Source organism: Thermobia domestica, chromosome 7 (genome assembly GCF_964235325.1).
Source record: "Thermobia domestica chromosome 7, izTheDome1.hap1.1, whole genome shotgun sequence".
Classification (NCBI taxonomy): domain Eukaryota; kingdom Metazoa; phylum Arthropoda; class Insecta; order Zygentoma; family Lepismatidae; genus Thermobia; species Thermobia domestica.
Window position 1 is genome coordinate 256,516,504 of NC_137460.1, and position 131,046 is coordinate 256,647,549.

At 35.4% G+C, this 131,046-nt stretch overlaps 2 protein-coding genes across 4 annotated transcripts; one reads left to right on the plus strand and one right to left on the minus strand.

Moving 5' to 3' along the window:
- Nucleotides 1-29,733: 29,733 nt before the first annotated feature.
- On the minus strand, nucleotides 29,734-53,900 carry LOC145690844 (uncharacterized). Of its 3 annotated transcripts, none has more exons than XM_081766201.1 (3): nucleotides 53,832-53,900; nucleotides 41,696-42,252; nucleotides 29,734-34,662 (listed from the first exon to the last, which is right to left on the minus strand). In XM_081766201.1, exons 2-3 carry the CDS (start codon nucleotides 42,190-42,192, stop codon nucleotides 33,396-33,398), a joined length of 1,764 nt encoding a protein of 587 aa, XP_081622327.1. In that variant the 5' UTR covers nucleotides 42,193-42,252; nucleotides 53,832-53,900; the 3' UTR covers nucleotides 29,734-33,395. The 3 variants fall into 3 exon arrangements, with proteins under 3 accessions (XP_081622327.1, XP_081622328.1, XP_081622326.1); XM_081766202.1 differs by having other exon boundaries at nucleotides 53,802-53,872; XM_081766200.1 differs by having other exon boundaries at nucleotides 29,735-34,662; nucleotides 53,545-53,888.
- Nucleotides 53,901-68,707: 14,807 nt separating this feature from the next.
- On the plus strand, nucleotides 68,708-86,489 carry LOC145690845 (uncharacterized). The gene is made up of 3 exons (XM_081766203.1): nucleotides 68,708-68,969; nucleotides 81,612-82,078; nucleotides 84,283-86,489. The coding sequence occupies exons 2-3, from the start codon at nucleotides 81,684-81,686 to the stop codon at nucleotides 84,431-84,433; spliced, it is 546 nt and encodes a 181-aa protein (XP_081622329.1). The 5' UTR covers nucleotides 68,708-68,969; nucleotides 81,612-81,683; the 3' UTR covers nucleotides 84,434-86,489.
- Nucleotides 86,490-131,046: the final 44,557 nt, after the last annotated feature.

Below are 131,046 nucleotides of genomic sequence, written 5' to 3' on the forward strand. Positions count from 1 at the left end.
TCGTGTGTTGTATACGCATTTGTCACAATTGTATAATTAAAGGTATAGGTGAGCATTGTAATACTTGCGGTCATAATGTTGGTAATCGTTCGTTTTCTTTTAAGACGGTGGCGGCTTGTATTAAACACGTGTTATTAGAACGATCTGTTTAGCGCCTTACAAATCTAATAGAAAAGCAGCATATCATTCCTAATGTACTTATTCAGGGTCAGAAAATTTTTAATTTTCATTGGCAACCCTATTTTTTGAGAGACTCTTTTCTTTTTCTTGGTGAGAAACTATCCGAATTATCCAAAACTTTAAATCTTAGTCTATATTTTTAAAGAAGGGAGATTTATCATTTTTTTAATACAGAAGAAAATCAAAATTATTTTGGTCCTTATCCCGCGCTTGGCTTCTACGGCCCTGAGGGGCGAAATACAGAAGAAAAACATTCGAAAGCCTGGCACAAAGAACATTCGCTAAGTAGCAAGGAGTTTAACCTAGAAAAGGAAATGCTATCTTATTCTGAGAATGACGTTAAGATTCTAGCAGAAGCGATCATCAAATTTAGCGACATTATTGAAGAGGAAACGAATGGTTTACAATGTTTCATTAGTTCATGCACCAATGCAAGTCTTTCGATGCGGACATACTGTACTTTGTACTTACCTGAAAATACTATTCCTGTAATTATCTCGTTGGGTTTCCATCAGAAGACCAAGCATATTACCAAAGCTATGCAATGGCTTATGTTTATGAAAGAATAATTAGGGATAGAAATGCAGCATGCTAGGGGAGGTAGGGAAAAGTGTACTGATAGGTACAAGGTCGATGGATGGCACGAAGGACTCAACGCTGCATTCGACTTCATGGGTTGTTACTGGCATGCATGTAAGCTTTATTTCCCTTTTAACCCCAACGCCATTTTGCATGACGCTCATGATTCGTACAATACGATGGAAAAGATACGAACAAACAATGCTGCGCCGGAAGTACCGGAAAAGTATACGTATAAACTGATACGAAGTGTGGGAATGTTCTTTGGATAACAAGGTAAAGATGGATAAGGAAGTGAAAGTTTTATTAAAGAACGTTGTACAAATCTGCCAAATCTATTTTATTCCCAAGGAGCGTCAGAACGGTTGTGCACTGAAGTGTTTCGTTCGTACGTAAACTGTAGGTTGATGACTTGTTAAAATATTTACATATAACAAGCCTTTATGCCTGGATCGTGGCACGTATACCTATGCGGGTTATTTCACCTAATATAATACGCGGCCGGACTTTCCAAATGTGGAAAGTATTTATGCTTTAATGAAATGCACTGTATTGCCTCCAAAAGACTTGTACCTTCCAATCCTGCCATATGTTGAGGAAGGCCGATTATTTGTCGGTCTTTACCGTACATGTCTGGAGAAGGAAATCATTAACGATTGTACTTATAAAGACACTGAGTGTGCTCTCACAGGGACATTTTGCACTTCAGAGTTACAACTTGCTCTTCAAAAAGGTTACAAAATACTCGATATACACGAAACATTGGAATTCGAACTCGGGTCCTGAATAGGGCATTCAGGTGGCTTGTTCGGGACTTATGTGAATTCCTTGCTTCAAATGAAGCAGGAAGCCTCTGGTTTTTCCTCTTATTGTAAAACAAAGATGTATCGATAAGAAGACAAAGATACATCGAGGAATATTATGCCCGTGAAGGCATACAGTTGAATTGATAACAATAGGACGACCCAGGGATTGAGGCAATGTGGAAAATTTTACCTCAACTCATTATGTGGTAAATGGATTCAGCACACTGATAGTTTACATAGTGTAATCGTTAGTGATGAAATAACGTTTCTTAGGTATTTAAGAGCGGCATGGTATGAAATTCAAATTGTGGTCCCAATTAATGGTGACCATTTAATTATCACTTAAAGACACATTGAAACTGAAAATGTGCAGCTTGAGTTTTCCAGTGTGATACTAGTCGCATTTATTACTTCGTGGGTTAGACTTAAACTGTACGAACTACCGACGACTGTAGGACCAAACAGAGCAATTTACTGTGACACCGACAGTTACCGCTTGGAAAATATTTGGGTTAACTAACAGATGAAATTCCAGAACACTGGAGGTTTATATTTATAGGATAAGGCGCCAAGGACTACGGAATGAGGCTAATTAATGCTCAAGCGGATGTTGGCAAATGCTCAAAATTATGAGGATTACACTGAGTGATAAGACCTCTAAAAAATTAACTTGAGATTTTCTATAAATTAGTGTCCGGACAATTATAGGCCACTGTAATTTTAAATCCAAATAATATCTTGCGTAGACCAGGGTTCCGTATCTTAAGCTGTGCAAAGACAGACACGTCATGTGGTCAACAAAAAATAAACGTTTTGATGAACATGACGTAGCTGAGAATGAACCTATACGAAAGCGTGCAAGTGTACATTACGGTTATAAGCCCACGAAGGAGTGAATGTGAGCTGTATGAATGTCTCTTCAATCTTTTAGACGTATCGTTTCCCATAGATATTTGTATGAACATCTTGAAGTTTAATTTATTTTTCATTAATTTATTCCTTCATATTGGATCGCTTCTTATGGATGCTCTGAACAATCTTCGATTGTGAAAATATCAAAAATTCTTGTAGAAGCTTATAAGTACACTGTATGAGTGTGTGTGATTATTTTAACACGAAAGCTTTAATTTCTTATATCACTGCGATTTTCTTCCTCTTTCTTTCTGTGTGGACGTGTGTGCATATAAAGCAAAAGCACTATTGTATGCGTTCATTCGAGTACAAGATGTAAAAGTTTCAACATCCCTCTACTATTTTAATCGCCGATCCGTCAAGGGCTGGGGAAACTAGTATTGTAAATCGATTACTTAATGAACGTGATCAAATGTTTAGTATAAAATTTAATGATATTGTGCGGTGTTAAGGGTATGTAATAGCAAAATTAAATGCACATGCAAAAATACGATTTGTAGAGGGAATAAACACGACATGGGTATACACGGCATGGATAATTTTCAAATTGAAGAAAATTCATTATTAATACTTGATGATTTAATGTCAGAAACCAATGGTGATGTTGCTAATTTATTTACAAACTATGTACACTCATGTCCAAAATTATTGTCGCATATCTATAACTGTCTTCTTGTAAGAATATAATTTAACAGTGATTTTGCAGAGTACTTTTAATATTGTTACTTTGTGTATAATTGGGAAATGTATATTTGTGGTAAATTTCATAGGAAAAGAATTATAAATACGAAAATTAGAATGAGTAAAACAAAATGTTGCTAAATGGACAAGAAACTTTTATTTTCATTTTATTGTTCTTATTTACTATTCTTATGACATGAAATTTGCCACATACATGTCTTTGCCGATTATACACATACAAACATTATAATAAATGCCGGGCGAATTCGTTATCAAATTATATTCCTACAACAACATATTTATAGACATGCGACAATAATTTTGGACATGAGTGTACATCATAAAAAACTGACTAATATTTATTATTCAAAAATTATTTCCAAAAGGAAAAGATGCACGTGATATTAGTTTAAATGGACATTATACTATAATATTTAAAACTCCACGTGATAAATTACAAATGAAATATTTAGCTAGGGCATGTATGCCTCGATATATTATGGAAATCGTGAATGTGTTCGAAGTAACACGTGAGCCTCAGACTTCTTTATTATTTGACTTAACACAGAAAACAAACGATGCATTGCGTATACGTACAAATATTTTACCTAATGAAACCATGCAAGTGTACGCTAACGTAAAAGATATGCATACAGAAATTTTTGTTTAGTATGTTGAAGGTGAAACAACACTACAACACGCTTCGTGCTCTGTGCAAATGCAAGAGTACAAAAAAATTACAAATTGATTCAGGGGATTTAGTAATCACTTTACAAGTAGTTAAAACACAATAAAAGGAAACATTCTTTTAAATTCTCGTCAGAAGCATCGTTTACGTAGACACAAAATATCTTACGTGCTTTATCTTAACAACGTACGGCATTAAAGAAGAAGTTGTTAGTGTAAAAAGGTGATGTGGTTTTACCATTAATATTGGGAACACTTGCAGCAGTAGGCAGTCGTATTTTTAGTTGATAATTATGTCAGAATTACGTAAAATGATTTTAGTTCCTGAAAATACTGTACATGAAATTCGATCAATCCCAAATCCATAGATTCACATCAGTCACGTTTCGATGAAGGAATGAATAACATTTTAAAACATCATGATCTTATTGTACAGCAAAAGTTGAAATTATATCAATAAACTTTGCATCGTTATTTGCTGTACACTTCATCTTCACATAAACCTATTACATTACCTGTTATTCATGAGGAACAAGAAGAGAAAAATAATCAACTTTCCAGCATTATAACAATACTTCTGTTTTATCATTTCTATCAGGTATTTTACAATCAATACCAAAAACACTACGTAGGAAAACAGATCTACTATTGAAACAATTGACAAGTTCTGATAAAATTCAGTCAGATAAGTCTGGTATTATCCGTATCCATGGAAAAACAGTACCAGGTTCAAATATTATAGATTAAATAAATGACGTTTTTCGTACAAGAAAATATTCAAGAAATCCTATAGGTATTCATGAGTTTAAAAATTTATTAGAAGATCTTAATGTTCCAAAAGAATTTATCGACACACCAGCATCAAAAGTAAATATTAGTATTGTTAAAAGACAAGGTACTCATAAAGTAAGAAAATCATTTGGTAATACAACAGTAGCTAATTTATTTAAACATTGCAAAGAATATAGTATGTAAAAATGGAAAAAATATCAAAAATATATTATGATTATTCAAATCCTGACTCTTTATCAAGTATAGAAACAATACATAATAAAACAAAGTTGTCTAAAAAATTAAAAATGTTTAACTTCTCAAGATGCTTATGCATTACATGCACCTGCTCGTAAAGTTTTTGAACGCAAAAGTATTATGTTAGTGCACCAAATGAAACACTACAAACGGATTTACCAGATATGTAAAATATTGCAAAGTATAATAATAATTATAAATATATATTATGTTGAATTGACATTTTTCATGTTAAGCATATTATGTTTCATTAACAACTAAAAAATCCTGAGATGGCAAATGCAATAAGAAAAAATTTCAAAAAGTTCAAGTAGCCCGTGTTTATCGTACAGATTTATGCGGTGAATTTTAAATCGTAATGTGAAACAATTGTTTAATGAATATGAAATTAATCATTATAGCGTTCAATTCAAAATTAAATGTGCATTAGCAGAATGATTTATAAGAGCATTCAAAGAAAAATTGTATCGTTACTTTACTCCAAAAAATACATATTGATATATTAATATCTTAGATCAAGTTGTAAATAACTACCATTCACATCATTGAAGTATTAAAATGGCACCTGCGCAAGTAAATGATTCCAATATGAATCAAGTGTGGGAAACATTATACGGAAATAAAATGAATATAAGTTGTAAATTTAGTCCGGGTGACTACGTTCGTGTTAGTAAGTATAAACTTACATTACAAAACGGATATTTACCTAATGGTCACATGAAATATTTATTGTAGATAAATGTATTAAATCAAATCCTATCTTTTATAAATTAAAAGATTGGAACGGTGAAGAAATTAAAGGAATATTTTATGCACAAGAATTACAAAAAGTAATTATGAATTCAAAGAAAATTCATCTAATTGAAAAATTATTATAACGTGAATATATGTAAATGTATGACAAATGGTTGCGATATCCCTCAAGTATGAATTCGTGGATTACTTCAGATTCTATTCAGTTTGCAATATGAATTCACTCTTTACACACGACTTTTACGTTACTCTTCCTTCAAATGCAAGTAGAAAACTTTTTGATAATAATACAACAGCTTCGTTTCGGGTTAAATTAAAACACAACCTTTTAATTTAAGTGATGGGAAATGGGTGTTCCATTAACAGAAATTAATATTGCGTGTAGTTTTTATAATGTTGGTGAAAATGAAGAAATTATAATTGCTACTATTATCGATAGAAAGTTGAACGTCATCAAGTTCAAATAACACCAGGATATTGTCCTTCTATAATCTACCCTTGAGTTGATTCCTGAAAATGTTCGTGTTACAATATTTACAAAATAAAAATCAAAATGTTATTAATCATTTTTAATGTTAGAAGATTAATGTATGATTAATATTACACCAGGATTACTTCATATTTTTGGATTTGTTAATGAAAATATACTTCATATTAAAAATGAATACGAAGATTAGAAATGTTGACTTGATATTAACACGAGGAAAATTTCCATGTAATTTAGATTATAATATTCTCAAGACAGTTAATGTCTGCGTTGGTATTAAAAACAACAACAAAATATAGGACCTATAGTTCGAAAACTTAGTGTATATAATGTACAACACGGTCAGGTAAAATCTTTTGTGTTTCACACACCGCGTTACGTTAAATTTGAAATGAAATATTTTGATACGACAGAAGTAAACTCAAAAGATGAACACGGATTAAAATTACCATTTCGTTTTAAGATTTCAAACTTGATACTTCACTTTAAACGAAAATGATTACTGAAAGTACTGATGATAGTTTTTACATTACATTAGTTTCAAACGCTAGTACAAATGTATATTCTACAAATAGTCAACCACATTTTATTAATCAATTAAAAATAATATACAATTATCAGAATCCGATTGGTACGTGGGGTTAATTGAAGTACATATTCCATTAACATGTTACAATGTTACCGAAGTTGAAAATGTTATATGGTACAGATTTAAAAATGCAGAGCCCATGAAAAGTAAGGTTATTGTTGGATATTATCTAACCATTGATCAAATAATAGTTTTTCAAATAGTGTACATGTCGAAAGTGACAACGTGTAGAATCAGTTACATCGTCACCTACATTCGCTTTGCAATTAGGTTTTTATGAAAAATCGGATCTTGTGAAAGAACGTCACGGATTCAAACAACCAAACGTAGATCTTGGATATCCATATAAAATTTTCATTGATACAGATATTTTACAAAAGCACCACTATTACGTATAGCAACAATATGTGATATTAAATACGGAAAACTTCAAGCAATTACCTTTGAAGATATTCATTATATGCCACTGGCAAATTTTTCTTTTAACGCAATCGAAATACTATTAAAAGATCGCACAGGGCGAAATTTGCCATTTCCACATGGGACACTATTTGTAACACTACATTTTAAACGCTCTCCTGTTTCTGCTAAATAATAAAGATGATATCAAGACGTGTTTCTTATTACTGTGGACGTGGAATATAATATTTTTCTGGACCTGTATATCAAAGGGGACATGCTACAGGTACTTTCTTTAAAGGGTTATTTAGTTTTGCTTTACCATTTCTTAAACAAGGTGCAAAAACTGTAGGGCGTCAAGCACTACAAACGTGTATACAAGTTGCAGGTAATGTGTTGGAAAATCGTCCATTTAAAGAATCTGTTCGCGTACTGTAAAAAAAGCTGGTAATAGTTTAAAGACAAAAGCCATTAATAAAGTTGGACAGTTGCTAACTTCTAGCGGTACGAGACGCTAACCCAACAGGAAGGCTCCTGCAATTCTAAAGTTTGGAGCACCAATAAAACGTAAACATAAACTCTATCTTTTGCAATATGGCACTAACAATCTAATCTTATAATGGCAGTTCTAAATTGAGATAATTCTGAATGTTGTAGCAACGAATTGAATTTCTTTTCTATACCTATGATACAAACAGCTATTGTAGCAACAACAAATGCTGGATATCGCCCTATTTCTACTTTAGAATCGGAAGGACCTATTGAATTAGTTATTCCTAGAGAATCAGGGGAATGTATTCATCCTACATATCTATATCCTTATGTACATTCTAAAATTACAAAACTGATGTGACAAGTTTAACTGAAGATGATACTGTTGCACCAGTAAATAATTTCCTACATTCATTATTTAGTCAAATTGAAATTTCGTTAAATGATAAAATAATTAGTTTTTCATCAGGATCTTATCCTTATCGTGCATACATTGAAACATTATTAAATTATCCTTATGATGCTTCTCAAAGACATTTAGCATGTGCCATGTGGCATAAAGATACTGCAAAACATTTTCATACATTAGATAATAGAATTTCTGGTTTTGAAGAACGTGCTAATAAGGTAAAAAAGTAAATCTTTTGATATGCACGGACGTCTTCGTACTGATATTGTAAGTTTATATTCTATGCTTCCCAAGAAAGTAAGTTTACGTGTAAAATTACGCCGCAGTAAAGATAACTTGTCCTTAATTTCTCCTGTTAATACAAGTTAGAAAGTTGCACTTGAGGAAGTTATTCTTCATGTACGACGCATTGAAGTAGCTGCAGATTTAGTATGCAATTAAATACCGAATGGTTTCGGAAACGATGAACTTACTTCTTACAAGAGTAGAGACAATATCTTATACTATTCCTGCACAAGTCAAGTCTTACAATCTTGATATCTTTCTGGGTAATGTTCCTAAAGACTTGGTTATTGGTTTCATCTACAACACAGCCTTCAATGGGAAATCATATCTTAATCCCTATGAGTTTTGAAACTTTAACACTAGGAAACAGCAGTTACATGTCGGCTCAAAATCATTTCCTGCAACCCCCACGCCCCTGATTTTAATAATAATTTATACCTTCTAAGATACAATATTCTGATTTCAGGTACTTGTATATTATTAAAATTACTCATATACTGTTACTCTTTAATATCCTAATGGTTATGCTCTGTAGGCTTTTATTGTCTACTACAGGAACTTTAGATGACAATACATGGGATGTAATACATGATTCCCCTGTAAATTCAAAGTATCATTTTCAGAAACTTTCACTGAACCTGTTGCGTGCTTTATGTATGCACAATTTGAACCCTTAGAACAAGTAGACAAAGATAGAAATATTTATACTGATGACACCCAATTTATTCAGTTGAGTATAATGGGGCTTGTGCACTTCTCTCCTTTCCACGATAATGATGATGAATTTATTGTAAAGGAGCTAGCAATTCTAAAAGTCTGACGTTCCCTTTTTTCAAAATTGGATATTTAAACCGCCATATCCTTTAAATAAGTTATCTGAGCCGATCATAACTAGAAACAATTATCTAAGTGAGATTGTGTAACGCATTACCTGGCACGAAGGGGATGTAGAGTATTCCCATCCTAAGAAAATACTTTAAACACTTTCAAATACTAAAAGTATTTACACTTACGGAATAACAAGAAAGTGTTTTCTTCAAGAAATTCTTCAAAGAAATGTTACAAATTTAGAAGAAATAGACTGTCCAAAGTATACTGCATTAAGGTTTCATGTTAACAATTGTGCCCATAATAAACATCGTGTCGGACAATATACGTGCAGTGTTCATGAAAGGTTAGTGTATAGTGAATATGTAAAAGTGTATGATTATATTTACATATGAATAACAGTAATAATTACATATCTACTACAATTTAAAAAATAATTTTCATCGTGTATTGTGACGAATTGTTAAAAAGAAGTTACTAGCTGATAAAGTGACTGGTGCAAGTGTTACTGGGATTCACTCTATTGATAGAATTACCTGCGGCTCTTGAGATTAATCTGGATGCATCCGATTCAATTGGATCGCATTGGGTTGCAGTATACATCGATGAGAAAAAACGAGGAAATTACTTTAATAGTCTTGCCATGGACAGTCCCAAGTAAATAAAAAAAATTATCATATAATACTAAAATATATTTTTCAAATAATCAACAGTATCAGAACGATGATTCTGTATTGTGCGGAAAATTTGTTTTATTCTTTTTGCATCATATTATTCGCACTCAATCATTTCTAAAGTGTTTAAAATATTTGGCAGGAAAAATTTGAAAAAGAATGATGATATCGTTTATAAACATGTAAACAAAATTTGAAAAGAAAAGATTTTTTATTTTTTATTATATATATTTACAATTTTTATACTTTTACTATATATACAATTTCTTAAATTACATTTTTTAAATTTACAATATTTTTGAAAACTACACTCGTGCATTTTATTTACAATTCCCAAGAAAAAAACATTACAGTCTTGATAATACATCAGATAATGCATTAGTTAATCTTTCATATTTCCACCAATAATTCAACTGTTGTGCATTAGGATGTGCACATACCGATTTCTTTACAATATTTGTGTGAAAAGATTAATATTCATTAAACATATTTCCACACAATATATTTATTGAAGGACAATGTTTTCTTTCTAAATCAATCACATTATTTAATGCAAATATTCTTTTAATCCAAAGAGATTTCTCTAAACATTTACAAAAAATGTTGAATTCTTTGCACATAATTGATATACAAGGTTCCGTATCAACGATACAGTATATCCAGTTTTGCTATCCCACTTCAAACCGTGTAAATTTAATGTTAACCAATCAATTTGTTTTTGGCACTTTAATGACAATAAATTAAATTTTATTGGAAATTTTACCAAGGAATGGAAATCGCATGCGCTCAGACAAAACTGACGAATAATAAGTTCGTTATTTGACATTTTGAAATCTTGAATATCAAAAATAGATTGATTTGCACATGGTGAAATTTCATTTTACGCTGAATGATGAACGATATAATTTGTCCAACAACTTCTGTATTTTTTAAAAGATCACAAGTTTTGCGCATAAAGCATATTAATGAGATTTCACTATGTTGTTGTTGAAACAGTTCAAAAAGTTCATTAAGAGTTTTATCAGGAGATAAGTACTTCGCTGCAAATGTTTAAGTACTATGAATATGAGTACAAGCATGAACAATATTCAATTCGCATTCCACACATTCAATTGGATCATCACGTAAGTATACTTTTATTGTTTGTAGTAAAAAATTCAATTAATATTTTCAGCAGTACGTAACAAACATTAAACACTAGCACTATTCGAATACATTTTATTCAATCCGAATTGTCAGATTTTCCTGTGTCTTTTCTTAATAAAACGTCCAGTTATTCCAGTTTATAATCTGTATCATCTAATAAATCAACATATGTTTCATAGAATTTTCTTCTTGTTAATATTCCTATAATATGTGTTTGTATAGGGGTAGAACAAATTTTTAACACTATGGCTTGATATAATACTCTAGGGAGGGGTCTTCAATGACTTTGGTGGTACATTCATACAATCATGAGCATAATCATTATATAATCCCCTACAACCGTCGCATATTAATGTGTCGTTGAAATCCCATTTTTCATTAGCCTTCTTTATACATTCACGGTCCACTTTTGACTATTACAACAATAGTCTAACCTCCAAAATCTTGATGCTCTTGATGATACAGGCGGAGATGATGGGTTTTTTTAAACTGTTAGCAGTGGTGATTCCATTGCGTCAATATAAAATTCTTCATCTGACGACGATTCGTATATTTCTAATTCAGCATCAGATGATGATGCTTCAATATTACTATTGCAATGATCCTTCTTCTCATAGGCCTGGATGATGTATCTTTATATATTTTTCTCTTATAACCTGTATTTAAAATATTTCATATTCACAAGGTAATCACGTGTTCACCTTACACAGCGCCAAACTTCTTTTCTATTGCATCGGCAGTATTCTCTGATGTCTACTCACTGTGGTGCCAAACTTCTTTGCTAATGCATCGGTGGCATTCTGTGATGTCACGTAGCTGTAAGGTCAATACCCTACACCACCAATTTTTTTACTTCCGTTCATCCATTGGTGTTCCAAAAGCCGCGAAAATTTCAGAGTGTCCTGCCTTCAGCCTATTTGAAAACTGCTCCGCATCCTGCTACAAGTTCTTATGTTCACACTCAAAGTACATATGTTCACACTCAAAGTGTTCTGAATTTGCTAAGTGGTCGAATAAATAAAAAAAAGTGCCGCATGAATAAAGGTTATTCCCTTCCGTTTTTAAACAAGTATTATTACAAATCATACAAAAGAACAAATAATATTGGATTACAATCAGATTGTTCAGCGAGTTTTTAATATGATAATAGCATAGGTGTTCTACGGAGTATGCTATTCATACGATCCAATAAAAATATTACATAAGCTGAGCTTCCTACAGAAGCGATCGATTAAAAAAATATTACATCACAAGCAAATTTTACAACGAGTTTTTAATATTTCGGAATAATTCCTCCAAGTTTTCATTAATGGAAAAGCAAGAATAAAAAGATACAATCCAATTAAAAAGGTGGGTTCGAGATTAATTTTATTTTTAATATAACAACAGCATAGTTTTTTCTAATGAGCTTTATATCAAAGCAATCGATTAAAAATTACATAAGCTGAGCTTTCTGCAAAAAGTGATGGAATAAAAATTATTACATCACAATCAATTTTAATAGCGAGTTTTTAATATAATCAATACGAACCGTCAAAAAAACTTCTGGGAGTCATTTTAACAATCCAGGGGCTATAAGACGTACCTGGGGATCAAGCCATGGACCACGCTCGTAATTATGTCAAGGATTATTCACATCACTATTGTCGTTCACAGGGATTTATTTGTAGCCAGGGAAGCCTGGGAATTTCCCCCTTCTAAGTTTTGACTTTCCTGTCTCACGGTTTAATTCAGTCTTCCCAGCCTGGAAAGATATTTTCCCCCTTTCTTAGGCTATACAATCTGTTTTAAAGTACAATAATTCAACTTAATGTTCTTTTTTTCATAGAATTGCTTCCCGAACAAAAAATCTTGCAGCTAGAACCACTGCTTATTCTTGATCTTTTAAAAACCGTTTTCAGTCATCAGTGAGCAGTCACTGCAGTTGGGAATTGGTAGCTTTTTTGTTGACAAGCACGTTAAAAAGAACAGAAGGAAAAGGATATTAGTCTATATTTTAATAAAAGAAAAGTTCCAGACGATGGAAAGGCAAGTAATTCCGGCACACGGAGTAAGAGGCTTTCATCTGAAGATAGTGCAGAGTCCGAAACCATACTACAGACATCTCATCAGAAATATGAGAATGATTCGGGGCCTAGTGTCCCAGTGGCATGTTCCCTTCCATATGTGATCAAGAACAAATTGCGAACTGGAAAATTAAACGACTGTGGCTAGGTACTAAACAAAATACTGATGGCATTCGCGATATGTGTGCTATATGTGCTTCCGTTCTGGATTCATACAGAAAGAAGACTAGATGTGCAAAATGTATGGTACAACGATGTTACATCAAAAGCAAAGAAACTTCTTGATCAAATCTATGGCCACGAAAAATCTATTGCACCAACAAATGTTCGCAATATGTGAATAAATTGATAGGGAAGAAATAAAGGTTTCAATGTCAAATGCAGAAGACAGGTGGAAAATTGTGAATGAAATTAGTGTTAAAAAGACGCTGCAATATTTAGAACTGCTTATGTTACTGCCCAAAATCATCTGTCGTTTAACGTGCACCCACATCTTAACTATATTGTAAGAAATAAATGGAGTGCACAAGTTCTCTACTCCAATGTTACGAGTGCAAATATTATTGACTTCGTAGCTACAAAAGTGAAGGAAAAACTATCTTGTAAATTCCGATGAACCCTTCGCGCTAATGTTGGACGAATCCTCCACTGTATCTAAAAATTATTCTCATTGTGTATATCCGTACCGTAGTTAATCAGGTATGTAGCAATATATTTTTAGGTTTATTTGAGTTACAGGCAACAACAGGCAGAGGAGATTTGTGATTCCGTGATTAAGATGTGTGAAAGTATGAATCTTTCCAAAACGATATTACAGGAAAGACTTTGTACTGATGGCGTAACATACAACTTGAAATAAATGGTGCTGTCTTTCTTAAGCTAAAATTAGATACCAATTTATTCGTGTTTCACTGCATGAGTCATAACGGCTGTTCACAACGTTAATACGATTTCAGATCTGGTTCATTTTCAAAACCTTGTAGAGCGAATATATATTATTTACTCAATGTCCCCAAAGAACAGGCGAGAAATCGAATTAATATCAGAAGAGCTAGGTATTCGCTTCTATATTATTACTAAAGGTTTTGATATTCGGCTCTTCTTGCTGTTCAGTGGAAGCATTGTGGAAGTCCTACCCTGCGCTAGTGGAACATTTTCGAGAAGCTTCTACAAATTTACAAAAAAATTTCAGCAGTGTGCTATATTTTCGGGCCAGTGCCTAAAACTCACTAAGTGGAATTTTGTTTATGAAATGTCCATGATCCTAGAGGCGCTGGAACCTCTACATGTCCTTAGCCTGTTTGTACAAGAGGGGTCAGCATCCCTTGTACAGGCAATAAGCAAAATTGAAACAACTGTAAGTATTCTGGAAGCGTTGAAAGAAAAAGAATTACGTCAGTTTGAAGAAACTGGTCAATTTTGTGTAGTTCCACTTGCAAAACCCTCAGACAGTTCTCTTGAGAAGTACGAGAAAATAAGATTGCAATTCTTTCAAGGTCTAGCAGATAACGTACAGTCTAGCTTTACTAACGGAACGTTTAGTGGGGTCGAGGTTTTGCTACAATCCAATTGGTCAGAAGAATTTCCTGCAAGAATATTATACGGTGACAAAAAGTAATGGAAATTAAAAAAAAAAATATTCTGACAATTCAGACAAAATTCTGCAGGAATTTCGAGAACATAAGATGAAAACTTCTAATATTGGGATAAATCTATAAAATCAGTGTTCTTCCAGTTTCTTCTGCAGAGTGTGAGAGGCTTTTCCAGCTTAAACTTACAGCATACTGATGCTAGAAACAGTTTATCTCTAAAAACCCTTGACTCTTTTCATAAACGCTAATGGGCCAGACATTACTTCTTTCAATGCAGAAAACTTAGCTATCAGCTGGATAAAAAGTGGTCACCATGCTGCTACCAACAAAGCAACTGGGAAAAAGACGGTATCCGATGTAAACCAACATCCCATTGCTTCACTACTCTAAAATCAGATACAATGTGAAAGTATTATTAAATTCTAAATACACTGTTAGAGAACATGCCGTAAGTGGGTAAGTCAGCTTAACCCAAAGTGAACCTATTTAATAAAATTAGGTTCAAGTGTATGTGCACCTATCACTGTTCTGCCCAAAATAAACTTTTACCTTTTGTTGCATTTATTGTTCAGGCGAGGAATTTGGTCTTCAAAGACCAAATTAGAACTGACCAAATAATTTCTTGTCATAACAAAACAGTTTTACGTAGGAGTGTGACACTTGTTATAACAAGTTGTGCAGGTTGCAATATAACTATAGGGCTTTTTCTTAATGCAGCGCACTTGTCCTCAGCAGTAGAGCGAAAAGTAGCAAGGTAAGTAACGCATGTAATCTAATCTACCTAACCAAATCTGTTTTAACATTCCTACCCGTATTTATCATTAAAAAATGTTTTTAAAAAAGGCAAAAAAATGGACTTGGGGACCACCTATCAAACTAGTATCATAATTTCAAAGTAGGTAGGTTTAAATATAACGTTGTCCCAACCTGCCTTTAAAGTTATACGGAACACAATCTTGCACAAATATTCCCCCCTTCTACAAAATCCACAAATAAATCACTGGTCGTTCACCTATTTGAAATCAAGATCTAGTTTCCCAAGTACCAAGCAATAAACACGACAACGCGTTTTCTACCACGTTAACATAATGAAACCATTAAAAGTAACAGATTATGCAATTGTCGGCTTTCTTTTACCATGTACAAAGTAACATCATACTACTCTGCTTATCCCCTCGTATTGGTGAACAATTTCTAACCATACAAACATAACCAATACATCATACAACGTGGTAGGTTATTAACCTAATTTATCTTTTTTAACTACGTTTCATCACATCCTCGAGGTTTTATCACGTCCTTTGACGAGGTTTTATGACCTTTTTCGAATGGAGGTTCTACTCCCATTTGTACTACATGGGTATGTTGATGCTGCTTTCCCAAAAATTGGGAGAGTATGTACCTTTCGACCATCTTTTGAATTTTGGAATTGTCAAAAAATAAAATTTGGTAAATCTCTTGGATACGAATATATATTTCCGTAAATGTGGTTGTCCTGTTTAATCTTATATGAGTAAAAATGCCATATATGAGTATTGTCAAGGGTTCTCCATGTTTTTGGATTTATTTTCTTTGATGAGGCTTTTACGCGTTATATACTACTACTACTACTACTACTACTACTACTACTAATAATAATAATAATAATAATAATAATAATAATAATAAAAAAGAATCAATAGACAACGTCAAACTGTGATATAATATTGATGCATAAGTATATATAATGAACAACAATCTATAACTATTTTTTTCTTTCTTTAACTCAGTCGTACGTAGGTTTTTAATGTGATTTGTATAACTAAATTAATAACGAAATGACATAATAAAATGAATGATAATAATGATATCCATAGATTAAATATTAGCTCTACACTAAATTAGGAAATACGTTACAATTCTATTGAATATGCAAAATACTCCTGTACAGATTAAATGGTGTTGCAACTAACTAATTATACCACTTACTTTCAAATCCGACTATATGTCCATTTGTTAGTGTTGCAGGCAACTTGTTACACAGTTTTATTCCGAGGGTCTCATAACTATTTAACGATTTGGACAGCCGTTGATATGGGACATTTAAGAGCTCATTGATTCTAGTATTGTAGGAATGGAAATCCTGTCTGAGTTTTAAATTTTCGGGATTACTTTTTACGTAGTGGAGTACTGTGTAAATGTATAGATTGATTACTGTCATAATTTTAAGATTGATGAAAAAAGGTCTGCAATGAGCTAATTTGTCTGCGTTTGAAATAATCACGATGGCCTTTTTCTGTATTAGAAGAATACTAATTACATGACAATTGTTACCCAAAAATAATATACCACACAAAATTAAACGACTTTGAAAAAGAAAGAAAATTAAGCTGATCTCACATAGTTATCAGGAACATGATTTTTTAGTTGTTTTAACAGATATATTACTCTTGAGAGCCTCCCAAAAATATAATTAATATGGTGTTTGTTCCTACGATAACTTGCTGTCAATATCTAGAAACTTTACACATGTTGAGTTACTCTCAACACTCACTTTTTAGAAACTAAAAGTCATCTGTTGAGTTTTATTCTCATTACGTAAATAAAACAAAAACATTAGCCTTAAGCCTAATCACAATCTGATCTTATGTATTTTCAGTTATAGGATTAAGTGCACCAATATCAGGACTAGTATTTAAGAAGGTAGTATGGTCAGCATTTAGTATAGAGTAAAGAGGCAAAAAGTGAAGTGGATCATTTATCATTAGTAAAAAAGCGAAAGTGGACTAAGTACCGAACTTTGGGGTACCCCGTACTTAACTGATGATTACATATTTTAGTAGAAGGGTCTATTCTGTCTTATAGAACATATATTGGCTCACCTTTAATTTTAGGAATTCTTAAAAAGCAAAATTTAGTTAATGTTCTCTAGGACTCGGATATATAACTTTATACATTTGATTGGTCCTGCTTATCCCCTTCTATGGGTAAAATATTGCCAAAATATTCATATTACCACCTGGTTGTTCATTAATATAATTTTTCTTCTTAGATAGCACTTTACTGTAACATACGTTTATATCGTCAGTTTTCATTCATATCATCTGGTACATGGATGCTCTCCTTTTAAATTTTGATGGAATACGTTGCATCATCTCTTATACTTGAGAATTGATAAAAATAGATAGCCTATATTGAAACTATTCCCTAAGACTTTAATATGTACTTTTCTAAAGAGTTAGTCATGTTTATTTCCCATTTATGGGTACAAAATAATAAAAAGATATACTATCAAAAATAGCACATCATATTTAGCGAAAAATTTTCATTTTGGTGCTAAAATTGAAATAACACGAAGCGTAAATTTTGAATGTTATCCTTAACGTTTACTTAGATTGTAACATATAAGTATAGGAATGAATACAAACATTCATTGTCTTTCATTGGACATACATACCTTGAAATCGTAAAATTGTATTTGACCCAGATATAGATTTTGGAAATTTTAGTTTGAATGTTTGAGTTTTACGTCCCACGATTATGCTGGCTAGGCTAAACAAGACTATGACAATGGGAAATGAATTAAATGGTGGAATGAAAAAAGTGGGGAGAACCCCGAGAAAAGCACACACACGGTGTTTGTCCACCACAAAGTTAACTTGGCGCGAGCTAGGATTCTACCAGGGATCCCATGCACCAGAGATGAACGCTTTACCACAGCCACCGTGGATCAACTTTTGGAACTGTCAAATAAAAGCTCCTATTCGTTCTTGAGGACTAATAAATTTATATGATATAACTTATGTCGTTTCATGGATATAAATTACCAAAATTCAAATTGACTTAATATATCATTTTAAGAGGTTGGAACTTAGGGACAACTTATAATCGAAGTTTATCCTACTGAGGCCCCGCGTAGAGAAGTCTATACATAAATTCTGTGTATTATATTGTCGTGGCTATCAACGCTGTGCCTGCACATTGTGCTACTTCGATATCTTGGCTGCTAAGTTTTACTTTTGCACACCAGATAGTTCGTATGCAGTGGCCAATTGGTTGTCAATCGCTTGTATTCAAAGGAGACTGCAGGTAAAATGGACGTTGTGCCAGAAGCTGAAAAGGTGAGTGTTTTTTCAGGCTCTTATAGGTACTGGTAATTAATAGTTCCATTCATATTAGTTCCTTGGATTACAGAATTTAGTTATATGGCATTACTTCGTTGAAAAAATAAGTTTTCCGAAAGGCAGGGCAAATTTTCCGATTATGTAGAATCCTCTATACATTGGGCTATATGAACGACAATGGGACCTCGTATTTATACCTATGTTTATATATTAAGATCTATTTTATTGAACATTAACCACAATGTTCAAAATTTGCGCCTTCTGCTATTTCAATTCTCCCGTGAAAATGTAAATTTCCTGCAAAATATGAAGTGTTAAGTTTGACAATATATTATTATTACCATTATTATTATTATTACAAAAGTAAAACTAAAAGGAAAATAAGCGGGATGAACCACATTTGAAGAAGTACATATTCAAGTCCTAGGGAATATTTCTCAATATATATATATTTTTTTTACAAATTCGCAAATATGAGATTATCAAATATATCCTAGCAAAATTCAAAAGAACATCCATATACCGATATAACCATATATTGTATTAAAGCCCCTCATCTCATAAGATAAATTAGATCAATAAACGACCAGGTTGTAATGTGAATATTTTGGCAGTAATTTACCCACAGAAAGGAATAAACAAAACCACCAAAATTTATCAAATTATATATTCGATTCATAGAGAATAGTTACTAAATTTTATTATTGACAATTCCCAAATGTAAGGGAGATATCCTATTTAACTGTAACAAATTTTGAAAGAAATCCTTACGGAAGTACCACGTCTTATGAACGAAAAATGACCCCTATATATAGGCATATAATACATTAAAATCTCATCAAAAATGATATAATAGGTAAAACCTCGAAATCTTGAATTTTTAACAATTTTTACCCACACAAGGGATGAGCTGGGAAATTGAACTTTATATATATATATATATATATATATATATATATATATATATATATATACTCGAACCTCAGAGAACATAAAATAAATGTTGCTTATTGACAATTCCTAAACATAAAGATGAACCAACAGGAGGGGTGTGTCAATGTATCTATGTCCTATAAAAGTCAATATACATCTCTACTAAAACATATAATAATGTAACGTGTTAAGGCCTCATCAAAGAAAATAAATTAGGTTAACGACGAAAAAGTGGGGAACACGTTACAACGGCAACGTTGTATATACTTCGTTCGTAATCAGGGCGGTAGTGCTCGAGCATTTTGTAGAATAAATATATAATGTAAGCAATATCTGTGGATTGATATATGTTTTCTGTTTGTAAGTTGCTATAGTAACGGGAGATATTTTATGTGTGCGAGTCTCCATGACAGTTAAAAGTAAGATTTTGAACTGTGATGTAAAATCAGTCATTTCTTATCAAATAAAGTGATTTAGAGTTTGAGATTGGTGTATGTTTCAGTGTAACTATTTCTAATATACGTAATAAATACGTATATTAGATACGTTAAAATATATTACTTATATACGAACTGAGGCAATATGTGTGGTTACACATATTAATGGTGGATTCCACGCCAGGACAATTTGTTTAATCCAAAATTTTATGCAGCAGAAGAAAGAACTGATTGAAAATAAAATGGAATGTCGAAGTGGTCAGCTAGTAAGTCGAACAAATAACAAATAAACAAATAATTGAACAAATAACAAATAAATTGTAATCTCAGAGTGGGCAATTAGCAAGTCAAATGGAACAAACAACAAATAAATTAAAAAAATGAAATGAAATCTTTAAATTTAACGTCCCACGGTTATGCCGGTTAGGCTAAAGGAGACGGTGATAATGAGAAATGAATGAAATGGCGGAATGAAGAAAGTGGGAGGAAACGGTAGAACCCCGAGAAAACCCACGAGCACGGTGTTTGTCCACCACAAAGTCCACACGGCGCGAGCTGGGATCGAACCAGGGACCCCAAGCACCGGAGATGAACGCTCTACCACTGAGCCACCGCGTCCCCAACAAATAAATTGGAATCTCATAATAGTAAATTTAATCAAATGGCAAGTAAATTGGAACAGTTAGAGTAAACCCAAACAAATACGTCGCAGTCTCATAGCCATAAATTTGATCAAATGACCATCAAACTGGAACAATTAGAACAAAATCATAGTGCCAGACTTGAACAATTAGAACAAAATCACAGTGAAAATCTCGAGCAACTAACACATCTAAGGAATAAGTTTAGTGAAATAGAAGAGCGGATTGATAATAACACTGGTCGGATTGAGAATAATTCTGCTCAAATTCGTGATCTGCAAGATTTCAAGAACAGTCAACAGCATAATACGGTAACTTACCGGAATCTTCATATTCGAGAAGCTGTCCCGTTAGTATACCGAATTGCTATTTCACCAGACAGAAGTCCGCAAAAGGAAACAAGCACAATGTCCAGCACAGAACCAGAAAGTGAAATAGAAGAGGACAAAATACAAGGATCGTCTAGGAAAGACCTGTACGATTGAATTGGTATAGATAAATCTATCTTAAAATCTTGCCTCATGTGTTACCTCCACTATCTTCCACGTGGTACATCGCAATTAGGTATAGACTACGTACCTAAGAACGTTTTAAAAGCATTTTATTGGCAAGTGTTGAAAACGATTTTATTCTAGCTAATCGAGACGCCCAAATTCGTGACGAACGTTATAACAACCGTACAGATTACAGTATTATGGATTTCGTTATAAATACCTACAATCCCGAATTGAAACAACCCATTCCAACCAGATTCTCGAATTATAGTATCAATCAGGATTTTACCGCCATATATGTTATAGCAAATAATACTTTCCTCCAGTGTTTGAACTTTAATAACTTACTATTTATAAACTTAAACTATTATTTGAAAGCACTTTCCCTTTATGTAATGGAAAAGTAAACAACACACGTAACAAACCGTGTATTACACATGGCATTGGGGTTTCTAGTATGGAACTAAAGGAGCTGTTCAAACTTAGGAAAGAAGTAAATAATATAGGAATTTTTGATTACTACAAAAAATATAAATTCCTGCACAAAAAAGTTAATAAAGCCAGAAGGGACTATTATAGTAATACAACAAACAATGCACAGAATAAAAGCAAAGAATCATGGAAAATAAAGTGTTAATTAGGAAAGAAAAATGAAAAACACAAAAACATAGAGTTACGTATAAAAGGCAGTAAGTTAACTACAAAGGACCCAATGTTGGTTTCTGGGAAATTAAATAATTACTTTTGTACCGATGCAGAGAAAGCAATACGTGATATAACTACCCCAAGTGACACAAGTAGATTACAGCCGCTTAAGTACACTAGTAGGTCATTCTTCCTTACCCCAATTTCCCGTATGAGATCGTGGAAGCTGTAAGTAAATGTGATAATAAAAAGTCTGCAGGAATGGATGATATTCCACAGTTTCTTTTAAAGAAATATATCCATATTATTGCACCTGCATTAGCGGCCATCATTAATGAGTGATTTTCCCAAGCAATCTCCCCTGATGCACTGAAACTTTCAGTTGTTAAACCCTTGTTCAAAAAAGGATGATGAAACGAAATAGTTAACTACTGTCCCATATCATTTTCTTGTTTTTTCTAAACTTGTTGAAAAACTGGTATGTAAGCGACTACTAAGTTTTACTAATGAGCAAAACTTAAACACGAAAACGCAACACAGATTTATAAAAGAAAAATCCACAGTTACTGCCATATATGAACATATCAAAGTAGCTATAACGTCTGTTGATCAGAAAGCCAATACTGTAGGTACATATTGTGATCTCTTAAAAGCGTCTGATTGTGTAGGCCATGATATACTTTTTGGTAAATTAGAAAAATATGGCATTAGGGGTATTGCTATTGAGTGGTTGAAGTCATACTTCTACAATCGTAAAAAAAAAAAAAAAAAAAAAAAAGTCGTACAAATTCTTCATATGTACGAAACAACTAAAAGTCTGAGCAAAATAAACTCAAATGAACGAATAAATAGAAAAGGTGTTCCACAAGGATCAGTTTTAGGACCAATACTCTTTCTTTTATATCTTAATGATTTATCCTTAAATATAGAAAAGGGTTATTTACTCGTTTTTGCTGATGGCACAACAGTAATTGTAACTGAGAAAGACAGAGATAGTTTGCAAGAAACCATTGATCTCATAACATCCCAAAGTTGGTTTTCTTCAAATAAATTAAAACTAAATGCAGAAAAAGCAAAGTGTGTTTTCTACCAATTATATCTCAGAGTATCACACCAACTGCCACAGATATAATTGAATAATATGTTCATTTACTAATACTGTAAAATTTTAGGTATGTATCTGGATGACAATTTTTCATGGCAAGAACACGTAGAGAAACTAAGCAAAAAATTAGCCCAGGCTATGTACATAATACGAACTCTGGTCCCAATACTTAATCTGCAATAAATTCTGTCCATGTACTATGTCATATTCTTTCTCGTCTATTAAATTTTTTCCGTCTATTAAATACGGAATTGCGTTCTCGTGGTCTTCGCCGAAACCTCAGAATATTTTTAAGCAACAAAAATGTGTCTTCAGAATCATTACTGAATCACCGAAACACACCAGCTGTAAGAAAATATTTCAATCATTGAGTATGATGACAGTTCCTTCTTTATACATATTTGAACTTCTGAAAATTTTCTGGGATCATTTAGAAAATATTAAAAGAGATCGTGATAGTCACAACTACCTCACACGTGGAAAAGATAACTTATCCACTGTGTATCTTAGAACATCTGCATATGGAAAATCACACATGTATATGGGTGTAAAGTTGTATAATAAACTACCTGGGTACATAAAAATAGTCATGGAAAGAGCTTGGAACTCAGTGCGCAAACTGCTATTAGAAAACACATTTTATACTGTAAATGAATATCTTGGCAGTAAATTTTGAAACTTCCAATAGTAATAAAAATTCAAATTGTATATACTAGATTTATGTCAGTTCATGTAGTTTTGTATATAGTTAAGGTGGTAAAAATAGAGTAATTAAAATAGTAATTAAATCTATCTATCTATCTATCTATATATATATATATCTATCTATCTATCTATATATATATATATATAAACTACAAATAATGCACTTCCTTTTATACGAAAAGCAAATGATCGCGGATTAAAACTTGGATAACTCAAGAAGCAATATCCAAAGCTAATTTCAATAACGTTTGATTTTTCTGGTTGATTCTTGATAAAATAATTTTGTTCCATATATAATTTTAAAGTGATATTAATTAATGTTTCTTTATTTTTATTTAATTGTCGTTACGATTTATTGTAATTTTTGTTTTATTCCTTGAAGTAATTATTATCTCTGATATTGTAACAACTGCGCCTGAATGAAAAGAACATCCTTATGTTTTTTTAACTTGTAATCGCTTAGATATATGTAATTCTATCCTGGAACAATAATAAAGCTTCAAATTTTGAATATGCCCTATTTCGATGTTATTTGAGTGAATATAAGTAATTATTGTGAAAAAGAATATAATAAAATGAAATATATAAATAAATATGTAAAATGAATTATGTTAATGAATTTGTAATTAAAGACCAGTTCATGAATAATGGGACTATATTATTGCATGTATGTCATAGAAACTAATGTACGGTCCAGGATTCTTCCTTAAATTCTAAATTAATTAAGGATTCCCATTAATTCGGGAGCCAGATTCGACAACGTTGTATATTTTATATTTTGTATACAATCAGGGCGGCAGTTCTCGAACATTTTGTAGAAGAAGAAACATATAATGTAAGCAATATCTGTAGATTCGTATATATTTTCTGTTTGTACGTTGCAATAGTGACGGTATATGTTTTATAAGTGTGTGAGTTTCCATGACAGTTAAAAGTAAGATTTTGAACTGTGATGTAAAATCAATCATTTCTTATCAAATGTAGTGACTTAGAGTTTGAGATTGGTGTGTTTGAGTGCAACTATTTCTAATACACGTAATAATTGGAATACATGAATTTATATACGAACTGATGGTATATGTGTGGTTACAACGTGACAATACTAATATTTGGCAATTTTTTACCGATAAAAGATTAAGCAGGACCAACAAATTTACAGAATTATATATTCGAGTACAGGAGAGGGTTTATCAGATTTAATCTTTTGACTGTTCCTAAATTTAAGGAGTAGTCTTTTGTATTCTCTCAAATTCTGAGAAGCGAGCATCAATGGACTCATGTCCTATATACGGGAAAAGACCCATCGTATTTAACTGTATGGCAACATAACGTGATATAATCTCTTGAAAAAGATAAATTAGGTCAATAACCTAACACGTAGTAAAACTTATTGGTGACGTTTATATTTTAGCTCTTTTTAACAATAGGAGGAGGTAAGCGGGACTAATGAAATTTACAGAATTTGGAAAACCAACGAATGTAGAAAACATTTACCAAATTTCATTTTTGACAACTCCCAAATTTAACGGATGATTCTTTGCATCCTTCCCAAAATTTAAGATGGAAGCATGAATGTACCCATGTCTTGCGAAACAGCATGAACCTATATACTCACCCATATAATCATATAAGATAGTAAAGCCTCATCCAAGAAGATAAAATAAATGAATAATCAACTACCTGGTGAACACATGACCGTACTAATGTTTGAAGATTTTTTACCTACAGAATGGGATAAGCTGGATTACTCAAATTTACAATAATATATATTCCGATCCTAGAGAAGATTGATCATTAATAGTTTGTTGGCAATTCCAAAATTTAAGGAGTTATCCTATGTGCCCCTCCTAAAAGGGAATACAACGGGGCTTGAATGATTTTTTTGCCATTCACCACATTTCCGAAATTAATAGGTGTAAAATCTTGAAATGTTATACAAACATTTCCTTCCACTCTAGGCTTTAGATGAGAACGGATTTCTGAAAATACATCCCTTAAAGGAGAAAATAACATGAATGAGATTCTGACATTCTCCAGATATCCGAAACTATTGGCGTACAATTTTGAAATTTCTTTTAAATGTTCTTGTACTTCATGTTGTGCATAAGGTGAGTATTTTTGAAGTTATACTCCTAAGGAGGGACAATGGGCACGGATGTTTTCTTTGTTTCTTTTTCTTTTTTTGCCGTTCGTCGGTTCTCCAATACAGTAAGTATATCGTTTTGAAAGTTTGTATAAATATTTTGCTTACGTTCTAGGCTACAGATAAATATCTTTCTTTTTTTCACAACGTTCTGGTATCGGTAAAAGAGTGTGCTGCTATCGAGATCTCAGAAATTTTCAATTTAGATTATATATATATATATATATATATATATATATATATATAAAGGGTGACTGGTAATTCGATACCTTTCTTATAAAGGGATATTCTATAAGTACTTTGGAACATTTCCACCTATATGAACCAGGGACCACAAATCAATAGTTTCTGAGGAATTTGCACATGTGTGAATTCTTTGAAATTTCCCGCCTACCGAGGGGTGAGCGAGAAAGTCTCACCCTGACCTACTTCGACATGCCATAAAGCAATGAAATTTTAATACTGCAAGGGTGTAATACTGCATAGCTATGTAGGTCATGTGGTAATGTAGAGCTCGTAAATCTGCACTGTTGCTGTTACAGGTCCGAATGACTAAACGGTTGGAAATAGGTGGAATGAACATTGTGTGCGGTCAAGAGAAAACAAAAACTATACAGAGGGTCGTGCACCTGTCTGGCCAACATTCGAACAGTGAACGGGTACGTTGTTTTCCAAGAGGTGAAAACCTTTTGTCAGCATTCCACGCTCTGGGAGTTCTCAGAATCTCGCAACGCACTCACCAGTGAGGCATAATATGTCCTGGTATTTGTGGTATCCTTTGCCAGAAAAGCAAGTAGTAATATCCCAAGCTGAACCCAAATAAGATGCTAATCACTTTCGTCGCTCAGAGTTGAACACGGACTTCCTTTGGTGGTGGTACGTCGGCACGCTGTCACTGGTTTGCTAGGTTTTCCCTTGGTTCCTTCACTCCCACTAGGCAAAGGCAGGGATGGTAAATTCTAGAAGGCTAGGGCTAGTTCCTTCCCAAATATCAGACCCACCTAAAAGACCAATGTGACCCCGGAGTTAGAGGTCCGAACCCTTCCTTGATGCATTCCCTTGCATAAATACAAAAATAAATAAATATCAATCGAATACATTCTTTTAATAACTCAAAACAAAATTACGAGCATTGCCGTAGAGATGGCTACAATAACCAAATGTTATAAGGTTTCTCAAAGGTAAAAAGTAAACCTTGAAAAGTCATACCAAAATAACACATTTAACACTGTAGCACTAACAAAAGTTTGTGAACAATAGAAATGGAGCGTGGTGGCATGCCCACAAAAGGTGTCCGCCCCTTGGAAAACAACGCACTCTTTCACTGGTTGAATGTTGGCCAGACAGATACACCAGCCTGTGTATGAAATCCGTCATTGTTCACGTTTGCTCTTGACCGCGCACCATGTTCATTTCACATCTTCCCGCCTATGCACTCATTTCCTAGGGGCAAGTACTTCTGTGATGCTTCCACGCTGCTGTCTGAGGTGCAGTAATGAATTTTGGACCACTACACTTTACGTTCGGACCTATAATGCAGCTACGGTGCAGAGTTACAAACTCTACATTGCCTCGTTACGTACGCAGATATGCTGGATTACAGATGTAAAATTTCATTGCTCTACGATATGGAAGTGGCTCAAGGTGAAACTTTCTCGCGCACCTCTCATTAGCCGGCAAATCTCAAAGAAATCACACATGTGCAAATTACTCAAAGTATTGATCTGTGACTCCCGGTCCATATAGATGAAAATGTTCCAAAGCACTTATAGAATATAACCTAGCAAGGAATACATCAAAATAGCAGTCACCTTGCATATTATATTCCATATACTTGAGGAAATGAAGAAGGTTTGCAGCTCAAAAGGGATCCTTGAACATTTTCTTCATTTACCAGATCTTAAATCCTCGGGGACAAGGATTTGAGAAATTTTGCACAAATATTCTTGAACCTTCCAAAGATAATGTAGAGTGTCACCAAATATCACATTTAAAGGAAGAAATGAGTTCTAGTTCTATTAAATTTTTGGAACCTTTGGATGTAGATCTTGAAATTTGGTACACATGTCTTCACTGAGTGCTACGCTAAGGATGGAATTTTGCAGAGTAAGTGTAAAAGGGGAAAGCAAACTAGAACATTCTTTCGCTGTTCACCAGGTCTCCGAAACAGTTGGTCGTAGGTAGTTGGAATTTTCAAGAAATGTATTCCTCAGAATCTAGACTACGGATAAAATAAAAGTTTCTGAAATTCGAGATCAGAGAGGGCGAAAGGTGGGAATAATCTTATACTTGGTTAACGAATTTGAAATATTCTAAGACAGAGTTTAAGTAATTCTACTTTGGTACGCACATAGATTTGTTACAAAGAAAATATTGTTAGGAATTTATTTTTACACGTAACGTGCAGCCATAAAATTTACATAATAGATGACTATTTTGACATACATAATATAAATACCTCAGATGAGAAGACCATTTGCTTAATTATCGACGCCGGGGAAACCTTAAGGTTAATATTTTTTTTAGAAAATTTGTTTCAAAAATATAAAATTTAACTAACGATTTCCACGAAACGGAGATAATCTTTCCAGTTCGAGTGCAAGAAAGCAACTTTACTAAATAAGCTTCACAATATAGCTATGTCCTAAAATATACAATTCGGGATTTCAGAAATCTACTAAAAATTTATTAAACGATTTCTACAGATTTTAGTGAATCAAATATTGTCGGAAGAAAATGGTCTTGACGTCGTGAAAAGTTATTTTGGAGTAATTTATTGAACACTTGAGCGCAATCAAACTAGTATTCAGAAGTATTTTAAAGCAGAGAATATCATATCCGGCTTGCAAATATTTTCGATGAATCTTATAATTTCCGTGCTTAAACAAGCATTGTTAGTTAATTTAATACAGTACAGAATTACTACTATTTCTAATATTTAAGAACATGCAACTAATCTGACTGCATGAAGTAAAATCATTTGAAAACGGAGAAATGTGAAACATTGTATGTACTTTTCATTCATAACCTAAAATTTGCTTTTATATTTCAAAATTTCAAATGTCCATACGATTTTTTTTTACTGTACTTATGGCAGAATATGTTTCGTTTCCTCGAAGTCCAAGATCCCAATTCAACAATAAAAATATATTAGTTGAACCAATAACTAAAAGTTAAATCGCACACACTGCTATATGGAATCATACTAAGTCTGGCTGTGAATTTCATTCACATAATCATAAGTAACTGCGATAGTTATAACAGGGATTCTTGTTGCAAAATTTTTGGAACTTGAATTCTACTTTTCAAAATGTACATCTTTTTGAAAAGAACTATTGTTGATTTTTCAAATCATAAAAAAAAATAAAGAAATTATTGAACTAGATGAATATATTGGATTTGAGTTTAACGTACAGCTTACCAGCAAAGCAGTAATGCTGTTATGGAACGTACCAAGATGAAAACAGATATTTAAGGCAAAATTATGAGTGTGCTGTGCTAAAATAGGATCAGGACGAAATGGAGGGCATACATATGAAGACGATGATGTGGAATTTTATATATTCAAAATACGAATAAATTAAATAATCCTGAGGATCTTACTTCAACATTAAAAAAGAAACCTTGCGAAAATAGAGTTGGTATTATTACAGCCATATATACTTACGGAAAAACACGACTAAATGATTAAAATAACAGAATGAAAGAAAATCGTGTGAAAGATTTAGTTTGTATGTGTATGTGTGTGTGTGTGTGTGAAGTTTACTAAAATATACTATGTAGAAAATCTCTAAATAAATTAAAACTTAACTCTAAGAACAATTTACCAAATTAAAATGATCTTGGATTATTATATGTAATAAATATATTTTAGGTAAGAAAGCTTATTTTTTTCTTAAAAGCTTACATTTGTAATATGTCTGTGTTAATGCATAAATGGTGTGTTAATGCTAACTTACTGTTGACAGTTATGTCATTATTCCAGTGATCTTTACATTGTCGTTGTAAATCAAAAACTACTTGAAATCTTTCCAATATACTGGAAATTCTCCCAGCAATCTATAAATTAAAATGTAAAAAAACTCCAACTCTATGAAACTACAACTTTAGTCTTTCTTCAAAAACATGAAAAAACGAGTTTTGAGACGGTTGGACCTTGTCACACGTTTTGGGTATAAATAAGCTTCTTAGCACAAAACGCCTCTTATCAATAATATGAAGTTGCTCTTTATTAACTTTCAGAAAACTCTTCAGTGCTAAAACGATATATATCGTGAAGCATTTATTACTAGAAGCTTGATTGAAAACAGTTGCTATTACCACAAGTGTTTTCAATGGAAGGAAATACATATTTGCTTCCATATTATGAAATATATCAAACAATAAACGCTCCATTTAAGACTTCACTTCAGCTTTTATTGTTGACTTCATACTATTGCTCAGTTAGGTACATTTACAACGAAAGAAATCCTAGCAATAATTTTTAGATTCAACTTTGTATGTCAAAATTTCTTTTATGTTTAAAATTTCTTATCTATGTTTAGTATCTGGATCATGTTGAATATCCTAACGAGAAAGCAAACATTCTTCTCGGCTCTCCATCAATGTTAAAAATTCTTAAACGAAAAGTTCTCTTATTTTACCTGATATATGGTTTGTCTACGCTTCAACTTTAGCCATTTTCTTCCCTTTAATATTGAGTGTATTCCGGTTAATTTTCCACGTAAAGCTCTTTCTATGTACCTGAATTAAAAAAGGAGTGTCACAAAATTTAGCTCATTTTATTGTTGTTTATAAACACGTGAATTGATCTTCCAATACAAGTTTGTTTTTCTTCAGGTTTCTGTATCGTAAAGAAACTAGTGATACAGATGAAGTATGAAGAAACGCCAAAATACAATTTATACACAGGATGTAGATGCCTCGTTGAAACTTGAGCGATACGCCGTGTTAGTTACTTGAGTAGAAAATAATAAATAAATGTTTAGTTTCGCTAATATATAAATCAATTATCAAAAGCGTTTTAAAATTGCAGTAGTGCTACCATTTATGCTCTTATTCAATGATCGTTTGAGAGACAAAGTACCTCTTGAACTTCTGAAACAGATCAAGTGAGACCAACATATGAAAAAAAAATGAAATCTTTGAGTTTTACGTCCCACGGTTATGCCGGTTAGGCTAAAGGAGACGGTGATTATGAGAAATGAATGAAATGGTGGAATGATGAAAGTGGGAGGAAACGGGAGAACCCCGAGAAAACCCACGCACACGATGTACCAACATATGAATTAAAACCAAGTCATTGCCTTTAGAAACATTTCAGATAAACTCGTTATTATTTGGTTAGGATTTTGAAGAACTTAAGACGATTAAAATGTTTGGTACGAAGATGATGATATTGTAGCGATCAAAAGCAATGTACATGTCAATTTCAGGTTATGAACTGAAAAGGTGAAAACGATAGCGTATAGCATCTCATATATGACGCAACTAGATGTTGCAATATATAGAGAAATTCCTTATCTACTACATAGGTTGCATAGTTGTTAATAGGTAGGGGTTTACAATGAAAATGTTACCATTTGTATGTTGTTAATATATCAGTCTACTTTATATTTCAGAAAAAGCAGGAAGTAAACAAAAACGTTTGCAATAAATGGTTAAATATGTAACATACCAAACAGATGTAAGTTAGAAGTTGGGTTTTTGGATTCGTTCTAGGTAACAGCTTGGCACATCCGGACCATATTTCATAAACGGACAAATAGCACTTCAAATATATTAACACGTTTACTTCGTGTTTGATATGTTAAGATGATTGTAAGTTACATTGCAATCGTAAACTCTAAATTTAGATTGAAGGCAATATGCTTTTTTTTAGGGGATTCATTAGTGAATTGTCCGTCTTATCGTTTTCCAAGAGAGTATTGTAGGTAGTAGCACACTGAATTTTCAGTTGAACATCTATCACGATAGTCATGAAATTATGCTACTAAATATAAAAGAATCCATGATGAAAAATTGAATGTTTTATATGAACGCTGTACAATAATCTTAGGAAGACAAAAGCCTTTTGATTTGTGAATTCATATCACTTCATTTGTTTAATTTTTGTATCATTTTCTTTCACAATCTTAAGAGGAATGTAGAACGTATTATGTATGAAGTTACGGATGTGATCCCGAACAAAACTTCAGAAATCAAATTTTGCATCAGAATTGCTATACGTATCTTGTAAGCATCACTTGAAAACCTTATTTTTCGAAAATGTAATTTGATCACTATTTTGTTGCAAAATTTACTTGATTCTTTGTTAGGAGCAGTTTACTATTAATGTTGGCATCTGAAATAAGGTACAAAAGTCGATGGCCATCCACCACAGATGGAAGCAGACAACAAGTTAATTTAAGAAGCGAAAGAATTAGGCCACAAGGAAATGTTGGTTCCAAAAATATATTTTAGATGTATGAATTATCAATGACACTTTTTCCTTAAAATTGTTTATGGAATAATGATTTATATTCACATTTTAAAATCAAAAATATTATCTTCCAAACGGTGTTCCCAACAGTGCCTCAAAACAAAGTGTCAAGAATGTTGCGTCTTACTGACGTAAATTGAATTTGGATTGTCAATTTAAATTATTTAATGCTTGGAGTAACTTCTTCATTAGCGAATTTTCAATTTTTAAAATGTAAATAATTTTTTTGTGATTCGAAGTTTTTTGAATCCAAAGCTACATTTACAGAAAAAATGAAACACAAAGACATCAAGGTACAAACAGACAAAAACTTTGCTTAACACTTACTCAGTTAATATTAATAAATACGATGTGAGAGATTCTTAAGATATTATGACTTCTTAGTACGACTCTTCTCATAACGAAAAACATAATTAAATTAATTTTTAAGCCAATAGAGAAATAGGTGGCAAAATACTTAACAAGTTTGAACAGGAAATCTGGTAGAGAAAAATATTTTGTGAAAGTTTATATATATATATATATATATATATATATATATATATATATCTGAGACGTTATGTATCCTTAAGTGTATGAGTTAAGACCTGAGATACTTAGGTAACTCTTGTTTCACTTTTTCTGCATTAAGATACATTGTTTCCTTTCTTGATTAACATACAATATTGGAGGTAATTTTCGAATCTGTCGCATTATTTTCGTGTGTGTGTGTGTGTTAATGCAGCATTCTGAACTTAAGTGATGGTTTGTCCAAACTTAAGACAAATTGTAAACGAAATAAAAGGAACGCGTGAGAAAACGTCATTTTACATTTTCTGGATTCATAACTATACAGAAGCATCATACGTAATTGACATAAGAAAACAATGGTAGAAACCAATTTTTCCTGTGCAGATAATTGTACGATATTTATAATATTATATTCTATTTTCCTACAATTTAAGATATAATTATGCATTCGTCTACAGGTTGCTTTCCTGAGTGTCACAAAAGTATGATCCGTCAAAGGAAGGCGAATAACATCATTCTTAAACAACTACAAAGTTTCGTTGCTAATACGGCATCTTTCTTTGTGAAATCGTGTATACCTAATTTGAGTATGTGATTTTAGAATCTATCTAGAATCAGATTGCATTTCTACACCTTGATTATGAAATAAAATATGTTTTCTGAAGTTATGTTTATATGTTATCATCTTCCCACATATGTGGCACTGATAACTAACATTATTATGAATTAGCATATGATGCCTCATATTCGTCCTAAATCTGAACTTTTTATCACACTTCTGGCAACTATAAGTTTTCTCATTTGTATGACTTGCCATGTGATCAACCAAGTGAGACTTTCGGTTAAACCCTTTGCCGCACTCGTTGCATATATGAGTGCGTTTGTTATAATGATTTGCCATATGTATAGTCAAATTCGATTTCCAATTAAACCTTTTTCCACACACCTGACAAGGGTAAACCACTTCCCTTGTGTGAACCACATTGTGAACTCTCAACATACGTTTTGATTTAAACGCCTTGTTACATTCGTTACAACAATAAGGTGTATCAGATTTATGACTTAACTCGTGATATTTTAAACTTTCCTTGGACTTGAATTGCTTGTTGCAAATTTCGCAGCGGTGAAAGTGAGCATCTATGTGAGTTAACGTATGTCTTTTCAAATGTGAATTTCGTTTGAACTTCTTACCGCATACGTTGCAAAGATGCGATTTTTCAGCTCTATGCCTCCGTATATGGAGTTTCAGACCTGCAATGCTTACGAATAGCTTGTCGCAGAGCTCGCAAGAATGGCTCCTCTCACTCAAGTGCGTCAATAAATGCATTTTCAAATAAAATTTTGCAGTAAACCCTTTCTGACAGTTTGCGCAAAAATATATTTTCTTACCTAGGTGAGTTAATATATGTGTTTCTAAACATGATTTATCGGTAAACGATTTACTACAGTGGTTGCAAGAGTAAGGCTTCACAATCCTATGAGTAAACGTATGTCTTTGCAAATCATATTTTCGTCGGAATTTTTTTCCACATTCTTCACAAGAATAAGGTTTCTCTCCGGTGTGAATCAACATGTGCCTCTCTAAGTCGTTTTTCAATACGAAACCTTTGTCACAATTTTGGCATGAGAGAGGCTTTTGACCTTTATGTCTTAACATATGCATTTTTAAAACTTGCTTTAGTCTGAAACTTTTTCCACATTCTTGGCACTGATTCCCGTCAGTATGAGTTAGGTTGTGAATTCTTAGCTCTGATTGCCATCTGAAGTCTTTGCAACATTTTTCGCAAGAAAAAGATTTCATATTTGTATGAATTAACTTACGATTTTCATCGAACCTCTTATGGGAAGTACTTAGAGATGAAGAAAGCACACTGAAAAAAAAAATAAACACGAATAGTGAATAAATAGTTTTTTTTTTCTTTTTAAATCGTGGAAACAGATTGTAATTGATAGAATGTTTTGGAAGCGAGGTTCCATGAGGTATGTAACTACAGGTTACTCCGAGATAAAATGAAAAGAGCTAGCGCAGGAAATAAAAACGAATTTCGCCGTTAACTACCTTATGAAGTGGAAGCTTACGAATTTGTCCAGAATTTTGAAATGGGTATATGGTCCAGCGCGAAGAGTATCTTAGGCATTAACAAATGGTTAGATCACTTACAGCAGAGACGTGAATATTCTGTTAACAAGAAAGTAATATACTTTACAAAGAAAACCACCACGAATGTTGGCCACCATATATTTAATGGGAAATTTAGCTTTCTTTCTAATACCTGGGAACGTATATGACATTGTTAGCTGTCCTGAATTTCCAGCAATCTCCAACACGAGGGAAAAAAACATTTGAAGACGTAAGGGAAATCAAAAGATATTTTAGTCCATTTAAAATGAACCACTAAGTAGTTTGGCAGTTCAAAATATATAGTTTCAAATTGGTAGTCTTGGTGGCACTATTTGCTGATACCCTTGCCAATATTAGACAAGCAATAAAATCGAACACCGCTTGCTGCAATTTTGGAGATGTTTTCGAACGGTTTTCCCTTTTTTTGTTTACTAACATGGATCACTAAATAGAGAAGATTAAGAAACAATAATCACATAGACGTCCAACATACATAACTGAATATAATATTAGTGGCATAGGAAAAACCCTGCATTAATGCGGTCAATTTTCAACATTGGCAGGCAGCCGTCAACTTTTGGAATAATGGATGATATGTCAAATGGGGAAATTCAAGTTCCATAGGAAAGAGGTGAACAAAAATTCCCAGAAGTAGAGAATAAACATCAACCAATATAGCTAAAATGAACGAACTATGTACACTGTGTTACAATTGAAATTTAAAATATCTGCAAAATGTATTTCTATTATATTATGCTCCGTCATTCGAATTTAATAGACATTTCTAAAATATTACAGTAATCTATAGCATTTATTTCGATTAGGAGTATATGAAAAAATCAGAAAGTAACGTGAAAATGTACTACGACATTCAGTTAAGTACACCACTTTACTTGATTCATCTCTTACAACAAAAGCTTTAAAAAGACATTGAGTAAAAGCAAAAACTATAGATTAATAATAATAATAATTTCACTTGATATATTTCAATCCAGGAGCGACGCGCCTGAGCTTTTAGATCTAGTCAAGAGAGATTAGATACTTCGCTATTTTCTGTGGATTTCTCAACTTCATTTTCTACATCACTCTTGCATCCTTTATAGGAATATTCTTTTGTGAACTTTCATTTTGCATTTCAGAGGAAAATTTTATTGAAATTATGTACACTGAAACTTTTTCTACCAAACAGCGTAGGCTAAGTTGCGTACTGCAGATAATTGGACTACTTTTTAGTTAATCAATGTAACTAAAATGTACTAAAGCAAAACCCAGTAGTTGTTATAATCTTAGAGATTCCGAAGTGGTAAAACGTGAAAAGAGCGGTTACACATATTGACTACCACAACTCAAGGTTTGTCTCTTCTACGTCACTGTTTCCAAGCCATAGTCATTGAAATGTGTATATACATAATATATGAGAAGAATTAAAAGTAAGTCAATTGGTGACGTTTCAGCTATTCGCCGCTGCGGTCTAACGGTAATGTAATTCCGCTTGAAGAGTGTATGACTCTTTATACACAAGGCCCAGATTAAAGATATGGCTTGTGTGTGGAATAGCATAGACGCGGCCAAGACGCACGACGTCATGGGTATGAAATGTCAGTCAATGTGTTAAAGGAATTAAGAGCAAAATAATATATTTCGAAAACTAATGAGAAAATCTTCGCTAACCGTGTGAACGAGGTATGTTTTATTAGTTCAACATAAAAATATCTGTGGTTAGATCAATCGACACATACACATTTTACATAAAACACAGAGTTGCAGGGGGAACTTAAGCAGGGGTGTAGCCAAGGGGGGGCCCATCGGGGCCAGCCCCCCAAATGGTTTCCTGGCCCCCCCAAATGACCAGCTTTTAAAACATCATAGTAAAATTATCTCGCTTCATTCATTTAAAAGTAACAAAGTTTATTAACAATTAATAATTTACGGTAAAATAGTATGGAGAAATATTGTTTTTTCCATACCGATCGAAAAATAGTATAGTATCTCTTCCTTATACCGATCGAAAAATAGGATACTTTTTTGTGACAGCAGATTACACAATTTACTGCGATTTATATTTGACAGTTTGAAGACAAACATTTTAACAAGGTACTACAAATACAGCCATAAAACAAAGGTACTAAACTGATTTGTAACTACAGTATATTTTATATGCTTTAACAAGTGTTTTAAAAGACATAGAGAATGAAAAATTTGGTGAGAAACAATGCTTTTATTCCATTTGGATTTCATTCGCTTTTATTTCTACTCAGTGTAATAAAATAATTAGGAAACTATAAAGAAATGATTTGAAATTTCAAAGAAAATCAATCTTGTGTAGGTAGGTTCTGTATACAAGGTCTTAAATTTAAAGGTAACCAAGAAAAGTTTTGTTGCTTTTTCACCTACCACCTTCGAACATCGATATGTCACCTAACCTGGAAGATCAAAAATGGTCCCCATCAGCATCGACGACCTTCTGAAAACGTTCTGGAAGGCCATGCAATCCTTCGCGGTAGAACTTGGTGGGCCGTGAAACGAAGAAAGTATGAGGTGCATTTTGGACTTTTGCTAGGGATTTGAACTGGGGTCCTCTAAGGTGATTTTCCAAATAATGGAAAAGGTGATAATCGGACGGTGCAATACCCGGGGAATATAGTGGTTGCAATATTGTTTCCCATCCAAGGCGGAAAATGGTGTCCTGAGTCATCCTAGCCACGTGGGACTTAGCGTTGTCCCGTAAACGAGAACCCATTTGCAATTCAGAAGTGATGGATCCAGAGTTTTGAGTTTTTGTTGAGCACAGCTCAACTGCTGACAGTACACAGTTGCATTAATACTCTCACCAACTGGTAGCAGTTCCCGATGCACGATGCACCAAACACACAGAAGGACCTTCTTTTGGTACAGTGCTGGTTTCTGGTGTTATGAAATCGGTTCATGGGATGCTAACCAATAATGACGGCACCATGGAGCTTCGTATAGGACCCACTTTTTATCACATGTCAACGCCCTGTCCAGAAATGGCTCCGAAACAGTAAATAAACACAGGCGACTGCCGCGTTGCCTTCTGGCCTGGAGTCAAAATATGAGAGACCCATCGACCCAACTTCTAGTGCTTCACAAGTTGATAAATGTGCTGCCGAATGGTTTCACCACATACTGAATTGTAGTCCCAGTTCCTTTTTGTACATGTGTTGGTCTTCTGGCACGTTTTGTTTTCGGGTGTTTCCTCATCGTTCTTAAACTTGTTAAACCATTGCTGCAATGTCCGCATCGTCACGACACCCTCACCAAAGACCTGGCATATCTTATGTCCCGCTACAGCGGCGTTTGACCTCCATTTGAACTCGTTCAGCATACATGCTCTTATGACGCTTTGTGGATGTCCCATGTTCCCTCTGTCTTTACGCAAGTTCACGGTGTGTCTGAATTGCCACAACCAGGTAGTATGTTGGATATACCCACACCAACAACTGACGTTCGCCTTATCTCCACTCGAATTCAACTCACAGTGTGAGGTCCAATTGAACACAGACCTCCACGAAAAGTGGCAGAACTTTCTTGGTTACCTTTATAGTTATGCACAAAAGTATAGCGTTTGGTCCCGGGCAGTAGTTCTTGATTAAGCATAATAAAAACTATCTTGAATATAATTTATGGATAATAATAATAATAATAGTGATGATGATAATAATAATAATAATAATAATAAGAAGAAGAAGAAGAAGAAGAAGAAGCTAAAATAGTGGTTTTAGTCTTCCAGAAGGAAACCAAAATTTTCTTTTCTTTCAGGCCTCAAAAACACTAGCAGCAACACATTTTTTTGGCTTTGTACATTGTAGCTGGGCCCCCCTGAAAAACGACGGGCTCCCCGTACACAAACCTGCTGGTTACACCCCTGAACTTAGGGAAAATATTTATTACAGATTTGTTCTTTGGTAAGTCGTGATGCATTGCGAATTCCTTTATCGAATAGAAATCAACATATCTCACAGTATTGGTAAAGAAAAGTCTCTTTCATTCACTCTCAAAATTTACATTAGTGATTTTCAGAGGTATTATGTTGTCTATATGAGTACTCGTTAGTTTGGGTATTGGAAAGAATTGATGACCGTGCTTGAAGGGAATTATTTTCGTACATCTTCTTAAAAAGTGTAAATCTGTCTAAATTAGCCAAGATGAAAATTTTTTAAAAACTTAAAATTTCAGATAACCACGACAGTGTCTACTACAAATTATTCAAATATTTTTATCTTAAAATCTAAGATGATCCATTATAAGGTTTCAGAATACAGAGCTGTTATTGTAGTATTAGTTGTTTTTTAATCAATATGTATACAGTATTTACCTCTGGAATGATTCAGAGTTGCATTATAAAAATAATATAATTCTCGCAGAATACATGTTTTATATATCACGTACTATAAGTATTTCACATAAGATAATTAAGTGAACATACTCTTATTACGAGCACTATTTTTACTTAAGTACCTTATTTTAAATTCCCGTCTCTTCCCACTCATGCGCGTTCTATATTCTTGATAATCTTCTCAATATTTCAATGTCCGAAAAATTATTTGCCTTTTAGAGCTTTTTCTTGCTGAAGTCATTCTTAACGATATACATCCATTTCATTTTTGGTATCCTATACAGCTCTTCCCATTAATTTAAATTGCCATTACACTTCTGAATAAGTATTTTTTCGATCTGATTATTTGAAGGCTATATCAATGGAGTCTTCTTTCTTGGATCATTATATATAGAGGATGTTCATTTGTTATGTAGCCAAAATCGTCACACCTAATATATATATATATATATATATATATATATATATATATATATATATATATATATATTGGTTATTATAAAAATGGCTCCCACGGACCCCAGAGCATTATTCTACAAGTCAAAATAAACCACAATATATATATCTCGAGTAGTTGCCTGGAGACACAAATTCCGCTAAGTGGCAGCACCAGCACCAGCACCTACCAATTTATCGAATACTTATATTGATTCCATATGGCAGCTAAAGTTAATATTGATTGACACTACTATCACTTAATATTGTAGCACTCGATTCAATTGCTTGTAGTATTTGAAGAGTAATGCTAATGGCTCTAAGTTAATCTGCAACGTTGACATATTGTAAAATTTTGTTTTTCTATAGCGGCTGAAGGAAGCCCCGGACGACACATCATCAAATAACATTTTCGTTTTATTTTAGCCTGTAGAATAGTGCTCTGTAGTCCGCGGGCGCCGTTCTTAGAACATCCGCTATATATATGATACTTACAGTGTCTACATCTATTTATATACTTTTAGCACTTACTGCAATATATTTCTAATTATAAATAATTCACAATTATTACTTAATTTCAAATTTTCACGAGTTGTATCATGAGAAACAAAATTGAGAATTAGATGCAAAATTCAGATTAAAACTAATGCAAGGACCAAAGCATTAGGAAACAAAAGAAACAAACTAAACTTTTACTTAAAAGTTAACTACGAAATGCCGAAGAAAATTATTCAGAGAAGTTCAAAAAACTTTATAAAAGCATCGCATTTATGTAAAGTTTAAAATATATGGCTCAGCACATCTAAACATTTGATAGATGGCATATACAAAATTAAGGAAATTGAGCAACTCCATTTTTAAAATAAACAATAGCAAGAGTGACTTTATCTGTACTATATAAGCCTTAGTACACCGACTCATGGAACCACACGATTTGCAGAACTTTTCCTATTTAAAAGAATTGATTATGGACAGAACTTCGCTTAACATATGTACCATGGTGCTGATGGACGTTATATTATCCTGCTCTTTCTATCTGTGATTATGTTCCTGCCCGCCGAATTTGTAATGTTAGCGCATGTGCGAAGTAATGCTTCGACTTATATATTTTCTTTGAGAATAACATCTCATAAATAGGTTTTAAAAAAAGTGCAACAAAAGTTCCGCTTATGCAGGTGCACTCTCTGCATATGCGTGTTCTGCAGAAATCAAGATTATTATAAAGAAACCTATATAGTCTGATTCGTCGGCTAAGGTGCCCTCATGTAACACGTCTGCCATGAACTATTTTTACAGTCAATGTAAGTACTGTGATTATTTATCACATATTCTCCAGATATAAAAGTAAAACATCGTTAGAGGATAATAATTTTTCGCGTATTGAAATTTACTTCTTCATTGCGTGCGCAAATTCAAAATGTAACTTTTTAGAATTCTAGCTGTAACTGGAGTTCTAGTCTCCACTACTCACTTTGGAAACAGTAGGGTACACATGAGCTTGTGAGTCGCTTTGCGAACAAGTTCCGTCCGTTCAAATCTAATGGTCTCTATCATCGATAGATGAGAGAGTTAGAATACCCATTGAAATTTTATTCAATCCTAAGAGAAGATGACCCTATGTTTAGAACAGGACATTTAGTAATAATTATTGTAACATGCAATTACTATTTTAATATCGACATTAATCTACTGAAAGTCTGCATTAATTAAAGAGATTTACATTAATTAACTGATTAATCTCTTCGGAATTTTTTAGAAAACAATTTCCATAGCATCATTCACATTGTGATCAATGGAACAATGAGTATGAAATTAAGCAGCGGATAATATCCTGGAAACTAAAACTTCTGTTGCGTTGTCTGAATTGTTGTTTCCAGGATGATATACTTAAACTAAAATAACTAAAAATAGTAGTTAAAAACTTACGACAGCAGAAAAACAGAAGATGTGTGTGAAGCAATTGTGATAAGATTTACAAATGGATACGTACCTGACTTCTTTACAATATTGATCTACGTCTTGACAATCATTTTCGCAGTTGTGCTTTTCGGTTCCTGCATTCCCAACAATGAAACAGCTGTTCGGTTCTTCTGCGAAGCGTTTAGAGTCACTGAGTTTTGACTCCATGAGATTATTGCTAAAACGATTACAGCTTACAGGTAAATCTGCTATTGATAAACGCTTGATCAAACACACAGGATTTGAAGATAGTTTCCAATCTGATATTGGATCATAATGATTCTCTACTAAAGGGAGTTTAAACTTAGGTACCAAAGTTTTTTGTATCATAGAAATCTGAAATTTACTAGAATATTCTTTTTGTCCTTGCACTGGTTCTGCAGATTTTAGTTGTGACATAGAGCATGTGGTAACAGGATCTGTTTGTTTGAATTCATTAATATTACTCTTGTGTAGTTTATAACTAGGATCATTAATAGAGTTCATTTCAACCTTAATCGAGGAAAGGTTAGAAATATTAGAAGCCATTTATTTAACTTTTCCTTTTTCCAATTTTAGATGTAGTTCTTCAGAATTCTGTTAATATTTCTGAAAGTATTAAAAATATGTCATTAATTTGAATGTATAACAAAATGTATGAGGTAAACACTAAATGCACATACATGTAAAGAATTAATTTGCGAAAAAAACCTCCTACAACTCAGAACAACTGATCGTTAGGATGAATAATACTACATTCAAAGAAATTTCAAACAAACATGATTGACTGTATATGGATTACTGACGATTATTTCATTGCAGTAGTAATTGATGTATTTTAATACTTACAATGTTTATCGTAAAAGTAATGATTCTTGCTCTATGAAACATTCTATTAACAATACTTTGGAAGAAATTTGATATACCTCAAAATAACAATTACGCAGTGAGAGAATGTCCCGAAACATTTGATATACCTCAAAATAACAATTACGCAGTGAAAGAATGTCCCGAAAGATTTATCTATTGTTGGTATGCATGCAGGAACTCTCTCTCGAGAACGCTGTTCAAATTCCGTGTCAGGGCCTGTTAGATGTCTTTTTACGTCTATCTTAAGCCACAGAAATATGAGATAATCACAGGCTGAATTATCCGGGCTGTACTGTGGTTGGAGAAGCGTTGCTATGTCTTTTGTAGTCAAGAACCTTGGGCAAAAGATCTGCACGTATATTTCCCATCTACAAGTTATCTGTCAACTTCTGATGAACTGCCGTTCTCGGGATGCCTAAACCCTCTCCTATTAAACAGATATTCAGGTATTCACCAGTTTCCAAGAGATGAAAGATGACAAATATTTCCTTTTTTTTTCATCGTGACAGGTTCCTTGGATTGTTGCCTGCACACTTCTTCTGTAGCTCCTAAAGGCTTGCGTCAGCTAAAAAATTGGACATAAACTTATGGCCGTAGGCTCCCTTTAGTTTTCTTTCTCTCAGAAGAGTATTTATCAAGTTTTACGCTAAACTTTTCGGCACTGCTTCCATGATGCCTCTCTTATATATAGATTCGGTATGCTAACTCTCACCGGTTCTTATTGACTATAACGCTACCGATGCACAACTACGGATAGCCTTTCTTCTCCCACCACCGAGTGCATCTGCAAGCGACAGCGGGACTGCTTTTATGAGTTTTCTGGACGGATCTCTGTATTTTAAAATCTTCACAGAGGTGAATTTTCATCCATAAATACGGCTTATAAAGACTACTTCGATAGTTGAGGATTCTAGTCGAAGTAAATGACAGCGATTTGTATGACATACTGTTAGCACATGTGGAGAAATTACTAAAAAGAATATTACCACGTGAAATTTATCGTCCACTCACCATCACCCTATAACTACTAAAAATCGAAAAACTAGCTACGGAGTGCCATCCTAACCAACGATTTTAATATACTAAATAATAAGATCAGCAAACCATATTAAAGGCCAACTGAAGCAGACAAGAATGAAATTTTTTTTACACGATCATGCTTTCTAGGCAAAAGGACAAATGTTGGAAATCTACGAACAATATGTTGCTCACCACAAACTGAATTCGGAGAAGGAATGAAGCAGCTTCTGAAGTAGCCGCCCTACTACTCAGAAACGACGCGTGTCAAGTTAGACCAACCACCAACATCAAAACGACCGGAACATATCTCAGAATTATGGGCTATTTATGGGCTAATTAGTTGCTCTAATCCCAATTTTTGGGCTCCTACTGTTTAGCGGGAAAACGGATTCAAAGTGGGCGAGTCCAGCTTGATATCAAGCTAGAACCCCCCATATGGTTAGAATGATCCGATCGAAAAAATTCAAACGCCAGAATTATGGGCTATTTATGGGCTAATTAGTTGCTCTAATCCCAATTTTTGGGCTCCTACTGTTTAGCGGGAAATTGGATTCAAAGTGGGCGAGTCCAGCTTGATATCAAGCTAGAACCCCCCATATGGTTAGAATGGTCCGATCGAAAAAATTCAAACGCCAGAATTATGGGCTATTTATGGGCTAATTAGTTGCTCTAATCCCAATTTTTGGGCTCCTGCTGTTTAGCGGGAAATTGGATTCAAAGTGGGGGAGTCCAGCTTGATATCAAGCTAGAACCCCCCATATGGTTAGAATGATCCGATCGAAAAAATTCAAACACCAGAATTATGGGCTATTTATGGGCTAATTAGTTGCTCTAATCCCAATTTTTGGGCTCCTACTGTTTAGCGGGAAATTGGATTCAAAGTGGGCGAGTCCAGCTTGATATCAAGCTAGAACCCCCCATATGGTTAGAATGATCCGATCGAAAAAATTCAAACGCCAGAATTATGGGCTATTTATGGGCTAATTAGTTGCTCTAATCCCAATTTTTGGGCTCCTACTGTTTAGCGGGAAATCGGATTCAAAGTGGGCGAGTCCAGCTTGATATCAAGCTAGAACCCCCCATATGGTTAGAATGGTCCGATCGAAAAAATTCAAACGCCAGAATTATGGGCTATTTATGGGCTAATTAGTTGCTCTAATCCCAATTTTTGGGCTCCTACTGTTTAGCGGGAAATCGGATTCAAAGTGGGCGAGTCCAGCTTGATATCAAGCTAGAACCCCCCATATGGTTAGAATGGTCCGATCGAAAAAATTCAAACGCCAGAATTATGGGCTATTTATGAGCTAATTAGTTGCTCTAATCCCAATTTTTGGGCTCCTACTGTTTAGCGGGAAATCGGATTCAAAATAGGCGAGTATAGCTTGATATCAAGCTAGAACCTCCCATACGGTTACGGTTAGAGGTCCGATCGATAAAAATTCAAACGCCAGAATTATGGGCTAATTAGTTGCTTTAATCCCAATTTTTGGGCTCCTACTGTTTAGCGGGAAATCAGATTCAAAATGGGCAAGTCTAGCTTGATATCAAGCTAGAACCCCGCATTCGGTTACGGTTAGAATGGTCCGATCGAAAAAATTCAAACGCCAGAATTATGAGCTATTTATGGGCTAATTAGTTGCTTTAATCCCAATTTTTGGGCTCCTACTGTTTAGCAAGAAATCGGATTCAAAATGGCGAGTCTAACTTGATATCAAGCCAGAACCCCCATGTAGTTAGGGTTAGAATGGTCCGATCGAAAAAATTCAAACGCCAGAATTATGGGTTAATGTGATGCTGTTATTCTATTTCTTGGGTCCTAATGTTTAGCGGGAATTGGAAAACAAAACAGGCGAGTCTAGCTTGACATCAAGCTAGAACATCTGATTCGGTAACAATGGTCCGATCCAAAAAAACTCAAACGCTGGAATTATGGGCTATTTTGGGGTTAATTGATGCTCTAATTCCGCGTTTGGGGCTGCTACCGTTTAGCAGAAGTTCTGCATCAAATTGTGGGATTTGGCTTAACTTCTAGCTGTAAACCTAGTGCTATAAATAATCAAATAATTAAAATGCCGGAATTATGGTTTATTTGTTTTCTAATTAGTTCCTCTAATGTCGATTTTAGTTCTTCTATCGTTCGCAAGAAATCTCATGCAAGATTGGTATTGATTTCTAGATAACGTGGGATGATAGTTGCAAAGTTGCAGTGAGAAAACGTCGATATCTATTAACTGAAAATTGATTTTTTTGCATTCTCCGCGAATGCAAATATATATTTCTACTAGTAAATTTATGAAATGTCTTTTCACGTTTATATGTTCAGTATGTCTGGAAGCAAGTAGTGTATATATAGAATTTATATGGTGAAATATCATATTGTTTTTTTAATATTTTTTTAGTTTATAGGAAATGCCTCTTCATCGTTGCTGGGGCCCGCAATGGCACAGCGGTAGAATGCCGATAAAACCCAAGTACATGGTGTTTGTCAACCACAAAGATCAATTGGCGCGATCTGGGATCGAACCAGGAATCACACGCACAAGAGGCAAACGCTCTACCACTGTGCCACTGACTGCGGCCCCCAGCAACGGCAAAGAGGCTTTTCCTTAAAAAAAATTGATTTAAAAAATAATGATATTTCACAATATAAATTCTATATATAAACTATTTACTTAAAAACATAATGAACATAAACACGTGAAAAAAGAATTCATGGATTTACTTGTAGAGATATCGATTTACATTTGCGGAGAGTGCAAATAAATCAATTTTCAGTTAATAAACATCGATGTTTTCTCACTGCAACTTTGAAAGTATCATCCCAACTTATCTAAAAATCAATACCAATCTTGCTTGAGATTTCTTGCTAACGATAGAAGAAAAAACTCGACATTAGAGCAACAATTTAGAATACAAATAACCCATAATTCCGACGTTTTAATTCTTTTGATCGGTGTGTTATAGCCCTAGGTTTATAGCAAAAAGTTAAGCTAAATCTCAAAATTTGATAAGGAATTCCTGCTAAAACGTAGCAGCCCCAAACCCGGAATTACAGCATCAATTAGAACATAAATAGCCTATATTTCTGACGTTTGATTTTCTTCGGTTTGAGATGTCTAACATTATGGAGAGTTTTTACTTGATGTCAAGTTAGACTCGCACAATTTGATTCCGCTTTTGCACTAAAATGTAGAGCCCAAAAATTGGGATTAGAGCAACTAATTAGCCCATACATAGCCCATAATTCCAGCGTTTGAATTTTTTCGATCGGACCATTTTAACCGTATGGGGAGTTCTTGCTTGATATCAAGCTGCACTCGACCATTTTGAATCCGATTTCCCACTAAACAGTAGGAGCCCAAAAATTGGGATTAGAGCAATTAATTAGCCCATAAATAGCCAATAATTCTGGCACTTGAACGTTTTCGATCGGACCATTCTAACCGTAACCATATGAGGGATTCTAGCTTGATATCAAGTTAGACTCGCCCATTTTGAATCCGATTTCACGTTTAACAGTAGGAGCCCAAAAATTGAGATTACAGCAACTATTTAGCCCATAAATTACCGATAATTCTAGCGTTTCAATTTTTTCGATCGGACGATTTTAACCGTATGGAGGGTTCTAGCTTGATAACAAGTTGCACTCGCCCATTTTGAATCCGATTTCCCGCTAAACAGTAAGAGCGCAAAAATTGGGATAAGAACAACTAATTAGCCCATAAATAGCCCATAATTCTGGCATTTGAATTTTTTCGATCGGACCATTCTAACCGTAACAATATTGAAGGATCTAGCTTGATATCAAGTTAGACTCGGCCATTTTAAATCCGATTTCCCACTAAACAATAGGAGCCCAAAAATTAGGATAAGAGCAAATAAGTAGACCATAATTCTGGCGTTTGAATTTTTTCGATCGGATCATTTTAACCGTATGCGGGGTTCTAGTTTGGTATCAAGCAAGACTCGCCCAATTTTGAATCCGATTTCCCGCTAAACAGTAGGAGCCCAAAAATTGGGATTAAAGCAACTAATTAGCCCATAATTCTAGCGTTTGAATTTTTGTCGATCGGACCTCTAACCGTAACCGTATGGGAGGTTCTAGCTTCATATCAAGCTAGACTCGCCTATTTTGAATCCGATTTCCCGCTAAACAGTAGGAGCCCAAAAATTGGGATTAGAGCAACTAATTAGCCCATAAATAGCCCATAATTCTGGCGTTTGAATTTTTCTATCGGATCATTCTATCCATATATATATGCATATGTGGGGTTCTAGCTTGATATCAAGCTGGACTCGCCCACTTTGAATCCGATTTCCCGCTAAACAGTAGAAGCCCAAAAATTGGGATTAGATCAACTAATTAGCCCATAAATAGCCCATAATTCTGGCGTTTGAATTTTTTCGATCGGACCATTCTAACCATATGGGGGGTTCTAGCTTGATATCAAGCTGGACTCGCCCACTTTGAATCCGATTTCCCGCTAAACAGCAGGAGCCCAAAAATTGGGATTAAAGTAACTAATTCGCCCATAAATAGCCCATAATTCTGGCGTTTGAATTTTTTCGATCGGACCATTCTAACCATATGGGCGGTTCTAGCTTGATATCAAGCTGGACTCGCCCACTTTGAATCCGATTTCCCGCTAAACAGTAGGAGCCCAAAAATTGGGATTAGAGCAACTAATTAGCCCATAAATAGCCCATAATTCTGGCGTTTGAATTTTTTTCGATCGGACCATTCTAACCATATGGGCGGTTCTAGCTTGATATCAAGCTGGACTCGCCCAGTTTGAATCCGATTTCCCGCTAAACAGTAGGAGCCCAAAAATTGGGATTAGAGCAACTAATTAGCCCATAAAAAGCCCATAATTCTGGCGTTTGAATTTTTTCGATCGGATCATTCTAACCATATGGGGGGTTCTAGCTTGATATCAAGCTGGACTCGCCCACTTTGAATCCAATTTCCCGCTAAAAAGTAGAAGCCCAAAAATTGGGATTAGAGCAACTAATTAGCCCATAAATAGCCCATAATTCTGGCGTTTGAATTTTTTCAATCGGACCATTCTAACCATATAGGGGGTTCGAGCTTGATATCAAGCTGGACTCGCCCACTTTGAATCCGATTTCCCCCTAAACAGTAGGAGCCCAAAAATTGGGATTAGAGCAACTAATTAGCCCATAAATAGCCCATAATTCTGGCGTTTGAATTTTTTCGATCGGATCATTCTAACCATATGGGGGGTTCTAGCTTGATATCAAGCTGGACTCGCCCACTTTGAATCCAATTTCCCGCTAAACAGTAGAAGCCCAAAAATTGGGATTAGAGCAACTAATTAGCCCATAAATAGCCCACAATTCTGGCGTTTGAATTTTTTCGATCGGACCATTCTAACCATATGGGGGTTCTAGCTTGATATCAAGCTGGACTCGCCCACTTTGAATCCGATTTCCCGCTAAACAGTAGGAGCCCAAAAATTGAGATTAGAGCAACTAATTAGCCCATAATTCTGGCGTTTGAATTTTTTCGATCGGACCATTCTAACCATATGGGGGATTCTAGCTTGATATCAAGCTGGACTCGCCCACTTTGAATCCGATTTCCCGCTAAACAGTAGGAGCCCAAAAATTGGGATTAGAGCAACTAATTAGCCCATAAATAGCCCATAATTCTGGCGTTTGAATTTTTTCGATCGGACCATTCTAACCATATGGGGGGTTCTAGCTTGATATCAAGCTGGACTCGCCCACTTTGAATCCGATTTCCCGCTAAACAGTAGGAGCCCAAAAATTGGGATTAGAGCAACTAATTAGCCCATAAATAGCCCATAATTCTGGCGTTTGAATTTTTTCGATCGGACCATTCTAACCATATGGGGGGTTCTAGCTTGATATCAAGCTGGACTCGCCCACTTTGAATCCGATTTCCCGCTAAACAGTAGGAGCCCAAAAATTGGGATTAAAGCAACTAATTAGCCTATAATTCTGGCGTTTGAATTTTTTCGATCGGACCATTCTAACCATATGGGGAGTTCTAGCTTGATATCAAGATGGACTCGCCCACTTTGAATCCGATTTCCCGCTAAACAGTAGGAGCCCAAAAATTGGGATTAGAGCAACTAATTAGCCCATAAATAGCCCATAATTCTGGCGTTTGAATTTTTTCGATCGGACCATTCTAACCATATGGGGGGTTCTAGCTTGATATCAAGCTGGACTCGCCCACTTTGAATCCGATTTCCCGCTATACAGTAGAAGCCCAAAAATTGGGATTAGAGCAACTAATTAGCCCATAAATAGCCCATAATTCTGAGATATGTTCCGGTCATTTTGGTGTTGGTGGTTGGTCTAACTTGACACGCGTTCAGAAACGTGTCCCTGAATTCACTAATAAAATGAAATTTTTAGACAGATATTTCTATAGAAAAAAGAAAAGCTAACAATTTACTTGACTTAAAAGAGGTGTTTTTGAATAGTATTTTGGATGCACCGTCTTAGTAAATTCTAAGCTGGCACAGGCAAAGAGAAATAAAAGCGTAAAGGAAATTTTATTGCTTATGAGTGATAGATATGTAGAACTGGTTTATGGGAAAGGGCTTATTAGGGAGGGTAGTAGGCTCGTTACTGTAGCTCAAACCATGAATTCACAAGGAAATAATCACGAATGACGATATACTTATCCTGAGTTTATAAGCGCACCAAAGTTTACTTGTTGCAAATTTCCATCATATCACAACATTTGTGATTTCGTCTTATATTTTGACGCATTAAGTATGTTTAGATGATGGTTCATTCACGGGAAAGGTTAAAGGTTTAGTAGCTACTTCCCATGAGACGGCTGTATGTACAACATATGGCTCAAAACTCAGCAAGAAATAAAGGCTAATATGAAAAAACTCTCTCTTGGTTCTGTTCTAAATCCCTAGTAGACATTTGCTGCAAGTTGCAAACTTCAGATTCTAGTATTTTCTTGTTTCAAACCTCAAGAGAATTCATTTGAAGTGGTTCTTGTACTACATATATATGATCGATTTCATGTTAATTTTCAGTTGTTGACACCTCACATACATCAGAGAAATTCATCGTTACATTTGAAATATTAGGAACACATTTACAACTTGAAGGCATTGCTTATATATTTGTGTTCTGTACAATGGTATCAGATACTTTCCTGACAACAGACTAATAATTATACCTTATTTCCAACGAAAAGTTTCTCTCTCTGATTTAAATGCAAGCCATATTTAAAGTGATGCATTCTATTAAGAGATTAACTTTTTTCTGCATGAACAATTTTTATGGAATTATATTAGACATTTTCACGATTTCTTTGTTCGTTTTCTGTACTTCTAAATTTATACAAGAGGTAAACAGGCAATATAGCATATTATGGCAGTGTTTCGAACCTACAGTTTTATTAATCAACCTAAGAATTTTATGCAATATGTTGCAGTAATAGATAAAAATACAGAAATGTAGAGCGGAAGATAATATGAAGAGAGTTGTATCTGAACCAAATGTGGCTAGGTGGGGCAAAACTTTGTGTACTTTCTTAGTTTATTGCATTATAAATTTGCAAAATGCACGCGAGAGATATATTACTCGATTTCGCAACGACATTGTACAAGTAATCAAAATCTTTTGAATCAAATAACCTACGCATAGAGTAAGGTAGTAGCGTAATGGAAAATTCGCTTTTCCAAATACTCCATTAAAAAGACATGATGAAGCGAACTGTTATGTGATGGGAATGTACAAACCCTAACTACACAATCGCATAGCAGGTGTATGCCTATCATGTTGCCTCAGGTACATGGGAATGTATCCAGTAAGTGCCGTATGTACCTCTAAGAGAGAAATCACATGGATGGAAAGTGATTATTACAGTCTATGTCCGCCCCTAGGCACATGCCTGACATGTACTTGGAGAACGTGCCTAGTATCTTCTAGGTATGTTCCCCATGCCGTAAGCGTCAATAAACCACAAAATTACTCCCCCAAAATATGTTAAATTGCCTATATGCGTACTGTGTTTACATTAAGGTGAGTCTAAAAACACTTTAAACAAGTAAAAAAACGTACCCTAGAGTAGACGCGAACAATCAACCTTTGGATTACTAGGCGTGTTCTCTTTCGACTTGCCCATAGAGGCGATGAAGAAATCGTCGATTTTAGACGGATAAATTGTTGAGGTCTTTTGAATGTGGCTAACCAGAGTGCTCCTTTAACCGCGTATATTCGATGATAACCGCTAGGGATCAGATAAACTCTGCTCGCTGTAATTTTATAACAAACTGACGAGTGACTATTTACTTTATTTCATGGTTCTGCCATATTCACTTTCAAATGATCGGCGACACTTGCCATCTAATGAAGTTGATGCATTTGTTGCTTCTAGTGCACAATCGCTTAGGGTGCCTTCCATTTCAACTCAGGCAAAAAAATATAAAATTGTACCATCACCATCTCAGATATTGCTGAAACTTTTTTATAGCAACTAGACATGTTTTTAAGAGAGCCATATTTTTTTGTTTTGTCGAAAAAAAAATTTCCCCCCAAGTAATGGGCCATCAAAGACGGGGAGTTCAATTTTTGAATTGTAGAAGACATGGAAAATGGTCAACTTGGGAACCTCACCATTCGGCTATGGACACAGGTAGAGTTATAATTCTTGTTGTGGTTGTGGTTTTACATAGGGATATAAATAAACTATATTTTATTATAGTTTGGTTTGCACATGCGTATCTTTTTGTACATAAATTAACAAATGAACAAAGTTTGCGAATTCTTTTCGAGCACTTTCGGTTCGAATTTTAAAATTCTGTTTTCACGGTTGGTATGGAACCCCAAGGAGTTGGGATGGAACTAGGAACCCCAAGCATCGGAGGTGAACGCTCAACCACTAAGTCACCCTGCCCCCTCAAACAAATGTCTCCACGTGATAATACAGAGTAATACAGCTGCATTTTAAATTTACAAATGTAGGTTTACTAGTGTAAATTCATTGTAGATGCTTTACGGCCGGTAAGAAAAATGAAATAAAATGTTTGAGTTTTACGTCCCACGGTTATGGCGGTTAGGCTAAAGGAGACAATGATGATGCGTAATGAATGAAATGGTGGAATGAAGCAAGTGGGAGGAAACGGGAGAACCCCGAGAAAACCCACGCACACGGTGTTTGTCCACCACAAAGTTCACTTGGCGGGGGCTGGGATCGAACCCGGGACCCCAAGCACCAGAGGTGAACGCTCTACCACTGAGCCACCGCGGCCCCTTACGGCCGATAAGGTCAGACTACATATGAAAAATGAATGTATTAGATATTTGCACAGGTGGTGTATTTTTGCAAACTACAGAAGCTGTATTATATGTTTACAAGCGGAGCGTTACTAGTATGAAATCATGACACGTGCTATTCAAACTCATATTATTGGCAAAATTCACGTTTTCACTACAGTCGCTTACGCGCATACCCAACTTCGTTGACGCGCCTGATCGCTTCGGACGCACTCATTTAACCTCAACAGGTTCGCCCTTCCCGAACGTGGTTAGATAGTATCCGGCCTCTTCAGAGTCCACCTAGCATATGTTGCTTTCTACTTTTAATATTGTAGTTTTTATGCCATACATCAGGGTGCGGTATGTATACGCAAATCGTAAAAAAAATTGTAATTTTTCAACAGTAACTCTTTGTGGCTCCCTTTTATTTTCTACGCTAAATGGGGTAATGTCATCTTTTGGGGGAAAAGAAGAAGGAAATAAATAAGAATTACAATTTTTACAGAACTATTTCGAGTGATCTGCCAAAACTTGACCTACACACCCCGACGTAAATAATTTCACCTTTTATCATTGGGTAAATGTTCAGCACAAGGGGTCCAGAAGTACGAAAAAAAGCAAAATTTACAGCAGTACAGGAAGATGCAAGTACTTAGATTTAACATAACCTAACCAAATCTAATCTAACATGAAGTAATCTAATAATAATGAAAATAAGCAAAGTTCTATCACCTTTTTCGATAATTATACTGGACCTCTGCAGTAACATACCACAAACTGTGCAGTTTTACTATATGGATCCACAGATTGTAAAATGTACGGAAAGTTTGGGAAAATCTTTAATTTGCCCATTTCATGTCGAGAACAGAACCCAACGAACACCTACGGTGCTTCTAATCCGTTCCTACTCCTACTGCTACCCCTACCTCTACTCCTATAACTAGTTATACTATGGATCTGTATAATAAAACTACACGCCATAAACTAACCAAACGTAACTTAAACTGATTTAAACTAACTTAATGTGAACAGAAACTGCAGAAATTGTAGAAGAATCCAGGACCTAGAAATCAGTGATACCAGATCTGAATATTAAATAGTTTTGAGGTTTGGCAAAAACAGTAGCGGATTTGAACTTATTATAGCTCAAACATAAAAATGATTTATTATGCAGGTATACGATTTTACTGATCATATATATAACCAGGGGTGGACTAACCATTATCAAGTACCGGCCCGCTGGCCGCTGCGCCCTCCTCACATCAGTGCCTTTGCGCCCTCCTCGTGAAGGGCTAAGACCCGTTTTAGCCTCGGGAAGGCGCAGAGTTTCCTCTCTGAACACATTAAAAAATGCTACATAATTATTTTATAAATTCGCTAGCCTTTGGCCAGCTAGTGCTCCACCCCAGACCCCGGTATTTGCTCGGCCTGCGGCCTCGCTCTTTCTGTTTTCGGCGTGGGAATGCTATTAATGATATTAGATTTACCCCTAAATATATAGATTTGACTCTAATATCGGTCATTTTGGACGATTTTTACATATAACCCTTACCAACCCCACGCTCCGCCCCAAATCCCAGTATTTGCTCGGCCTGCGGCCTCGCTCTTTCTGTTTTTGGCTTTGGGAATGTCATTATAATTATCTTAGGGACACCTGAAATTTATAGATTTGACTCTAATATCGGTCATTTTGAATGATTTTTATATATCAACCCTCTCACCCTCACTGCTCCGCCCCCCAGATCCCGTCTTTACTCGGCATACGGCCTTGCCCTTTCTTTTTTAGGCTTTGGTGGTACCATTAATGATCTCAGCGACTTCGAAATATATTGATTTGACTCTAATCTCGGTCATTTTGGATCATTTTTACATGCCTCTCCCTCCCACTCCCGCCGTTAGGGGTGTTATATACCAAGGCTGTTTTATGTCACACTATAACCTATATGTTTCCAAAATTTCGTTCCAAATGTTTCCAAATATGTTTCCAAATTATTTTTCTCGTTCTTACGTTATACCATTAAAACCATTCCTACTGTTATAACCCCCATTTAAATAGCATTGGGTTCAAGTTTCCACCCCCTCCCCCTCTGCAAAGGGGAGAGTTTGGGGTTGCTAACTCCGTCAGTGTTGATTACCTGGTACCAAAGAATATTTATGCCAAGATTGCTCAAAATGTTGAACCGTCTAGGAGGAGAAGTGGAACATACTCATACATAATGGCATTTATATTATAGTAGATAGAATTATTTTACGTATACAGGCACGTAGCCAAGGGGTGGGTCCGGGGGGTCCGGACCCCCCCCCCCTTCGAGACCAGAAATAAAAAAATAAGGAAGACGAAACAAAAAGAAACAAGAAATAGGAAGAATCAGCATTAAAAATAAAGATAAAAATAAAGCTAAATATAAAAATAATTTTTTATCATCGCTTCCCTGTACTATTAAACATGTTATTTCAGAAACTGTTTTCTACTGCTCCTTTAACTTGTCATTTGGAACAGACAGTAATTGACGGAATAACAAAAACAAAAAAGTTATATGGAAAGCAAGTCCTGTTAATATTTGATTCAACAGAGAAAGGAACGCAGATATAAAATATTTTAGAAGACATTATTGGATACGTACTTTTTTTTAATAGTTGAGGTCATAATGAAAGGAAAATTGTCATATTTGGATGAACAGAAGAAGGAACATAGATATTGCAATTTTTAAAAAATATATTTTTATAAATATCCTTTTATTCGAGATAACTTTATAGTTTGTTACTGAAATACTTACTAACATGCATGGGCGCCGATCCTGGGGGGCCGAGGGGTCCGGCTCCCCAAGGGTCATGTGGGCCCCCTTTTTGTATTTATAAATATACAATATATTGGCATATTTGAATGCAATTTGTCTTAAAATCCTCATATATGCCTTCTGCATCTGAATGGACCCCCCGAAATTTACAGAGAAATCGGCGCCCTTGCTAATATGTCCTAATTTGAAAGTCTTAACAAACCAATATATGTTGCTAGTAAAATAGTTTAAATTGATCAAGCCCCTGGTGTGATAACCACAATATTTCATATCAAACTCCCCCCCCCCTCCGCCCATCACGAAATCCTGACTAAACGAACCAATATATGTTACCAGTAAAATAGTTTAGAATAATCGAACTCTGGTGTGATAACCACAATATTTCATGTCTCGGACCCCCCCCCCTATTACGAAATCCTGGCTACGTGTCTGACGTATATATGCACCGACTGACGATATTGTGGATTTAAGGTCTATAAAATGTGATGGAGTGAAGTGCAATTCTTGCTTTAAGTGCGCCTTTGATATGATTCTGCAGTACAATATGTACTCAAGACTCTACACAGTATTATTCAAAGTTTATAAGTATCTCCTTACATTACCGGCAATACAAGTGCCCTGTGAGCGAGCATTTTCAAAGCTCAGATACATAAAAACAAGACTCCGTTCAAGACTTACAGATGAACATCTGGAATCATTGTTCTTGATGAACTGAGAAAGAGACATTCTGACCAAAATAGACAACAATCTTATTATTGACAAAATGTAAGAAAAGCAAGGAGATGCGAAGGCTCCTTCAAGCATAAAGCAGTGACTACTTTCATTTTCCAGTTTTGTTTTTGAATTTCTTTTTTCACTAGGTAGGTATATAATTCTAAATTTACTTTTGTTAATTTGTAGTAAATGTTTCATGTATACTTTTTATCAACGGTTTTAAAAATAGATGAAAAATAAGTTAATGCTATGATGAACATAGCTTTAAAAGGAAGGAAGTATGAAAAATAGCATAAACCCCAAACTTAACTCAAATCTTGTTATAACTAGGCTGTTAACAAATGTAGCCGAAGAATTTAAACAACTGGTGTGATTTTTGTAGTCTCAGTTAAAATGTGCAGATTTATATAGGCCTAATATATTTAGTAAAAGTCTCTTTGTTTGTTTATCAAAATATTGAATTTGTATAATTCTATCGTGATTAACTGCAATAGCTACTTAATCTTTTGTTGTTTTTTGTGTACTAATTTTCCGGGGGAAGCCTCCCGGCACTTTCTTTTATTAGGACGGGGTGTTCCATACAAGCGAAAGCATCGGATGAACGGCGCCCTCCCAGAGTATGTGACCGCGCCCTTATTGCATAGCCAGTCCACCCTTGTATATAACGGCGGCGATTGGACGTTAAAAGTACGAGGGAAGTACGAGATCAATTTTACGTTTTCCTGGTTGTTTCTGATTCTTTATTTGACGAAAGATTGTATAACCAGTGGTGCCCCCCCCTCATGTCCATGACGCACCCCCCTCAATTGTCTATCCGTAGGTGTTCTTCCATAAAAAAAATCTTTTCGATTAATTTTTACACACTCTCAAACATATTTATATAGATTTTTAACTCCCCAAATATTTCAATGACGTAGTTAGCGTCATAGCCCCCCTTTGTGGGCACCTCTAGTATAACCAGAGCCGTAGCTAGAGATTTCGGCGCCCGGAGCGAGGCAGAATTCGGCGCCCCCCTACACTCAACTTACCAATCATTATATATATTCTGAGCGGCAATTCTGAACAAAAACTCGAAAAATGAAGTAAAAGATTGACTCGATATGATTTATTATAATGAAAGCTTAATAGTGTACACATAAGATAGTGTACAGGAAAAGAAGTGATAGCAGTTTACAATGAACTCATGGGACGTGTATATGTGGTTATCCGCCGAAGCCGGAGAGGCGCTGCTTAGCGACAGAAGATAGGAAATTCACTTTGAATGCGACTATTCCTACATTGCGTGTAGATATTCAGTGGCTGGTAAACATGGTGACACGACCGACATGTATGTATCGTTTTGTATATTTAGAATGTTGATGTGATGTGTAGTCAATAATCATATTTGCAATGATGCTAATATCATTATCATATCCCTATGATAATCTCCTACTTAATATCATATTTGGAAAATGCTTTGATACTGAAAGCATATAAACTATGGTCAAACGATAGAATAGCATTTTAGTAGAAAATATGGCATAATAAGTTTGTGATTTTTTAATATGTCGTAGCGGAAACATTGTTCTTACTGTATCCAAATAGAAAACCTGCACATATTCGCACTTTTGGGAAGTATAGCACATGAAAATGTTTGAAGAAAACCGCATTATGGATGCAATGCTGCTTTTGAATTTAGCTGGGATGAATGTGAGAGTAAGTGTTAGATTATTAGACGTGTGATCCCCATGCACGCAGTGACGAAGTTGAATATAGGTCGATTCTGAGAATTTTGGCCCCAGACCTCGTTGGGGGTTTCGCCTCCAGGACCCATCTTGTTTCCAACATCTAGTCATACTTCTCTGGCATTCACCAACAGAACTAAACTCTAGTCAAATATATTTGATTAATGGTGGTGACATTTTGAAACGCCAATGCTAAACAATCTATGGACCATAACGTAGAACCATATTAAAAATGGTGTTGATCAATTTAGTATTGTGTTTTTTGTGATGCGTGCACAGAAGTGACATTGGAATCAACTGTAATGAGCCTCCGCTCGCTCCAGCTGAGAATGTTCCAATCAAGCCCTGAAATGAGCTCACGTAATGCACGATGCAATATATAAAACGACCTGGACAGGTTACTGATGCTTGTAAATCATAATATTTTTAATATATGTGATAATATATTCATATCGAGAACTTGTGATGAGATAATTTTTATGTATTGAAGCGTCCTTGCATCTTCATTGTCATAACGAATCCTCCACAACTTTGAAATAATTTTGAGAAGCAAGAACGTTTCTTCAATTTTATTACTCTTCAGTTGTAAAATGAATAAGTACACTTTTTCCTTTCATACTTAAGAATATAAGCCAATGATAAATTGCCAAATGAAAGCATATTGCCCACGCGTTTCTTTATGCCAATCACATAATCTGTTATATAATTTAGGCGCGAATATAAGGAATAGACCTATTTCATTTTATGATGTAAAACTCTATGCTTTTGATGAAATAATGTCCAAATAACATTATTGTAGCCACTGCACACACCAAACTAATTTGTTTTCTTTCAATTTTCTGCTTCATATTGCGAATTCTTATTTTTGCCAAGAATTCAGTGCTTTGGCCCCACTGTGCGTCGTGATTAATTCGATTGGGTAGATTAAAAAAAAACGTTTTGAACTAAGCAAACTCATCACTGTTAAAACGCTGACTTTGATCGTTTCTGATTTTAAAAATGCTCCTGCATCAGTGGCGTATTTAAGGGGGCTTCGGGGCTTAACCCCCCCCCCCCAAATCTTACTTACTATAGTAAAGTATATGAAATATCTTGCAGAATTTTCACATTTTCAGGCAAAGGCCCCCTAGAAAGTTAGCAAAGCCCCTTCCTGAAACAAAATCGTAAATACGCCACTATCCTGCATATACTATAAGTCATTACTCGGGACCTTGTATACCACATATCATTAAGAAATCATCTATAATAAACTCTTTAAGTAATAAGTAAAAACTGGTTGTGACTTATTTAAACTCTTGGATTGCGAGCGAAGCGAGCAAGAAAATTTTTAAGAAATCTGCGTATTTCATTGATAACCGACAGCAATATTGATCTAATAGGGCGCCAATACTTTCTGGGGGCGACTCGTATTTTACTCATGTCCAACACCACTTTTTCTTTCTCCTTGCTCGTTCGGCGCCCCCTTGCTATCAGCGCCCGGGGCGGGCGCCCCGCTGGCCCCCCCTTAGCTACGGCTCTGAGTATAACTAGCAGGATACTATCTTTTTCACTTAAAATACCGTATATTGCATTTCATATTTTTGAGGTAGATTGACAAGAGCAACGCAAGTAGATAGCCCTTTGTAGGCCTACTCTTAAACTACGAAGGTGTAAGAAGAGATTTAATTCCTTCCTCATGAACATCTTAAAATCATGTCTGGAAAATTTTGTGATCAGATTACTTACTAACAAATTTTGAAAACAAATAAATAGAAGGGATAATATTAATTATAGTAATGAGGCTTGTTTTCCAAAAGTTTTATTTATTTATTTATTGAAACGGGATTAATGAAAAACTTATATTTTTAATTCTACAATGCCATTAAATGTATGTTATTACTAGAGGTCTGCGCGGATACAAAATATCGCATCCGCATCCACAGCATCTCTATCCGCACCCGCATCCGCAACATCTCTATCCGCACCTGCATCCGCAGATAATGAGGTAGCAAATATATATAACTTACATATTCTATAATACACGTAGTTTTCTGAATCAAACGAAACATTATATTATACCAATTTCCTCGTGATCAAATACCAAATACAATAAATAAAATGCAATATAAACCGTGCAGATACAAATTGGAAATTAATGAACGATTTATGTGCTTACCCAAGATATTCAAATGCAGATATCGGACCAAAATAATGTCACGTAGGTCATATCCCCTAAATCGACTAATTTTAGAGCACGTCACTAAATTTTTAAACTTCATCATTACTCATAAAAAAGGGGCATTTGTTCTAAACACAAATGCGAAATAGAAATAATCGTTATTAAGAAATAAATATTAAACACAGGACCGCAAACACATCCACATATCCCGAACTGACACTAGCACCAGTAATTGCACTAAATTAAAAAAAAAATAAATGACGAAACTAACAACGCAATACAACGTATGCTTTCACTTCCAAGCTCCTTCGTGGCTACGCGGTTAGCGTACGCGGCTTTGGCGTGGGAGACCCGGGTTCAATTCCCGGCGGGAGCTCATTTGGTTCGGATTCTACGTTAATCAGTAGCTCCACGTCTTATATAGCCTCGCTGCTGAACGGGACGTTAAACTAAAAATCAATTCAAGCTTTCATGACCACGCTTTTAGTGAAACTAGAAGTGAAAACAACTTCGAATACAAATAGGAAGTCTATACCGTTAATTTCGGGAAGGGGCAGTGGAGGAAGTTTAGAATTTACTTCTTTTCTTTGCAGCCCCCACTCATTGTTGGACACATTTAGGGTAGAAGAAACAACGCATTGGTTGTTCTTTCTTTCTTTACCAGAGGCCCACCCAGGACATACATACATATACACATACACACAAGAAGAAAGAGAGAGAGAGAAACAATTGCTGTTATAAAACTCCAATCCCTCAGAATGTTCATTGAGGTCCGTGGCACCTCTCCGAAGAGAGAAATCTGTGGGGTCGCAAATGTGTATTCAGTATCTGCTGTACTTCAAAGAAAACAGTGAAGAAGATTTCTTCTTTTTCTTTTTTTTAAGAGAGAGGGTGAGAGAAAGATGAGAGTATGATGTAATTTGTTTACTATTTCGGGGACCTACGCGCTTCTCCAGTTTGCCATAAAAAGCAAAGATAATTCTGCTGACCAGTTTTCAGTTTATGGAAGGGGATGCGGTGTTTTAAATTAGAGTTTTGGTTCCTGACCTCTCAGGCTAGAAAAACTTTATTTGAAGACATTTCTTCCTCTTCAAGGCGAATGGTCTGAAAATTTTCAGCTTTATCAGAGGGGCTTTGGCGGCAGTTATTTTTCTTTTTTACAGCAAATAGCGGTAGTTGAGGAGTAGCGATGGGGCCTGTCGTTTCTTTCTGCTTAGGTCAGAGATGTCATTCACCTACAAAACGGCTGCTAAAAATATTGAAAACAGCAATAAAAGGACAACTCTCTCGTGTCATTTTTTGTCCTTTTGCTGTCACTGAACACAAGCTTCAAACACCCTTGTATTTTGATTTTAGTATTTCTCAATTGGTTTTAAAACTTTTAATTCAAAACGAATGTTTCTAGTGCTCTTTCCACCATTATCAGAAAATTCACAGCATTTTTTTAGGTAGAAAAAATGTAGGAAACATTATCCGCAACTCTTTCCGCTATCCGCACAGAAAAGAGATATATATCTCCAAATACCCATTTTGATGCGGATATCCGCATCCGCGCAGACCTCTAGTTATTACTCTTAGAAAATGAAAGACACTAAATACTACAAGCAGAGAAAAAGTGAGGGGGAACGGATGTCCCCCACCTCAAAAAATATGTAAAAAATCCTTAAAAAAATTAAAATTGGCAAAGATAAGCAGTTGGAACTGCGTCACAACATGCCACTACCTACCGTTCCCCTACCTTTTCAGATCCACTTTTCCCCTGACTACAAACATCTACGACATAATTAAAATGCAACTTCTGTAGCTTCCTTAACTCCACGGGAGGACAAATAACCAATACGTACTCATGTAACGGCAGATATTATATGGTACCTTTTTCTCTATGAACCACTAATACAAAAATTTTACATTTCCAAATGAAACTACATCCATTAAGGGGTCACTTGAAGAAAGTGGGACAACTACCCTCTCTTACATCCCCTAATCGCCACCACAGTAAAACCTGTGGATTTTTCCAAATATCTAAGTTGGCCACCTGTCTATCTTGGAAATTGGCCGCATTGAAGCAATGTTTACCATATGATGATAATACGAGGGTTGGGGCAAAAGTCATGGCAACTATTTTTTTTCTTGCAGATATGTGAGCGGATCACAAACTTCTATGTGTCGTGTGGAAGTTCTGCAGGCATAGTGTGTATGCAGAACAATAGATGGCTCTGTGATAGCTGGTAGTAGCACAGCGAGGGCTGTGAAATCAGTCACCTGGTGAGTGTCGTGCGAGATGAATGTAACCCGTGTTGAGCAGCGCGCTTACATCAAAATAGCCGTTCTCCGAGAGAGAAATGCGATGGAATGTCACAGTTAATTAGTGGAAGCCCTTGGGAATAATGCTCTACTATACCGGACAGTAGCACGGTGGGTAGGAAAGTTTCAGCAAGGACGTGTGTCAACCAGTGATGAACAAGTTCGGGACGACCTGTCAGTGTGCGGACCGATGTGGCACGTGCCGTCATCGAGCAGCTCCTGGATGAAGACGATGGACGCTACTGGAGTTGGCGGAGGCAAGTGGCATCGACAAACGCGCCGTCCACAGGATATTGCGTAATGAGCTGAAACTATGCAAAATCGCATCCAATTGTACCGCATGCAATGTCGGAAGTTCAAAGGTGGATGCGCTATGCAATATGCTCCGACCACCTTGCACGCTGGCAACAGGACGGCGATCAATTCTTGTCTCGAATTATCACCAGCGATGAATTTTGGGCCAGGGCATACGAACCAGAACTGAAACGTCAGTCCGCGATTTGGCGACATGCTGGATCACCGAGGAGGCAAAAGTTCCGTCAGAATCCGTCCCTAGTCAAATTCATGGTGATCGTTGCGTATGACCTCAGGGGTGTCATTGTTTGCCACTTTGTTCCACATGGCAGAAAAGTGACCGCACAGTACTACAGGGACTTCCTGGTGCGACAGGTACGACGTTGCGTTCGGGAAAAACGTCCGGATCTTGTGGACAGTGCAATAATCCTGCACGACAATGCAAAACCACATAAAGCAGAGTGTGTAAGGCAGCTACTGCGACGTTGGGGATGGGAAGAATTGGAGCACCCACCGTACTCTCCTGACATTTCGCCCTGTGACTTTGATATCATTCGAAAGATTAAGGAACCACTACGTGGTAGGCGGTTTGCAACACGCGAGGACATTGCTAATGCTGTGCGCGAACAGGTGACCGATTCACACATGGTGCGGCAAATGCTGAGGCGGATGGTATTCAGCGCCTCCCACATCGTTAGGAGCGAGTGGTGCAAGTAGCAGGGGACTACTTTGAGGGTTTTTAGGCCCAGGTTTGTCATGTCAACTGTATGCGTACTGTGTTGTCATTCTTTTGCACCGCGAAGGTCATATTGCCCTGTATACTACCGTAATAAAGTAGTGAATTACGATATTTCAGTGCTATTCATTATTCACAAATGTAGTTAACACCTTGTCCTTTCGTCTGTATATGTCACATTTTCCAACCGGACTGGTATCTTCATGAAAAAAACTAGTTGCCATGACTTTTGCCCCAACCCTCGTAATAAATTTACCTGCGTATCTTGGACCCGCAAAATACCCTTTTGTTATTTTTCTTAACTCTTTCATATTCCTATATGAGAGGCAGACGTTCTATTTTTGTCACTGAGACAAGAAGCATGGGTTTCCATTATTTGTTCTTAGAGGTTAATGACCAAAACACTTCCCTGATAAAGGGGTGGTGAAGGAGCATGTGTATTAAAAAAGCACGTAGAGGAATTCAGGAGATTGTTGTACGTATTTGTTTACTCTATCTGTTTTGTTGAAACCATTAGCTATATCGGCTCCTTTCATCAGTGCGAGCTTTAGTAATCCTGGAAAATTCTCAAGGTTAAAGCTAACCATGCAAATTGTAAGGTATTGGCACCTGACGTCTTGTCAAAAGGTAGCGCAGGTTTTGTGATATGAATTTCCTTACCATCCTTCTCAAAACATCTTTTACTCCGAGGGAAACACTTGTAGCTCATTAACAAGAGGTAGTTAACTACAAAATTAGAATGTGCATATGTGTCAAAAAGAATAAAAGAAATACGTTTAGAATGAACTACCATGAATAAATTTGTGTAATAAATGATTTGCTATTTTTTCAAAAGGTATCTACAGAAAATATTTTTCACTGTCCAAAAAAAAGTCATATAAACTGCAAATAAAATGTTCAATTTATAATTTTACTTAACTTATTTTCAATCTGAATAACTCAGTGTGCTACAATATCAATTTCAATAAACTGTGTATAGTTTCTATTTCATGTTTGATTGTTTTAATATGGTTTCAATACAAAAAATTCAGTGTACCAGACTAGTGCATTATTAAACATACTGTATTAATTTTTGCAGTACTTTATATTGTTATGATTACTCTATATACATTATCAGTGGCGGATTCAGGTGGGACGATCGGGGCAATCCCCCCCCCCCAGAAGAGGAAAATTTCTTATTTTATATATAAATAAAACCCATTCCAGAGTTTGAAGATCTTAAAAGTAGCTCTAAGTAGCAATATGACAATCCACCGCCCCCCCAGAAGTCGGTCTTGGATCCGACACTGTATATTATTTAAAAGTAGCTGTTGTGCCATTGCTTATTAAAATTTTACAATCAAGTATTACTATAATCCTATTCTAGAAATACAACATCACACTTATTTTGTGTGAGTTGGCCACCTGTCTAAGTTGGCCAATTTTCAATGGAATCGATGCTGGCCATGATTCTATATACGTTTTGTCTGTATATAGATAAATAAATAAATAAACAAATAAATAAATAAATAGATAGATAAATAGATAGATAGATAGATAGATAGATAGATAGACAGATAGATAGATAGATAGACTGATTGATTGATTGATTGACAGACAGTAATAATGTCAGTTTAATAGAAACAACTGAAGTTGGAAATACGTCAGATGTCAGGATGGGCTGGCAGATATTAGGTGGCACTGCAGTGTCGAACAGTTGATGGTGGTGTTGGGGCATACTGCATACTCCACACTACTTCAGGAGCTGTAGAACTATTTCGGAAACTGCAGTGTGCAATGAATAGTATAAAATGGCAATCTTTTTGATTTCCAAAGAGACATGTTTGTTTAAGCCTACTATACTAGCCATCTACAATCTGAGGACTCTGCCACCAGAACCTCGCACTTCTCATATCCCTAACGTGTCCCTAGTCGTAGGGATTTTCAGATATGGTCATATCATTGTAACAATTGCAACCCCCACCCTTTCTCTTTTCTTCTAAGGGGATTATCTAAAAAGAAAACGCTGAAACAGTTCTTTAATGAGCAAGTCTGTCATCTTGGGAGACTCGAGAGTAGAGATGGGCACGAGTCGATTTAAAACTCGACTCGAATTCTACTCGAGTTCTGAGTCGAGGCAAATGTAATTTTCTTGAGTCGAGTTCAGAGTCAACTCACTGTTTTAAGGTCGAGTTTCGGGTAGAGTAGAGTTTGATCAACGGCTCGCTTCTTCAGCCCGTTTTAACTTGTTTTGAAATCATGGCCTGATTACTGGAAAGCGAAATCGATGAGAAATGTAAGAAGTAACGTGGAATAATTTTGGTGTTGCTCACGACAGGAGTTCATCTCGTCTAGTAATCTTGTAGGGTACATTTAATGTGTCTCGTTTCGTTTCGATAATGAGACGACAATAGATTTTTATAAAAAGACAGCCTCAAATGTTGTGAACACCAAAATACTGTAAGTATATGCCAATTTAAGTATGTAGTTCTTACCATGAAGGCTGAGACTTGCACGGTCCAATTTTTGAGCGCAAGCAGAAGCCCAATCCCTGTAGTGATGTCAATCGGTTGAGTTGATTTTAAGTTTAACGTCCCGTTGAGCAGTGAGGCTATATGAGACGTGGACCTACTGATTAACGTGGAATCCGAACCACATGAGCTCCGTCGGGAATCGAACCCAGGTCGGCTCGGCTCGGTTCAACTGAGCAAACTGCTCGAGCCGGCTTGATTGGGATAAGCCATCGGCTCGGTTTCGACAAGTCAGTGACTCGGCTCATCTGAGCCTATGGCTCGCGTCGGCTTGGTTAGTATGAGCCACTGACTCAGCTCACGTAAACCATCGGCTCGAGCCAACCCCGTTGAAACGAGTCCATCAGCTGAGTAGATGGCTCGAACTGGCTTTGTTGGGTCAATAATCAGCTCAATTCGGTTCTTCTCGGATAAGCCATCGGTTCGAGTAACCTTGGTTGAGTGAGCTGTTAGCTCGGGTCACTTCTCGGTTGGGCTCGCTAATTAATGAGCTGAGCCAAGTTGCTCGAGCCGTTGATAACCCTAAACTCGGACCAAGCAGTTTTAAACATGTTTGGCCGGCGCCCGATAAGTTTTAACAATTTTTGGCCGAAGCCCCAATACTTGCTCCTCTGAAACGCAAATGCAGAACCTAGTGACAAATGTCCTTGCCTCCTGAAAACTTCTTGACAACCGAGATTGACAGTCAACTTGTTTTCAGTATTCAGATACAAACCGCCTACCTTTCATGGTTACTCACGGTGCTGTTATAATAATAATAATAATAATAATAATAATAATGTTTTAGCAGAAGTATTAGTATCGTTGATAATTATATTGTGTATGTAGGTACCGTACTTGAAGAAAGTACTTGGAACTACACACTGGATTTAGCTTGAATTGGCTCGACTCGACTCGAAACTCGACCCGAATTCGAGTCGAGTTGGAGGAAATTTTTCGAGCGAGCTGAAAGATGTCTGTTTCGAGTCGAGTCTAGTCTTAAAGGAAACTCGCTCGAACTCGGTCCTTCCCATCCCTACTCGAGAGCTCTCTCGTGGTTAAGTGGTGAGCGTAAACGTCTTTCGTGTGTGAACTCAGGTTTGATTCTCGGCGGGTGCTCTTCTGGCTCGGATCCCACGTTAAACTGTAAGTACATGTCTCATATAGCTTTGCTGCTGACAGGAATGCTCAAGTAAAGGGATCTTAATATATGGCGATAGTATTATAATAATTAAAACCTCCACCCATTTCTCTTCCTTTCTGAGGGAATATTTGTTTACAAAAACTGGAACACGTCTTAGGGTTTCTTTTCAAATACCAATTCTCAAGTCTCAAACAAAAAAGTTTGAAATATGTCCGTCTTTGTTTGACCATCGTAACACCCACTCTTTTTTCTTCTTGTCTTTTTTCTGTTTGTAGCTGAAGGAGTTTAGTAAGGGCGTAGCTCAGTAAGTCAGGACTTCTTTTATATATAATAGGTAAAAGTTATTTGCACAATATACAATATAAGAACACCGTATGTAATAAATATAAATATTGGTTAGACATTCGCACACTATATTTCGAATTTTCGGTGATAGGCTAGAATTTTCATTATTCGATTTAAAAAAGTACCAAAAAAGCTTTATACTTGTTTTTTTCTCAAGCCTGGAGGCATTGTAGAACATGTTACATATGCTTTCATGCCTTTCTGCGTCGAGACGTAGTGTGATGACGTCATACTTAAAAAATATGACTTTTTTATTACTTTTTGCAGGGTTTACTTTTGCACTTAGAAGATTGACATTTTGCACACACATTCAGTGCACCCCTTAATATTCTCCAGATTATTTTCAGATTTCTGTGATAAAACAGTGGGGTCCAGAGGGGCAAAAAGATATATATATATATATTAATGAATTCCTTTTTTCGCGATTTTTCCCTCCTCAGATACATGATGGAGACATGTGAATAGTACCGTTTGGAAGGTTGTTCTCTTCTAAAAAGAATGATGTACGAACCATGATCTTAATATAAATAGGGATGTCTCAGGGAATTTTTACCTGAGATCCTTTTTTATACGGGAATCTGGATTATTGTAGAAATATTATTTTTGGCGGGCTTACTTTTGCACCTACGTAGAAGATTTAAATTTTACACACACATTTAGTACTCCCCTTAGTTCAGATTTGTTTCAGATCTCTGCGTTAACATAGGGGGGTACAGAGGGGCAAAAAATACAAAGAAGGAATATTTTTTTAACAAATAATCGATTTTTTCATGATTTTCCCACCTCAGGTACATAATGGAGACATGTGAGTGGTACCGTTTAAAAGTATGTTCTATTCTGAAGGGAATGATGTACGAACAATTATCATAGTATAGATAAGGATGTCTCAGGAAAATATTATAATACATACGGGTCATATGGGGCGTAAGGCATTTATTGTCTCATTTTGAAATTTGAACCTTCAGACTATGTCCTTTGGCCTAATTTTATCCCCCCCAATATAGATTATCTAATTCGCACACTGAACTTAGGTAGTCTTCGCTGTATTAGTCTCTTGCTTATTACATTCAACAAAAATATTCCATTTGTTTATTGGACAAAACAATCACAAAAATTTGACAAAAGGAAGTGAAAAAAAAGAAAGAAAACAACCTGCAGAAAAAGATTTGTCCCCGTATTGCTCGCGATGGATGTCGAGTGGTGTGAGGAACAGCGTTGCCACACCGAAGGCCGGGGCCTTCCTAAAGATGGCTATGGTTTTGATCAATCATACTATTTTTTAGTCATGTGATCATTGTAGTGTTGCCAGACTCGTTTCGTCAGATGGCAACACTGATATTTTTCACTATTTTAAAGTTTTCGTACTAGGCTATAGTAGTTTACTTTGTTTGGTGTTCTAAATTCACAACAAGAAATACATTCTGGGAGAAGAGCAGTGAAGCAAGGATCAGGTAGCATCGATCATTTTCTAACAAATCCAGAATAGTAACAGTTAAGATGCCGGTACACCTTAAGGGTTCTGGTCAAGTTTAGGCACATCACATTTTGCAAAATTTGCAGGTAAAACTCAATACCCTGCAAAAAAAAAAAAAAAAAAAAAAAAACATGTTTATTAGATACAAACTTCTGTAAGCGGAAGAACTAAATACTAAGTAATACAGCTGTATTTTAGATTCACAACTGTAGGGATGTTAGTCTGAAATTATCGCAAGTGCTTCACGACAGTTAAAATTAATGAGTGTATATGGGAAGGTTCTTAAACATAGGTCCCCACATTAGGTTAGTATAGTTTAGTATTTAATCCGCATAGTATTGCTGAGCGAGCGTTAGCAAGTGATGGTGTGTTAGAGCCACGCAGGACACCTTGTTTTCTGTCTGTAAAACAGCTAAATAGAAAGGGGACCTTTGTTCAAGAAGCTTGAAAGCTAGAAAAATTATTGTATTAGATACTGTTTTGAGGCGTCGCTGAGTTTCTGCAAGTGAAAAAAAGCTGTATTTTATGTTTAGGAGTGTAGTGTTACTATTGTAAAATCGTTACAATTGCTATTGGAATTCGTATGATTGCAAAAACTCACGTGTTTTCACTACCTTAAGTTATACAGTGATCTTTATTATATTATGGTATGTTATATATGTAACTTTAAAATTTTGAACTTCTTTCTATTTCTGACGATTGTAATGCATCTGATGTTCTCAGATCTTTCGCAGTAAAATGTATTATTATTATTATTATTATTATTTTATTATGCCTATACCGACCGTCGTTCACGCACCTGCTCCCTCCGGATGGATATCCCAGCATCTGCACAGGCACATTAGCTTCGCCCTGCCTTTACTCGGTTTGATAGCATGATTGCTTTTAGTGGGAACTTAGTACATGTTAGTTTTGTTTTATGCGTTGTAGTTTCTACGCAATATATCCGCAGGCTATATTGGGTCAGTTTTACAACACCCGCTCCAATTGGTATCCTTACGCAGAAACGAGAAATTATAATTATTAATTTTAACAAAATGGGTCCAAACTTCCCGAAACCTAAGCTAACCCTACTCCGCCCTACCCTATTCTAGTATAACAAAAGCTCCTTCGTAGCTAAGCAATTAGCGTACGCGCCTTTGGCGTGGGAGATCCCGGTTCGATTCCAATGGAGAGCTGATGTGCTTCAATAGGTTCCGTCTCATATAGCTGCTAAAAGGGGCGTTAAACTCAGAATCAAATTAACTGTACTATACCCTGTTAAAGCGGTCACGATCACAGGATGTTGATGCGCAGCTGGAGCGTATGTTGTAAAGTTTACCCGGTCTATTTATACACAAATCGTGAAAAAAAATGTAATTTTTCAGCAATTACATCTGATGGCTCTCATGGATTTATCTATGCTAAAAGGACTAATGTCATGTCGCTCTCCGCAGAGTTTTTGCAGAAGGGAATTAGTCAAAGAATTATAATTTTCTAAGAATTATTTCGAGTAGTGTGCCTAAACGTTATCTGCACGTAACAATCTGACATCCAGGTATAACATTTTAAAGTAAAGTAAGAAGAACCAGATAGTTTAATTAATGTAATTGTCAGCATCATGCAATCGACCTCGAGGAGCAATTGGCACAAATTAAAGTGTGGTTAAGTGTCGAATAGAAAAGCGTGAAATATATGGACGGAAACTAACCTTAGCTAATCTACCCTGCTGTAGTTATCCATTCTACATTTAGACATATTAATCTTAAAATGTAGTGTCCAAATATATTTCATTTATTTGCTGTGAACTAAGCTAGCCCGAGTGACTTCGTTCTAAATCCATCAATTTTGATTGGTTCTCACTGCAGCTTTCACACTTCCCGCGTTTGTTCTGAAAATATAAATTTTTTGTGAATGGATATTCATGCAAAAAGCACGAACCATGCATTAATCTATGTTAACTCGCCACTATGAGTGGCTTCAAGTCGTGAAACATTTTATTGGAGAAAGGAACGTTATAGTCATTATTGGTAACCTCGATATCGTTACGTGCGTGCAGGTCATCTTTAGGCATTACCCAAATTATTGTTGAAAATTTATAATGCTTTCATTAATTTCCTTCTTATTGATCTCACCAAGATTTGCAATTGGTCGTAATACAATATCTGACTTAGCCTAGATAAAGTTCAAGTGGGCCACTAAAAGTAATTGTTGGAAAATTATTAATCATTTACGGTTTACGTATAAATTGAGTTCAAACATTTGTCATTACGATTAAAGTCTTCTAGGTGGCCACTAAATAGCAAGAATACAATATAACCGAGTCAGGATTGGACAAAGTTGATGGGCTGGCACAGCATCGCGTGATGTATCCAAAGAAAGCAGGCGCGTCAATGACGTTGAGAGAGGGTGGTGAAAGGAGTAAGTTTCCGCAGTGTTAGTTTCTATGCCATCATTAATAGTTTCACCTAGAAACGCCAGTTTTGAACATAAAATACGGCGTTTGTATACCTAGGGAAATACGGAAAATAGTACCTAATACAATCTTCTTCCATGTGCACACACTTTTTTTCAACCATCGTATAGCATTTGTGATAATTTGACACTAGTATACTTACACTCGTAAACATGAAATTTAACGGAACAACATACTTCCTAATACTGCTGCCCTATATCTTTCCACGTAGCCTGGTTTGTTGAATTTTATTTGTAAAAGTTGCAAAATGTAGTGTGCCTAAACTTGACCAACATCGTTACGGGCATGTCAATAAAAGGTAATGAGTATAAGCTCACTGCCTTTTTAAGCCGGGTTGTAATGTTTCAAAATCTTTTATTCCTTCAGTCAGGGTTGGCTGGTTTAAACCAAGGTGGTTTAAACCAGCTGTTTTTTTTCAAAAAAACCAACTGGTTTAAACCAAAAAACAAAAAAAAAAAATGTTCGTAAAAGTGTAAGTGTTTGTAAAATCTTGATGAACACATTTGTGGGTTATGACGTTTCACTCCCGTATATTCGTATTATATTCAGACCTAAATTCCCCATTCATTACTCAAAAAGATTATACTACGAAAGCAACTTTTTTTTTTATAAGTTTATAAATGTTTATTTTGTGATTTTTTGTACTTGTTATTATTGTCATGTAATTGCAATCGAAGAAAAATTCTAAATATTGTTTTGTTTCAATGTTTACTATTGATAAAATACATCGAAATGCCGTACTTTGTGTGTGTGTGGGGGGGGGGGGTTCATACAGACCCCACTAGAGGAATTTAGTGAAATAAGTATCTTTGGTACTTATTTATGTATAAATGAGTCTGAGCCAAAGTGGACTCAAATAATTCGTATCTTTATTCACTTTTCTTATTGATATGCAGATTAAGTCGGTGTATTTCTTTAATTAAGACCAATAAAAGTCGTTGTTAACTAACTTGAACTAAATTAGTTCTTCTGTACTCCGTAGCACTTTGAAATTGTTCATATGTAATTCTGTGTAATGGTTTCACTTGTGCAACTGTTTATCTTTTTGTCCTTCTCAAATGACTCTTGACAGTTATATTAAGAAGCATGTAAAGATTAGTACAACGTATGTTTTTATCAGGATTCCTTCGTGAGTGAGTCGGCAGACGTATAGCATTTGTGGCCAATTAGTCCTGGTTCCGAGTTCAAATGGAGGACAATTTCTCTCGGATGTAACTCGAGAAGCGGTTTTTATTCCGCTTTAAGATTATGTGGCCCCTTCCAGCATAACCCGGTTGTTGCATAATAACATCAAGGCGAAACAAACTTATTTCTGTCCATATATGATATGAATATGTAGAGCAAATTATTTAAACCATAAAAACCTGGTTTAAACCAAAAAAACCTGGTTTAAACAAAAAAAACGGGTTTTTTGGTTTTTTTTAGTAAAAACCATGGTTTTTGCCAACCCTGCCTTCAGTCGTCTAGGTGGCATTTATACGCATTCCTAGAACTAATTCTTCGAAAATGCAACTTGTATTATTATTCGTTCTTTTGTGAAAAGGGTGGCATAACATTGTGTCCGTTTAAGAGGGCAAGGACACATTTTGCTATAGTATTTCTTTCTTTTTTTCATTAACTTGATACGGAAAGTCATAAACAGTCGCATCTTATTGATAGCTTTGCGCTTGTATTTAATATAGTTGATGTTGTTGGGACAATCTTAGACAGTTATAACTTTTTATTATTGAATTTGTTGAAAGCTTCTATTCTACTATCAACTTTTTATTTGTAGTGAATGTGCTTCTTCATAGATACTTGTTGTCTTTACTTACCTAAGGAGTTTTATGGTCGGAACAAATAGTAGCAGTGTGATTCAAGCGAGAGATTCCTGAAAGCAATGAGACGGGATCTATCTAAAGTCTTGGTTATTGCTTACAAAAATAAAGGTGTACGACTTTCAATTTGCATAGGTTTCAGTAAGAGTTAAGTTAATTCGTAGTCTGTCAAATAGTGGACACATTCAACTTTAAGTGCAGGGCTATCTTTCAAAAAATGCTAATAGAACAAGAGTTCGTAAGGCATTAAAACCAGAGCCTAATATACAGGGCGTCTCAAAAATCCCTTGACATAGAATAATTCTGTTATTATCAGTAACACCAAAGTATAAGTGGAGAAACCGTCTTTAAATATGATGTTTCCAATTTAAAGTGAAGGTTTTTTTTCTTCTTTTTAATCAGACGAGCGGTTTGGTCTGTGTACTCTTTATGCGCCCAATGTTAAATGAAAATGCGAAGTTACCATTTACCTGGACCCACGACGTAAGTGAATGAAGTTACTGTGTTGTACGCTAACATGTCAATGCCCAGTCCCCATTTCAAACAGTAACTTCATTCTTTTACGTTGTGGTAAGTGGCACGTCCTTGGAAGTAAATCGCAACGTTCCATTTTCATTTCACATTAAGCGTATAAAGAGTGTGCACCCGAAAAAGCTCGTGCGATTTTAAAAATTCCTCCACTTTAGATTGAAATTATCATATTTTGACACTGTTTCCCCCCATCTATTTTGTTGTAGCTCTGATAATAACAGAGTCTATGTTAGGGGACTTTTGATATGCCCTATATACTTATATATTACGTAAACACATTTAAGAGTTTAAAAGCACTACTTTCACATCGTGCAGTTTCAGTGCAATTAAAAGAATTATAAACTTGTAGTTGTTATACTGATTTTGGTTTGAAATAAAATTTCGTGTTTAACGTCGAATAGTTATGCCGTTTAGCCTAAAAAGGCAGATGATTCATGATAGCAAATGATTGCGGAAGAACTGATGAAATGAGAATGGAGGAAGAAACGGAAGAACACAAGAATACGTAGGGAAATGATCACAATTACTAATTCACTTGGCCTCTCACCAGAGTTGAACACTACTATTGATCCAATGAACCCCAATCTTGGATTGAAGATCATGGCACACCGGGTATCGTAGATTCGTTTGACATTGTCATGATATTAAGTGACTATAGTTTCATTAGTCAAGACAACGAATATAGTTCTGTGTGCGATTCCGTTCTGTACGGTTGGTGTTTTCATTGTAGAAAATGCCTGTTGTGCAAGTATAAATGACAGTACGTATCCTTATAGTGACCCTGTAAAAGATCGATTTATCGTACCATGTAGCTGCGACTCGCATGGGAGCTTTGTCAGTGTTATATCTGTGTTGAACACAAAGGGAGGAAGACTTCAACAGTCGTCTCCTCCTTATGCCCGCACCAGAGATCGCCTTGGCAAACATCAAGATAATTCGGACTTTTCTAGGTGACGTCAGCTCAATCATTGCTACCATGGTCTGCCACGTAATCATGTACACTAAACGGTCAAGTGTCGGAATCATGTGTACATTCCTATTTTCATCTTTGCATATGACATCTGCTTATTGCCGTGAATTTCTTCGGTATTATCGAAAGAGAGTACACTGATGCGATGGTGTTCAGTGAGGTGGTACTTGACTCGGTCAGAAGAAGGTCCGTGTAGCTGTTCCGCATATGTACGTGGAAGCAGGAAGATCCAGTTTGGGTTTGCAGTTGCCACATAGAACCTTGAATTCGGGTATGTGTATTCAGTAACCTATATCTCCCGCTCAATTCTGATCTTAATTTAGGGAAGATTTACTAGTGCGTCGTACTGTTCGGACCTAGTCAATACTGTCCTTTTCATATCCTGGGCATTTCACTGGATCCTTTTGCAATGAATTTAGGCGCTCTGTGTATCCAGAGAACGATCCACTATATTTTGCTTGGTATACGTCTTTAACACTGTATGTTAGGTCCCCGGGCCGAACATATATCGAGCATGTGTATATAAGGTAGATAGACGCCTTAATGAGCTGGGGTCGTCAACCAGATACAGCTAGAAATTCATTGATCTAAGGTAGTTTTAGCTACACCGCAGCAAACATCTGGTGTATGTGTGCGATCCACTACTTTGCTGCTTATTTGTTCGCTCGAAATTGTTACGGAGTTCCTTGGCTAAGCGGTTAGCGTACGCACTTTTGGCGTGGGAGAACCCGAGTTCGTTTCCCGGCGGGAGCTCATGTGGTTCAATTTCCATGTTAATCAGTAAGTCGACGTCTTATATAGCCTCGCTGCTGAAAGGGACGTTGACCTCAGAATCAACTCAACTGACCTTAAAATTGTTACATGTGCTATTTAAAGTGTGTGCTATGTTTCATATCACTCTTTATTAAACATTATCGGTTGTTAGACGGATGGTATGCATATATAACTACCACCAACATAACCTTCTCCTATACATTACTGTGTTCCAGAGTCATAATTTCCTATTGTGTATTATCGAATATGTATTATCTAAAGCGCAGTAACGCTCCAGATATCCGAGACCCGACTAACCTATTTCCGAGGTGTGTTTTTAACCGAGGTGTTTTTTTTTAAAGAAAAAGGAGGAAAGGAAAGAAATACCGGAGCGAACAGCTCCCGTTTTAAATGGCGAGCGTTCTATTATACATAGGTCATCCAGGGAGTCGAAGAATCGTTCGCCCCCTTCCTATCAAAGAGTATAGGCAGGCATGCTGCAAAGGCACCGTGAGACAGAAAAGTTAGAATCTTTCACACATACACACACACACACACACCACCACCACCACCAAGGAGTCCACCCTAACATTGTACCCGAGCAGAAGCCGAGAGGACGCAGCAATTGGTATAGATGATTAAAGTAAATTTTAAAATGTTGCAATCGAGAGGATTTGAATGCTTGAATCCTAGATCACAAGCGTGAAACTTTAACACGCATGGTTATCAAGTCGCTCTAGCTGTCGTATTCGGATAATCTAGTCGTTCTTTTTCACCTTTACCACCATTCACATCCCACGTATAGTAATATAACAGCTCTGCAACCATGTATATTGCAGTGAACCATCATCTTTGAAACATCCTAACTATTTTTTTATGAATTTGGATATATATTGAACTGTGTTTTTTATTTTTTTTTTCTATTTTATTGTTTTATACTGTATACCGTATTTCTTATTTATTTTTTATACTGTATTTCACGTCAGTAATGTTATTTCAGATTTTTCCGAGGGGTAACATTGTGGACCGACTTTATTATTAGAGTTACATGTTTTTTATATTAGTATGTAATTTACAAAAACCATGTGTTTCTCAAACTGATGGCATTAATGGCCCTTCCGAAATGAAGTTCTTGCCTCACACATTTACTATTGTATGCAAGTTGTGAAATGTGGTGTCCTTAAACTTAACGTGCACCCATCTTTGTGATAACCTTTTTCACGTTACTTTTAAATGGCGAAAAATTTTCTGTTAAACAAATCTGTACAAGTTTAGAAGTGCGGTTGTAAGTTGGAAAATTAAACGATAACGACTATCTGTCCGTGATGAAGAATGAATAATGTGTGAGAAACTTACTTATGCAGGCAGCATACATCTGATTAAAGTATATTTGGCAGTAGTGTTCCTTGAGTCTCACAAAATGACCGACAGGTGGCAGTGATCTACAGTACAGGAGACGGCAACAGCATTAGTGCGAAGATGACCGCTCGACTAGTAACTTGCAACGCATTGGAGCAGCGATCTGTTATAAGTTTTTTGAGTAGTGAGGTTTCAAACCTATTTAACTTCATCGCAAGTTGACAGCAGAATACGGGGATTCGTGTTTGTCCCTGCAGCAAGTATATGAGTGGTGCAGAAAGTTTAAAAACTGCGTAACGTCTGTGGAGAATGCCCCACGACCTGGTCAGGCTTAGCGCGAAGCGACAGACGAAAGCAATGCTTTAATGGAAGAGCTTATAAAGGATAAGAGGCGTATTACTCTGAAGCACATAGCCACCATTTTGAACATTAATGTTGGTGTAGTGCACAATATTGTCTATAACTTCTCCAGTTGAGTAAAGTGTCTGCAAGATGGATGCCACGTCACTTGGCAGCTGAATTGAACGACCGTCGCGTCTATGCCTGTGAAAACTGTTGCGTCGTTTCCACGTCGAAGACGATTCATTTCTAGGAAAAATCGTTACAGGTGATGAGACCTGGGTTCACTACTACCAACCAGAAACAGAAGATCAAGCAAGGAATGGCGCCGTTGCTCATTACCCAAACAACTCCACACTCAACCATGAACGGGAAGAGTTGTCCTCCCTCTCTTCTAAGATGCAAAGGGGTCATTTTGGAACATTGCATGGAGAATGGGACAACAGTAACCTGTAGTTCTTATTCATATTTGCTCACAAACCAATTTGGCCCGGCAGTTCGGAGTAAATGACAAGGGTTTCTTTCTTAAGGTATATTGTTACAGCATGACAACGCTCGACCGCATACTGCCCATTCGATATGTCTCACATACCCACTTAATTCAACATACCTTGCCCCTAGTGACTTTCATGTGTTCAGACCACTCAAACAATCGTTGAGATTCAAACATTTCGGAAGTGATGAAGAGGTGAAAACCGCGGTGCACTTGTGGCTACACTCATGACGAAAATACTTTTAATTGTGGTATCCATACACTTCCGAAGTCTTGGAATACTTGCGTTGAACGTCAGGAAGTCTTAAGTTGAAAAATGATAGGTATGTTTTTCTTAATTATTTTAATATCTACAGCAGTTTTAAGGTTTTCATTTGAATCAGCCTTGTATATTAGAGATTTGACGTCACTTAATCTATCATGTTGTTACAGAACGCTAAATTTCACCATATTTCTGTATTCATTCCTTTTGAGCGGGTAGACATAAAGTCACTTGAAGAACATGCGAAACAAAATAATAAACAGGATATGTTGTGAATTAAAATAATTTTTGTGTGTTAAAAGAGAATGCAAGCAAGTAAGTAAATGTCATGCGACCACAATGAATCACAAAATTAATCTGATAGAATATTAGTACATTCATTCCGGTAGTAGTTATACTAAAACAAAACGAAACAACTTGATAGAACAGCCCTTTTGTTGGCCTTAGTCGCTCCAACGCCTTCTGTCAGCGAGCAACTGAACTACTTCCAGGCTAGCAACTAACACGTGGTCAGCATATTTTGTTTTTAAGAGGAGTATCAGGAAATTTCGAGACCTAATTGCCGTTACTTCTTTTATCCACGAGACTCCCAAGTTTGACTGACGACGAATATTGGTAAATACCAGCCTTAAATCTAACCCGGGACCACAATTTAACCACTAGAATACGATATCTCTTTACTAGTTACACTATGAACAATTATGTAGTGTACTTTCTCAGAAACAAAAAAATTGAACAACAATCATTCTTTTTAATTATCTTACATTTAAATACACACATTAAAAGAAAATCAAGTCGATTCAGAAAACAAACGACAAAATAAATTTAAAAATTAAGGAACAAAGTTTTTCAGTAACTATTGGATATTTTTTCAGGTTTACAAAAGATATTGGAGCAAAAATATTCATACTGTTTTCATCTCCTGAGAAAATATTCTATGACAATAAGGTGTACAATGTGTGGTTTTTATTAAAATCTTCAAGATACCGTCTGTCATCGTTATATTTCCAATAAGATTTTCTCCTAATCATTACAAATACACGACAGTGATTTTGCTGCATTATATACCATTCAGATTTAATTCGGTTGTTTCCACAATTTTGCGCCAGACTATTTTTTCATGCTTTACTGGTTTCCATCTCATATACACGGGTGTGACCAGAAAACGAAGTTAATGCAAGTTCAGCTGGAGAGCTCTTTGCTATTATTCCTGCTTCTATTGATTATATTGATTTGACGAAGATATGTAAAAAGCAAAAGTGCATATATATCGGAGAACGTTTCAAGCCCTAGATGCTAAAAGAGCAGTGTGAAATTGGCTTTAATGTGATGTCCTTGTTGATAAGAATTTTGATTTGTATAAGGCTTTATACATTATAATCAGGTTTTCCGGTGGACATTTAACTATATCAGTTACTTTTAAATACATCTCAAGCTGAGAGGTATGTGCACTAGATGTAGAAGCATTTAAATTCTTTTTTATTATTGTTATTTGTTGTAAACTCGACTCCAAGACAAAGTTAAAAAAAAAAAAAAAAAAACCGAATCATTCTGATTATTACAGTAGCGATAAAGCATATTTCAACAGAACGCAACAAACGTGAAATTAGAAAATACAAATTGTTAGTTTGAGAAGTGATATTTGGAAAAGAAGTTCTGGTGAGCCTAATACAGAAACAAGTGTAAATTGCCATAATACGAGGTGCTACCCAAAACATCCGATTTTTTTTTTTTTTTTTTTACTGAGCAAACCAGTAGCAGTACGACATTCCACCGCTAGATGTCTCGAGGTACATGTAATAGCTACTGCACTATAAAGTTGCGTCATCTTTGGCGCATTCAGTTGTGAGTTGTAGTTGTGCGTGTCATGAAGTGTTTCAGTGCTTCTGCGATTTGTCGAATGGCTAACGTTAAGGAGCAACGGATTTGCATCAAGTTGAAGAAAACTGCAGCCAAAACCACCGCATGTTGAAAAAGGCATTTGGTCAGAGTGCACTGAGTTAATCAAGAACATTTGAGTGGTTCAAGCGTTTCAAAGAAAGCCACAAACATTCTCGTCGACCGTCAACATGCGTAATACTGGAAATGATCATGAAAGTGTGTGATGTGATTCGCAAAGACAGAAGGCACGATGTTTGTAACAGACTTCGACTGTTGTACGTTACATCTCAACGAATTCTACCGATAAACTGATCATAAGACGAATTGCAGCGAAGTTTGTCCCTCGCTTTCTCAGCATCGACGACAAAAACCTCGGGATTCAGACGTGCACTGAGCTACATCAAAGAGTTCGAGACTGTCCAAACTTCTTATCCAAAGTTGTGACAGGTAATGTATCTGGAGTCTATGGTTATGATCCGGAAACGAAGCAGCAATCACCACAATGGAAGATGCCATCCTTTCCATGGTGTAAAATAGGTTGACAAGTTTGCAGCAACATCAAGTCGATGCTGATCATTTTTTGTTTCAACATTCGAGGAATTGTGCATAAGAAATTTGTTCCATCTGGTCAGAATGCCAACCAAAGACACTCAAAGGGGATGTTTGGCGTAAACAGACAGAGCTGTGTTAAACGAAAGACAGGTTGCTGCATAATGACAAAGCGCCCACACACACCTCTCTCCTTGTGATAGAATTCCTGGCCAAGAACAAGATGGCAACGGTCCCCCACCCTTTCTACTCTCCTAATCTAGCCCCGTGCAACATCTACCTGTTCTAGAAGATGAAACTCACATTGAAACGGCGACGTTTTTACTCCATTGAAGTCTCCTTGTGATAGAATTCCTGACCAAGAACAACATGGAAATGGCCCCCCACCCTTTCTACTCTCCTAACCTAGCCCCGTGCAACTGCTCCGAAGATGAAACTCACATTGAAACGGCGGCGTTTTTGCTCCATTGAAGATATCCAAGTGGAATCGGAACGGATCCTGAACACCCTTCATCCTGCAGACTTCCAGGAGTGCTTCCAAAAGTGGAAATAACGTTGGGTTCGTTGCATACATGCCGGAGGGCACTACTTTGAACGTGACGGAGGACGTTAGGATGTAAGTATAGTTTTCTGACTTTTACAAGGACATTCTCGAATATTTTGGGTAGCACCTCGTAGTAGCTACTCTAGTTCATATGAAAAGAATATTTCACTTATGAAGCTGAAACCAACCTGGAGACTTGTCGAAAATAAAATGATCATTATACAACTGAGGCATATTGTTTGTTCAACGAAAACAAACCTAGCTTAACTCCCTCACTCTATAGCCTGGAAAGGATTACATCACGCTAATGGCTCACATTAAGTGGGTAACGAGTGATAAAAATCTTCATGACCCTCACTGCCGTATTTTGATCTCTTTAGAACGAAGTACACAGTTTCTTTTCCCGTTGTTTCATAATTTTTATTTAACTATTCATTATGCCTTATTCTGTTTTGCTTTTGTCTACAAAACTCTATACGGGACTCGTGTGATAATTTCATAAGAAGTATATAGATAAGAAAGTCATCCTATAAACTATTCATATATTACTTTTCACATCAACCCGTTAATTCGTGCTGCCCATATCACCATTTCAGCTTTTAATATAGCCAAGGCTATGGTTTTAGTTGTTATAAAGTATTTTACATTTATTTCTCTCCTTTCCAGGGTTTTCATATATGCTGTTCCCAGATTTACTTTCTTCAAGAAGGAACATAGCATTATTGAAGAACAGTCACAATGTCAGGAATTGTTGAGGTGTTTAGTGTTGACTCCGATTCGAATGATGACCGTAAAGAATACTGTGATCGACTTGAGGTTCTTGGTAGCAAAGAAAAACCATTTATAAGCAGCAATGAGATTTCAAGTGATTTAGTTCATACTAAAGTTTCATCATGTACATTGGAATATACGGGTCGAATATCAGCAGACAGCCTGCATGAGATTAACAACAAACACAGTGGAAAAAGTTTGAAGCCATTAACGGTACCCGGCAGAATACGTGTACGCACAGATTTGTTTGAAACAGACCGTACTTTCCAAAGTGTAGCTGAAACTAATTTAGGAAAAAGTTTAAGAAATCCCTGGAATAAATTTGCTGGGCTCAGTAAGAAGCATCGACTAGATCAAGAAAGGTGTGTACGTTTTTAGATACTACAAATTGCACTCAGTTAATTCTTAAAATTTCTCTTGACATATAAAACAGTTTACTAGAAATAAAATAATAAACTATTACAACATCTCACGTGAAAGAAAATTATATTGTTAAAGCTTTCGCTGATCCTTTATCAGATCAAGGGAAATAAATAGGGAAACAAATTTTTAAAGACCAGTAACTCGAGGAGACGTGATACCACGTCACGGCTTCGGCTGGATTCCTGTGTAGCTCCAGACCTTATTTTCATCCGTTGCCGCTACTCTTGTATTTCTTCTTCCTCCAGTCTGATGAAGTGTCACCGATTATCTTTATGACATAATTTTCTTTTATTTGTACTTAGTACTTTAACCATTTAGTACTACATAATTTGGCTTTTTTAACCTATTTCAGAATTATTTTATTCTAGTAATATACTGTAAAAGAAATACAGTATATTAACATTGTATATTAGACTAAAGGTACCAATAATTTAGATGAATTTTTCTAAACTTTCGCAGAGCAAATTTCTTTATGGTTTCCAAATCAGTTATAAACACAACACCTGTTAGTTGAAATTAACACATAAATATGTAGGCAGTACATTTTAATTACAGGAACGCATTTTATGATATCTAGGACAATATACTTTTTATATGACTTCGGTGAGTATGTCAGATACAACATTTTCAACAATTGAGTGCGTATTACGTCAAGATCACGAGAGATGTATATGCTTCCGATCCCAACCACAAAATGTTGTTCATGTGCGTTATTCAGTATTTGAAAATACCATATGGAGGAAATCCAGCATGTCTCGGCTAATCTCCTACAACAAGTGACGAGAATATTTATATGGTACGCGAAACACACCCTATCTAAAACTTAAGCATGGACAAATTATTTGGTCCATCGTGTCTGATTTGTATTTGTACTGCTGAATGAGGCATTAGCAGGATCGTGTTTAGTTTCTTTCGACGATATATCTTGATGTATTTGGACTACATGCATGCTTTAAACCATTGATGTACTTTCGAGATGATGTTTCACTAAAATAAATATTTTTTTTTTTTTTTTTTTTTTTTTTTTTTTTTTTTTTTTACAAAATCTCAGTCGTCACTTTTTCGTTTGTTTTTGCTTTGTGGGATACAAGTATCAATCCTTTTATACACATGACGTCTGTGCAAACAGCGCATCGATTGTATCTTTCATTACCAATGTATTAGCGGTGAAACTTCTAAATAAATGATTCTGTATATAAGTATGCATATGGGATAGATATGCTTCCCTCGTGAGTTTGAGTTCTTAGCGCTTAAGATATTTCATCTCTGTATCTCCACATGATCCCAAACTAATTATTTTATTCATAATAAATTACATAGAAATTTGATTGTGTCACACAGTTGTAAATATTTTATGGCAATTTTTCACAGCATGTGATTGAAGAACTAGGTTACGTTAGTGTTTTATACTTAAAACCAGCTTTCGGCTAGCTGAGGGCTCTGCCCCAAACCCCAGCATTTGCTTGGCCTACGGCCTTGTACCTCCCAAACCCACAATTCTACGGAATTTCAAGTTTCTTTTACTATTTCGACTATCTAAAAGATAAGATTTTGCATCCCAAGAAAATGTTCGTTTCAATTACATGTGAATTTTTTCATCCCCTTTGAGACCCCTTAAAAACTAAAAATATTCAGTTTGGAAATTTTCCTGTGGGCTAGTTCGGGAAGGCAACAATCATGCTAAATTTCATCATTTTAATCAAGCCGGAAGTGCCTAAACATTTTTATGTATAGATGTCCCATATAAATAACACGCGGAAGATTTCTTAGTTCCCCATAAGACAACTCTAAAGTTGGAAATTTTTATTTTTGGTGATTTACTTGCATAGCGGTAGCGAAAACGTACAACATATGAATTTCAAGTTTATGTTGTAATTCCAAGTACCTAAAATATGAGGTTATAGGTAAAAAAAAGAAAACAGCAATTCAAATACCATGGAGAATTTCTTCATTCCCCCCTTTTAGACCTCTTAAAAAGTAAAAATATTGATTTTGGCAATTTCTCTATTGGTTAGTCCTGAAGTTACAATCATGCCAAATTTCAACTTTCCACGTAAACCGGAAGTACCCATTTACTTTGTCAGTTCATGCAGTTTTATATATAGTTATTAGGATGTCTAATTTCCTTTTTTGTTTTGAATAGGAAAGAGAGCGAGAAGACTGCTTACGAACTAACCAAGAATAATTCAGGAAATGTGATGTCTTATCAATATTTAGATGTTCCTGCTTCTGCTAGCTTCGATTGTTCCCGCTCTGCAAGAGATAAGAGACAAAAACGAGAAATAAATGCCTAGAATACAAACATACTTGTGCTTATGACACGCTCACAGAAGAAAGAAGTAATGATAACGACACGTTTAGCAGTGTTAGTGCAAAACCTTATTTCTGTTCATTCTGTAAGAGTAAAATTTCTGATGAACTGTGTTTAATCAAACATGTTTCTGTGATTATTTTAATAAGGCAGTATACTAAATGAAGAAACAGAGCTATTAATAATTGTTTATTATTCACGTAAAATATACTTAAATTGTTTATTTTTCTAAACAACATATTGTTACCAGAAGAATACACAGAATAAAAGAAAAGAAACACGTCAAAGTTGTTACGATGGAAATGTTGCTTTGTCAATTGTTAATAATTCATTGTGGCTGTTGCGGAATAGAGACGAAACATTAGACAAAATTTCTTCATTATGGAGACGAGAAAGATGTCTTTAGTTCTTCATGTTTTGCTCTATTAATCAGGAAATAGCAAATGATATTTTGCTTTCTTTGAAATTTATATAAATCCGAAGCTTTTTGAGTTCGATGCGTTACGGTTTGTCGAATTCCATCTTTCTAATTTCCTTATTCGTAGATATATTTTTAATCTACACTATACGGCCTACAACAAAAATGTGTAGTTTCAAAAAAAAAAAAAAAAAAAAAGAAAGAAAGAAAAAAAAAAGATGAGCTTTTATAATACTTGACCTAAAGAGTAGTTTCGGAAAACTTAAGTACATAGTAGCTGTGATATGAATTACTATACGTAATTATTATAGGAGTATCAAGGTTTTGTTTTCATGTGTTGGAAGTACGAAAACCAATTATATTTTTTACACACGTGCACAAAAAATAAAAGAATAGGAAAGAATTATATTAACGAAAATGCTTTATAAGTGATATTGTACAAATTCAAAAACAGTAGAAACCTTTATGGAGAAAATATTTAATTTTTTACTTTTGAGATTTTTAGTGATTTTTTTTTTCATGTTGTGGTAAGTGATTATAGAATTTTCTATTTGAAATATCTATGTATACGGGGTTGGCATAAAGTCACTTTTGCCAAAACAAGTAAGGAAATGCATATTGGGGAAAGCGACTTTGTGTTCACTATATATATATATATACAGGGTGTTTCAAAACAACACCGACAACGTTTGAGAAGTGATTCTTAACACCAAGATAAGTCAAAAAATATATACCAACCTGGGTACAGAAATCTGTCATTTCAGGGTTATAGGCTGACGAAAACATGAATAAATGAACTTTAAAGGTCGATAGCTCCAATATTATGAGACCTACCGTAGTCGGATCAACACTTCACCTAGGAACTAATATATATTTTATCTGAATAACCATGTTTCTGAAATTCCGCATTTTTTATATAGCGCTAGTTAGTGAGTACTTTAAATTATATGGGGGTCCCGGGTTCGATCCCAGCTCCCGCCAAGTGAACTTTGTGGTGGACAAACACCGTGTGCGTGGGTTTTCTCGGGGTTCTTCCGTTTCCTCCCACTTCTTCATTCCACCACTTCATTCATTTCTCATCATCACCGTCTCCTTTAGCCTAACCGGCATAACCGTGGGACGTAAAACTCAGAGATTTCATTTAAATTATATGCCCGTAGCTAAACTCCCTCTATGAAAATTCTTGCGTGAATACCTTAGGATTCTGAAACGTGAATTTTTGGATAGGGTACATCAGACTACGGTAGGTCCCATAGTATTGGAGATACGGTCATTTAAAGTTCATTCTTTTCACGTTTTCGGCAGCCTATAACTTTCAAATTAATGATTTCTGCACCCAGGTTGGTCTATCCTTTTTGTCTTCTTGGTGTCAGGAATCATCTCCCAAACGTTGTCGATGTTGTTTTGAAACACCCTGTAGTAAATGTGTTTAGTTCTGAAGGAGATAAGTGGCAATTTTAGTTTAAAAAAATGTAGTATGGGTGTATTTACCAACAGGAATCCGTACCTAAGCAGTTTACGTGAGAATCTATTTCATTCTAGTTCATACCAAGTTTCAAAAGTAGAAATATACGGTGAATATATATATATATATATATATTAGGGATGGCCAAAATTTTCCGGAATCCGGATTCCGGAAATTTTGTTTTCCGGAATCGGAAAATTTACTTTCCGGAATTCGGAAAAATTCCGGAATTCGGAAAAATTCCGGATTTCGGAAAAATTCCGGATTTCGGAAAAATTCCGGAATTCAGAAAAATTCCGGAATTCGGAAAAATTCCGGAATTCGGAAAAATTCCGGAATTCGGAAAAATTCCGGAATTCGGAAAAATCCGGAATTCGGAAAAAATCCGGATTTCGGAAAAATTCCGGAATTCAGAAAAATTCCGGATTTCGGAAAAAATCCGGAATTCGGAAAAATTCCGGAATTCGGAAAAATTCCGGAATTCGGAAAAATTCCGGATTTCGGAAAAATTCCGGAATTCAGAAAAATTCCGGAATTCGGAAAAATTCGGAAAAATTCCGGAATTCGGAAAAAATCCGGATTTCGGAAAAATTCCGGAATTCAGAAAAATTCCGGATTTCGGAAAAAATCCGGAATTCGGAAAAATTCCGGATTTCGGAAAAATTCCGACATTCGGAAAAAATCCGGAATTTAGAAAAAATCGGAATTTTTCCGAGATCCGGAATTTTTCCGATTTTACTTTCCGGATTCCGGAAAGTAAAAATTCTGGAATTATCCATCCTTAGCTAATAGCTGTTAAAAGAGAAACACAATAATGAATAGGCTATATATACTGTATTAATTTCTTGTAGTTGGATATGTCTTTATCATTTACGTAGACAATTGCTACTGCAGTTATTTACTACTTTATGAGAAAGGTCTTATTTTCACACACAAAAAAGTCGCCGGTATGTCTCAAACATTATCGCGTTCCCACCTGCAGCTGCTCCAAAGCACTGCAAACTACTTTTTAACCAGGCGAAAGGCAGTGAAGGAAAATAAATCTCAACAAATATTCTAATAACATTCGCTTATTGTCAACATACCTACAGTGAGCGCAGAAAGTGTTCGTACACCGTGCATACTTTATATTGAAAACAGCTAGCATGAGAACGGGAGGTGGAAAATATATATAAACAGAATTAAGACTACACATTCATACATTTTATTTCTATATACAAGAGAAAGGCCAAACAAACACAATCACTGTTTTGTTCAGAAGAAAAGAGAGAATTCCTTTTTTGTAAACGCAAAAAGTCACCGTACACTTATGCTTGAATTAATGCTTATAAAGTATATTACGCTATTTAATATTTTGTGGGATTACCCTGTACGTTAATGATTGTCTGTAGTCTTCGTGGCATTGATTTCACCTGTAGTAGTTCGTAGTTCTGTCGCTTCGGGACTGATTATGTCCCATTCTTCTTGAATAGCTTTTCTTAGGCCTTCTTTAGTAGACAAGCTGTGAATTCTGATTCTTGTCTCCAGAACAGATCATAGATGTTCTATGGGGTTCATGTCTGGGGATTGGGGAGGTGTGCGAAGCTGTTTCAAGGTATTATAGAGTCAGGGGCGGATCCAGAGGGGGGCGATCGGGGCGATCGCCCCCCCCCCCCACAAGAGGAAATTCTTATTTTATATATAAATAAACCCATCCATAACAAGTTTGGAGCTCTTAAAAGTAGCAGTATTACCGCCGACCGCCCCCCCCCCCGCAGAAGTCCGTCCTGGATCCGCCCCTGGCAAACCTTGCAGACAGGCCTCGTTCAACAGTACAAACAATAATTGCGATGTATAATGTTTCTATCACTGTGCGAAACCATAAAAAAAATAATAAAAAAAATATAATAATAAAAAAAAGAACTGGAAGACCAAGAGTGTTGAGTGAACAAGTTAAACGTTACATTATTAGGGAAAGAAAAAAGGTTCCAAAAAGTAGTGTTGTGCAATTGGCAACGGATCTGGAAACACGCGGTGTTAAAGTATCAGCCAGTACAGTGCGGAATATTTGCAGGGTATCATGGTCGGATAGCCAGGAAAATGTTCTGGGTGAACAAGACAAATCGTATAAAGAGACTAAAGTTTGAAAAAGAGTATAAAGATAAGGGATCAGGCTTATATTTTCGGACGAAAGTAAATTTAATTTTATCGAGTCCAATGGGAGGCGTATGGTATGGCGCAAGGTGAATACAGAGATGAATCCTCAAAATTTCGTCCCTAAAGTAAGACACGGAGGAGGGTCCGTGCTCGTCTGGGGTTGTATGAGTGCCTCAGGAGTGGGTCGTCTCCACCTTATCGATGGAGTGATGATCCACAAAGTGTATATTAACATATGAAAGGAATATCTCCATACTAGTGCGCAGAAGATGGTTCTTGAAAACAATTTATTGTTCAGCAAGACAACGACTCCAAACATACAGCGGAAAATACTCGATTGTGGCTACTCTATACAGGGGCGGATCCAGGACGGACTTCTGGGGAAGGGGCGGTCGGCAGTAATACTGCTACTTTTAAGAGCTCCAAACTTGTTATGGATGGGTTTATTTATATATAAAATAAGAAAGTTTCCTCTTGTGGGGGGGGGGGCGATGGCCCCGATCGCCCCCCTCTGGATCTGCCCCTGAGGTTTGCTATCTTTCTCAAAGACTTACCCTTCTTATGCACTTTAATAATTACTTTTCTTGTCTCCTCATTTGTTTCTGTTCGGTTGCTTCCCATTTCGACAGCCCACCGTGCAGTTTTTTCACTCCTATTCACAACTAAACTCATTCTGTTACTCGTCATGCTATACAGAGGTGTATATTCAGGTGAATACTAGTGAACCCTAGTTGTGGTATCTTTGTTTCGTATTCGTACGTCAGGTGTACGGTCACTTTTTGCGTCTACTCTATACATTTTCTACGGAATTTATTTACTTTCTGACCATTAAACTTGTTTTTGTGGTTCTTTATTGATATATTCATAAAGCTTAGTTTTCATTATTCATATTGTGTGTGTTATTACACTTCTTAAATTTTCTGTTTCTTTTTCGCAGGCATTCTCGTTTCAATAGCATAGGTGTACGAACACTTTCTGCGCTCACTGTATGTACAGTAAATACAAATTTATAATTTTTGACTTTACGAAGTATACAATGTAATTGTTCAATAATTAACATAAGCAGGCATTCATTAATTTATATTAATATAATAGTTAACAAAACTAATAAGCGGGTGATTGATGACTCAGTGGTAGAGTTTTCATCTATGGTATTCTAACCCAGGACATGTGGGTTTTCGATGGCTAATTTTGTGTTCGAAAATTTTCCCGGTCGTACTCTTGGTTCCCTTTCTTATATTTGTTCCATCATCACTCATTAACGAATTTAGTTTATCAAAACTCTATAGCCATATATTCATTCTGTCCGTCAGTGAAACAAACAGTCTCAAGAACTATCTGATGGATTACCAATCAATTTTGGCCATGATGTACAGAGTCAATAGTTAAGAATCGAGTTCCCTGATGAATGTAATATTCAAACCGGAAGCGGTACAAATCAACCATTTCCGGTTTTAACGTTAATCATTATATAGTAAATATGGTAATAGATAGCGAGAAGCGGTTTCCAGCAATCGACATATATAACATTCATGTAGATAGAATGTTACCCAGTTTGTGCATCTGCTGAAAATAATGAGCTTAGGTATTTAGAGAGCATTTTCCGCTTTAGAAAATGTGTGCTTGGTAAAGAATGTAGAGAATTAGCTGAGTCAGGCACGTAGCTAGAATATGGTAATAGGAAGGGGGGGGGGTCTGTCACGAAATACTGTGGTTATTTACCAGGGGCTCAATCATTCTAAACTATTTTATTGGCAACATATATTGGTTCGTTTAGCCAAGATTTCTAATGGGGGCATGATATGAAATACTGTGGTTACACACCAGAGGCTCGATCAATCTAAATATTTTACTGACAACATACCCATATTGATTGGTTAGGACAATAAAATGAGGATATATTAGTAAGTATTTTAATAAGAAGCTATGAAGAAATCTCGAGTAAAAGAATATAAAAAAAGTATTGAAAAAGATATCGTCTTCCGAGGTCATTCGAACGGTGTCGAGAATTTTGCGTCTGGGAAATTTGCGCCCTACCTCAAGAACAGGGAAAATTGCGCCTGCGATGTACCTCCACCGGGAAGTTTGAGCCCTGCGAAATAAAAGAACCTACTGGAGCTTACGCATTTCCTCGGAGGGGCTGACATTACAGCATAAACAATCCTCCCCCCACAACCATGCCATTTGTGATTTATTTTCGTTGTGGCTATATAAGGGGAGAATAAACTTCAATATAAGCCAAAAGAACACAACGGATCAACGCAATCACTGCTTCTTCCAGAGATGATTTTGGGGGAACACTGGCCTCCCCAGAGCTCTCAGAGTGCCCCCTCGGAGGAGACCAAAATAATACGTCTATAATATAATAATAAATAGAATAGTACCAGCAGTGACCCCCCTCCGGAATACTAAATGTGCCCCCCGGAACATTTTTCCTGAAAGAACGACTGAACGCAATTGTGTGTTTGAAGTGTAATTCCAGCAAGTAAACACACTGTACATAGTTTTCTTGATAATATTACTGAACTGATTTTACATTCACTTTACATTTTCTTTTCTATATTTTGTGTCCTGAAAAGCCAAACAACTCGCAAGGATTGTGAACAGAGATATCTGGGTAGAGCCAAACAGCCTTTTGTAGATTAAATTATACTCTTTGATTATATTAATAAATAATTATATATCAGTCATTTATACTTTTATTGTAAATTTTGTAGTATAATGGAAATTGTATTTGTATTGATTGCCCTTTAGTGAACTAAAAATGATTCTTTTCATTTGTTCGGAATATTATAACGGATGGAGTAACTCACTGAGACGATGAGAGGCAAGCCTAGTTCAAGTGCGAGTGGAAGTTACTTTACACAATACAATAATAAGTTGAATTGTAGGGCGCTAACATCCCAGTGCAAATATATAGCCGGCGCATTTTCCCCTCTTTTTGGGGTAGGGCGCAAACATCCCAGTGCAAATATATTGCGAGCGCATTTTTTCCTATTTTTGTGGTAGGGCGCAAATTTCCCGGGCGCAAAATTCTCGCATTCAAGGAAAATATAATGTCCGTGAAGTTGACAAGCCACTTATGTCAGACTCCAATTTCGACTTTAAACGTCGCTAGTGCTACGTTAGTGTTCGATAGTGACGCAAATCGTTAGTACTCCAACTGCATGCCAACACGCCCACTTCTAAGAATCATCTCAAAAATGAGGTTAACCGTTAGAGCAAGTAAGTGCTCATTGGTGCCATTAACATTAACGTTAAAGCCTCCATCGTACGGCCCTTTGAGTAATAATAACAAAACGTTTTTTGCTAGTCTCAATGCGTCCCTATATTCTCGCGAACATTCTGACGTGCCCAAGTTAGTTACTTTTTTTTTGGGGGGGGGGACTACTGTTTATCTGTTATTGTTTATTGTTTATTGCTAGTCTGCAGAGTAGTCCTTACATTAATGTGCCATTGTCCTTGATAATCATTGCGTATTTACAAGCAATTTGTTATTACTGTTAGAAGATATCAAAAAACAACAGATAAAATCTACTACTTAACGGTTCATATTTTTCTTTTACAATACATAGACGATTAATAATAATAATAATAATAATAAGACTATTCCAGCATAAAAGTTATCAATTGCATCACACTGGCAACAAGCGACGCATATTTTAACTTCATAAAAAATCGTTTCTCACGATTTTCTGGAAAACTACGTATGATAACATCGTCATAATGTCAAGTTGTTTATCTCAGTGTGATATATGTCTTATCTCTGGACAATATCACAGTAAAACAAAAATTAAATATTAGGAGTACCTCGTACTTTTGGACTACATCTCATTAACCATGGGAAGATTGAGTAGTGTATACTTTAGGATGTAAGTTTCAGCTTAACTTCCATCATACATTCTTAGGATTACAAAAAGGAAATTTGTTCGTTTGCATTTGAACAAAATTCTTAGGATTACAAAAAGAAAAAATAATTTTTCCGAAATCCGGATTTTTCCGAATTTCGGATTTTTTCCGAATTCCGTAATTTTTCTGAATTCCGGATTTTTTCCGAAATCCGGAATTTTTCCGAATTCCGGATTTTTTCCGAATTCCGGAATTTTTCCGAATTTCGGATTTTTTCCGAATTCCGTAATTTTTCTGAATTCCGGATTTTTTCCGAAATCCGGAATTTTTCCGAATTACGGATTTTTTCCGAATTCCGGAATTTTTCCGAATTCCGGATTTTTTCCGAATTCCGGAATTTTTCCGAAATCCGGAATTTTCCCGAATTCCGGAATTTTTCCGAATTCCGGATTTTTTCTGAATTCCGGATTTTTTCCGAAATCCGGAATTTTTCCGAATTCCGGAATTTTTCCGAAATCCGGAATTTTTCCGAATTCCGGAATTTTCCGATTTTACTTTCCGGATTCCGGAAAGTAAAAATTCCGGAATTGGCCATCCCTAATATATATATATATATATATATATATATTTGTTAATTTTTGAAATGTTTAGATTTGTCACTTAGCTCGTTTTGAACTAAATACGTTTATAAAGAATACTCTAGTGCATTAGCATTTCCTTTAAGTTTCGTTACATATACTATATTGTCTGTTCGTTAAGATGTGTTTGAGGTCTGGAAACTATCGTTAGCATTCAGCGATGTGACAAAATCGTATTTGAAATATATCATAAACTTAAAATTGGTAGCAATATCAATTGTGTTTTCCATGTGTTTGTTGAGCAACGACGATTTATCTTCTCCGGTAAGGAGCTTTCATTTCTATATCTCACTAGTGAGCTGCCTTCTATGATAACGGTTAACAATGTGACCTGTATTTCAGGTAAGGGGCTGAACAAAATTTAAGGAATAACATTAAATAACGAATATGTCCAATGATTACAATAAAGGGCATTTTATCATGTAAAATAGCAAAATATGGCATTTTGCCACAGTTGCCGGTTTTTAATAATGACATTTACTATCATTGTATATTCTAAAACTTTTAGTACTTGTTAATCAAGCCCGAAATAGTGCATGTAAAAATAAACAGATAACAAATGAAGATCCTTTTCACACAGATTGGCAATATGTAGAAAGAACACAATAAACATGGCTGAAATTATGTACAATCACTAACCACAAACAAATAAAATGAAACTTCAAGCAGCTGGACGTTTTGAGAAACAAACAATTCATACAGTGTGAAAGTTAGAATCAGTTTACTTTTTGTGATGTGTAAGTTGTATAACATACTAAAAATGTTTCTTTCATAAGGTTTATACGTGAATTGTTAGGGTAAATTACATATCCTTATATTGTTATTTTGCCAGTTTCGTTTTCACTTTATTTATCCTCCTCCGTGTGTTTTGACATTGTATTGTATTGTATCTTTTTTGTACTCATTGATGTATGTGTTATCACAGAGAAATCCTATCATTTATATGATCAAAAGAACGCAAATAAATACTATTTTGTATTAGTTATGTATAGTACTGTTCAGCCACCAAGTAATGAGACCCCTTCTATTCAACAGCATCTATCGAAAGCAGTTATCTATTTCTGTAGATACCGCACACGAAGTTACCTGAATTTGTATTACTGCATGTTTTTGTTAGTAGATTCGAAGAATATAGGTGAGAAAAATTGGAATCACTTTTTAAAGTTTAACGTCCAACATCATTGTCATTTAGGCTAAAGGAAATGAGTGATTAATGAAAGTGAATGATTCTGAATTTTTTTTTTTTTTTTTTGTTCCTTCGTATCAAGAGTCTAACTCGGGTCCATTTGCATCAGAGACATTCGCACTAGCCACTAGACTAGCAGAAATTTCTGGGAACTAATCCTGTAGAAAAGTTCTGATAGTTTAGTTCATTTTAACATTAGAACTAGCTATTTTAAATACTTAATTCGATAAAGCCCAGATACTTTTAAGTTTCTTTTTTCAATTTAACATACATACAGGGAACGAAATAATTGTAAATTACTAGCATAACAAAAATTGTAGAGTCATGGAGAATCCGTCCTCAAATAAGTATAATGTCATTTTTATCTATTGGGTTATAATTTGGAACAACATAACACAGTTATACGCCTACAGATGTTCTTATAATGGAAATACCCATCTATTGCAACATGTAATCTTTGTACTAGCAACCGGTGGGAACACTTGGCCAAACAGTTGTAACAGCTTTTCATGCCAGGCATTCAGAGTAAAGCTTTCCTCATTCACACCAGACAAATGCCGCGATGGTACTTAACATACAGATTCTAGGTCCCTTTCTTCCTTAATTTTCCTAAGATAGTGTGCTCGTTGAGGGTCGTCATACCTCATACGTGGCAGTCTTAAGATCTTACACGAAAGGGTCCCACAAGTTGTCGCTAAAATCTGATTGCCACATAGACATCTGATAGAGCATTATGAGAAATTAAAATAAGCAAAATTTAAGGTGCTATGGACCAGAAGGATAGGAGCTAGGGGGCTTCAAAAATTTGAATATCCAAAGAATTATATCATGGAATTATGTAAGTTTAAAGTAAATATTTAAAAACCGGTAAAGTAATCAAAACAAAAGTTGCACAATATAATGAGAATAAAATTCCCTATCGAAAACCCCAAACAATGTTGCCATAGATGAAGCAGTGTTCCCAACTCAGCATAAAAATATTATAAATAGCATCATATACAAATGTTCACAGATTTAAAATGCACTATTATCAGTAAACATAACAGTGAAGTGTAATGGTATAGTGTTGCACACTATTCAAGCTATGCGTGCTGAAAATGTACAATGGAGAAGTATGATATGTGGCAACAGATGGTAAAAAAAAAGCTGGGTCTCATACTATGAATTTAGTTCAAACGCATAACACAAATAGTATAACATAGCAAAATATTAATGCATTTGAAAAACGAAATTGAGTGATGCCATTTTTACGTCCTGTATCACCTCCGAAGCTATATAGGAGTGCAAAGTGGGATCCGAATCACTATGAAAGAGAAATATAACAATTAAATGTAAGGTGAAAATTACTACAACAACATGTCCTAGGTGGGATTGGAACCCGCGATGCTTAATATGTCGGTTGTCTAGCCTTCTAGACCACACCGCTATCCGGTCCTACTGAAAACGAAATGAGGTAGTAATAAAACAATTATATCTCCAATGTGAATATCGTAATATTACAGTGTACAAACATAATCATATGGTATGTAGCAGAGGATATAAACGAATATGTCACTTAACACGAAAGACACAAACCAAGAAAGTACTCTTCCAAATATTGATAAGATAACCTGGAGAATCAGTTTACAGAACTAGAAAACATGTGTTTCTTTCCTCGCGAGTTGTCTGCTTATTCATCGAGGCTACAGAAATATATTGCAAAATCCTCATTTTTTTCTAATGTATTCCTTTATTACTCTTTGTTTGTACATATCAGACTTCTTCATTGTACATTTTCAGCACACGTAGGTTCAACAGTGTAAAACACTGTACCACTACACTTCACTGTTATGTTTAGTGATAACAGTGCATTTTAAATCTGTGCACATTTGTATATGGTGCTATTTATAGAACATTTTATGCTGAGTTGGCAACACTGTTTATGAATTTCACAATTTTTTAAAATTAATAATTCACTTTCAGTAACCATCTATCTCCAAAGCACACTATTTTGAAGGTATCTGTAGGTGGTCTACTAACTCAGTTTTAAAATACATTTTTCACGGCTACAACTCCATAAAGCATTTTTTTTTTTCTTTTCCATGTAAGTTTTGGGATAGTACAACAACATTTTGATTTGCTAAAATAATGAGTTTTGAGTAAAAACGCCTTTCTAATCTTGGGTTATTGTTATTTTGGAATGACTGAAGCACTTAACATTGTGATAGTATGGGTATTTACACATATACCTTCTAAGTGTATATAAAAACACTTCTAAGTGTACATTAAAAATAGATATTTTTGTTTTCTTGTAATTTTGTAACAGTTTTATTCTATGTGCTGATGTCTTTTTAACGAAGTTCGATTTATACACAACCTCTAAAATTAAATGAACTTCTTTATTACTGTATTTTTTGTAGGATAGAGGTTTAGATTTTCTTTATATTTGATACACATTTCCTTCAGTACCAAAGTAATTGGTGAAGATAATGTGAAATCTTATTTAAAAGAAAATCTGTTGGTGAATTAATTTAAATCGTATATAGGACTACAAAGGAGGGAACTTTATGATTGCATGCCATTTTTTCAATAAATTTAGACAATTACGTAATAAATATATACAGCGTGGCCCGTAAGTATGTATATGATGTTTGACTGACTGTAGTACTTGTAATTCTTGACAAAAAGTTTCTATATGGCTACAGTATGTAGCCGGAAAGTGGGGATGAAACAAGATGGAGCCTTCGACAGTATGCCATACCAGAGCGAAAATGATATCCATGGCTAATATGTAAATAAGCAAACCACAACATTTGTACAAGGCAGGGTATCAAAATTCCAAATATATTAACCGAAATGTGGAAGAATGTTCTTTTCTTTTCAGTCTGCTTTTACTCTTAATGTGTTTGGACAACCCTGCGAAAAAATCTTGGACAACAATGAAAATGTTGCTCGGCTCAGCATGGAAATATAACCACACGTTGATGAAGTTTTTTTTTTTTTTTTTTTTTTTTTTTTAGTAAGATGGTAATCTCACATAATATCGTCCCTGAGTATGCCCTGCACTAAATTGATTTTCGCAACCAGACAAGCTATAAACTAATTGCATACCTGAAACTGAAATGAAATCTTTAAGTTTTACGTCCCATGGTATGCCGGTTAGGCTAAAGGAGACGATGATGATAAGAGATGAGTGAAATGGTGGAATGAAGAAAGTGGGAGGAAACGGGGGAACCCCGAGAAAACCCACGAGTACGGTGATCGTCCACCACAAAGTCCACACGGCGCGATCTGGGATCGAACCAGGGACCCCAAGCACCGGAGGTGAACGCTCTACCACTGAGCCACCGCGCCCCCCTATACCTGAAACTGAAGATTCTTCTTTTGAACATTTCTCACGAAAAGCAACTTCACGTTCTCACAAGTAAACCTTACGTTTGGGTGAATCGAGTTGCTGACTGAGACACATATGAGAAAGTAGTACTAAATGTAGTCAGTATTTCAGTGAAGTTGTAGGTGCGAAGCTCCAGGGGTTTAGGAGATACAGCTACCAGAACATCACATGGAAGTACAGAATAGTCTTCATACAGTTGGAGGTAAAAGCTCTGTAAGACCTCTTGTAACGACAAAAGATGAATAACAAATATATGGGTACATATAAGGACTAGGGGGAAGTCATATAGTAAGGGTATACCTGACGGCGGCCATCTTGAAATCCGCCATTTTGAATTAAGGTTAAGTTTTTAAAATAGGAATAGGGTTATGTGATACACGATTTAAGGCGCAAATTTAATCCGAAGAACAATGGTGACGTTAATTTTCATTTACGCGCAATTAGTAAAAAGTTACAGGGAAATTAAATATTGTTGCAGCATATGTATTAGTCTTTTACCCCACTTAGTAAATTTTGTGTTAATGATAATAATTAAATAAAAAAAACAGGTTGATAAATATTAGGTCTATGGTAAGAGCTGCCTTGATGGCGGCTATGTTTAAATCCGCCATTTTGAATCAGACAAAAGTTTTAAACAAAACGCATAACATTGACACCTTATTAATAGCAAATTTTACCATAACTCTAACGGTATAACCATTTTTGCTTTATCATTAACCAGCACAAAATTAAATGGATCGCTTCTTACGACTACTGCTTTGACGGAATTGTTAACGACAAATGTGTCAAGTGTAATTCGATTGCCTTTGTCAGGTGTGTTCACTGTGAGCAGAGCATTTGTGCAAGTCATGCACTCTTTTCTGAACTACATATTGATTGTACTAATTGAGGACTTTTCTGGAAGAAAGACCCAAGTTCAATTATGACTCAATTCCACTTTGGTCATTTTTCCTTAAATTAGCAACTTGTTTATGCGATAACAAATGCTGGTTAATGATAAAGTAAAACTGGTTATACCGTTGGATTTATGGTAAAATTTGCTATTAATAAGGTGCCAATGTTATGCGTTTTATTTAAAACTTTTGTCTGATTCAAAATGGCGGATTTGAACATGGCCGCCATCATGGCAACTCTTACCATAGACCTAATATTTATCCACCTGCTTTTTATTTAATTATTATCATTAACACAAAATTTACAAGGTGGGGTAAAGGACTAATACATATGCTGCAACAATATTTAATTTCCCTGTAACTTTTTACCAATTGCGCGTATATCAAAATTAACATCACCATTGTTCTTCTGATTAAATTTGCGCCTTAAATCATGTATCACATGACCCTATTCCTATTTTAAAAACTTAATCTTAATTCAAAATGGCGGATTTCAAGATGGCCGCCGTCAGGTATACCCTTACTATATGACTTCCCTCTAGTCCTAATATGTACCCATATATTTGTTATTCACCTTTTGTCGTTACAAGAGGTCTTACAGAGCTTTTACCTCCAACTGTATGAAGACTATTCTGTACTTCCATGTGATGTTCTGGTAGCTGTATCTCCTAAACCCCTGCAGCTTCGCACCTACAACTTCACTGAAATACTGACCACATTTAGTACTACTTTCTCATATGTGTCTCAGTCAGCAACTCGATTCACCCAAACGTAAGGTTTACTTGTCAGTTATTTCTCAGCATTAAGAATATAGCCCATTTAGTTTCTTTTTCTTTTTTAATTTAGCGTCCCTTTTCAGTAACAAAGCTATGTAAGGCTACAGTTTAAGGTGAAATCGAACCACCACAACAAGTTCAGTATTATTCCACTGAAAATCTAGCTCGGCACCCCTGCATCAAAGGCAGTAGCCATTAAACCAAAAAGGAGAACATGAAACACATTTGTCTAGTGACAAGGTGAAATTTATTGGATTTCTTATTGAAATCTGTTTTCGAAGCCATGTTTCATTTCTAGCGTGTGGGTTCTCTTGTTCAATCCCAGCTCATCCCAAGTTTTTTCTTGTGGACAGTGGACAAACACCGTGTTCGTAGGTTTTCTCAGGATTCGTCCGTTTCCTTCCAGTTTCGCTACTCGTACTCATGTTATCATTACCGTCTTCCTTAGCCTTAGCCTCAGTGCGTAACCATGGAACGTTAAAGTAAGAAAAAGGTGTTTCATGGACTAACTGTATGGAAAATGAAGTTTTGAAACATAAGATTCTACCAAATATATAAAAATGAAAGTATCTGTGTCTGTGATTTCTTAACTCTGTAACTGCCAAACCGATCTCGATCAAATTTTCAACATATATTAAGTACGCGACTGGAATGGTTTCTATTGTTTTAATTTGACGGTGAAACTTAGAGGAGGGGGAGGGGAGATATTTAAAAATGATCGAAAGTGACCAATATTAGTGTCAAATTTATAGTTTTCAGGGTCACTAAAATGAACAGTGACATTTCCGATGTTGTTTAAATCCAAATTCTGCCCCGCAATGGGGATATATATATATATATATATATATATATATATATATATAAATGGCCGATATTACTGTCAATTACATACTTTTCGGGATCATTGAGACGAACAGTAACACTTTTGATGCTGTTTAAATCCAAAATCAGCTAGTAACTGATAAGTACTCGGATTCTTTTAGAGGATACAGACGCATACCAGGTTTATACTGATGAGTTTTTTTTTTAGAAAAAAATAAGAAAACCAAGAAAGAAGAAAAAGGAAAAGAAGGAAATGATTACACATTGTATGTAAATAATAATGACGACCATTTTTTGAAACCTAATTGAAATTAAAACGAGACCTGATGTACAGCCTAACGTTTTTAGCTCACCTGTGACTTGCATTTCCTTACCCATACAAGAAAATTCTCAAATTGTTTTCAGATATTTTTTTTTAAATCTTTTTCCACCATTCAAGTTAATATTTTACATTCTTGAATTATTTCAATTTCTACTAAAGAAATATTCTCGTACATTTGGCAATAGTGAGTATTGTCAAAGTGTCAATTTCTCTGCTTTGATCTGGCTAGTATTGTTTTGATTTCAAAGCGCCAAATTAAAAGAAACTGCTAGAAAGCAAATGCTGAGAAATTCAGTTCATGTTGAGGTAAAGATTATGTATTATAAATCATGTTATATTACTACTACTACTACTTATGCTATGGATCCGTATAGTAAAACTACACGATATATTATATTATGGTTTCTGTTTTTAGGAATCACATATTGCGTATTGATCTAAATTTAACTATATCGTATGCCTACAGCGAGAAGAATAATCTAAATATAATTATCGTCGGAAATATATTCATATTAGCTGTGATTTGCTTTTGTTTGTTCATTCTAAGTATCACTAATCGCTTTAGTTTTTCTGAGAATCAATGTTTATATACTTTATTTATATTTCATTCGATAATAGTTGTTCAAAAGGTTGCCCAGAAGAGACAAAGCTCCATTCAATTTCAGTTTGTTACACCATAAGGTGCACTGTTGCCAACTGTTATTGGCAAAATGTCGCTAAATTCAACTTCGAAAGTTGCTAAAACAGATATTTGTCTGATTTAAGCCTGAAAACTGTTTCTTTTTTCTTTCTTTCTTTTTCTTTGCGAAACAACATAAAATAAAAATGTGTATACCGCACATAAACATAAGGAGAGCTCCTCGTGGCCAAGCGGTTAGCGTACGCGCCTTTGGCGTCAGAGACCCAGGTTCGATTCCCGGCGGGAGCTCATGAGGTTCAGATCCCACGTTAAGCTGTAAGTCCACGTCTTGTTGCTGAAAGGAGCGGTAAACTCAAAATCAAATCAAACGTAGGGGAAGGTAGTTGAATTCTGCGCACACGTGTTTCTTGAATTTGGAGATTCTTTACGACAGATTGGTTGCTGCTGCCACGAAGGAACCATTACTAGTAACTAACATTAAAGGAGGAAAGCCATTATGTCAAATGTTTAGACTATAAGTTGCCATTGAATTATTTCTTTCTTGTTGATGTTAAATTTTCTTGAAACAAATTAAGAGGTACGTTCTATACTTTATATATTTCAAGGTAGTTGCTTTTATGTTCCATTTATATTGTACAAAGGACATTATAATCACGGCAATTCGTAGTGCTAATCAATATTTAATATGTAGTATTTTCGTGTTTTTTGTTAAATGGCGGAGTGGGGTTATTCTGCGCAAAATCGATGGGTTATTCTGCGCAGTGCGCAGAATTGTACCTCAAGAGTGTTTATGTTAATGACAAGCGTACGTAATAGATCCACAAAATATCGTTACTCATTACAGATGCCGAAAAGAAGAGAAAGAACAACTACGAGAAGTAGTTATGCAGAAGAACAATTAAGAGATGTTGTCAGTGCTGTTAAAAGTGGGTGTACGATTCGAGAAGTTGGAAGATATGCTATTTGTCTACGCATGAAAACCGGAAATAATTACGGTGCTAGTCTCGGAAGGAAATCACTGTTCTCGCGAGAACAAGAACGCGAATTGGTGGACCATGTGATTATCGTTCAAATTTATTTTTTGGTATCACACCTATAGACCATCGGCGTTTGGCATACGAATTTCTGAAGCAAATCGAATTACATATAATTTTGATGAAAATACCGAAGCTGCTAGTATGGACTAGTTAAAACTGTTTCTTTAAAGAAGTCCACGAATAAGCCTAATGAAACCTGAGGGAGTAAGTTTGAATAGGATAAAGGGATTCAATGAAGAAGCCGTGACACTATTGTTCAATAACTTTTGAAACTGTAATGAAAAAGCACCCTTTTCCCCTAAGTGAATTTTCAATGTGGACGAAACGGGTATTTCTAACGTATAAAAACATGGAGAATTTTAGCACCTAAAGGTCAGAAACAGGTAGGTACTGCTTTTTCGTACGAGCGTGGAAAGACAGTCACTATTGTGAGTGCCTGTAGTGCATGTGGAATCTTCGTCCCACCCATGTTTATATTGCCACGGCGTCGCGTGTCACAACAATTAAAAACGAGGTCCAATAAGTGCAATCTATTTCTGCAGTAGCAATGGATGGATTAATGAAGATTCTTTGTGCAATGAATTTATCACTTCACAAATTTTGTTCGCTCATCTACGACTGGTCCAGTACTTCTAATACTTGACAACCATGCTAGCCATATTTCACTCCTAATTCACATCTATTGTTGAGAAAATAATACCATAGTATTATCAATACCTTCCCATACATCTCATAGGATTCAGCCGTTTGACATTCCTTTCTACGCACCACTGAAAACAATGCTGTCTGTTTTTGAAATCCCTTATCATCATACGCTTATTGCTTCAATGCACTCAAAGATATGTATTTTTTTTTTCAGTTATAAAACAAGTAGACAATAAAGTACATAGTAAAATTTGTAGCCCCCTTGTCGTTCTTTTTCTGAACCCACTCCATCCAGTGTTTTTTTTCAGAAACAATGTTCCGGGGGGCACTTAGTATTCTGGGGGTCACTGCTTGTACTATTCTATTTATTATTATATTATAGACGTGTTATATTGGTCTCCTCCGGTGGACACTCTCAGAGCCTCGGGAAGGCAGTGCCCCCCAAGAACATGCCTGGAAGAAACACTGACTCAATCTAGATATATATCTAAGTATGTTATTTGTTATGAAAATATTTTCTTGCTTTAAACATATATATTCGCTTCGCGCAGAATTATCCCATATTACGCGCAGTATTACCCACCTAGTTGGGTAATTCTGCGCAAATGTATAGTTCAGGTTTTTTGTCTATTGTCGAGTACTGGTGTGAGCTTTTATTCAAACTTCGTCTTTATCTTGTCTACTACATAGCAAACAATGGCTGTGCAAATTTATGTCGTTATGCTTACAAAAACAACGAAGAAATAACGATTTCCCCTTAAGTGCGCAGAATTCGACCACTTTCCCCTAATCAATAAAAGCAGAACCACGTAAAATAAGTATATATTTGCAAACAAATAATGTCTCCTCCTTCATGGAATTTATTATGCTTAATTTTAATGAGTGGAAATAAAAGCACACGTTACACACTTCAGTTAATGAGATTTTTTTGGCCAGTTTGAATATCTGTTCAAACCGGAAGTGGTGAAAATCTACGACTTTTCCGTGTACAACACTGAATGCATAATGGTTGAAACGGGGAATTCACAGCGTCAAGCAGAGGAAAACAGGAAAGGATAGCGGTAATGGCTTTTTGACATGGATTCAGTGTCTGAGGAACAGATTCTGTCTTTTATCTTATTCCTCTATTCGAAACAGTAGTTATGGATATACTACTTTAAGTTTAAGTATTGAATTCGAATAGTTTCGAAGTCTCCCGTACTTTTACACCGTGAAAGAAAACTTCACCTTTAATTATCCCGTTAAAAAGTAATGATTAAATATTCAGTAAAACTTTCTTTGACCTTAAATTTGATCAATTAAATTTCCTATGAATTAATTTCTAACTGAAGCTAATTGTTAAAATTTCCTTAACGATTTAAAAATTAATTCCCTAATTTTTCTCAAAAACCTCGTGAAATTTATTCTGCAAGAAGCTATATTTACGACTCATATCCAGCGCGTCCTAGGATTACACGCACTTAAACTCTATCTCAGACTAGTTGATAGGAAACCAAGAAAACTCTCCTATCTTCCGCTGTTTCTCGCCGCAAGAGAGGAAGGCAGGTATACAACCCCTGACAGGGAAGGAAACGTTTGAGACATCCAGTATTGTTTAAAATCTAAATTTTCCAATCCACTACGCGCGCGCTTTCTGTCAATGTGAGGGAGTTTGCTGTTCCTTTTAGCTACTCTTAACCCTCCCATTATTCACAAGTTTAATTAATATGATTATCTTAAGAAAAGGATATAGCATTGTTTAAGTATGTTATAGGCCTAATAAATAATGATTTGACCATTTTTTAAAAGGTATAACAACAGTTGTTTATAAATCAAATTTATGCTGATTATTTTATTTGATGTTAGAAGGGGGAGAGAGCTATGAGGAATCGTTGACGTGTTTCCACAGTAAAGAAAGAAACAGAAATAGTTGTATATTCGATTGGACATCAAATACGTGGAATATCGTTGTGAAAATTGTCGTATGAATTCAGCGTGTTTGAACTCTGTAGTGTGGGAAAATACTGTAGTGCGTATATATAGTAACGAGTGTATTAGTGGATATATATATATAAAGTCTTTCTAGTGTGTGTTAAGCAAGATTCCAGAATGTCTTCCAGTTCCGTGATAAAACATAAACGCGGAAAGCTTTGCGAAGTGGTGAGAGGCGTTGCGTTTTGATTGTGTTTAATTCTTTGAAAGAACATCATCTTCATTTAAATGTAGAACAATTGGCGGACATGACTGCAAAACAGACAGGGATGGGTCAAGCAACTGTGTACAGAATCCGACGGGAGGCCAAACTTAATGAAAATAAACTGAAAAGTCAAAAAAAAAAAAAAAAAAAAGCGCGCAAAAGCATTTCCCTATATGAAAAATACGACGATTTTACGAAATGGCTATTCGATCGAAGGTTCATCAGTTCTTTTTCCTAAATGGGTTGCCAACGTTAGATAAAATTCTGTCAGCAATAAACAACGATGATGATCTTCCATTTTTCTCTCGTGAAACTTTGCACGGACTATTAAATGTTATGAAATTTAAATACGTGTTGCGCAACATGAAAGGTTTCATAGTTGATAGGGATGATATTGCTATCTGGAGGAGAAAGTATCTCCGCTTAATTAAAAAGTTTAGAGAGGAGGGTAGACAGATTTATTGCCTTGATGAGACGTGGGTAAATACTTGTCACGTCGTGATAAAAGTAATGGTAGATGAAACTGTGAAGTCTAAGAAAGATCCCTTTCTCACTGGACTTAAGAATCCTTCAGGTAAAGGTTAATTATTGTACATATAGGAAGTGATAAAGGCTTTGTTACACAGGGGAAATACATATTCGAATCAAAATCCAGAAAAGACTATCATGGAGAAATGGATGGCACAAAATGTGAAAACTGGTTTCAAAACATACTTCCACATCTGGAATCCAATTCCATAATAGTAATGGACAATGCGCCATATCACAGAGTGAAGATAGACCTATTCCCTTTATGTCTTGGACAAAGGAGAAAATAAAAAAATGGTTACAAAATAGAAATATCGCGTATGACGATTATTTTGTCAAAATGGAATTAATTAATTTATCTCCTGAGGTGAAAAATAAATGTAACAAGTATAAAGTGGGCGAAATGGCAACTAATTCAGGAAGGGATGTTCTAAGATTACCTTCGTGCCATTGTACGCTTAATCCAATTGAACTTATTTGGAGTCAAGTGAAGGGACATGTGGCACGCAATAACAAAAGTTTCACATTGAGCGAGGTGAAAACATTGTTAGAGGAAGGAATGCGGATGATAACTCCTGAAAAGTGGAGAGATTGCGTCCAACAAAAGGAGGAAACGAAATATTGGGAACTTGACAGGCTCGCTGACGAAACGGTCGAAAAATTTATCATCAACCTTGATGAAAGTGAAGAAAGTGACGATAGTATGGACGTGGAGCCTCAGATGCAAGCGACTGAAAGGATAGGTACTCAACATTATATCTTTTGCGTTGTCTTGTTACATAATTCAATCAAATGAACTTTCTTATGTGTTTTTTAATATGTTATTTCAAATCTCGTACTTTTCTATGGTCTTACGGTACCAATGTCTGTTTCATCGGTTATATAACTTGTTTCACTGTAATTATTCATAGCTACATTTCACGGAAAGCGGTACTGTTTCTGATTATTAACACACGCATTTTCCATTCCTCCTCAGAAAAGCAAAAAAGGAATAAATTCTTTTTTTTTTTTTAAAAAAAAAAAAAAAAGAACATTGTTCTGTTCAACTCACTTCGTTACATTATGTTACAGATTGACAATAGCTTCACTTCATATAAAAAGATAAGTGACAAAGGACCGTGTAAGTATTGTTTTATATAAAGTTTGCTGTACCCGCTAACATTTTAAGCAGCAAATAATTGTAATATGAAAAATAACTAGTAAATACCACAACGAAGAAATGAGAGTTCATAGGAGCAACAATACAATAGAGAGGTGACTGCTGGAGAAAGGGGAAACGCCAGTTTGGCAAGCAAAAATAACTAATAGGAAAATAGTATTAAACATTGTTTTCAATTGCTTTAATGTGAATCCCTATTAGGTTATTTGGAATTGACTCGCATTCTTTTTTCTTTTCGTGTATACAATATGATAACTGTTTTCATGGAAAAGAGTCGACAACTTTTTAGTTTTCTTGTCATATGTTGTTATATCTTTGTTGTCATACGTTACGGAGGAATGGGGGCTCAGTGGTAAATTACTTACTTTCGGTTCGATCCTTGGTCATGTAAATTCGTGGCTAACGACGTAGTGTCAGTGGATTTTCTTGGGGTTCTCTCTTTACTGTCACTTTCTTCCTTTCACCTTCCACCATCCATTTTCAATAATCATAGTCTCTTTTAATCTACATGGCATGCGTGCGAGACGTTAACTAAAGATGTTCTTTCATTTTTCATGCGTATGTTGCTGTATTAACAAAAAAGAAACCTGATAATATCATCGTGCTGACAATAATTGTGTCTGCCATCAGTTGTAATGGGCACTCGAGTCTTAGACATAGTCTGCTATTTCAACGCTTCTGCACAGCCCTGCCGTTTAAGTGAATGAGCATACTTAAATTGAGTTGACAATTATTTGTTAACCCGTTTTGGTTACCCTGTTTAATGTGTTAACAACCAAGAGGTACGTACACGATAACATAAGAGTTTCAATCCGTTGTTCACGCAGTTTTATATATACGTATCAGCGAATGGGGTTTGTATTGGTAAAGAGAACAGCAACACAGCCCCTATCTGAAACAGTAGGCAGCTAGCAGGTGAGTGGTGGGGATCTAAGTTCCTATCAACTTGTCTGAGATAGAGTATAGTCAGTGGCGGAGCCAAGGGAGGGCATGGGGGCCAGGCCCTCTTGCTCTAAATCTTGCCCCGCCCCCCTAGTGCCCCCACACAGAGTGATACTGCTATATGTCGACAAGCTGTGAGTTGATAGTGGCCACAAGTGAAACTACTATCGAAACAGCTCTCGACAACAGAGTTACCAACTGCATAATGCCGTATTGTTGCAATAGTGTATGTTCCGAGAAAAATCTCCAGGCTCGTTTTTGTTTGTAGTACAGCAAGATCTAACTCGTCGAAATCATGCATTGACCTCACCATCTGAAAGTTTCTTTTAACCTCTGTTCCTTATCTGGTTATCATCTTTGTTTTCAACAAAGAACCAGAAAAAAGCAAAACATTAAAACATTACACTTGTGTTGGACGAAAGAAGTCTCCGAACACTAAGTAATTAATTTTCATTGATTATGGCGACATGGAACAAATGCATAGAATCCATTAAATTATTTGATATTATTATAATTATCAAATAATATCGAGCCGACTTGTTTAATATACAGTAAAAGAAGAGAGCAGAAGTTTTTATTGTTTCTATCATTCTTTCTGTTGCTTGTATCCCAATTGCTCGAGAAAATTAAGATACTGAATACTACTAACACTTACTATTTGCTACTGATACTGGTTCTCCTTCTCGACTACCTCCTGGTCTTGTCTGTAGTACGTCTAGTTTCCTAATGCTCTTGACCGTTGGCAACTAAGTAGAAATCTTCTGCTGCGAAGTTAATAAGTGATACTACCGATATCCAAGTAAAACGGAATCAGGGCTTGGTGGACCTATAGTATACTAACTAAAGCCTGCGGAAATGAAGCTAACAAAAATCAGTGATTCTTTATAAATAAATCGTTCAAAAGTATTTTTTTAAACGATTTTAACTATAGTTTAATCTCAAAACTGCTACTACTAAAGAAATTCCGAAATTTATAACAGAGCCAGTGCTACAATCTCCTGATTACTAACCATCAGGTAAGATACAGAGATGACACAACTTGGTCGCGGCAGTAATGCTATTTTGTGTAAAAGTGGTAGTTACTCCCATGTTCAGATTGTATCATCCTATTATCTGATGTTTAGTTATCAGAGATATATAAGGAGTTGTGAGACTGGTTGACAGAAATTCCATTTAGTAAGTTCAGTCAGTGAATATCCATTTTTACCACAGATTTATATAGTTCTCCGTCAAAATATACATTTCTAAGAAAATTACATTGTAGGAATTATGCAGAACAATAAATAAGTGGTGACATAAATTTTCAACAGGATATAATAAATAAAGCCCCTCCTTCAAATCTAATCTCAAAACTTACAATATTAATTTAGCATCTACACGATAGTAGCGTTAAGTTACTTCAAATGCATTTGAATTTATTTTAAGGCTTTAAAACATCCGAAACTCTCAGGCTAGAAATAAGGGAAATGAGTCAATAGGACCATAAAAATTTCCCAATACTCCAGGAAGAACCTTGGTAGTCTTATCAGTTAAAATATTTATCCACGTGGGATCGATCACACTATCTTCCGAATCTTAAACTGATATTCTACCGCTGAGCTTCAACCATTCGGTGTAGGTGTGAAGCGTTTGTGTACTTGAATTCACGTCAAATTCTAAAAACTATTGAAGGTAAACAAACGAAAGAAAAAAAGGCCACGTATACTTCTTTTGCTGTAAGGAGTTCCGATTGAAATGTCTGTTCTAACACTGATATAAGAGAAAGTAAAATACATTTCCTCTTTTTGCTTCAAAATGTGCAGTAGAGAGGGGCCCTTGGGCTAATTTTTTTCCTACTGCGCATGCGCAAACCCTGCAAGCTGATTGGCTGGCGCAGGTCACGTGACCCCGCTGATTGGCTGGCGCCGGACTCCGTCCCATGACGCTGATTGGCTTGCGCCGGACCCCGCCCCTTGACGCTGATTGGCTTGCCACGCCCCCGGTTACGCCCACCGTCCAACCACGGTCTTTTACGACCTCCATTTTAGGAGTGCTGCGCTGATTGGCTGGCGCCGGACCCGTCCCCTTCACGCCGATTGGCTGGCGCCGGACCCTGGTCATTGGACTCACGTGGGGGTTTCGAACAGGCCACATACCATAGGAGATAATACATAAGATTCGTTCCCTTTTATGAGCACTTTTAACATAGCAGAAATTACACAGAGACTATGAACACATAGTAGATCGATAACACATTCTCCATCCACCCATTTAACATAGCACATATTACACAGGACTATATAACATAGCAGGGGTGTACTCGTTCCCTTTTATGAGCACTTTAGGAACACATAGCAGAGCAGATAACACATTCTCCATCCACCTATTTAACATAGCACATATTACATAAGACTATATAACATAGCAGGGGTGTACTCATTCCCTTTTATGAGCACTTTCAACATAGCAGATCGATAACACAGCAGAGCATGACTTATTATCTTACTTAACATAACATAGCAAAGATTCGTTCCCTTTTATGAGCACTTTTCTCAACTCCTATTTTAACATAGCAGAGAATAATGGTGGTGTATTCGACCTCCATTTTGTATTCAAGATGGAGGCCATTTTTTGACCTACTGCGCATATGCACAAACTGTTCCGATTCCGCCGGAGCAGATTACGCGCAGCCATAACACTGCCGTTCTCTTTTACGAGACTATGGCAACATAATAGAGCAGAGATTAAAAAATAACACCACACACACACACACACACACACACACACACACACTTGATTGCTTATGCGCAGTAAAATTAAATTTCCAATTTATTACACATTGCACGCATTCGCAGAAAAATTACAGTAGACAACAGACTAAGAGCACATAACAGACTGTTCCAGTTGCAGTGCCAGTTCCGGTTCAGGAGCATTCTACGTGCAACAAGTAGGTCGTAAAAGACTATGACCTATTTTTCATTCCCTAAATAACATAGTATACACACTTGTTACCCCGACTTCCGGTTCTGATTGCACACATACAAACACCCACACTTGTTTGCGTATGCCAAATCCAATTTAGTAGAAATAACAGGCATGCGCAGAAACATTTACATTTCCGATTCGATACGCCCTTTGAACCGATTTGGATGAAACTCAGTATGTAGGGGTTTCCGGACATGCTGATTACGAATATCATGCTTATTTTTACCTGGGTTTTATACTTTATGTGAGATATGCCCTTTCTATGACACTTAAAACCTAATCACTCGGAAACGGAGCCACATATTGAGATGGTGTTTCCACATTTAGTAATTGGTCATCAACTACTACAAGTTCCAAAAATAAAGATCATCGAGGTCAAAGGTCAAACTCGTAAACGAAGCCACATATTGAGATCGTGTTTCCACATTTAGTAATTGGTCACCAACTACTACAAGTTCCAAACTAATGACCATCGAGGTCAAAGGTCAAACTCGGAAACGGATCCACATATTGAAGTGGTGTTTCCACATTTGGTGATTGGTCATCAACTACTACAAGTTCCAAAATAATGACCATCGAGGTCAAAGGTCAAAATACTTAAAACATAATAACTCGAAAACGGAGCCACATATTGAGATGGTGTTTCCACATTTGGTAATTGGTCATCAACTACTACAAGTTCCAAACATAATGACCATCGAGGTCAAAGGTCAAACTCGTAAACAAAGCAGCATATTGAGGGGCGGTTTCCACATTTTAGTGACAGGTTATCAACTACTTACCATGGAGGTCTAAAATCAAACTCGTAAACGAAGCAACATATTGAGGTGCCGTTTCCACAATTAGTAACAAGCCATCAACTACTACATGCCCCAAAAAGGTCAAATATTTAAATTAGAATAACTCGTAAACGGAGCGACGGAGAAATTTTGTACTAACCAAAAAAAGTGAAGGAAAAATAAATTTGAGTGGCCTATTGAATTTTGTACCAACGAGAAATTCATTTGTAACTAGCTCAGAATTTCTGTACCTCTTTCAGTTATTCAAAGTAAACGAAAAAAATTAATTTGGATGGACTAACGAAAAAGAAAACAAATATATGCCATTTTAACTAGCTGAGAATTTAAAGAAACAAAGGGAACCTACTTAATTTTCTATCAACGGGAAATGCCATTTCAACTAGCTCAGAATTTATGTGCCTTTTTGTGCTAAGGTCTGTTTTAACTCTTCTTGCACTAATTAAATAAACGAAGGAATATTGTGCCAATGAAAAATGCCATTTTTCTAGACCATGTTCTAATATTTAGACAAACGAAGAGATGAATTTGAGTAACCTATTCAATTTTGTACCAACGAGAAATGCCATTTTATCTAGCTCGGAATTTTATATCATTTTGTACTACTCAAATAAACAAAAAACCCGAAGAAGGTTCATTTTCACTAATTCAGACTTTTATACCATTTTGTACTACTCCAATAAACGAAGGAATAGAGTATTTAGTTTTGTACCAACCAGAAAAAAGTAGTGAAGAATGAATAAAATTTAGGTGGATTATTTTCTTTTGTACCAACTGGAAAAGAGAAAAAGAGCTACTTTAACTAGCTTAGAATTTTATATCATTATGTACTGTTTAAAAAAACGAAAATTGACCATTTTAACTAGCTCAGAATTTATGTAATTTTTGAACTACTGAATTTATGTGCCTTTATGTGCTAAGGTCTGTTTTAACTCTTCTTGTACTAATTAAACAAACGAAGGAATATTGTGCCAATGAAAAATGCCATTTTTCTAGACCATGTTCTAATATTTAAACAAACGAAGAGATGAATTTGAGTGACCTATTGAATTTTGTACCAACGAGAAATGCCATTTTATCTAGCTCGGAAATTTATATCATTTTGTACTACTCAAATAAACAAAAAACCCGAAGAAGGTTCATTTTAACTAATTCAGACTTTTATACCATTTTGTACTACTCCAATAAACAAATTAATAGAGCGTTTAGTTTTGTACCAACCAGAAAAAAGAAGTGAAGAATGAATAAAATTTAGGTGGATTATTTTCTTTTGTACCAACTGGAAAAGAGAAGAAGAGCTACTTTAACTAGCTTAGAATTTTATATCAATATGTACTGTTTGAACAAACGAAAATTGACCATTTTAACTAGCTCAGAATTTATGTAACTTTTGAACTACTGAAATGTTCTATTTTCTGTATCAATCAGAAAAACCTGAAGAAGGATCATTTTAACAAGTTCATAATTTTTGTAACGAAAGAATAATTTCGATGTTCTACTTTTTATACCAACGAGAAAAAATGAACTAGATGAAAATATTATATCATCTTGTACTATTTAAATATACGAAAGAATAAATTTAAGTGACCTGTTCAATTTTATACCAATGAGAAATGCCATTTTAACTGGCTCAGAATTTGAGTGGTCTATTTAGTTTTGTACCAACCTAAAAAAAGGCGAAGAAGGACTATTTTATATAATTTTACTACTCAAATAAACAATGGAATATTTAGTTTTGTACCACCGAGAAAAACAAAAATTGCACCATTTTGGAGTATTCAAATACACAAAGGACTTATAATTTGTGTCAACTCTAAGAAAGGACCATTTTAACTAACTCAAAATCAATTAAACGAAGTAATGGATTTGAGTGAGCTATTTAATTTGAAAAACCGAAGCAGGATCATCTTAACTAGCTGAGTATTTTATACCATTTTGTATTATTTCAACAAATAAAGGAATAAATTTATATTAACCAGAAAAAGCAAAAAAAGGACCATTTTAACTAGCTGCGAGTCTTATATCATTTTAAACTAGTCTAATAAACGAAGGCATAAATATTTAATTTTGTAGAAAAACCGAAGAAGGACCATTCTAACTAGTTCAATATTTCTGTACAATTTTGTACCACCCCAAATTCTTTTGTAAAAATCAGAAGAAAATCAAAGAAGGGCAATTTTATACTTTTTTGTACCATTTAAAAACTGAGGATAACTTGAGTAGTCTTAGTTTTTGTACTCATTCGAAGAACCATTTTAAGTAGCTCAGCTTTTTCATGTCTAATGTTCCCATGACTATAAACATGGGTGTCCTAACCATTTATATCAGGCTTAGATTTTTATGCCTTTTTTGTAATATTTGTACCAAACAGAAAAAAGCTACACAAATAAACAAAGGAATAAATTTGTAATAACCACAAAAAGGGAAGAAAGACCATTTTAACTGGCTCAGCTTGATATACCATTTGAGTGACCTACTGAATTTTGTACCAACGAGAAATCTCATTTCCAGGCCATGTTTTACTATTTAAACAAACTAAGGACTAAATTTGAGAAAGCGAACATGGACTCAGAATTTTATATCATTTTGTAATACGCAAATTTGGATGGATTATTTAGTTTTGTACCAAGCAGAAAAATTTGATTGGATTATTTCCTTTTGCACCAACGAGAAAAAAAAGCCGAGAAGAATCATTCTTAGCTAGCTTAGAATTTTATACCTTTTTGAAATATTTGTACCAAACCGAAAAAAGCAAGGAAATACCATTTAACTAACTAATATTTTTGTGCTAACCAAAATGCGAAGAAAGACCATTTTAACTAGCTCAGCATGTTATAACTTTTTGTGCTACACATTTGAGTGGTCTACCCAATTTCTTGACCATGTTGTACTATTTAAACAAACAAAGGAATAAATTTGTACTAACCAGACTCAAAATTTTACATCATTTTGTAATACTCAAATGGACGAAGGAATAAATTTGTGTGACCTATTCACTTTTGTAGCAAGCAGAAAAAGGAAAGAACTAACATTTTGTACTAATCAATAAAGCGAAGGAATAAATTTGGGTGGCCTATTTAGTTTTGTCCATTCTATAACTAACTCAAACAAACGAAAGAATAAATTTGAGTGGCTTAAGCAAAGAAGGTCAATTTGTACCATTTTGTGCTATTAAAATAAACGAAGGGTTAAATTTGAGTTACCTATTCAATTTTGTACCAAGTAGAAAAATTGAAAAATGAATAAATTTTGTTTGCAATTAAAAAAGCGGAGAGGTTCTAGTTATGTACATTTTGTACTACTCAAATTCTACTTTCTGTACCAACCAGAGAAAAAACAAAGTAAGACCATATTCTGCTGCTCAAGCAAACGAAGGAATAAGCTCAGAATTTCTATACTTTTTTGTGCTTTTTAAATAAACGAAGGAATAAACCTATTCACTTTATAGGAAGCAGAAAAACCCCTTTAGTTTTGTACCAACCACGAAAAAAAGAAAGAAGACCCATTATAACAAGCTCGGTATTTTTATGCCATTTTGTACTACTCTAATAAATTTGGGTGGTCTATTTCATTTTTTGTAACAATCAGAAGAAAAGTAAAGATGATACATTTTAACTAGCTCAGAGTTTTATACCTTTGTGCGGGATTAAAACAAACGAATGGTTCATTTAGTTGTGGTGCTACATTTTGTATATTTTTGTGTCATCCAGAGAACAATTTAAATTGCCTCTCCCGTCACTATATGGGTATATGCGTGTGTTTAGCGAATTATGTTTACAAAATACTAACGGCGACGCTAAAGTCCAAAGTTTCCCGGTCACTAACTAAATATTTGAACGTGAGATTTAACAAACCAGAGTTGCGTCATAATTCAATGTTAACTTAATTGTGTAGAACAGACTCCATAGCAATTAGCGTACTAAAGAAAACTGATGAAGGACGACAAATCATGACAGCATGCATGGCCATTTTTATCACAGCAGAAGGAATCATATCAAAGTAAGAATCAGCTAATCAAGGAAAAGAAAAGTTTTCAAAGTTCCATGTTCCACACCATCTATAGAGTGCTGAATTATTCATTCTGTTGCTGCAGATATTTAAGCAACGTTACGAATGCGTTACCTAACAGTTGTATTGCTAGTATAGTGAAGGGTCCTAAGGTACTGCCTATTGCTCAACGATTCAATTATATTTGATTAATGGACTTATTTTTTAAACTTTCTTTCCTCGTCTAACGTAAATTATATGAAACTTATTATGTCCAAAAAGACAAATATATATTTTTGCATTTATGTATTTTATTTTATTATAATGGAATATAAGTTTATGGAGTATATTTGGAAAATAATAGAACATACATCATGATGTTATATTAACGAATTGTTTCTTGGAAAAGATTTATTTTGTATTGCCTTGAAACATATTATTTGATTGTAATATAAGACGGAGAATCCATAGAATGGTTTTATTGTAGGTATATAAATAGATGTATCACACTTGATTTGTTTTTGCTGAAGAGCAGAAAAAATGGCTAGCATGGAGATTGTTTATGTTTCACCTAGAGAAAAAGAAATTCAGCGTGAAAACCAAAAACCTATACTGTTAATTCACCCGTCTGACCCCGATTTGCCAGATGAAGTGTGTGATAAAGTGAGAATCATATATCCATCACAAGAAATAGAAGAATTGTATTATTTTAGACGATATAATAGATATAATGATGAAATACTCCCTGAAAGTGATGATGACAATGTTTCAGATATTAACTATTTTGAAGTGGAAGCTAAAGAGTGCACGAGTACCAGTGAAAGTATTAGTGATACATGTGTTATACAATTATTTAATGAGTACACACCAAATTCAGAATTATTATGTGAAGCATGTTCTGAACATAATGAAAATGAAAACGATTACAACTGTTTGCTGCAGTATGATTACGAATTATTACAAAAGGTGTGGACGACCTTAATTAAACGTGAAATGAGAGACAAAATCTATAAACTTTATTTAAAGAAGCATTTTAAAGGTTGTAATATTAAGAACACTTATACTTTGGAGAAAAATTTAATCTGGTATATGAATACATTACAGAGTGTGATTATTATATCAAAGAAATAGTAGAAATGTTTTTAGAGAAAGATAAACAATTATTTAATTCTGTAAATGAACACTGAGACACTGTAGCATAAGCATTTGATTGTGTATGAATAGACGAACATATTAGGGCTAAATACTTTGATGTAAGTTGAGAAATTACAAAGGGTTACAGAGAAAAGAACTGTTAACTATATTATTTTATAAATGGATCAATTTGTAGTATTGTAATATTAAGAATTTAATAGATTACAAATATTGGACTAACACATGTAAATAATAGTTAGAGCTAAAATACTGAATAACCGGCAACTGAATTGTCAGTGAGAGTAATGTATTGTTTTCTTTAAAAAAATAAATAAACAGATCTGGATGACACAAAAATATACAAAATGTAGCACCACTACTAAATGAACCACTCGTTTGTTCTAATCCCTCACAAAGGTATAAAATTCTGAGCTAGTTAAAATGTATCATCTTTACTTTTCTTCTGATTGTTACAAAAAATGAAATAGACCACCCAAATTTATTAGAGTAGTACAAAATGGCATAAAAATACCGAGCTTGTTATAATGGGCCCTCTTTCCTCTTTTCGTGATTGGTAGAAAACTAAAAGGGGCTTTTTCTGTTTGCTATAAAGTGAATAGGTTTATTCCTTCCTTTATTTGAATAGCACAAAAAGTATAGAAATTCTGAGCTTATTCCTTCGTCTGTTTGAGTAGCAGAATATGGTCTTACTTTGTTTTTTCTCTGGTTGGTACAGAAAGTAGAATTTGAGTAGTACAAAATGTACATAACTAGAACCTCTCCGCTTTTTTAATTGCAAACAAAATTTATTCATTCTTCAGTTTTTCTACTCGGTACAAAATTGAATAGGTAACTCAAATTTAACCCTTCGTTATTTTAATAGCACAAAAAGGTAGAAGTTGACCTTTGCTTAAGCCACTCAAATTTAATCTTTCGTTTGTTTGAGTTAGTTAAAGAATGGACAAAACTAAATAGGCCACCCAAATTTATTCCTTCGCTTTATTGATTAGTACAAAATGTTAGTTCTTTCCTTTTACTGCTAGCTACAAAACTGAATAGGTCACACAAATTTATTCCTTCGTCCATTTGAGTATTACAAAATGATATAAAATTTTGAGTCTGGTTAGCACAAATTTATTCCTTTGTTTAAATAGTACAACATGGTCAAGAAATTGGGTAGACTACTCAAATGTGTAGCACAAAAAGTTATAACATGCTGAGCTAGTTAAAATGGTCTTTCTTCGCTTTTTGGTTAGCACAAAAATATTAGTTAAATGGTATTTCCTAGCTTTTTTCGGTTTGGTACAAATTTTTCAAAAAGGTATAAAATTCTAAGCTAGCTGAAAATGATCCTTCTCGGCTTTTTTCTCGTTGGTGCAAAAGGTAATAATCCAATCAATTTTTTCTGCTTGGTACAAAACTAAATAATCCATCCACATTTGCGTATTACAAAATGATATAAAATTCTGAGTCCATGTTCGCTTTCTCAAATTTAATCCTTCGTTTGTTTAAATAGTAAAACATGGCCTGGAAATGAGATTTCTCGTTGGTACAAAATTCAGTAGGTCACTCAAATGGTATATCAAGCTGAGCCAGTTAAAATGGTCTTTCTTCGCTTTTTGTGGTTATTACAAATTTATTCCTTTGTTTATTTGTGTAGCTTTTTTCTGTTTGGTACAAATATTACAAAAAGGCATAAAAATCTAAGCCTGATATAAATGGTTAGGACACCCATATATATAGTCACGGCAACATTAGGTATGAAAAAGCTGAGCTACTTAAAATGGTTCTTCGAATGAGTACAAAAACTTAGACTACTCAAACTATCCTCAGTTTTTTAATGGTACAAAAAGTATAAAATTGCCCTTCTTTGATTTTCTTCTGATTGGTACAAAGTAAAATTTGGGGTGGTACAAAATTGTACAGAAATATTTAACTAATTAAAATGGTCCTTCTTCGGTTTTTCTACAAAATTAAATATTTATGCCTTCGTTTATAAGACTAGTTTAAAATGATATAAAATTCGCAACTAGTTAAAATGGTCCTTTTTTCTTTTTCTGGTTAATATAAATTTATTCATTTGTTTGTTGAAATAATACAAAATGGTATAAAATACTCAGCTAGTTAAGATGATCCTGCTTCGGTTTTTCAAACTAAATAGCTCACTCAAATCCATTACTTCGTTTAATTGATTTTGAGTTAGTTAAAATGGTCCTTTTTTAGAGTTGACACAAATTATAAGTCCTTTGTTTATTTGAAGACTCCAAAATGGTGCAATTTCTTTGTTTTTCTCGGTGGTACAAAACTAAATATTTCATTGTTTATTTGAGTAGTAAAATTATATAAAATAGTCCTTCTTCGCCTTTTTTAGGTTGGTACAAAACTAGATAGATCACTCAAATTCTGAGCCAGTTAAAATGGCATTTCTCATTGGTATAAAATTGAATATTTCACTTAAATTTATTCTTTCGTATATTTAAATAGTACAAGATGATATAAAATATTCAGCTAGTTCATTTTTATCGTTGGTATAAAAAGTAGAACATCGAAATTATTCCTTCGTTACAGAAATTATGAACTTGTTAAAATGATCCTTCTTCAGGTTTTTCTGATTGATACAGGAAATAGAACATTTCAGTAGTTCAAAAGTTACATAAATTTTGAGCTAGTTAAAATGGTCAATTTTCGTTTGTTTAAACAGTACATAATGATATAAAATTTTAAGCTAGTTAAAGTAGCTCTTCTTCTCTTTTCCAGTTGGTACAAAAGAAAATAATCCACCTAAATTTTATTCATTCTTCACTTCCTTTTCTGGTTGGTACAAAACTAAATACTCTATTCCTTCGTTTATTGGAGTAGTACAAAATGGTATAAAAGTCTGAATTAGTTAAAATGAACCTTCTTCGGGTTTTTTGTTTATTTGAGTAGTACAAAATGATATAAAATTCCGAGCTAGATAAAATGGCATTTCTCGTTGGTAGAAAATTGAATAGGTCACTCAAATTCATCTCTTCGTTTGTTTAAATATTAGAACATGGTCTAGAAAAATGGCATTTTTCATTGGCACAATATTCCTTTGTTTGTTTAATTAGTACAAGAAGAATTAAAACAGACCTTAGCACAAAAAGGCACATAAATTCTGAGCTAGTTGAAATGGCATTTCTCGTTGATAGAAAATTGAGTAGGTTCCCTTTGTTTCTTTAAATTCTCAGCTAGTTAAAATGGCATATCTTTGCTTTCTTTTTCGTTAGTTCATACAAATTAACTTTTTTTTGTTTATTTTGAATAACCCAAACAGGTACAGAAATTCTAAGCTAGTTACAAATGAATTTCTCGTTGGTACAAAATTAAATTGAAAGTTTAAATATTTACTTTTGGGGCATGTAGTAGTTGATGGCTTGTTACTGATTGTGGAAACGGCACCTCAATATGTTGCTTCGTATACGAGTTTGACCTTTGACCTCGATGGTCATTATGTTTGGAACTTGTAGTAGTTGATGACCACTTACCAACTGTGGAAACACCATCTCAATATGTGGCTCCGCTTTCGAGTTATTAGGTTTTATGTATTTTGACCTTTGACCTCGATGGTCATTATTTTGGAACTTGTAGTAGTTAGTGACCAATTACTAAATGTGGAAACACCACCTCAATATGTGGATCCGTTTCCGAGTTATTAGGTTTTAAGTATTTTGACCTTAGAGCTCGATGGTCATTATTTTTTGGAACTTGTAGTAGTTGATGGCCAATTACTAAATGTGGAAACATCACTTCAATATGTGGCTTCGTTTACGAGTCTGACCTTTGACCTCGATGGTCATTATTTTTGGAACTTGAAGTAGTTGATGACCAATTGCTAAATGTGGAAACACCATCTCAATATGTGGCTCCGTTTCCGAGTGATTGGGTTTAAAGTGTCATAGAAAGGGCATATCCCACATAAACTATAAGACCCAGATAAAAATAAGTATGATATCCGTAACCACATGTCCGAAGATTCCTATATGCCGCGTTTCATCCAAATCGGTTAAAATTGTCATAGAAAGGGCGTATCCCACATGAACTATAGGACCGAGGTAAAAATAAGTATGATACCCGTAATCAGCATGTCAGAAAACCCAAATATGCCGAGTTTCATCCAAATCGGTTAAAATTGTGATAAAAAGGATGTATCCCACATAAACTATAGGAACCAGGTAAAAAAAAAGTGTGGTATTCGAAATCAGGATGGTCGTAAACCCCTACATACCGAGTTTAATCCAAATCGGTTAAAATTGTCATAGAAAGGGCGTATCCCACATAAACTATATGACCCAGGTAAAAATAAGTATGAACGTAATTAGCATGTTCGAAAACCCCTATATGCCGAGTTTCATCCAAATTGGTTAAAATTTTCATAGAAAGGGCGTATCCCACATAAACTATATGACTAAGGTAAAAATAAGTATGAACGTAATTAGCATGTTCGAAAACCCCTATATGCCGAGTTTCATCCAAATCGGTTAAAATTGTCATAGGAAGGGCGTATCCCACATAAACTATAAGACCCAGGTAGAAATAAATGATATTTGTAATCAGCATTCCGAAAACCCCTACATACCGAGTTTCATCCAAATCGGTTGAAAGGGCGTATCGAATCGGAAATGTAAATGTTTCTGTGCATACGCAAACAAGTGTGGGTGTTTGTGTGTGTGTTTAATCGGAACCGGAAGTCGGGGTAACAAGTGTGTATACTATGTTATTTAAGGAATGAAAAATAGTTCATAGTCTTTTACGACCTTTCTCGTTGCACGTAGTCTGCTCCTGAACCGGAACTGGCACTGCAACTGGAACAGTCTGTTATGTGCTCTTAGTCTGTTGCCTACTGTAATTTTTCTGCGAATGCGTGCAATGTGTAACAAATTGGAAATTTAATTTTACTGCGCATAAGCAATCAAGTGTGTGTGTGTGTGTGTGTGTGTGTGTGTGTGTGTGTGTGTGTGTGTGGTGTTATTTTTTAATCTCTGCTCTATTATGTTGCCATAGTCTCGTAAAAGAGAACGGCAGTGTTATGGCTGCGCGTAATCTGCTCCGGCGGAATCGGAACAGTTTGCGCATATGCGCAGTAGGTCAAAAATTGGCCTCCATCTTGAATACAAAATGGAGGTCGAATACACCACCATTATTCTCTGCTATGTGAAAATAGGAGTTGAGAAAAGTGCTCATAAAAGGGAACGAATCTTTGCTATGTTATGTTAAATAAGATAATAAGTCATGCTCTGCTGTGTTATCGATCTGCTATGTTCAAGGTGCTCATAAAAGGGAATGACTACACCCCTGCTATGTTATATGTGCTATGTTAAATAGGCGGTTGGAGAATGTGTTATCGATCTGCTATGTGTTCGTAAAGTGCTCATATAAGGGAACAAATACACTCCTAAAATGGAGGTCGTAAAATATCGTAGGTGGAGGGTTCAAGGTGGGCGTGGCCAGCCAATATGCGTTCAGAGGATTGATCCGGCGCCAGCCAATCAGCATCAAGGGGGCGGGGTCCGGGGCCAGCCAATCAGTGTGCAGGGTTTGCGCATGCGCAGTAGTAAATAAATAGCCCAAGTGTTCCCTCTCTACTTGTGCTCACTTCATCATTTTAATAAAGTAAAGTCACATTCATTACTCAGTTTTAGAGCTCTAGAGTAAAAGTAATCAAAAATAATTGAACTACGGCCATATCAAAACAAGATGCTGCAACCGGGGCAGTTGGCCCGGGTGCCAGAAAACCAATATGTGTGTTTATTGGTGTAGATCAGTAGATGTAGATGAAAGGGATACTAATCACAAAATATGCCCTGGGCACCAAATGTCTAGTTTCGTCACTGATTAGGCTACCATATTATATTTTAGAGCGTGCAATCGTAACGTTTTTCTAAAATATAAAGAATATATGATAATTATTGGCAGTTTACTTTAAAGTGAAACTTAAGCTCCAAGAGCAAGGATTATAACACTAGTTAACAAAGGTTTTGTTACATAAAAGGAAATACCTGTTCTTAAATGAACTTTTTGCGCTGAATTCGAATGTGCACTCGGTTTTTCTCCATCACGTACGATTTTCCCGTAACAGAGGAATTTTCGGGAAAAGTCCTCAAACATTTCCCTTTTCGTTTATTTTACACCCCAAGATCTTGTCCCCTTGCATATACTAACATAGAAATTATACCTAATTATACTTTGATTCATATTTAACAAACCCTCCAAGTTTCGTAATAATCGCTTTATTCTTTCTAGAGAAATAAATATGTTTGTATGTATACTGTGTGTACTGTTTATTGCACCTTATAGTAATGCTTTCAGATCTCTTAAGTTGAGGTAAAACGTTTTGCTTTATTACCACAAACACATATATAAAATATAATACAATATAATTTACAAGTGTGACAATTTACAATAAACAATAATACAAATGTACCAAAAGGTCATGAAAAGACAATCAAAACTATCACAATATATGAAACTTCCATTGGGTTACAAAAACGTACACTACTTCCTTCTTTTGTAAGAAATGTTGCATTCTCCAACAAGACCCCAACAATAGTCCCCCATCATTGAAGGATCCCATCGTCCCTGGTACCTTTTCTCCATTGCCATTATATCTTGGTGGAATCTTTCCCCCTGTTCGTCGCTGAGAGCACCTAGGTTAGCAGGAAAGAAGCTGAGGTGGGAGTGCAAAAAGTGGATTTTTAAAGACATCCTACAACCCAACTCTTTGTATTTCTGTATCATGTCCTGTACGATTTCTGTGTAACTCTCAGCTTTGTTATTGCCCAGAAAGTTGCGCACTACATACTTAAATGCTGTCCAGGCAGCTAGCCCAGCACTGTTTAACTTGCTGTCAAAGCTATCATCAAGCATTAATTTCCTAATTTGGGGACCAATAAACACTCCCGCTGAAATCTTAGCATCACTCAGGTTAGGGAACTTATCTCGCAAATACTTGAAACCTTCACCAGATGGCTTTGACAAAGTTTTTCATAAGTCCTAACTTGATATGAAGTGGCGGTAGTAATATCTTATTAGGATCTACCAAAGGAGCGTATTTGACGTTGCATTCTCCAGGTACGTAATTCACTCTAAGTTCCCATTCCTTCACTTAATAATGTTTGTCATCAGCTCGGCTATCCCATAAACATAAAAAACATTGGTACTCGTGTAACCGCACTGCAGTCCTAATAAAATACCAACTACCTTGAGATCACAACATATTTGACAACAATAGTCCTTGTAATTTATAAGATTTAGCAAAGTTGACATGGTGTCATAGGATTCCTTAATCTTCACTGAGTGCGCAAGTGGTATAGAAGGTTTTTTATTTCCATTATGTAAAAGGACAGCTTTAAGGCTGACCTTTGACGCGTCGATAAATAACCTCCATTCTTCTGGAACGTAAGGAATTCCTAGCTCCGCCATCAACCCATTTATATCCGTACATACGCACACATTATCTTGCATTGAGAAATAGCTTGAAAATTGAACATGCCTTTTCCTGTACACTGATATGTTCGTTTCTGCATCCAATAAGTTCCACTACCGGAGCCTTGTTCCCAGAAGTTCCGCCTCTTGTTTTGTCAGGTGCAAATCACGGACTAGGTCATTAAGTTCACATTGCCGGATGAAATGTGGCTCGCGAACACAGTCAGGGATGAACGATGGATCCTTGGATGTACATGTTGATGTCGATGGTTCATCAAAGTCATGATCATCATCAGAGTCTTTTGGCCATATCTCTTCTTAGTTGGTAGGGGGCTCGGGAAGTAGAAGTTCATCCCCGTGCGGAATAGGTCTAATTGCGGATTTAACGTTGGGATAACTTATTGTGTATTTGCTTTTTTTTAGAATGTCCCTTAACTACTGTGAGACAAAAATAATAATCATCCAGATGGTTGGTGGGTTCTCTCCACACCATTGGTACAGCAAATTTCATGAACCTCCGTTTCCCTTTGGCCCATGCAAGTAAAGTGACGTAGCACGACGCACAAATTATGTTGGGTGCCCAAGTTTTGTCCTGATCTCCCACACGACATCCGAAATATATATAGTATGCTAGTTTCACCGATGGCGTAATGGATCTACACTGTCCTTTAACTACAAACTGGCCACACACATAACAAAAACTATTTGGTGAGTTAACACACGAACGCCGTCCTCTTGACGCCATTGTACTGATCACAAACTAAACTTCTGGTCTTAGTTGGGTATAATGCCGTTAAGATCAAACATGAAAGCACTCTTAGCAGCAAAGACAACTTTGAAAATGAAGTAGTGTTAAACCACACGTCAATATAAAAATGTACAAAACTCCCTCACCAGGTGTCAAGAACACAAGAAAGAAAGAAATGCGCAGGGGGAGGGGGGAAACGATACCGTAGTGGAAAATTCAGTCTGCATTAGTTCATTGTTGTCAACAATGAGTCTGTATTCCATTCTTTCTTTCTTTTGCATTCTGTTACATTTGATAACAAATATTGATAACCATTTCATGAACAAAACGAAAAAGCTTGGAGAATTGTATATATATGTATTAAGATATACATATACTGTACGTTTAAAAAAAATATACGTTGGAAGTACATTCTATTTTTATACACGTTTCTAATTTACAGAGAGCAATACAAGTGTGTTGTTGACTATTGTAAATATTCATTTTTATGTCTGTGTTTGTAGTAATAAAGCAAATCGTTTTTACCCCAACTCAGGAGATCTGAAAGCATTGCTATCAGGTGCAATAAACAGTGCACACAGTATACATACAAATATATTTATTTCTCTAGAAAGAACAAAGCGATTTTTACGAAACTTTTAGGGTGTATTAAATATAAATCAAGGTATACTTAGGTATAATTTCTATGTTACTATATGTAAGGGGACAGGAGCTAGGGGAATAAAATATCTGAAAAAGGGAAATTTTTGAGGGAATTTCCCGAAAATCCCTCTGTTACGGGAAAACTGTACGTGATGAAGAGAAACCGAGTGCATATTCGAATTCAGCGCAAAAAGTTTCTTTAAGATCAGGTGATTTTTCTCATGTAACAAACAAAAAGTTTAAATTTGTTAACTAGTGTAATTTAAAGTGGGCTGGAACGGCAAATCAGTATCCTGTTAGAGTTCAACTCCTGTTTCTGTGCGACGTTTGTTTCGTAAACACTTTTGTCCTTGTACATCACTTTTTACATAATAATAATAATAATAATAATAATAATAATAATAATAATAATAATAATAATAATAATAATAATAATAATAATAATACGGTTATTCTACCAAAAAACTATTTATATTATCATGCGGTATTAAACCAAATCTGGAACTTGTGATATTTATTTATTTCCATCATTCCATCCGACAAATTACTGTGATCTGTATGAGAGAAGGCACGTAACCAGGATTGAGTGAAAGAAGGGAGGGGGGTACGTGACATGAAATACTGTGGTCATCGCATCAAGGAGTCGATCATTCTAAACAAATTTACTCGAACATATATTGGTTCATTTAGCCAGGATTTCGTAACGCGAGGGGGGGGGGGCGTGACATGAAATTCTGAACGCCCAGAAGTTCGATCAATCTAAACTATTTTACAATCAACATATATTGGCTTGTTAGGACAATAAAATGAGGATATGTTGATAATTTTAATAAACTACGAAGAAATCAAGAGTAAAATAATAAAAAAACGTATTGAAAATGATTATACAATATTTACGTCCTTCCTCTTTTTACAGGGGCGGATCCAGAACCGACTTCTGGGGGGAGCGGTGGATTGTCATACTGCTACTTTTAAGGGCTCCAAACTTTGGGATGATTTTTATTTATATATATAAAACAAGAAAGTTTCCTCTTCTGGGGGGGGGCGATCACCCCCTGGATCCGCCCCTGTTTGTTTATTCTAATATAACAATTTTCCTTTCATTATGACCTCAACTATTATAAAAAGTACATATTCACTATTATAAAACGTGCATACTCAATAATGTATTGTAAAATATTTTGCAATGTCTGCGTTCCTTTTTTTCTGTTGAATCAAATGTTAACAGCACTTTCTTTCCACATATATTTTTGTTTTTATTATTCCGTCAACTACTGTCTGTTTCAAATGACAGATTAAAGAAGCAGTAGAAAATTGTTTTTGAAATAACATGTTTGATATTGCAAGGATGCGATGAGAAAAAATTATGATAAAAAATGTCCGCGCTGTTACACAACGGCACTATGCTTTCGGAAGCTTGAAATCTCCCTGGCCAGTAGCAGAAATTCTGAGAATTCCGCAACTTTTCTAGAAATTTCAAATTCTTTGACTCTTCCAGGATATATCACTCACCTTGCCACCATGTATTGCAAGTAATACAAATTTCCACATAAGAAAGAGTAACCAAAAGCTTCCTGTAGTTTATTTTTTAACGCTGATCCTTCTTTTTCTCATTTCATTTTTTCATTCTTCCTTAATTTTTTCATTTCTGGTCATGAAGGGGGGGGGGAGGTTCCGGACCTTCCCGTTAGCTACGTGCCTGACGAGAGGGAATGTTCTCGCACTGGTAAAATTTCAGATGGCTGCTACCATGCTGTAACTTTGAGCTTCGCCTTAACTCAAGAAGATGGAGACATGTTAAATTCCGGAGTCCCCCAAGGATCTAATCTTGGACCTCTTTTGTTTTTATTATTTATTAATGATCTGCCATTTTATATCCATAACTCTCACAAATTACTCTTTGCAGATGATTTAAAAATATTTGCAAATGTGAAATCTATAGATGACTGTCTACTTCTGCAACAGGACCTGACTAATATATTAAACTGGTGTACTACCAATAGACTTCAAGTAAATATTAATAAGTGCAAAACCATGACATACAGTAGTCGTGAAAAAACGTATGACTTTACTTATTCGATAAATGGAATAAATTTAGAAAAATTAGATACAATTAAAGATTTAGGTGTGATATTTGATAAAAAATTAACCTTTGCGCATCATGTGGCAAATATTACCAAAGATGCATATAGAAATCTTGGGTTTCTTATCAGAACGACCAAAGAATTTATAAATGGTAACACTTTAAAATTGCTTTATTTTTCTTACGTAAGATCAAAAATTGAATATGCCTCACTTATTTGGAACACTTCTGTGAAAACACGTAGCCAAAAAGTAGAGCAGATACAAAGCAAATTCATACGTTTTCTCACGTACAAGAGGACAGGACTTTACCCAAAATACGAACCATATGATAATCTACTTGATAACTTTACACTTCAGACACTTGAACAAAGACGGACGTTGAACGATCTACTTTTCTTACACAGACTTTTGCACACCAAAATAGACTGTATAGACATAACTACAAAAATAATGATAGTCTACAGGTTCCATCCATCAAAACACGCAAGGGAAATAGTGGCCTATTCTACTGCAGAAAGGCACGTACAAATGCACTAAATATGTCACCTACATGGAGAGTTTGTGCTACATACAATAAAATCATTACGAAGATGTAGACATATTTCATTGTTCAGAAAAATCATTCAAAAAACTAGTATTGAGTGTTTTGCAAAAAAAAAAAAAAAAAAAAAAAGTAAAATGTATTCTGTGTTCAAGCATCAGGTTCACTATATATATATACACATTGGTATTCAAGTTTTATGTTATACTGTAACATTATGTATTTAAGTTCATATGTAGACACTGTAAGTGGGCAGTAATGCCTATTGTGTTGATAAATAAATAAATGTCAGTAGGTTTGATTCCTTAGATTCACTAGTTCAAACGCTGTCGAACATGAGGTCTATAGAGTATGACTCTCAGCGAACAACACTCGAACAAATTTATCAAGAATATTTGTGGATATGCAAAGAAAATGGTCTCGAAATTCCAGAGCAAGAAAGAGATAGAATATAGGGGTTCTTCTTGGAAACGAACTAGACATTCGCCATCGAAATATCACAAATTCATTTTGAATGAATCTCTTCCTTCATTGGAGGCAGAAACGCATTCCTAGAAACCTACAAGCTAGATATCATCTCTGTGACTATATCAGTTTCTAGTGCTACATGTGAAAGGAAATTCTCATGTTTGAAAATATTAAAGACATAGGCAATTCAATGACGCATGATAGGTTGAAAAACTTAGGATTACTTTATATTGAAGAAAATTGCTAAATCGTTAGATCTTGAAGAAGTTGTTGATAAGTTTGCTGCTGTCCACAAGAATAGAAAGATCCTCTCTTAAGTAGAGGCATGAACCTCTAAGTTATTTTCTTGACCTGTAAAAGTTTATTTCTCTGCTTCCACTTAAATCTACCAGCCACACATATTTTAAATGCAGCGATTAAATTACTACTTACTTATATTGGAAATCAATTGTATTAATGTATCCTAGTTGTTTGAAGTAGTAAATTCATACATTTTCACCGTAAAAGAGTAAAATCATGAACAACAAAGATTAAAACATTCACCTTGAACACACATACACACACACACACAAACACATATATACAGGGTGTTTCAGATAAAATGTCCTGTGCTTATAAATCTGAAACGGCTGAGAATAAAAAGATGAAACAAAAACTAAGATAGGAAAATGGTGTTGTTGTGGTGACACCCAGAGGACTCTCCTTCAAGGAGGACCAGGGGCCAACTTCAAATTTTCAAATGGGAACATGCATTGAATCACACATCATTCAATAGTCCTTGAAAAACGAAACTACTTTTGTAGGAAACAATTTTCGATTTGGGTCACCGTTTTCAAAATGGCCGCAAAAAAGTGGGTCCTGTATCAGATAAGACGCCCAGTGCTTATAAATCCGAAACTGCTGAGAATAAAAAGATGAAACAAAAACTGAGATAGGAAAATGTCGTAGGGCACTCACATGGTGTTGTTGTGGTGATCCCCAGGGCCCTTCTTCAAGGGCGACCAGGGGCCAACTTCCAATTTTCAAATGTGAACATGTATTGAATCATACTTCATTCAATAGTCCTTATAAAACGAAACAACTTTTGTAGGAAACCATTTTCGATTTGGGTACCGTTTTCAATATGGTCGCAAAAAGTCCTGTATCAGTTTGAAGTTGGCACCTGGGCCCCCTTCACGGAGTTCCCTGAGGGTCACCACAATAACACCATGTGATGTGCTTTATCATCGTTCCCTATCTCAGTTTTTTTTGTTTCATCTCTCTATTCTCAGACGTTTCTGATTTAGGTCTATAAGCACTGCACGTTTTATCTGATACAGGGCCCACTTTTTGCGGCCATTTTGAAAACGGTGACCGAAATCGAAAATTGTTTCCTACAAAAGTTGTTTCGTTTTTCAAGTACTATCGAATGAAGTATGATTCAATACATGTTCCCATTTGAAAATTTGAAGTTGGGCGCTGGGCCCACTTGAAGGAGGTCCCTGGGGTCAAAAAAGCAACACCATGTGATGTGCCCTATGATATTTTCCTATCTCAGCTTTTGTTTCATCGTTTTATTCTCAGCCGTTTCGGATTTATAAGGACTGGACGTCTTATCTGAAACACCCTATATATATATATATATATATATATATATATATATATATATATATATATATATATATATATATATATATATATATATATATATATATCCATCCAAGGGTTGGATAAAAAAATCTAAAACGTTTGCAAAAGTGTGAAAATCATACCTAGTATGCCTTTGTGTCCAAAACTGCTTGGATCCAACGTGGAATGGACGTATACAGTTCTGAATCATGGTGTGTGGAATTTTGTACCATTGTTCCTCCGAAACATGCTCCAGTTTCTTAAGGGATGCTGGTGGAAGGTAATGAAACCGAACACGCCTTTCTAACTCAGACCACAATGGCTCAATGATGTTCAGATCTGGTGATTAAGGGACCCAGGGGAGGTGTGATAGCTCCTGGTCTTCCTCCTCAAACCATGATTTCACCGTTTTTGCAGCGTGACAGGGTGCCAAATCATTTTGGTAGATGCCATCACCATCGGGGAACAATATTTGGGCCATGGGTAGAACCTGGTCTCCCAAAATGGCCTCATACGCCTTAGCATTCATCATTCCATGCAAGGCTATAATGGAACCTGCAGAGAATCACGATATCACTGCCCATACTGTAACAGAACCACCCCCATGGTTTAAAGTTGAGAGCAGACAGTCTGTATCATATGCCTGCGACCAGAGCCGTAGCTAAGGAGGGGCCAGCGGGGCGCTCGCCCCGGGCGCTGATGCAAGGGGGCGCCGAACGAGCAAGGAGATAGAAAAAGTGGTGTTGGACATGAGTAAAAGACGAGTTGTCCCCAGAAAGTATTGGCGCCCTATTCGATCAATATTGCTGTTGGTTATCAATGAAATACGTAGATTTCTTAAAAAATTTTTTGCTCGCTTCGCTCGCAATCCACTGCCGAGTAATGACTTATAGTATGCGCAGGAGCATTTTCAAAATCAGAAACGAGCGAAGTCGTGTTCGGTGTTTTGACAGTGATGAGTTTGCTTAGTTCAAAACGTTTTTCTACCCAATCGGATTAATCTCAACGCACAGTGGGGCCAAAGCACTGAATTCTTGGCAAAAATAAGAATTCGCAATATGAAGCAGAAAATTGAAAGAAAACCAGTTATTTCGGTATGTGCAGTGGCTACAATAATGTTATTTAGACATTATTTAATCAAAAACAGAGTTTTACATCATAAAAGAAAATA

Coding starts and splice junctions, on each gene's coding strand:
- LOC145690845 (XM_081766203.1), top strand. CDS start 81,684: ATGTCAGGAATTGTTGAGGTGTTTAGTGTTGACTCCGATTCGAATGAT. Junction 82,079..84,282: donor CATCGACTAGATCAAGAAAG/GTGTGTACGTTT, acceptor TGTTTTGAATAG/GAAAGAGAGCGAGAAGACTG.
- LOC145690844 (XM_081766201.1), bottom strand. CDS start 42,192: ATGGCTTCTAATATTTCTAACCTTTCCTCGATTAAGGTTGAAATGAAC. Junction 34,663..41,695: donor CAATATTGTAAAGAAGTCAG/GTACGTATCCAT, acceptor TTTTTTTTTCAG/TGTGCTTTCTTCATCTCTAA.